At 41.7% G+C, this 144,179-nt stretch overlaps 1 protein-coding gene and 1 long non-coding RNA gene across 6 annotated transcripts; one reads left to right on the forward strand and one right to left on the reverse strand.

Annotated features, from left to right (window-relative positions):
- Positions 1 to 3,905: 3,905 nt before the first annotated feature.
- Positions 3,906 to 11,012, reverse strand: SLITRK4 (SLIT and NTRK like family member 4). Of its 3 annotated transcripts, none has more exons than XM_072123028.1 (3): positions 10,870 to 10,961; positions 10,077 to 10,458; positions 3,906 to 7,494 (listed from the first exon to the last, which is right to left on the reverse strand). In XM_072123028.1, exons 2-3 carry the CDS (start codon positions 10,176 to 10,178, stop codon positions 4,939 to 4,941), a joined length of 2,658 nt encoding a protein of 885 aa, XP_071979129.1. In that variant the 5' UTR covers positions 10,179 to 10,458; positions 10,870 to 10,961; the 3' UTR covers positions 3,906 to 4,938. The 3 variants fall into 3 exon arrangements, with proteins under 3 accessions (XP_071979129.1, XP_071979131.1, XP_071979132.1); XM_072123030.1 differs by having other exon boundaries at positions 9,779 to 10,458; XM_072123031.1 differs by lacking the exon at positions 10,077 to 10,458 and having other exon boundaries at positions 10,870 to 11,012.
- A 44-nt stretch (positions 11,013 to 11,056) lies between these two features.
- Positions 11,057 to 92,517, forward strand: LOC140076500 (uncharacterized). 3 transcript variants are annotated; one of them, XR_011849599.1, is made up of 4 exons: positions 12,084 to 12,494; positions 75,906 to 75,966; positions 89,687 to 89,803; positions 92,306 to 92,517. It is a non-coding gene; the product is annotated as an uncharacterized lncRNA (long non-coding RNA). The 3 variants fall into 3 exon arrangements; XR_011849600.1 differs by lacking the exons at positions 12,084 to 12,494; positions 75,906 to 75,966 and adding an exon at positions 11,057 to 11,161; XR_011849598.1 differs by lacking the exon at positions 75,906 to 75,966 and having other exon boundaries at positions 12,105 to 12,494.
- The last annotated feature ends 51,662 nt before the right edge of the window (positions 92,518 to 144,179 follow it).

The following is a 144,179-nucleotide window of genomic DNA, read 5'->3' on the forward strand; positions in this document are numbered from 1 at the left end:
AATAAAGTATTAGTGATATTCTCCTAAATTATTGGTTATATATATTCTGTAAGCATGTTGTGAATATTTTTTTGCCAAGAAAACTTTTTCCCCTACATTGCCAATATAATTTTGTGACTTGTGGTAAACTTTGAAAACATTTTGAAAAAATAGCTTATGCAAATAAGATTGTTGCTAGGGATGATTGGACATGTTTGAACTCTGTTGGACCTGAACATGAAAGTTTGGTCTAAGTACGGGTTTGGTATCCAAATACTCACACCCACCAGTACATTCATGATTAGTGTTAGACTTTAAATGTTTTTTTTACCAAAGTTACAAGTGGAATTTAAATCCTGGTGGAACAACACTTCTCATGACATAATTGGGAAGAGACTATTAAAGTGTAAGTTTTTAGATAAGCATTTAGGGGTGGCTTTTCCAGCAGAAATCAAAGAATTAAAGGGGTATTCTCGTCTCGGCATTCCCATTCACTTTAATTAATCTGACTTATATAAACATTTCTTCAATTAGATGTTATTACAAAAAATTTACCTGTGTGAAGATAATGTGATTAAAAAAAATGTTCCTTTATGAATATAATTTCTCATAAATGAAGCCATGTTGTCCCTTAGAAACAACCACTTCTGCTGGAGGGATTGCACAAAAAAACTAAAGGTTTTTGTATATGAAATGTCCAGGAGTTACTGCATGACCAGGTGGTCAGACAGGACTCAATGGTGCATGTCTGGCCATTGCTGCCAAAATGTGAGGTGGTCGTATCTGAGGAACCATCTCGTTTCTAAGGGATAACATGGCTACATTTATGTGAAATTATCTTCACACAGGAACATTTTTTTTAGTAACATCTAATTGAAGTAATGCTTACATATGGCAAATGAATTAAATAAAATGTAAATGCCCAGATGGGAGGAATACCCCTGTATGAATAGTCACATTCAGTAAGAGGCTCCCTTTAGCCCTTCCCAATAATAACACTTTGTAGGTTAAAAGCAGTAGTATGGTAAGTAGGGCTGTAGGAGAATTTTATAATAGGCAAATGATAGATAGATGGCTGATAAATATGAAAGATGATAAAGATTTATACATAGATAATAGATACATTTATAGATGCAGAAATATAATGTAGATTATATATACTGTAGATAACTAGATAGATGGTAGAATATATATATATATACCGTATATATATATATATATATATATATATATATACCGTATATACTCGAGTATAAGCCGACCCGAGTATAAGCCGAGGCCCCTAATTGTACCACAAAATACTGGGAAAACCTGTTGACTCGAGTATAAGCCGAGGGTGGGAAATGCATTGGTCACAGCCCCCCCCAGTATATAGTCAGCCAGCCCCTGCCCCAGTGTATATAGCCAGCCAGCCCCTGCCCCAGTGTATATAGCCTGCCAGCCCCTGCCCCAGTGTATATAGCCTGCTGCCGCTGCCGGAAAGATAGCACAGAAGATATACAGGGGTCGCCGGAAAGGTGAGTTTAGATATATTTATTTTTTTGACTCGAGTATAAGCCGAGTTTGGATTTTTTTCAGCACATTTTTTGTGCTGAAAAACTAGGCTTATACTCGAGTATATAAGGTATATATATATATATATATATATATATGAGAGATTAATAGATACTGTGGAAGAGGGATAGAAGATCGATCGATTGATAGATGATAGCTAATAGATAGGAGATAGGTAGATTGACAGAAGATATGTAGATAAATAGATAGACAAAAAGCAAGATAAATTAATGTTAGATAACAGATATATAAATAGGAAATAGACAAATTATAGGAGATAGATAACTAGACAGATAGACAATAGATATATAGGCAGACAGGAGATAGATGATAAGCATCTTTACCCAGGTATTCAATCAGGGGGTAATAAAAGAACAATACATCCTATGCCCTCAAAAGTCCACATGCAGGGGACCTTTAGGATGGGGGGCCTCAGCAAATGCCAAGTTTACTGTCCCCTAAAATGGCCCTGGTCAAGCTGAATGCCAATCTAAATTTCTTGCTGAAGTCCAGGTTTGGGGGACTTCCATCCAGCAAGGTTTGGAATGGATCCAAATATTAGGGTTCAGGTCCACTCATCACTAGCTGTAACCAGTTGGCAATGGCCCAGCTAAAAAAATCATGAATCAAGTGGGTAGGGTGTATTATGTGTATGTGACGGCTGCCCACAATGCATTTGTAGCCTAATGTATATACAAATTGAAAGAACATTTTTCTACATTGTATTGTACCTGTTGCCATAAAGTCATTTTTTCACATATCTTCCATCTAAGACACGTGGGACCACTTACAGTTTGGGCAGCTGATTAATAGGGTTGTCAGTTGCTAGACCCCAACCATTCTGAGAAGCCATCTATATTTTAATCCCTTTAAACAACTTTGAATGGTTCATCAGGATCTCTGTTTTTATATAAGAGTTGCCCTAAGTGCTATAAAAACAAGAAAGAATTTTCTCCAGTGCTTCCTACCACTTCCAGTCTCTAAAACTCAGTGGTGATGCCATGACCATAGAATGCACCCTCTACAGTTGCTGTTTGTGGTCTAGCGAAGGCTGTAGAAGGCGCATGCTATCATCGTGACTTCACTGTTGAGTCTCTGTATACTAACATAGACCGATACCAACAGATACCGATGCCAATAGCCTCTGAACCTCAGTGGTGATGCCATGACCATAGCATGCACCCACTACAGTCACTGTTTGTGGCCTAAGGAAGGTTGTAGAAGGTGTGTGCTATCGTCTTGACATCAAGGTTGAGCCTCTGTATACTAACAAAGACCAATACTGACATATACCGATACTGATAGCCTTTGAACCTCTGTGGTTATGCCCGACCATAGCATGCACCCACTACAGTCCCTTTTGTGGCCTAAGGAAGGTTGTAGAAGGTGTGTGCTATCGTCTTGACATCACGGTTGAGCCTCTGTATACTAACAAAGACCGATACCGACAGAAGGCACTACACTGAACTGGAGTGTCGGAGAAAGGTAACAATAATTTCTCTCTTTCTTTCATGGCACCCAGACCAACTTAAAACAGAGAAATCCTAGAAAACCCCTTCAAGCTTCTTACCCATTGTTGTCATAGCTTAAGTGTTCATAAAGCAGCGACAAACTCCAATTTGCTCCATATTTAGCCGGAGGATCTCTTGAACAAATACCTAAAACAAGCTTTCTAAACATATGAAATAAAATGATTAAATGTGTCCCTTTCTGATATAGAGGTCTCATCACATTGAGAGTAAAGACATGACAGATGGAGACCCAGAGGTGGACGTGTAGCATATGCTGATACTCTCATCTATACATTTCAGCAATGTGCATATAGGAAATGTGCGCAGCTAACGCTCCAGCTTAAGCAATCAAATTTCTCATCATTCCAACCAACCAGCTGAAACCCAAAGCACATATAGCTCAGCAAACATTGTCATGCAGTGGATGCCTCTATTTCTTTTAGCTTGACTGTCTTTAAATGGATGACAATTTAGTACGAGAGATTATCTCTATTGTCTGTGCAGATGCAGTCTTATTTTTCATGCCAGTCGGGAAACATTTCATATGGACATCACACACCTATTGCACAACTATCACCATTCTGCAGTACTATAATGCACACAAAAGGCAATGTGGTCACAATATTAACCCACATACAAGCATATTACTCATAGGAGCGATACATCAGGTAGCTATTACGTCAATATACAATTATTGAGTATCTCATTTTGCAACATTTACTATTCGGGGGTTAATAAATCAAAAACAAATTATAGATTTGGAATTGATTTCTACAAAAAGGGTGAAACATCCATGTAGTTCGATGGGGGAAGTGACACTAACTAGCATTACTATGATCAATAAGGAAAATGAATCTAGAATTCACAAGAATGTAGGTGGACAACCTTTATTTTGTACCTGATCACATTATATCAAGTCATGTTTACACATCAATCATTTCCTGTATCGGTTTGGTATATGTCAATTTTTTAACTTTTTAAAGATTAATGCAATGTGATCACAGAAACAAGTCAGGCATTTAAATACATATTAAGGAGTACATAGATTTTCTATTTAGTATACAAAGTATTTCATGTATATGAATTTTTTTTTTTCTATTTAAAAAAATATTTTATACCCCGCTCACATAGCAAGCATATCCAGAAATTCAATGCAACCGACCTGATTGCAAATAATTATAATTTTTTGTTTTTCTTTTTAATAGAAGCTTTCACTCAATTCACATTTTGCAGAAGAAAAAAAAAATCTTGTTAAATAATTGTGAAATATATTCATTTTTTAAGGTGTAGACAGGTATGGTTCAAGTGACTGAATTTATTTTTGTAGAATTGTAAAGCATGGTTTATGCACTTGCACATTTTCACATGACTTTTCCTTTTACCTAGTTTAAGATTATCAGGAATTTGACTTTCTTTTCTTAAAGACACTGGTGTCCCTTTGCATGCTTTGACTTATCTGAGATTAGTGTTTAAATTTTAGACAAAACCTCAAACATTTCCACCAGCCTTATCCATCTGGTAGTTGACGTAAAGAGAGATACCTTCACTGGAGACAGTTTTTGTTTGTTGCAATAACCAATCACAGGGAGATAGAAGTTTTGGGTACAAAATATACAGGAGATGCCTCTCTGGTTGAGGGTATTTATGTCATAAGAACAACAAAGTATCCCTTTGGCAATAGTGTCTGGTGCAATCCTAGAGATCCAGAAAGAAGATGTTCTGAAAAATTAGAACCTACAAAGAAATTTCTTCAACATATGCAACCATAAGCAACTGGACACTCCTGAAATCACCTGCATCTATGCCTATATAGATAATATTTGGAAGTTTAGAGTCTACAAAGGCACTTTTCATCATTGAATTATAGTCTCTATTAAGAATTACTCTGCATGACCTACATTTTGCTCAACGCTGTTTGTTCTTCAAGCACTTGTAAGTAATCAGGTGTGCCTTGAAGTTTGGCTTTGAGTTCAAAATATTCACTCTTTCTCTGCTCTACTACAATTTTACTGTGGTTTCCACCTATTAAAGATTTCTTGCATTTTTTATCTTGTAGCTTTTCAGGGTAGTGTATTTCAAAGCCACTGACTCCTATGCTATTATATTCTTTTTTACTGTCTAAAAAATTCTGGATAAATAAATTGGAGTCTCTTCCTGGAAAGAATTCATCCAGTTCATCAATTGTGCTAAGTCTTTTTTTAGGATCCCCATGCAATGAATCTTTGTCTTTGTCAGTCATGTTTCTGAGGACCATCTTTTGACCTTGGTGATCGGAGAATGGAAATCCCATTTCAGCATCCTTTATACCACAAGTGTGACTCTTACTCATCTGTTCAATGGTCTGTGGAAAAAAGGTTTCTGCAGATATACCATCCATCTTAAGGGCTTTCTGGTCATGCTTCCTCAGCTGGAGCTGCATAGAACTGCACTCCTGATTTCCAATGCCTTCATGCTTTACCGTGGGTTTTTTGTTACGTCTCAAGACAAAAACAAGGAGGCAAAATGCAACAAAAACAGTTAATATAAGCACTACTAAAATACTAAGTATTAAAATAGATAAAGGGACAGGTCCACCTGGGGGGCTTTTCATGGGACCCAAAGGAGTCGTAAAAGTGATTGCAGGAATGGGGCTGGTGTACTGTGTTGGTGGCTTATTTATTAGCTTGGGGCATAATATTTCATTTTTCAGTGATCTCAGCTCAATGTTTGCAAACTGCACAGGTGTCTCACATTTGACCTCTTTCATAACAATACCTTCACTGAGTTTCTCCAGCCAGAGTTTCAAAGGAACTAAATCACAAGTGCAGTCCCATGGGTTCCCTTCTAGATCAATCTGTGTGAGAGATTTGAGCTGGTCAAGAACGCCACTTACAGGCAAGTACATGAAATGATTATTTCTTATATTCAGCCGTGCCAGGGGCACTCCAGAAAAAATATAGGCTGGCAGGCTTCTTAGAAGGTTATTGTTTAAGTAGAGAAGCTGAAGATTTGGCATGGACTCAAAAGTTCCCCCCAATATTTCTCTTATCACATTGTATTCCAAGTAAAGGTACTGAAGATTGTGCAAACCAGTAAATATCTCAGGGCTGAGGCGTTCAATTTGGTTTCCATTCAGATAAAGCCTCCTTAGGTTGGTGAGATTGCAGAAGACGTTTCCTTGAATAGTCGTTAGTTGATTGCTTCCTAAATGAAGCAGATCCAGACCATCAAATTCGGCAAAGTCTGTTTGTTCTACTTGTTTGATATAATTCCCATTGACGTGAAGTTTCTTGGCATTTATGGGTTTGGGAGCCAGCTCAGCTAATGAATATACATTCCTTTCCTGACAGTTAACACTTAATCCCAAATCAGACGGATGGGTTTTACAAACACATGGAGATGGACAAGGTGATAGTGGAGGCACCCTGGTCTGAAATGATACAATCTGGCTTAGGGTGTGGTTAGATACAGATTTTCCAGATACAATGCCAGAGTTTTTGGATGGGTTGGTTGTTTTGGGTGCCTTGGTGACCAGACGATTTAGTGATGTTTGAGCGGTATTTCCCCCAGGGGTGGTAAATGTTGTCTCCATAGATGGAGGCAATATCCGCACATCGAAGTCACTCCCAGTGCCCATAGAACATAACTCTTGTTTATTAGTCTCTTTCAATAATCTTCCATACAGATCACTAGGCGTCTCACAAATAGCCTCTCCAATGTAGATATTGTATGGCATATTTTCCAGCCAGGCTTTTAGAGGCAGCAAATCACATGTACAATTCCAAGGGTTATCTTCCAGCTGCAACTCCACAATCCTCCCAATGTGCTCCAAGACACCTATGTAGGGCATCTTCTGGATTCTATTTCCTCTAATGTCCAAATGAGTTAAGGAGGCAAACCTAAAAATATTGTCAGGGAGGGCAGAGATGAGGTTGTCATTTAAAATAAGGACTTTCAGCTTGTGTAGCTTATTGAAGGCTCCCCGCTCAATATACTTGATTAAATTGTAGTCAGCCTGGAGATACTCCAAGTTCTCAATGCCCAGGAAAGTGTCAGCCCTCAGCACCTTCAATTCATTGTTGTTCAAGTGCAACTGTTTTAATGCACTAAGTCCCTGGAAAGCTCCTCCCTCAATATTCTGCAGTTTGTTATTGCCCAGTTGCAGGGACACAGCATGAGTAAAATTAAGGAAAGTATTTGGGTAGAGAATGATCAAGAGATTATTCTGAAAGTTCAAATGATAGAAATTGGACTGTGGGGACTTCAGCTGGTTGGGTCTGTACACTGCCACTTTTTCACAGTTGACGTATAGTACATTTTCTACGGATAGACAAGAGCACACATTGCAGATCTCCTGGGTGAGTTCTGAGTCCGGGTTTGTGGAGGAGATTGGGCTCGAGAGGAAGAGGAAAAGCCACAGAAACATCTTCAGGCAGTGACAGTAAGATCTCAGACTGCTGGGGTAAATCATCTGATGAATAGAAAGACAGGCTTAATACAAGGAACCTTTTATATTATATACAGATTAGTCTGTGCATGTATATATGTGTATGGGTCTATATGTGTCTATGAGTCACACTGCACTACTTCTATCACATTCCTCCATTCACTTAAAAACATTAGACATGTGATTTATACCATTTGCAATTATTTACCTCCTGTCTTTGCAGAGTAAATTAGCTATCAATAAATTTCTATATATTCTCTCCTATCCATCCTGGACCTATAACTCATGTCACAGTGTAATAGCCTGTGTATGCTGCATTTATAGTAGGATACCACGGTCATGCCATGCTTCTAAAAACATATCAGTTAATGAATAGTACCTGCTGTGTAGCCAGCCAACAATATTCTGTGAAACTGTATGCATGTATGTGAATGTAATGATAAAAACATTCATTGTAACCCACTATCAAGCCCACATTGCTTTATGGATGTACAGAATAGAAACCATAGGCATTAACTATTTGCAGACACACATCTCAAATCACATCTCGTGATAACGATTATGGCTAACGACCATTGATAAATTTCACACTTATATACTGTCAAAGTAATAAATTGAGTGAGATTTAGGTATACTAGATGATCAAATTTGGAAGTTGAATGTAATAATACATAATTCTAAACTAAATAAAACATAAATCCACCCTAGTTGTGACCAGATTCTGCATAGGTGGCTTATAAGGACATGTATGTCACTTTTGATATACTCCATATACCTTGGCTCTACATCTACAGTACATATATGTCATTAATGATTCTACATGCATGGATCTGGTCTATGACTCTACAAATGGAGTCTATTTATTAGACCTGTTTCTCATTCTTAGCTATCACTATATTCTACATAATCATGGATCACAGTCTACATACATCCCACCATATCTATACTGATCTATCACTATTTTACAAGTGCACAAAGTCAATTGCCACTTTTTGTCTAAGCTGTTACTACTAATTGTATATGCATGAATCACATTATTACTATCATCTAAATTCATGCATCCCTATATTGTATATACATATAATCAATTATCACAATATTCTATATGTAACTCAGCTATCACTATATACTATATGTATGTACTCAATTAACACTATATTCTACATACATGCACCTCAGCTATCACTATATACTGTACTATGTGCATGTAGTCAATTATCACTATATAATTCATGCAAGCACCTCGGCTATCACTATATACTGTACTATATGAATGTACTCCATTATCACTATATTCTACATGCAAGCACCTCGGCTATCACTATATACTGTACTATTTGCATGTACTCAATTATCACTATATTCTACATACAAACACCTCAGCTATCACTAAACCCCATTACTCATTTAAGCTAAGCTACACTTTATACCTAATATACATGTACTCAATCGCCAAAGTGGTCTACATGCATACACCTCAGCTATCCCTATATTGTATATACATATACTCAATCATCACTATATTCTACATAGATGTAGCTAAGCTATACTATATACCTAATATACATGTACTCAATCCCCAACGTGGTCTACATACATACACCTCAGCTATCACTATAATGTATATACATATACTCAATCATCACTAAACATACATGTAGCTAAGCTATACTATATACCTAATATACATGTACTCAATGTGGTCCACATGCATACACCTCAGCTACCAATATTTGCTCATTTACTCAATTAGCACTATGGTTAACATACATACATTTCAACTATCACTTCATTTTCCATGTATGTATTCAATGATCACAATGATATATACCATATATATGACCATATCCATACATAAAGGGATCTCACTCATGATGTTCTTTTCTATTCATATATTCAATAATCACTGAGAACCAAATACATAGATCACAATATCCATCATACATGAACTCAGCCATAACTATTCTTCATACCTGTGTATACATGCCTTGTGCTTTCACTTGCAAACATCTCACATAAACCTCCTTTCCCAGAATCTTTTACATTCCCAATCCTCAGCTCCCACTCTTATGTATTCTGCATACATGACATGGTCACCTCAGCCATGCATCTCAGCAGTGGATCAGCTATCGACCATTTACAGCACAGCAACCTGCCAAATAGTTCTCTTTCCCAGCACAAAACCAGTTTTCTCAGGCAGCACATGCTGGCTTCCCATTTTAGTAAAGAAGAGACAGAGGGAGAAGTAGAATGCACAGAGAGAAGGAGAAGAGATAGAGAAGGATAGGTCAGTGTTAGACAGCAGTACCTATGATATCAGTGGCAAATGCCTGAGGATTGTGATAGTACTGATCAGTACTGCAATGCTTTGCCGCAGCATGGTCTCTGCTCCTGCTGGGTGCTCTTGTCCTCAATCAGATATCTCCTCCAGAAGATGTGCCAGGGCTGTAGAAGAGGGATGCCCAGGAGAAAACCATGCAGGTTATAGATGCTGCTGCTGCAGGGATCCCTTTCTGCCAGTGTTACATGAGACAATAGAAAGCAATCTATCCTTCTCTGCAGCCTCCTAATTGGGAACAGGTAGCCTTGAATAAATTAAGTGGTACCCATGATGCTGGAGGATGCCAGGGTCTGGGGCAGGTCCAACTTGCTGTGTCTCTTCTGTGTCTGGGCTGCAAAGGGGAGTCCACAGAGTGATCAGAGGGCATGGGATTGCAAGAGAGGGTCAGAAGATCTGCATCAAAGAGACTCCCACTAGGAAAAAAATCTCCTGCTTCCTAGTCAGCTGTGTTTCCATGGGATAATGTTTGCTGGTGGCGAGTGTCAGGCTTAGAGAAAGGGTCTCTCAAGTCAGATAGCTGCTGGATGTGTCTGCTGGTTAAAAGAGGAGGGGGGAGGGAGTGGGAGATCATTTGCTGCCGATGGAGGACAGATCCCTTTTTCCAACGATCAGTCACAAAGAAAATCCATGCAGTAACCCTTCCACTTCTAGATCCAGACAAGAAATGCCATTAGTAAGCCAGAGTCCTAGGAATAACCACAGGAAAACACTACACTGAACTACATTTAGGATGGGGAGGAGGGGGGGGGGGGGATTTTCCTAAATGCTTGCTGTCAGTTCTTGCAGGGGCGATCTAGAAAGTCCTTGCTTCGATTTCCCTTAGATATATGATCATTCTTATAACTCCCTAATCTGCATTGATCCAGCCCAGAAGATAATGCAAACATTAATTAGCAGAGAAATTTGATGAAGAATCCACTTGATGGAGATGAGGAAGCTGCCAGGGCTGGGAGAGAAGAACATCACCTTGTGTAATGATGCTGTAGTCTAAGCCTTTCTATACTTGTGTCTAGGAAGCCAATACAGAAGAATATCCTCATTCAAGTCGATTTTCTTACCTTTATAATCCGGATCCATGGAAGGAAATGAAAATGTTCTGCATTTTGTGATTGTCTCCAAGAGATGTGGACTTCTCCCTGCTCCTCAAGCTCTCTCCCTCTCTCTCTCTCTATCACCCCCTCCTCCTCTTCTTCTTCCTCTCTCCCCCTCTCTTCTCCTATTCTGTCACACACACAGTATATGCACTCACACAGGACCACAATCTCAACACATATCAATCGATCCCTTTCAATAAATAAATACAGGCACACATAGAGCAACTACAGGGGATGAGGGGATCCTGCAAAGAGGGTGAGTTTCATAGAGCACAATGCATAATGCAGCCCTTGCTGGGTCAGAACACCTTTATGGATCTACTGGATCAAGATTGAGTGTTCACATCAATCATCAGTGATGCCATTTTGCTGTAGAGTTTATTGGGATCAAGAAGCAGAGCTGGACTGCGACTCCCCCTGCTGTGCTTGGTCAGGCAGGTGCTTGGGGACCTTATTGCATCTAGTGGAGCTATGTGCAGAACACTGATAGGTAAAGGGATTCTTTTTGGGCATTTTCTCCCCTTTATGACTATAGTGAGAGATGTGATCATCTTTCTATAGGAAAATATGTTGAATATCAGCTTTTTACTGGTATCTTCTGTAATAAGATCCTGTGAATATTGCCAAAACATGGCACCCTAGTACTCATGCTCCTGGCAATGCTGTAAATGCAAAGGAATTGATGCAATATTAAAATGCTGGAGTCTGCCAGCTCTGCAACAAGCTCTTATCCAGGATGAATACTAAGCAATGATATGAGAATGCAGGCAACAATATGGGTTAAAAAGCTTATATATATATATATATATATATATATATATATATATATATATATATATAATCTGATGTTTTGTCTTCTATTATTATCTACTTCCACTCAATATTTATCACTGTCATTACTAACACAAGCCAATTAAAGGGAAACTAATAATTACTTCCATTATCCATGGCAGTAAACATCACCTTTACCTCCTGTATATTACAAGTGAATATATTCACTCCCCACCAGAGGTTTTACAGCCAAGCCTAAAGGGAACCCTGTGAGCTTTGTGATGGAAGACGAAGCAATCATATACTCCTTCAGAAGGAAACGGTGAAGGCTAGCACCAGAGGGGTTAAATGTGGGGAAAGGTGAATTATGGGAAAGGAAAGTTTGCATCGCAGGCGATGCATTGGCAAGAGAATATGTGTGGCGAAAAGGAAACATGGAGGTTAAATTTAGAAGGTTATTGGAGAGAGGGAGAGTTTTAACCTCTAGAGGCGAAGCACTTAGTTTAAAATTGGCTTAGGAAAGTGACGGCTTAAGTGGCTTACGGGGGTGAAAGGGTTAAGGCCACCGTGAGAATAAATGAGAGAGGGATACGGAAATGAAAAGGATATGAATGGGAGTGATGATCCGATGCTGCGGAGCCTTCCTGTGACGTGAGGGGTTAACTGGAAGGGGTTTTACTGCAGTTGTGATCTTGTCTGTGTGAAATACTGAGCAGTCCCTGTGTATATCTGTGGATGACAGTAGCTTTATATACAGGGCACGGTGACTGCTGGATTTCTACTAAACACTCTGATAGCATCTGACTGCAAAGCCCCAGGTAAGATTCTAGTGCTGCTCATTCTTCCAATATTGTGCTATACATGGGGGACATGGAGTCAGGATTACATCAAACTGATTCCTGCTACTCATCACTCTTCTTCATACCTGCTAGAAGAGTGTTTTCTACTAGCGCCCCCTGCAGGCAGCAGCGTGGACAACAACACTTGTTGTATTCTTCAATTGGGCAGTATGGTCCATATCAATATAGAGATATAGTATATACGTACTGTATGTATAGAAGATATAATCCTTTACATTTATATATTCTTGCGGAATGTGAGATATTTTAGAAAATCAATAGTGAACTGCCTTGCACTTATTCTGTACCACTTTACGATCTCTTGTGTGGAGGGACAAGCAGTGCAGTCGATGGACCAGTTTCTACCATGTCTTCCCTGGGTTACACTGCATTATGGGAATAAAGAATATGTATAACTTAAACTGGCCTTTTCCATGGATCCTAGCGCAAATAAATTTTCCATCGCATTTACAAAATATGATGTATCTCATAAAATGCAAATACTTTCTTAATATCATATGTGCCAAATGTTCTTGAATTATTACCATAGTTTTCTCTATTGGTACACAAACAATGGTGAAAGTTATCAGCCCCAATTTATGTGCAACTTTAGTATGGATGAAGATGGGCTGCACCAGCCCCTCAGAGGCGAGTTGAACCTCTTGCCTCAGGCAGCACCACTAACAGCAAGATGGGGGTATGTATAATCAGGGGCGATGATACCTGTCCAAAATAAAACAATTTTATTAACAGTCACATTTGTTAAGAGGCTCCTTTAGCCCTGCACAATAATAATGCTTTGTAGTTACAAACAGTAGCATAATAATAATAATTCTTTATTTATATAGTGCACACAGAGTACGCAGCGCTGCACAAAGCATGACAAATCGGTCCCTGTCCCCATAGGGCTCACAATCTAAACAACCTAACAGTATGTTTTGGAGTGTGGGAAGAAACCAGAGGACCCAGAGGAAACCCATGCAAACACGGAGAAAACATACAAACTCTTTGCAGATGTTGACCTGGGTGGGATTTGAACCCAGGACCCCAGCGCTGCAAGGCAGAAGTGCTACTCACTCAGCCACCGTGCCGCCCTTAAGTATGGTAATTATCTGTAATATGGGACTGTAGGAGAATTTTATAGGAGATAGGCAGATGATAGGTTGATGTATGATAGATGATAAGTATGAAAGATTATATAGATTTATAGATATATAGGATATAGATAAGTCGATAGAAGATAGTAGATAAGTAGATAGTTCAAGTAGATAAGTAGTAGTTAAAAACAGACAAATTATAAGGGATATATAGCAGCACAAAAAAAATGATAGATATAGGAACAGGAGATAGATGATAAGCATCTTCACCAGAGTATTCATCCATGAGGTACTTAAGAAACAATACATCCTCTACCCACAAAAGTCCACATGCTAAGGGCCTCTTTAGGACAGGGGGCCTTGGGCAAATACCCACTTTGCGGCCCCCTCATACCAGCCCTGTTAGTGGGACAGTGGTGGAGCCATTCTGTAGCTTACCTCAGGCAGGTTCATCCCTGGATGAAGAAGTGATACTCAATGTATCGCCATTCTAAAATGTTGTGATCTTGTTTGTCTCATGTGCCCACCCTCATTTTTCTGTCAATGTATTTGTCACTAGCACATTCTGTGACATGAGAATACAGTGTAAGTCATTACAGTCCTAAACGTGTGACATAATTTAGGGACACAGCAGCCATTGTCACTGCTCTACATGATCACGTCTTCTGCAGTATATTCACATTGCAGGTATGAACGGAGACAATCAGCATTGTTTATTGCAATCCGGACACCTTCCCTCTATTGATTATCTCAATCACCCTCACTTGTTTCTGATTTATTGGGCTCCATATACTATGGGCTGTCAGCAAAATCTTGTGCACAAAGGTATCAGTCCAGAGATTTTAGCTGTGAATAATTACCAGTAATAGTCACTGTAGCTCAATTTGCTACTAAATATTTTACATCAGTTACTCTCCATTAGCTGCAGACTAGGAATATGATCAAAGCTGGGCTGCAGAGGGAAAATTCAGCAGAGGGAAAATATATATTTTTTTAGAAGAAAAATAGCACAAAATATTATCTTTTTTCTATTAATTAATTACATATTTTGCATATTCAATGTACTTGAAGGGATTGAAAAAATGTCAAGAACACAGTGTTTTTTTAAATAAAATGTAAGACTTTGCACATGTATTTATAAAGTGTCTGCGAAACAATACCCGATGCTACATAAACAGAATTGTTTTGCACGCTCTTTGTTAGAGGGGCACCAAAAAAAGTTGGTGCACTCTGTCGGAGCAGTGCACGGGCACCATTCAGGCGCATAAGACATCAGGATACATAAGACATCCAGCACCCTTGATCACTAGGTACCTATACATAGAGGAAATGTATTATTTGGCCACCACATGTGACAGTTTTGAGACTCCCTTTGGAGCTCTGCTGCCTGTTAGATTTATCAAAGTGGCTTTGTGGCTGGATGCAGGTTTCCAAGCATGGCAGGCTTGGTCGAATACAAGGGTCCAGCAGGCTTGGGTGAATGCAGTGCCCAGGCATGGGAGGCTTGGCTGAATACAGGGGTCCAGGCATGGCAAGCTTGGCTGAATACAGGGGTCCAGGAATGGCAAGCTTGGCTGGATACAGGGGTCCAGGCATGACAGGCTTGGCTGGGTACGGGGGTCCAGGCATGGCAGGCATGGCTGGGTACGGGGGTCCAGGCATGACAGGCTTGGAAGGATACAGGGGTCCAGGCATGGCAAACTTGGCAGGATACAGGGGTCCAGGCATGGCAGGCATGGCTGGGTACAGGGGTCCAGGCATGGTAGGCTTGGCTGGATACAGGGGTCCAGGCATGGCAGGCATGGCTGGGTACAGGGGTCCAGGCATGGCATGCTTGCCTGGATATAAGGGTCCAGGCATGGTAGGCTCAGCTGGGTACAGGGGTCCAGGCATGACAGGCTTGGCTGGATACAGGGTCCAGGCATGGCAGGCATGGCTGGGTACAGGGTGCCAGGCATGACAGGTTCAGCTGGATACAGGAGTCCAGCTATGGCAGGCTCAGCTGGAAACAAGGGTCCAGGCATGGCAGGCTTGGCTGGATACAGGGGTCCAGGCAAGGCAGGCATGGCTGGGTACAGGGATCCAGGCATGGCAGGCTTGCCTGGATACAGGGTCCAGGCATGGCAGGCATGGCATGGTACAGGGCGCCAGGCATGACAGGCTTGGCTGGATACAGGGGTCCTGCTATGGCAGGCTTGGTTGGATACAAGGGTGCAGGCATGGCAGGCTTGGCTGGATACAGAGGTCCAGGCATGGCTGAGTACAGGGGTCCAGGCATGGCAGCCTTGCCTGGATACAGGGGTCTAGGCATGGCAGGCATGACTGGGTACAGGGGTCCAGGCATGACAGGCTTAGCTGGATACAGTGTCCAGGCATGGCATGCATGGCTGGGTACAGGGGTCCAGGCTTGACAGGTTCGTCTGGAAACAGGGGTCTAGGCATGGCAAGCTTGGCTGGATGCAGGGGTCCAGGCATGGCAGGCTTGGCTGGATACAGGGGTCCAGGCATGGCAGGATTGACTGGATACAGGGGTCCAGGAATTACATCCTCGGCTTAATACAGGGGTCCAGCTATGGCAGGCTTGGCTGGATACAAGCAGGGGCGTAACTTTAGGGGGTGCAGAGGTTACAATCGCACCCGGGCCCAAGAGGTTTAGGGGGCCCTTATGGTCACTTTCCCATATGTGAAGACTTTTACTATAAACTATACATTATAGTCGGGGTGCCTGGCACAGACTTTGCACTGGGGCCCATCAGCTTCCAGTTACACCACTAGATACAAGGGTCTAGGCATGGCAGGCTAGGCTGGATACCGGGGTTCAGGCATGGCAGGCTTGGCTGGATAAAGGGGTCCAGGAATGGTAGGCGTGACTAGATACAGGGGTCCAGGTATATGGCTGGATACAGGAGTCCAAGTAAGGTAGGCTTGGCAGGCAAATCTCCCCAGAGCTGATACACAGCAAAACCTCTGGTACCAGTCAGTATAATCCACCGTGAGATACCTGTGTAGGGAAGATTATATGCAATTCTAGGGTAATGCTCACCACAGCAAAACAGCCCTGAGACCTTATCACCAGCAACTCAGCTTTCCAGAGAGAAAGGAAAGCTGGGCATGGTTTACAAGCCTACCAGCAGAGGGTCTTGACAGTTTCCTTTCATCTATTGATTATTTAATATCATTATTAACATTTTTGTGTTACATTTTTCTTTCGCTGGTTTGGTGTACAGTAAAACTTTCAAGTACCAGACAGTTTCCATCTACATGACTGATCTGCCACTTAGATACAGTAATGTAGTTATAAGACATGGCTGTAGCCTCCATGCCCATAGATGATTTCTGCTATTTCTTGTCATGCCCTTAATCTTTAGTGATTTTTCAGGACAGTCAAACTAGCATGTTTTTTTAATTATTTGCCATGTAATAACATAAAATTTAAAGGCAAATTTGATTCTTTTGATTAAATTTGTATGAACTGGTCACAATTATAAAAGTGAATAGGGATATCTGGGGTAAAAATATTGCTGATCTATCCTCACAGAAGGTTCTGTATATCAGAAGATTAGAGGTCCAGCGGTTCTTAGCGACTGATATTTGGCTTTCTGAAAAAGTAATTCTTTATTTAAAGGGGGCTATAATAAAAGAGAGCCAAGAGGCAATGTTTTCCTTATCCCATCCTAGAAACTATATTTTTATATATTTCCCAAAATCCTGTAAAGTCTCTTTAAAGGGAGCCACTCAGCAGAAATTGACCTAATAAACCACTAAACTAAATACCTTCCAGATCATGTTTCTTTTATGGCCCAGTGTGGCGGCATCATCCAGGAAATCAACTTTGAAATGAGATATAAACTGGTTGTAAAAGGTCAAGGGGGCGGAGAGTTCGTCACTAAAGTCCTCCGAGCCCCTATTCTGTAACTGATGATCCTGTGTACTGGGATATCATAACTAGCTCTCCTAAATTCTTATTCATGATGTCATTCACACCGGCAAAGGGGTGTACTGAGGTGGAGAGCGCTTGTCTTCAGTGCTTAACTCTCCACCTTCATGACTTTAATCAAATAGTTTACATCTCACTTCCTTGTTGTTTGTTTCTGGATGATGGCACCACACTGGACAATGCCTGAAAAAATTAACTGGAAGGTGATTTGACAACATACTGGAAGTCATTTATTCAGTCCATTTCTACTGACAGGTTCCCTTTAAGGAGTTTTTTTTACTTCTCTGACACAGGAAATGGAGCAGAAAACAATAGCTGCCGTATAGTTTCCATTAAAATGAATTCAAGTTGCGTTAACCTGGTCTAACCACTACACAGTATATGGAGCTGAGCTTGTTCCATTTTGTGATCATCAGCCGTTCTGTTGGGGTGTTGGTCCGTGTAACACATGTACTTTCTATGAAGAGCCAGTATTTGCTTTTTGTTCTTTTAAAACAATAGTTTGATCATTTAAAAAAGAGAGTGTGTGTGGCAGCTTTTTTGCATTAGAATTTCATGCTGTTCCACATAAAATACAGGTACAAGAATGTAAATGGTAGAACTAGAGTAATTTGGTAATTATTGCCTTTGCGTAGTTGTCAGTAGTTGAGCTACTAGTAGAATAAGGCAGATAAATTTAAGGCATTAAAAAGAACAAATGTCAATGATGAGGGCATAATTCAACTCTTACATAAGTCATCAGTCAACCTTTCAATGGGGCAGTGAAAAGATTTTTTGTGACGTATTATATAAATATACAGCAACATAGAACTTCATAAAGTATCGAGGTAAAAACGTCCAGGAGATACAATGCCTGAGATAAGAAATCATAGGTATGTTCATTTCGAAGGTTATTATCATTTCAGTAAACCTCTGACATGTATTGTCTAGATGGGGAAAGGTGGGATTACTCTTGAAGCTGTGTTTTTGGTGCGGAGTGCTTTGTACTTTCTATAGGCTGTTGATGCTCAAGATAATAGCTTGAACTTGATGGACTTGTATCTTTTCTTTCCTTACCGTTTTAAGATGTATATCCCTGTAAAGCAGGCGCACTTTAGTTAGCTTTCTTTCTCAAGAGAACAATACAGGCACAAAAGAAGAATCCGATTTTGTAGCACAGTTTTTATTATTTTCCAACAGAAAAACCACAAAGGGTGGCACCATAAGAGTGCTCTTTTACCACTGCTTATTTTAAGCCAAGGAAATCCTCTGATGTAATTTTGCTGTTCTCAGAAAAGTATTATTAGTTGCTTAAATAATTCTGGGTTTACACATTTGAATGTTTACCCCCGGTGCCTGCCAACATTATAGTATTCATCGAATATCAACTCCCAACCTTACACAGTACCTCTGCTTAATTTGGCAGATTTACTACAATTAAGGAGCTAAAATGTATGTATCTCTGGAAAGCAATAAAATGAATTAATAAGAAAGCCAATTGTCTGAAAAAAAACTATTATATACTTGTCTAAAGGCTAAAACAGATGTTTGTGGTCGGTCTGTAAATCCCGAACCATACATGGATGGATTTCATCCACCAACCACAGAGCGGACGATAGGACTCCATGTATTATAGTGAAGTATGATGCATAGAGTCTATTCTTGCAGCTTAGATATGCCTGAATTCTACATCAGTGTCACGGTTACACCTGCGATCCTTTGTATGGATTGAGGGTGCACACGTGCCTGCTGCCACGGTCCCCGCTCCCCCAGCCCTCACTTACCTCTCCTGGCTCCGGCCTGCACTCTGGCTCCCAGCGTGTAGGCCGCATGCTTCTTCCCTGCAGTCGTGCGCTCCCACCACTAGGGGGGCGTATGCGGACTTCTCCCAGCCTTAAAGGGCCAGCATCCTCCTTATTGGCTCTGGCATTCCTGGCTCTGGCGACTCCCAGCATCCCCTGCCAGATCTTCAGGTCATTCTACAGGAGAGAAAGCCTTCCTCAGCGTTTCCAGATGCCTCTGTGTTTCCGTGTTCCTATGGGGATTTCCGTGTTCCTGTTGTCCTGTGGCGGTCCTGTTGTCCTGTGGCAGTCCTGTTGTCCTGTGGCGGTCCTGTTGTCCTGTGGCGGTCCTGGTGTCCTGTGGTGGTCCTAGTGACCTACCTTGGCTGCCACCGCGGGCCTAGACGCAACCGTGGAGCGACCTGGTGACTCCCCGCCGCAGCAAGACCATCCTGCTTTGCGGCGGGCCCTGGCGAAGACCAGGAGTTCACTTAGACTCCGCTCCCGGGTTGCGGCTAAGGTTGTTATTCCCGGCGATGGTCCAGGGAGTCCACTGTCTATTCCCCTGAGACTGTGACAATCAGTTAGATACTATTTAGATACAATGGGGGACATTTAACAGGGCTTGTATGTCAGTTTTCTGGCCTGCGGTGGAGTGCAGTGGAGAGGGCTTGTATGGGGTGTTCCTACTCCGCAGCTGTTAATAATAATAATAATAATAATAATTCTTTATTTATATAGCGCACACAGATTACACAGCGCTGCACAATGCATGTCAAAGTGGTCCCTGTCCCCATGGGGCTCACAATCTACACAACCTAACAGTATGTTTTGGAGTGTGTGAGGAAACTGGAGGAAACCTACGCAAACACGGAGAGAACATACAAACTCTTTGCAGATGTTGGCCTGGGTGGGATTTGAACTCAGGACCCCAGTGCTGCAAGGCAGGAGTGCTACTCACTCAGCCACCATGCCGCCCTACACATTATTGCCTCCAAGCGTATAGTGCTGTACACCCTCTGACAATAGCAAAATTCTATGCCAGGAAGGGCCTAGAGTCAATTGTGTGCCAGAGCAGCCAAGGAAAATTGTGTAGTGATGAGTGCACTCTAAAAAGTTCTGTTCGGGACCAGGTTCAGGTGTGGACCACACCCCAAGTTACACCCGCAACCAGTTCTGGCACCAATTGTGGGTGTTAACTGTTTAAATACCACCTTTTTGGGAGGATAGGTGCTCCCCATGATGTACTTGAGGAGCTCCAATCCACCCCAAAACTTTGCTGATAGCATTAATACAGTTAATGGCTGTAAATGATGCCAGGACTGATGGAAGCCTTTACCGGAAAGAGAATTGTTCTCTTTTTTTTATTAAGTGATATCAAAGTATTGTAATAAAAGCTTGTGAACTGTTGTGCGCCTGATTGAAAACTGCTTCATTCAATTCCATAGGATTGTTTATTTTATAAAACCATTAAAAAAGTATTTAATTAACAGGGGATTTAAAGATCTGACTTGTGTTTAAAAATATGCTATATTTTAGAAAAATGTCAAATATGGAATTTGCTATTGAGGTTTAAAAGTTACTTCTAGAAAAGTCTGATGTTGATGACTGGGATTCTGTGAGAGGACATTTAAAATCTTCAAAGAAGTTCACCCCCAGCTAGGCATTTCCATTAGTATTACAGATCTGATGTATTGAGTCATTGCATTTACTGCACTTGTCAGAAAGATAGACTCATAGAAAGGTATGTGCGTCTGTACATTAATTGAAAAAAAGGTCACTAGTTGTTGCTAAAAAGTCAAATCCCATAACTCTGCATGCCCATATATAAATGTACTATTTTAACTGCAGGCTTTCAATTTTATAGTCTGGTGCTGAAACTGAACTGCATTTTAAAGTCAAGACAGCGCCAATGTTTACTATTTTTTAATATTATGGGGCAGATTTACTTACCCGGTCCATTCACGCGTGTTCTCTGCGCTGGATTCGGGTCCGGACGGAATTTATTAAGGCAGTTCCTCCGACGTCCACAAGGTTCCCTGGAACGCACTGGAATACACCGAGCCAGGCTGAGTGAAGGTAAGTGCAAGCTCCGCAACAGTTTTTTTTTTTAAATGCGACGGTTTTTCCGAATCCGTCGGGTTTTCATTCGGCCACGCCCCCCCAATTTCCGTCGCGTGCATACCAGCGCCGATGCGCCACAATCCGATCGCGTGTGCCAAAATCCCGGTGCAATTCAGGGAGAATCGGCGCAAATCGGAAATATTCGGGTAACAAGTCGGGAAAACGCGAATCGGCCCTGTAGTAAATGACCCCCTATGCCTCAACCCCACAATGCTATAGAATCCTATACATGATATCTCAACTGTCTTTACCCAGGAAAATCCCCTGGTGGAAGAAACAATGAGGAATGATGTAAATTCTTTTTGGAATGTCAACAGTTTAACCCAGGAACAGGTACGGCGCCGCCTCGCAAGCACTAAGATAGATAAATCACCGGGGCCAGATGGCATACACCCCCGGGTTCTGCATGAACTATGTACCGTGATAGACAGACCGTTATTTTTAATATTTGAAGATTCACTGAGGACTGGTTATGTTCTACAGGACTGGCGCATAGCAAATGTGGTACCAATATACAAAAAGGGATCAAATAGCGATCCTGGAAACTACAGACCCGTGAGTCTAACTGCTGTGGTGGGGAAAATATTTGAGTGGTTTGTTAGAGATGCTATCCTGGAGTATCTCACTGTGCACAACCTTATAACCCAGCCTCAGCATGGGTTTATGAGAGATCGGTCCTGTCAGACTAATCTGATTTCTACGAGGAGGTAAGTTCAAGACTGGATCTGGGGGATGCTGTGGATGTTGTATACCTGGACTTTTCAAAGGCATTTGACACCGTGCCATATAAAAGGTTGGTATATAAAATGAGACTGCTGGGAATAGGAGAAAATCTGTGTATTTGGGTAAGTAATTGGCTTAGTGATAGAAAACCGAGGGTCGTCATTAATGGCACATTCTCAGATTGGGTTGAAGTTACAAGTGGAGTGCCACAGGGGTCAGTATTGGGGCCACTTCTTTTTAATATTTTTATTAATGACCTGGTAGTGGGTTTACACAGTCAAGTTTCAATATTTGCAGATGATACTAAGCTGTGTAAAGTAATAAATACTGGGGTCGATAGTTTAGCATTACAGAGGGATTTGTGGAAGCTTGAGGAGTGGGCAGAGAAATGGTTGATGAGATTTAATGTAGATAAATGTAAAGTTATGCACTTGGGCCATGGAAACAAAAAAGTATAATTATGTTCTAAACGGTCAATTACTTGGTAAAACTGGAGATGAAAAGGACTTGGGGGTATTGGTGGATGGTAAACTTAATTTTAGTGACCAGAGCCAGGCGGCTGCTGCCAAAGCAAATAAAATTATGGGATGTATCAAGAGAGGAATAGATTCTCATGATAAAGACATAGTTTTGCCCTTATACAAATCGCTGGTCAGACCACACATGGAATATTGTGTACAGTTTTGGGCACCAGTGTATAAAAAGGATATAGTAGAGGGGTTAAAATGAAATAGTCTCGGGTCTTCCGAAGACCCGAGGCTACAATGGAGACGGATCGCCGCTCCCCGATGACATCACGGGGAGCGACGATCTTAGGCAAGATGACGACGCTGGCTTTGCTGGCAGCGATCGCTGTTATAACACCCGCGATCAGTGCTAGCACCGATCACAGGTTTTACCGGTAAGTCTTTGCTGCAATATGCAGCAAAGACTTACCGGCTAAGGAGAGGGCTCAGCCCATGAGCCCTTTCCATGCAGCGGGACCTGACCACCGCCTGAATACACGGCGGGTGGTCGTGAACCAGTTAAAGATGTAAAGTTGTACACTACCGACATTCTGCAGATCAAAATTGTAGATGCCTTAAATCTGCTTGTAATGCATCTGTCAGTGATTTTATGCAATTAAATATTCACCCATGTCCCAACCTCTCTAATTTACTTATTCTAATGTATGGCGTGGGCAGAGGTCTTATTTTTGGGGGGTGTCTTATTTCCAGGGAAACAGGGTAAGGTCACACGCACCAAGATATTCAAGTTGTATGCAAGAGCTCCACTCCTTGTCCTAGTCCTTATTTCTAATCCTTATTTTATATATGTGATCATTATGTGGATCAAACACATATGAGCTTTTGCTCACCTTTTAGGGATACAGGTTGGTTTGAACTTGGACCTTCAAATTATACTTTTTAGTTTTTAATCTTATGTTTTTATGATCTGCATGTATTGTCTTATTAGCACCCTTAATGAAGAGGTCTGAAAAGTTTTAATGACCTGGACATTTGTAACAAATTTTCATAGGTGGTGGTTTAACCCCTTAACGACTCGGCTTTACTTTCATTTTTACTATTTTTCAGAGTACTTTAACCCTAAGTTGTCTCATTCGTCCTATTATATCTTGCCATACTACAGTATGGCAGTATATGGGGATTTTGCACATCATCTGTTACAATGTGCTATTGGCACATTGTAACAGATCATCATAGATTTTATAGATTAAAGATAATTGCTTCCTGATGCCATCACAGGAAACAACAATTTAAGCCAATATGGAGGCACAATGTTTATTGATAAGTATTTATGTATATTTATTTATACCTTATTTTTGTGCATTTTTTTTTACTTTATATGTCTCCCTTATGGACATTTCTGCATTTTTTCTTCCATTTACAAGTTTATAAGGGCCCCAGTTACAGGCAATGACACCCTGGAGGGGCTAATGCCAAATAAGAGTTGTACTGTACTGTTCAGACCCAGCAGTTCTGATTAACCCCTGGAAACACGGCAGTCAGATAACTGCCTGGTCTAGAGAGCCACTGGTAGTGTCAGCTCTGCTACTCACTGCATAGACTACTTCAACACTATGAAACAAAGAAAGGAGAAGGCAGAAGTGGTAATAAACCAGTCTTGCCATCTCCCTAGAGTCTCTAAGAGGTGTTAAGTTATCTGTTATTTTTGGTGTTTTGATGTTTCATATATTTTCCTTTTTATGTCTGATGGATATTGAGCAGTAATAGGATAGTAACAGGATAGTTGACTGTAGTATCCATAGCAAGTAATAGCAATTCTTATAATGTGAAAATATTACATTGTCATTGCTTTTTGACTGTTCTTATCATTTTATTTTTTTCACGAGTCACTACAGGGCTATATAGTTTTTGTCTGTTGCTTGTGTGTATTAGTAGTATTTTAAGTTTCTGATGTTAATGTTGGTTGAACTTCAACAACAAAGTTTGATTTTTACTAAACCTTGTGGGTTCGGGTCCACTAGACACTTCATTAGAGTTGAGGGTCTGGGTTTGGCTTAACCCCTTACTGCATGAAGTCTTCATGAGTGTTAACCCTTGCCAAAGTGGTGATGTACAGTTAAGTGCTGCTGATGACTTTAATGGTACAATTTTCATTGAGCTCTTCTTGGTAGTGAGGAGAGACGTAAGAGTAAGAGTAAAATGTGCTGCTTCGACCTATAGTAAGTTTTCCACAAATGTAGCAAGTGGATGTTTGACAGAAAATTGTCTTTTTCATTTTAGAAATTAATTTGTGACACATCCATATTGTTCAGTGACTTGCTATAATATCTTTCATTATGCTGCAATGGAGGGAATTTATTAACGCACTTGCACCACATTTCTGGTGGTTTTAAACAAACCGAACTTACTAACTGATGTGGAGGTGCTAAACACATTGGCCTCATTTTAGATGAAGGTCTCTGTTGAGGGTCTGGCCCTCATTTTTTAATGGGTTCCTCTGGGTATTAAAAATAGAAGTTGGTGGTTGCAGTTTCTCTCAACCTGGTTTATAAAGGGTGTAAAGGGTAGTATGCCTAAAAGATGACATTTCCCCCTAAAACTGCTATCACCACCTACTCTGTGATAGTCACACAGGGACATTGAGTAGTCTCGAAAATATATTAAAGAAAAAAAAAAAGACTTCATGAGTTACAACGAGCTTCGTCAACATTAAGTTATTAATTAGAGATGAGCGAGCACTAAAATGCTCGGGTACTCGTTATTCGAGACAAACTTTTCCCGATGCTCGAGTGCTCGTCTCGAATAACGAACCCCATTGAAGTCAATGGGAGACTCGAGCATTTTTCAAGGGGACCAAGGCTCTGCACAGGGAAGCTTGGCCAAACACCTGGGAACCTCAGAAAAGGATGGAAACACCACGGAAATGGACAGGAAACAGCAGGGGCAGCATGCATGGATGCCTCTGAGGCTGCTTAATCGCACCATTATGCCAAAATTATGGGCAACAGCATGGCCATGACAGAGTGACCGAATGAGGCTAGATAGCATCTAAAACATGCAATAATTGACCCTGACACTAAAGGGGACGGCATGCAGAGGCAGCGGGAGCAGTGGCAGGCTAGAGAGTCTCATGGCGACATACCCTAAATGGACTCAGGTTTCACCAAAGGAGGTGAAATGATTTCCTATGTGAACAAAAGGTTGAAGGTATATTTAGTCGATAACACAGCATGGTGGCGACATAGTGACCAAGTTCCATAACGTATCTGGTGAAACACCCGAAAAATGAGCCTGACACAGCTCTTTTGATAAGGGGACGACATGTGGAGGCAGCCATGGAGACAACTTCCATGATTAAGAGCGACAGTATGGGGCATTCATATTGCGCTGCTATGATTGCAACTTCAGGTCTCCAGCATGGCGGCGACAGATGGGCCGAGTTCCACTATGTATCTGGTGAAACACCTGAAAATTCTGCCTGACACAGCTCGTTTGATAAGGGGATGATGTGCTGCATATGCTCTCGTGCTCCAGTGTCTGGGGTATAGAGAGTTGAAATGAGACATTGGTGGACGCTGTGGAGGATCGTGGAGGCAAAATGGACAGGAAACAGCAGGGGCAGCATGCATGGATGCCTCTGAGGCTGCCTAATCTTGGGATGGAGCTGGCGGTCCACCGCCAGGCGAGCTTTCGCCTGTCCAAGCCCCTGTCTCTCGGCTCCTCCCCACCCAAAATGGGCCTGGGGGCCAGAAGCGTTTACTTTGAAAAAATTATAATTTTCAAAGCAGGCCGGGTCGTTTGAATATTTCACCTAGGAATAATGGAATAGCATAGTGGTTCTATTTTTAATTGTTTTTACGGAAATGGTTCCATGATTAAGAGCGACAGTATGGGGCATCCATATTGCGCTGCTATGATTGCAACTTCAGGTCTCCAGCATGGCGGCGACAGATGGGCCGCGTTCCACTATGTATCTGGTGAAACACCTGAAAATTCTGCCTGACATAGCTCGTTTGATAAGGGGACCATGTATGGAGGCAGTGAACTAGTAGTAGATTAAAGGTGCTGCAGTTAAAACTATGTTAGTTGGATCTTGAGATGGAGCTGGCGCTCCGCTGCCAGGCGAGCTTTCGCCAATCCAAGCCCCTGTCTCTAGGCTACTCCCCAAACAGCACTTCTAAGAACCTTTTGTATAAGATCAAGTGTAGTAGCGTTCTTATAAGTTTAGGATATGGCGGGTGAGGGGAATGTTAACAGATGCGCAAGAAGCGCTGAAATAATATTGGTAAATGATAAAAGTTTGCCAGTATATTTTGTGGATTACACAGCAGGGTGGCGACAAAGTTAACAAGTTTGATGTGGAAGCCATGAAAACAACCCAAAATTCTGCCCGACACAGCTCGTTTGATAAGGGGACGATGTATGGAGGCAGTGAACTAGTAGTAGATTAAAGGTGCTGCAGTTAAAACTATGTTAGTTGGATCTTGAGATGAAGCTGGCGCTCCGCAGCCAGGCGAGCTTTCGCCAATCCAAGCCCCTGTCTCTAGGCTACTCCCCAAACAGCACTTCTAAGAACCTTTTGTATAAGATCAAGTGTAGTAGCGTAGTAGTAAGTTTGGGATATGGCGGGTGAGGGGAATGTAAACAGATGCGCAAGAAGCGCTGAAATAATATCCGTAAATGGTAAAAGTTTGGCAGTATATTTAGTGGATTACACAGCAGTGTAATCAACAGATGCGCAAGAAGCGCTGAAATAATATCGGTAAATGATAAAAGTTTGCCAGTATATTTTGTGGATAACACAGCAGGGTGGCGACAAAGTTAACAACTTTGATGTGGAATCCATGAAAACAACCCAAGGGGACGATGTATGGAGGCAGCTATATGGACGACTTTTGGAGGTAGCAATGGAGACAACGTGTGGAGGCTGCTATGGAGACAATTTAATTTGGATAGTGCCTGTATGTGGCAGTCCAAAAAAGTTTTTAAACCAGAGGAGCAGGTAGGTGGCCCTCCAGAAAAATGAAATAGATTGAGTGCCTGTATGTGGCAGTCCAAAAAAGTTTTCAAACCAGAGGAGCAGGTAGGTGGCCCTCCAGAAAAATGAAATAGATTGAGTGCCTGTATGTGGCAGTCCAAAAAAGTTTTCAAACCAGAGGAGCAGGTAGGTGGCCCTCCAGAAAAATGAAATAGATTGAGTGCCTGTATGTGGCAGTCCAAAAAAGGTTTCAAACCAGAGGAGCAGGTAGGTGGCCCTCCAGAAAAATTGAATAGATTGAGTGCCTGTATGTGGCAGTCCCAAAAATTGTTTAAAACAGAGGACAAGGTAGGTGGCCCTCCAGAAAAATTAAATGCATAAAGTACTATAGATAGAGCCAGTGGGCCCTGTCAAAAAATAGCCAGTTTCCTCTGCTTTACTGTACAAAGAGGAGGAGAAGGAGGAAAGTGAGGAGGAGGAGTGCATAAATTATTCAGGTTGAGCTTCCTTCACCTGGTGGAGAATGGAAATTATGAGAAATCCAGGCTTTATTCATCTTAATAAGCGTCAGCCTGTCAGCGCTGTCAGTCGACAGGCGTGTACGCTTATCGGTGATGATGCCACCAGCTGCACTGAAAACCCGCTCGGACAACACGCTAGCGGCAGGGCAGGCAAGAACCTCCAAGGCGTACAGCGCCAGTTCGTGCCACATGTCCAGCTTTGAAACCCAGTAGTTGTAGGGAGCTGTGTGATCATTTAGGACGATGGTATGGTCAGCTACGTACTCCCTCACCATCTTTCTGTAAAGATCAGCCCTACTCTGCCGAGACTGGGGACAGGTGACAGTGTCTTGCTGGGGTGACATAAAGCTGGCAAAAGCCTTGTAAAGCGTACCCTTGCCAGTGCTGGACAAGCTGCCAGCTCGCCTACTCTCCCTCGCTACTTGTCCCGCAGAACTACGCACTCTGCCGCTTGCGCTGTCAGAAGGGAAATACTGTTTCAGCTTGTGCACCAGGGCCTGCTGGTATTCATGCATTCTCACACTCCTTTCCTCTCCAGGGATGAGAGTGGAAAGATTTTGCTTGTACCGTGGGTCCAGGAGAGTGAATACCCAGTAATCGGTGCTGGAATAAATTCTTTGAACGCGAGGGTCACGGGATAGGCAGCCTAGCATGAAATCTGCCATATGCGCCAGAGTCCCAACTCTCAAGAATTCACTCTCCTCACTGGCCTGACTGTCCATCTCCTCCTCCTCCAACTCCTCCAACTCCTCTTCTTCTGCCCATACACGCTGAACAGTGAACGTCTGAGCAATGCTCCCCTCTTGTGTCTCGCCAACATTCTCCTCCTCTTCCTCCTCATCCTCCTCCACCTCCTCCGATATGCGCTGAGAAACAGACCTGAGGGTGCTTTGGCTATCAACAAGGGAATCTTCTTCCCCCGTCTCTTGTGACGAGCGCAAATCTTCCGACTTCATGCTGATAAGAGAGTTTTTCAACAGGCCAAGCAGCGGGATGGTGAGGCTGATGATGGCGGCATCGCCACTGACCATCTGTGTTGACTCCTCAAAGTTACTCAGCACCTGACAGATATCAGACATCCACGTCCACTCCTCATTGTAGACTTGAGGAAGCTGACTGACCTGACTACCAGTTCTGGTGGAAGTTGACATCTGGCAGTCTACAATCGCTCTGCGCTGCTGGTAAACTCTGGATAACATGGTTAATGTTGAATTCCACCTCGTGGGCACGTCGCACAACAGTCGGTGAGCGGGCAGTTGGAGGCGGCGCTGCACTGCCCTGAGAGTGGCAGCATCTGTACTGGACTTCCTGAAATGCGCACAGATGCGGCGCACCTTCGTGAGCAAATCAGACAGATTGGGGTATGTCTTGAGGAAACGCTGAACTATCAGATTTAACACATGGGCCAGGCATGGCACATGTGTCAGTCTGCTGAGTTGCAGAGCCGCCACCAGGTTACGGCCGTTGTCACACACAACCATGCCTGGCTTCAGGTTCAGCGGTGCCAGCCACAGATCAGTCTGCGCCGTGATGCCCTGTAATAGTTCTTGGGCGGTGTGACTTTTATCGCCTAGGCCAGTGATGGCGAACCTTTTAGAGCCTGAGTGCCCAAACTTTAACCAAAGGCCACTTATTTATTGAAAAGTGCCAGCACAGCAATTTAAGCAGTACTGTAAATTCATCTGCCATTGTAAGAAGATTCTGCAGGAAGATTCTTTGAGTTCTTTCTGGTGAACTTAATTCTGGTGTGATGGCCTGGGTGCCCACAGAAAGGGCTCCGAGTGCCGCCTCTGGCACCCGTGCCATAGGTTCGCCACCACTGGCCTAGGCTAAGCAGTTTGAGCACCGCCTGCTGTCGCTTAGCGACGGCACTGCTGTTGTGCCTAGAGCTAGCGACTGATGGCGCCATGCCCACGGATGGTAGTTCGGAGGAGGAGGTGGAGGAGGGGTGGGAGGAGGAGGAGGCATAGTAGGCCTGAAACACCTGGACCGAGGTAGGCCCCGCAATCCTCGGCGTCGGCAGTATATGACCAGCCGCAGGGTCAGACTCGGTCCCAGCCTCCACCAAGTTAACCCAATGTGCCGTCAGCGATATATAGTGGCCCTGCCTGGCAGCACTCGTCCACGTGTCCGTGGTCAGGTGGACCTTGTCAGAAACGGCGTTGGTCAGGGCACGGATGATGTTGTCTGACACGTGCTGGTGCAGGGCTGGAACGGCACATCGGGAAAAGTAGTGGCGGCTGGGGACCGAATACCGAGGGGCGGCCGCCGCCATGAGGTTGCGAAAGGCCTCGGTCTCTACTAGCCTATAGGGCAGCATCTCCAGGCTAAGCAATCTGGAGATGTGGACATTAAGGGCTTGGGCGTGCGGGTGGGTTGCACTATATTTCCGTTTCCGCTCCAGCGTCTGGGGTATGGAGAGCTGAACGCTGGTGGATGCTGTGGAGGATCGTGGAGGCGACGATGGGGTTTTTGTGCCAGGGTACTGGGCAGGGGGCTGACTATCAGCTGACACAGGGGAAGGAGCAGGAGCAGGTGAACGGGCTTGGTGCCACTGAGTGGGGTGTTTAGCATTCATATGCCTGCGCATACTGGTGGTAGTTAAGCTAGTAGTGGTGGAACCCCTGCTGATCCTGGTTTGGCAAAGGTTGCACACCACAGTCCGTCGGTCATCCGGTGTTTCCTTAAAGAACCTCCAGACTTCTGAAAATCTAGCCATCGCCGCGGGAGCCCTCGCCACGGGAGCTTCACTAGGTGACACATTTGGCGCTGATGCACCTGCTCTGGCCTTGCCTCTCCGTCTGGCCCCACCACTGCCTCTTCCAACCTGTTCTGGTGGAGGACTCTCCTCCGTCTCAGAAGCACTGTGTTCACCCGGCCTCTCAACCCAGCTTGGGTCTGTCACCTCATCATCCTCCGATCCCTCAGTCTGCTCCCCCCTCGGACTTCCTGCCCTGACAACAACTTCCCCACTGTCTGACAACCGTGTCTCCTCATCGTCGGACACCTCTTTACACACTTCTTCCACTACGTCAAGAAGGTCATCATCACCCACAGACTGCGACTGGTGGAAAACCTGGGCATCGGAAAATTGCTAAGCAGCAACCGGAGAATTGGTTTGTGACTGTGGGAAGGGTCCAGAAAACAGTTCCTCAGAGTATGCCGGTTCAAATGCCAAATTTTCCTGGGAGGGGGCAGGCTGGGGGGGAGGAGGCTGAGGTGCAGGAGCTGGAGGAGTGCCGATTTCGGTGACATGGGTGGACTGCGTGAAAGACTGACTGGTGGACAAATTGCTCGAAGCATTGTCGGCAATCCACAACATCACCTGTTCGCACTGTTCTGGCCTCAACGGTGCTCTACCACGAGTCCCAGTAACTTCAGACATGAACCTAGGGAGTGTAGCTCTGCGGCGTTCCCCTGCTCCCTCATCAGCAGGTGGTGTCTCACCCCGCCCAGGACCACGGCCTCTGACCCCTGCAGTAGTTGGACGCCCACGTCCCCGACCTCGTCCTCTACCCCTAGCCCTCGGGTTAAACATTTTGAAAATGAAAGTTATAACTTTAATTTTTTTTAAACTTTTTTTTGTGTTTTTTTGTGTTTTTTAGTTTTTAAAACCAAACGATGCTATCCTATTGCTATGGCTATTTTCTAGCCAAGTATGAAAGCACACTGCTATGCCAGATGAGATGACGCTGAGTTATTAAAAAAATAAACGTAAAATAAAAAGAAACTGGCAGACTGTGCCTAATTGAAATCAAACCCCTAATAAATTTTCCCACTTCGGTCTTTGCGATGGATATGTGCGTCACTAAGCGCTAAACACAACGGTCGCAAGTCTCACTACAAATTTCTCACAATATGGTAGTAGATGCACTACAGCAAGGACAGCCACCAGCAGATCAACCAGAAATAAAATATATAACGCTATTGTAGGCCTAAGTAAGCCGTTTGGATTCTCCTATGGCTATTTTCTAGCCAAGTATGAAAACACTGCTATGCCAGATGAGATGACGCTGAGTTATTACAAAAATAAACGTAAAATAAAAAGAAACTGGCAGACTGTGCCTAATTGAAATCAAACCCCTAATAAATTGTCCCACTTCGGTCTTTGCGATGGATATGTGCGTCACTAAGCGCTAAACACAACGGTCGCAAGTCTCACTACAAATTCCTCACAATATGGTAGTAGATGCACTGCAGCAAGGACAGCCACCAGCAGATCAACCAGAAATAAAATATATAACGCTATTGTAGGCCTAAGTAAGCCTTTTGGATTCTCCTATGGCTATTTTCTAGCCAAGTATGAAAGCACACTGCTATGCCAGATGAGATGACGCTGAGTTATGAAAAAATAAACGTAAAATAAAAAGTAAATGGCAGACTGTGCCTAATTGAAATCAAACCCCTAATAAATTTTCCCACTTCGGTCTTTGCGATGGATATGTGCGTCACTAAGCGCTAAACACAACGGTCGCAAGTCTCACTACAAATTCCTCACAATATGATAGTGGATGCACTGCAGCAAGGACAGCCACCAGCAGATCAACCAGAAATAAAATATATAACGCTATTGTAGGCCTAAGTAAGCCGTTTGGATTCTCCTATGGCTATTTTCTAGCCAAGTATGAAAGCACACTGCTATGCCAGATGAGATGACGCTGAGTTATGAAAAAATAAACGTAAAATAAAAAGTAAATGGCAGACTGTGCCTAATTGAAATCAAACCCCTAATAAATTTTCCCACTTTGGTGTTTGAGGTGGATATGTGTGTCACTAAGAGCTAAACACAACGGTAGCAAGTCCCCCTGCAAATTCCTCACAATATGGTACTAGCTGCAAATAAAAAAAAAAAAAGTATAACGTTATTGTAGCCCTAAGAAGGGCTGTTGGGTTCTTGTAGAATCACTCCTGCCTAACACTATTCTAATTGAACAGCCTAACGCTTTCCCTGACCAGCAGCAGCTCTCTCCCTAGCGGCATCCAGACACAGAATGATCCGAGCAGCGCAGGCAGGGGCTAGTCTATTCCAGGGTCACCTGATCTGGCCAGCCAACCACTGCTATCGACGTGTAAGGGTACCACGTCATGCTGGGTGGAGTGCAGAGTCTCCTGGCTTGTGATTGGCTCTGTTTCTGGCCGCCAAAAAGCAAAACGGCGGGAGCTGCCATTTTCTCGAGCGGGCGAAGTATTCGTCCAAGCAACGAGCAGTTTCGAGTACGCTAATGCTCGAACGAGCATCAAGCTCGGACGAGTATGTTCGCTCATCTCTATTATTAATGTTTTTCGGCTGACAGGGGATGATTAATCTCTTTTTAATGTATATATGGAGAAACCAAAACCCATGTTTTCTATCTTCTGTTAATAATACATTAGCTGCATCTTCAAAGCTTTCTATAGCCATGCTCTTAAAAACAGGGCTGGGGCCTGAAAAGCGTTCAGCGCCAGGCAGAAAATCACAGTAAATCTGGGAAGCATTGTGTCAGTCAAGGCTTTGCTGGGAGCTCTGTCTGCCTCATTTGATACACACATTGTCCCTTTACCCACTAAGGTTCATAACAAACCTTATTTAATCGTGACCACGCTGTTGTGATATTCTGCTTGCTTTTTATAGCTGCTATTGTACATGTAACAAAAGCCGATGCCTTATCCCAGAACTATGTAACAGTTGCAATTATTGTGGCTAGGCATGTATTCATAGCAGGTCACCAAACCGTGCATTAAATATAATGTTTTTATTGCTGTGCATTATATGTGTCCGTGGTCCAACTAATGGTAAATTTTACAAGAAGATTACTATTCTCTCTACTGTACAGTTATTTAATGCCTAGAAGCAAATACATTAAAATTAACAAGCAAACAATTCATATTAAATCTATGTATGGGAATTTATGACTCTATAAATAGATTAATGTAAAATAAACCAAGCATGGCCGTGGATTTGATGGATCTTTATGTTTCCGGAACATAATGTACAACGTTGCTTGGAAAAATGCATAATACATTCACTATACAGGTATATTTTCAGGAATCCAAGCTAATATCTTTACTATTGAGTTAATTTGTTATATGTAATGGGAATGCCATGTCAATTTTATTATCTTAGTTAGTGAATATGATCACATACAGTACATTATGCATTACTAGCTATAATACTTGCATTTTTTGGGGTTCTACTTAAAGAGGTTGTCCATGACTCAGGACTTCCAGCAGTAGGGTGTGTATAAGGGTATGAAGGGTGTGTACATAGTAATGAGTGCACGGCGCCCTTCATCTGCCTGGATACAGCAGGACACGGGCAGGCAGTAGGACTCAGGACTTCCTGTGCCTGCCCGTGTCCTGCTGCATTCAGGCAGATGAAGGGCGCCATGCACTCATTACTATATACACACCTTTCAATGATAACCATTTTCATATCAGTGGTTGGTGGGGCATGCCTCTCCAACCAATGATATCTGTGGGATTATAAAGGAGGGGGGGGGGTGTATTCAGTAATTTCTGCACAGCCCCATTCCCTTACAAAAAGCCATGAGGACTGTTACTGGGGGGGGGGGGTCCCTACTGGGGGAGGGGAAAATCTGAAAATCCAGGTGAAAAGTGGGAAACTTTATCAGTGTAAGTATAATATGGTTGAACCTATAGGTTATTGCACTTACTCTGATAAAGTTTTGTAAGTGGCCATAGTGTTTAGTACTAACTGATGCACTTTAAAAAAAAATTTCCTTATATCTATATTTATTAAAAAGTACTCTAGCCGGCAATTCTCACTTTCAATACCAGAGCTCAGGCATGATGGCAGCCCTCATGAGCCTGAAAAGAAAATAGAAAATAAATAACTATAAACTCCACACAAACAATCTAAAACTAAAAACAAATTAGAAAAAAGTGATACATTAAATTTAAAATGATTGTTCAAAAAAAAAAAAAAAGGTGACTCATTCCCTGTAAGCAGCTGCATACCCATTGTTTAGGTAACCTGCATATAAAGATTTAAACTTCTTCATCCTGTTTCCAATTTATTGATATCTAAACAGTTTACAATTACAGATCAAAAATTACTGTTGTTCATAGATCATAGCTGCTCAGAAATATCCCCTAATTGAATTTTTAATTCAACTGTTATATACTGTATGTCAATGCTTCTCATTTAGTGCTAAGAGACAGGATGAATATCTGGTGATGCATAAAATATTTATTTTTTCCCTAAAGTATTTATTGGAGACCAGTGGCTATTTTTAAGGCTAGTTTTTTAATTTATTTTTTAATGAAAAATGTAGGTTTTGCAATAGAATGGGGCTTATTTACTAAGGGTCCGCGGCCGCATTTTCGTCGGGTTCCTCGACTTTTTGGGCATCGCGTCAGGGATTGTGTCGTACGTGATAGGATTGTGACGCAATCGCGCCAGCTTTCGCGCAACACAAATCGGGGGGCGGGCCATCGGACGATCCGACGGATTTGGACAACGCATGGGATTTAACATTTAAAATTGTGTCACAATCCAAGCACTTACATGCAGCGGGAAGAAGAAGGTGAACTCCGGCAGACCTGATCGAGGAAGTGACAGATGCAGGATATCAGGCGCACACTGGTAGTGAATCGCGGCAGCTGTTCATTCTCGTGGGGGAACGCACCTCGGGGGTTGTGCCGGGACAGGTAAGTAAATCTGCCCCAATGTTTGGTAAAACAAAATCTTTTCCTTTCGTGTCTATACGATTAAGCGATTGTTTCACCACCCTTCGGGAATTTGTAAGTATGTGCAGCAGTGACGGAAGCACACGTATGCTCAGTATACTCACCATTCCGCTAAGACTAATCTTACTGACAATGTCTTGGCATCCTTTTTGTGAATTTTCCTAGGCGGGGGACAGTGTAAAGCTGTGGAAATGGACCTGTAGTTCTGTAGGATGCAAAGACTCCGGTTATGTGAAATGTCTTCAGTCCGTGGGATCGGTTCTGGTTCCACGGGCCGAACACATTCATCCGGAAGAAAGTGAGAATAAAACTAAGTTTGACCAATCTACTCGGGGAGAATAAAGAAAGTTACATAGTGGTATAAGTCATCTGGTGACTAGAACAATGCCCTGGGTACATGAAGCTTTTCTATTGGCAAGTGGACTTTTGACGACTCTACAAAGGTACAATATATGCTGCCAATGAGCTCTACAACAGTCCAGTGAGGGTTTATTATATATACCTGAGGTGACAGACTCCCTTTATTTTCTTCTTTTTATGACGTGCTATTTTGAATTCTTGCTCAATTGGCATGAAGGTTTGATTTTTTCTTTTCTTTGGCAGAACAGTCATCTTTTAATCACCTACTGTATATTGGTCATTCACAAAAACATTCCCCACTATTATTCATTCCGGAAACATCGTAATTAAAAACTGCCCGGGAATATACGGCTGCTGTAGTAGCTGAACTATTGGACGTATTGATAGGCATGGCTTCGACAAAGTAACAGCCACGATACATCCATTTCTGTGGCATTTTCTTTCTCTTAGATGTAAGATTGAATGTTCAAAAAACACATTTTTTCCTCTATTTCAGGTTACAGTAGTATTATGGTTCTTTTTTGAATAATTTTTACTGCTTGAATATCTGTTACCTAGAAACCAATGTTAAATAAAGATCAAGTGCAGCCTTATACCATTGGCTATAAACATTTCTACTGATAAAACATTTAGAGACTAACTGGTTGAATCATATTTTTTACATGCATATTATTATTATATTTTTAATTCATTTTCATCCACGTTTGTAGATAATGACCAATGACTTTTGATGTGAGAGTTTGGCAGCATCAGGCCTAAGCAATCGGGTTGAGCGGACCCAAACCAGAACGGGTCTGTGCTGAACATTGTGTTTCTGGGTCCTTGAGCCAAGACTTTATGTATAAATTCAAGTTCAGCGTTTGGGCTCAACCCCACTTGCAACACCCGCAATCAGTGCTGTCAAGTATGAAGGGGTCATCTAAACATTAGTTGACACCATAAATTGATGCTGGCAACATTCACAGGTGTATACCCTTTTTTTGTAGAACAGATTTTTTAATGAAAGTTTTTGAAAATGTTTCCAAAATAAACAAGAGCATTCAAACTTTGCACGGTAACATGAAGTATTCCTCATAAAATAGAGGGTATACAAGAGGTATTATAAGAGCACAAACCATGTCCCTGATTGTTTGAGTTTAAGCCCCAAACATCAGGGAAAGTAGTAACCGAGTACAAAGGGGTACCAGTGCAAGAGTAAATACATAGGGGTAATTTTACTAAAAGTGGTGCAAACTGCACTAAATGCGGCACCAGAAATGATGAATCTGTCACTTCCCTGCACTGGCCCGACAGAGTTCACCAACTTTTTTGTGGTCCACCTTTATCCCCTTAAGGACGCAGGGTATTTTCGCTCATTACGCTCTCCATCTTCAAAAATCCATAACTTTTTCATTTTTCCGTGTACAAAGCTGTGTGAGGGCTTATTTTGTGCGTAACAAATTTTACTTTCCCATGATGTTATTTATTATTCCCTTCCATGTAGTGGGAAGCCCAAAAAAAATCCAAATGTGGAAAAAATTTAAAAAACGCTCTTGTGTCAAGTGTTTGTGGGGTCAGTTTTTACGACTTTCACTCTGCGCTCCAAATAAAACATCTACCGTATATACTCGTGTATAAGCCGAGTTTTTCAGCACAAAAAATGTGCTGAAAAACGTCCCCTCGGCTTATACACAAGTCTATTATAAAAAAAATTGCCCAGTTAAAAAAAATAAACTTAAATACTCACCCTCCGACGTCAGCACGGCTCCCCGATGTCGGCGCGGCTTATCGATGTCCCCGATGTCAGCGCGTCATGTCTTCTTTCTTCTCCGCGGCTCCTCTTCTCTCTTCTCTCTTCCGGCATTGACGCGGCCATGTTTTCTTCATGGCCGTGCATACTATGACGTCAGCAGCGGCCTCGTCATAGTATCATAGTATATAAGGCTGGAAGGAGACGCAAGTCCATCAAGTCCAACCTTTAAGAATTAAATAAATGTTTTATCCCCATAACCCGTGATATTTTTTCTCTCCAGAAAGTCATCCAGGCCTCTCTTGAACATGTACATAGAGTCCGCCATAACAATCTCCTGCGGCAGAGAGTTCCACAGTCTCACTGCTCTTACAGTAAAGAACCTTTGTCTATGGTGATGGTAAAATCGCCTCTCCTGTAGGCGTAGAGGATGCCCCCTTGTCCTGGTCACAGGCCTAGGTATAAAAAGATCTTTGGTGAGATCCTTGTACTGTCCGTTCAGGTATTTGTACATTGTAATGAGGTCTCCCCTCAGTCGTCTTTTTTCTAAACTGAATAATCCCAAATTTTTTAATCTGTCAGTGTATTCTAGTTCCCCCATTCCCCTAATAATCCTGGTTGCTCTCCTCTGCACCCATTCCAGCTCTACTATATCCTTTTTATACACTGGTGCCCAAAACTGTACACAATATTCCATGTGTGGTCTGACCAGGGATTTGTATAAGGGCAAAACTATGTCTTTATCATGAGAATCTATTCCTCTCTTGATACATCCCATTATTTTATTTGCTTTAGCAGCAGCCGCCTGGCTCTGGTCACTAAAATTAAGTTTACCATCCACCAATACCCACAAGTCCTTTTCAGCTTCAGTTTTACTAAGTAATTGACCATTTAGAACATAATTATACTTTTTGTTTCCATGGCCCAAGTGCATAACTTTACATTTATCTACATTAAACCTCATCAACCATTTCTCTGCCCATCCCTCAAGCTTCCACAAATCCCTCTGTAATGCTAAACTATCGACCTCAGTATTTATTACTTTACACAGCTTAGTATCATCTGCAAATATTGAAACTTGACACTACAAGGTCATTAATAAAAATATTAAAAAGAAGTGGCCCCAATACTGACCCCTGTGGCACTCCACTGGTTACACCAACCCAATCTGAGAATGTGCCATTAATGACCACCCTCTGTTTTCTATCACTAAGCCAATTACTTACCCAAATACACAGATTTTCTCCTATTCCCAGCAGGCTCATTTTATATACCAACCTTTTATGTGGCACGGTGTCAAATGCCTTTGAAAAGTCCAAATATACAACATTTACAGCGTCCCCCAGATCCAGTCTTGAACTTACCTCCTCGTAGAAACCAATCAGATTAGTCTGAAAGGACCGATCTCTCATAAACCCATGCTGAGGCTGGGTTATAAGGTTGTGCACAGTGAGATACTCCAGGATAGCATCTCTAATAAACCCCTCAAATATTTTCCCCACCACAGCAGTTAGACTCACGGGTCTGTAGTTTCCAGGATCACTATTTGATCCTTTTTTGTATCTTGGTACCACATTTGCTATGTGCCATTCCTGTGGAACAGGATGCCATCTGGCCCAGGTGATTTACTATCTTAGTGGTTGCGAGGCGGCCCCGTACCTCTTCCTGGGTTAAACTGTTGACATTATAAAAAGAATTTACATTACTCCTCATTGTGTCTTCCACCATGGGATTTTCCTGGGTAAAGACAGTTGAGAAGGCGACATTCAGTAGATTGGCCCTTTCCTCATCTCCTTCCACCATGACCCCCATGTTATTTCTAAGGGGACCCACACTCTCTGTTTTTAGTATGCGCCTGATAGAAGAAAACATGGCCGCGTCCATGCCGGAAGAAAGAAGAGGAGCCACGGAGAAGAAATAAGACAGGACGCGCTGACATTGGGGACATCGGTAAGCCGCGCCAACATCGGGGAGCCGCGCTGACATCGGAGGGTGAGAATTTAAGTTTATTTTTTTAAGGTCAGTGGGGGCAGGCTGCTGTATATTACTAGGGGCTGCTGTATACTACTAGGGGTTGCTGTATACTACTAGGGGCTGCTGTATACTAATAGGGGCTGCTGTATACTACTAGGGGCTTGCTGTATACTACTAGGGGCAAGCTGTATACTACTGGGGGCCAGCTGTATACTACTGGGGGCAGGCTGTATACTACTAGGGGCTGCTTTATACTACTAGGGGCTGCTGTATACTACTAGGGGCTTTCTGTATACTACTAGGGGCTGCTGTATACTACTAGGGGCTGCTGTATACTACTGGTGGCTGATGTATAGTACTAGGGGCTTGCTGTATACTACTAGGGGCTTGCTGTATACTACTAGGGGCTGCTGTATACTACTAGGGGCTGCTAAATACTACATGGGGGCTGGCAGGCTGTATACTACTGGGGGCTGACAGGCTGTATACTACTGGGGGCTAACAGGCTGTATACTACTGGGGGCTGGCAGGCTGTATACTACTGGGGGCTGGCAGGCTGTATACTATCGGGGGGGGGTTGACCAATGCATTTCCCACCCTCGGCTTATACTCGAGTCAGTAGTTTTTCCCAGTTTTTGTTGGTAAAATTAGGGGTCTCGGCTTATACTCGGGTCAGCTTATACTCGAGTACATACGGTACTTTATTCTTTGGTTCGGTATGATCACGGTGATACCAAATTTTTCATAGGTTTTATAGCATTTTCATACATTTTCAAAAATTAAACAAATGTGCACAAAAAAGAAAAAAAAATTGCCATCTTCTGACGCTACTTTTTCATACTTTGGTGCACGGAGCTGTGTGATGTGTCATTTTTTGCAAAATAAGCCGACATTTTCATTGCTATCATTTTGAGGACAGTACGACATTTCAATTTTTTATACATTTTTTATGTCATGTAAAAAGGTGTAAAAGTTGTGTTACTGTTTATTATATTTTATATCAGTTCTAGGGAAAGGGGGGGTGATTTGAACTTTTAATATTTTATACATTTTTTTAAATTTTTTAAACTTTTTTTTCACTATTTCTTAGACCATTTAGGGTACATTAACCCTAGATGGTCTGATTGTTCCTACCATATACTGCAATACTACTGTATTGCAATATATGGAATTTTTGCACATGATACATTACAATGAGCCGCTGGGACAATCTCTTACACATTGGGGCATATTTATCAAGCTGTCTAAAAGTCAGAATATTCTTAGTAGTCCATGGCAACCAATCACAGCTCTCCTTTAAAATATTCATGAGCACTGGTAAAATACAAGCTGAGGTGTAATTGGTCGCCATGGGCAACTAGAATATTATGACTTTCAGACAGCCTGATAAATCTGCCCCATTGTATCATGTGATCCTAGTTGGGTCTTCTCTAGGATCACATGATACAATGGGGGACATGTATTATCGTATCTGCGCCAAAAAATGCTGGGATTTTACGTTTTTATGGCACAGAATAGTTGCAGATCATTTATAATGAGTTTGCGTCAGAAAGAACAGATTTTTCCGACTATCCCGTTTTTGGCACAAGTGGGCATGGCCTAACTTTTCCACTGTATTCATCACATTTACCATATATTCCGGCGTATAAGACGACCTGGTGTATAAGACGACCCCCCTACTTTCCTGTTAAAATATAGAGTTTAAGATATATTTGCCGTATAAGGCTACCCCTTTTCCAACGCATACAAAACACCGGTAAAAAAAAAAAAAACTGATTTGAATTTAGCATGGTCCTTTTTTAATTTAAATTCTTATGACATGCAGGTATATAGCAGGAAAACTGTTGCTCATAAACATAAGGCATACAACAACAACATTACCATCGTCCATTTTACTGTAAATGTTACCATACTGTACTATAATACTGCCCCTTATGTACAGGAATATAACTAGTATGCCATATACCCCAGCCAGCCCCCCCAGTATATATCTAGCCCTCCCCTGTATATAGCCAAACAACCACCCCAGTATACAGTCAGCCCCCCCCTATATATTGCCAGCCATTCCCCCCAGTATACAGCCAACCCCCTGTATATAGCCAAACTGCCCCCCCCCCAGTATACTGCCAGCCTGTAAAAGTATTCTGCTGAATTACCGTATATTTGTATACTGGTGGGGATCTCTAGAGCTTCTCACCTTTCCTGCGATCCACCGTAGCTCCCCTGCTACACTCCGGCCGGCGGTGACAGCTCATTGAGCGCTGGCGGCTCACAGAATATGACGTCAGCCGCGTGCCGACGTCATATTCTCTGCGACGCCGGCACCCATGGCCGGAGTGTAGCAGCGGAGCTTCGGTGGATTGCGGGAAAGGTGAGAAACATTTCCGGCGTATAAGACGACCCCAGACCAGACTGAAAATTTTTCAGTCTTCAAAAGTCGTCTTATACGCCGATATATACGGTATGTGTATTTTGTCAGCATTTTTTGGCACAAATTTTGGCGCACAATAGACCAGGAAAAAAATGGTCAGAGAGCAAAATTAAGGTGCAGTCCATGGCGCAGTTTGGCACACATTTCATTGATGTCGCCATTTTTCTGGCGCACGACTAATTCGTTCTGTCTACCCATTAATTACTAGCAGCCATGCGCCACTTTAATACATCGGGCTGTGTGCCGACAGTCGTGCTTGCACCAGAACTAATTAATCCCTCCCCAATTTGTAGGAGGTTGTCCCATAAACAGCATATAAAACAAATGTCTGATTATTGGATGGTCCCTTTGCTAGAACCATCAGTCATGATAGCATATTTTTCATGAATAGACATCCACATCTATTTCACAAATATGAAGTTATTGCATCACAACCACAGCATACTAGTTTCTGCTTGGTGTATTTGTATTTTCCCAACGTTTGCCATGTTGGGAAAATAGTTTTTCTATTTCTACCTGAAAGAAGCTACAAGGACAGTGGTTAAAGCATTCATCAAGAAGTTCCCACAGGGAGCTGCTGACTGCTTTTCTTAACCCTCTGACAAATATATTCAAGTAGTATGAAAGAAATGTTCCTGGCCAGGCAGTCCATAGACCACTTACATATTTCACTCTCTTTCTTTCAGGGGCCTCAGGTTTTGAAGAGTGTAAAAGATCTTTATCTAGGGCTAATACAGCCCTTATCAGTTGTAAGGTGACTTTCGAATTAACCCTAATAACCCAAAATGGCTACCAGTACTGGGATGGGATCAGACACTAAGACAGACCAGTCTCTTAGAAAATGCAGACTCACAATGTTTATTAGTGCGCAGCCGTACATATAAAACACAGAAAATCATCTTCATAGGGGCGTGAAAAGGTGATAAAATAGTGTAATATTATAGGACAGCTGAATATACCAGAACATACCCTTTAAGACATTTTCTCAAAATGCTGATGAACTATGCACCGTTTCTTCCAGAGGCCTTGTTCTCATGTAAACAGTCACAACGTGGCCTTCAAACAGAGAAGGTACAGAAAGACAAGGTAAAGAATAGTGAGTACACAATAATTTCTAAACAGTTCACACAAAATGATGTTTGAATACTGACATGGCTGGACAATGGTCAGCATGACCCCCGGCTAAGACAAGATGGCGGCCGCTTGGCCAAAATGGCGTCTGTAGAGAAATATATCTCTCATAAGGAGGCACAAGATTTCTTGTAACCCTGGATGGAAAACAGTGATGTATTATGTATTCAATAAACGGGGCACATTCACTAATGATTCGGACAGAGCACAATATTTAACTTTGAAATTGTGTTGCACGTCCTATGTTAAAGATGCACCACAAAAAAGATGGTGAACTCTGTCGCACCAGAGTGGGGAAGCCACACATTCATGATTTCTGGCGTACGATCTTAGTGAATCGCTGCACGCAGCATTATAGATGGAAATAGCTCTTTCAGTGACCATGAGTGGCCTTGTAAGTAAATGTGCCCCAATGTGTAAAAACATGGTGACAGGAGAGGGGTGAAAACTGTTACAGATGGCTCCCAAGACCTCTCACAGCTGTCCATGCATGGTGATCACTGAGATTGATCATAGCTAAAAAGTTAAAATGAAGAAAGTATCCTTCCGCAGCAGCTCTGATCTCCTCCTTCCTGTCCGGAGATAAAACCTGTCTGAAGTGATCTCTGTCCCTCACAGCAAAAACTGATAAATCTTACACCTCCTTACATACTTGTTAATCCCTTCTGTTTCAGAATTAACTTTTTCTGGCAGCTGCTGCTCTCTTCCAATTTTATGAGAAGTATTCTTTTTTTTCTTTCATAAAAAATATATGTATATTTAAAATTATAAATAATTAGATTGTTATAATGATCATTAATTAATCCCTTCTTGTGCCTGTGTTTTCAGGCTTTTTGTTCATAAAAAAAATATATAAGAAACAAAATAAAAAAAATAATTAGAAATAAAGTATTTTGGTAGCCTTACAGGGGTATTCCCATCTGGCCATTCACATTTAATTGAATTCATTTGCCATATGAAAACATTTCTTCAATTGGATGTCATTAAAAAAAAATCCTGTCATGATAATTTCTTATAAATGTAGCCATGTTGTCCCTTAGAAACTAGATGGCTTCCTTGGATATGACCACCTCTCATTTTGGTAGCTGTGGCCAGACAATCACTATTGAGTCCTGCCTGACCACCTGGATTCAGCGATCATTACCACAGGACGGCTGTGGGACATGCAATCCCTCCAGCAGAGGTGGCCGTATCCAAGGACACAGTCTTGTTTCTAAGGGACCATATGACTACATTTATGAGAAATTATCTTTACACAGGTAAATAACATCTAATTGAAGAAATGTTTATATATGGCAGATTAATGAAACTGAATGTGAATGCCCAGACGAGAATACCCCTTTAACTGCAGAAATTTTAATGGACCGTCTAATTAGTAAAGATTCATACTCTTCCCATGATACTCTAGGCAGCCTCCTACTTGACCTAACCCCAATCTCATACCAGCCGGCCATATCTACATCCATATGCTCTAATAGTGGATATAGTAGGAGGCTGTATGAAGCACAATTACTATTTCAGGTATATTTTTCTTTAAGAGTCCGTCTTAATTTACTTGCAAGAATCCTCAAAATCCCCTGACTGCATAGGGACTTTATCCCAGTAAGACTAAGCATATGTTATGATAAATTTACAGAAACAGAGATTGTAGAAACTGCCTCTTGCCAGTTGTTGTTTTTTTCCCCAAGTTCGAAATTGTTTGGCTATAATGAGCCTGGTACGTCAAAACCGGGATTGTTTACATTGTTGTAGAGTTTTATACTATAAACTCTATTCCACATTACAGTTGCCAGGGGATATGTTTTTTTCTACTGAGGTTTAAAGCTGTTACTATATATGCAGAGTCGGAGGCTGCTGAATGCTTCAAGAATAAAAAACGTTCGGAAATGTCCTGCTGTTGATGCCATTCCTCACATCCAAGGATTACTTCACACATCAGACATTTAAGGAATGTATGCAAAAAGCAAATTTACATTGTGATAGGGACCATAAAAATTTCAACACCTGTGAATCCAAATTCAACACAAGAAATAGCATAACAACAACCATGTAAGAAGTCAGCATTGCAATTTTCTACTTCTTTTTAACCCCTGCTACGCCTTTTGCCATGCACAAAGTATTGTAGCACTACCAGTTCTTTCCACCTGTTCATGACCACACTATAGGTTTTTTTGTTATAGGAAGAAAACAAAGAATTTTTATAAGCACAAAGTGACTCCTAAAAAATTTAAGGCTTTTCATCTACTGATTAACTCCTTGACAACTTATATTACCTGACACAATGGGGGGGGGGATGTATTAAAGCACTTGCGCCACAATTCTGGTGGTTTTGAACCAAAAAACCAGTTTGGAAAGCTTTATACCGCATTTATCAAGGCTTTTGAGACCTGTCTTTATCCATTTTCCGACTAGTCCGACTGAAGGGGCGTGACCTTCGGAAAAGGGGCGTGGTTTGGTCTAAAAGGTCTATTTTAATGTTCTGTGCACCAAAAATTGTGTTGCAGAGTTTAGGCCACTTTAGGTCTGAATTGGAAACCGACAGTCTTATCCTGCACCAGATTTATTAACACAGTGAAAAATCTGGCGCAGAAAAGACTATGATTTTCCTCCACTAAACTGACGGAACTTGGGACACATTGATAAATTTGACAAATCAGTAGTATACAGGCAGCCCCCAAATGTAGTATACAGGCAGCCCACTGCCAAAAAAAATTAAAAAACGTAATACTCACCCTCCGGTGTCCGGATCGTTGGCACTGGTCCCAATCTTCAGCGCGAGGCTCCCGATCTTCGGCGCGGGTCCCAGCGGCTCGTCTTCTCTCTTCTTTCCTCTCTTTTCTCTCCGCCGGCAGAGGCGACTCTGCTGGCGAGAGAACAGAGAAGAAAGAAGAGGAGAACAGGACCCGCCGGGACCCGCGCCGAAGTCCGGGAGTCTCGCGCTGAAGATCGGGACCCCAGCCAACGATCAGCAGTGGGCTGCCTGTATACTACATTTGGGGGCTGCCTGTATACTACATTGGGGGGCTGCCTGTATACTACATTGGGGGCTGCCTGTATACTACATTGGGGGCTGCCTGTATACTACATTGGGGGGCTGCCTGTATACTACATTGGGGGGCTGCCTATATACTACATTGGGGGATGCCTGTATACTACATTGGGGGATGCCTGTATACTACATTGGGGGCTGCTTGTATACTAGATTGGGGGCTGGCTGTATGCTACATTGGGGGCTGACTGTATACTACATGGGGGCTGGATGTATACTACATTGGGGGCTAGCTGTATACTACATTGGGGGCTGACTGTATACTACATTGGGGGCTCACTGTATACTACAGGGCGCTCACTGTATACTACAGGGCGCTCACTGTATACTACATTGGGGGCTGACTGTATACTACATGGGGGCTGGCTGTATACTACTTGGGGCTAGCTGTATACTACTTGGGGCTGGATGGCTGGCTGTATACTATACCCTTGGCTTATACTCGAGTCAATAGGTTTTCCCAGTTTTTGGTGGTAAAATTAGGGGTCTCGGCTTATACTCGAGTCAATAGGTTTTCCCAGTTTTTGGTGGTAAAATTAGGGGTCTCAAGTTATACTTGGGTCAGCTTATACTCGAGTATATACGGTAATTACACATCAGCTTATATTTTAAGGACCCATTATGCATTATGCTTATTCTGGAATATCTATTTAAAAGTATATACCAATATATAGACTTTGCTGCTTGTTTTGTTACAAAGTTAGATTCCCATTATCAACATCATAGCAACCGATGCATTTTCTCAAGAAAAGTATGTGCGGGAGAAGGTCTTTGAGCTCTGGATTGAATGTTTAAATGCGCAGAAAGCAAATTGAATTTCAAGGCCCCTGTTGCAATGTACATTTTTTCTACCTCTTTCTTGTCAGAGAACAATCTCTCATCTACTTGTCATGTTACAATGTCCAAAATTAATAAACAAGACTTTCTACTGGAACAATTCTTTAAATGACAGATTTAAAAGAGGAAATTCAATTCTGATTTTCTAATTGTCACCTGCATATATTTCAAGTGATTAAGAAAATAAATTTTGTTAATAAGAGAAATGAACGGAACAAACAATGCTAGAATGGAAAGTAATCTATTTCAGTGTTATACAGTACAAATAATGCAATTATATTTTATTCAATGGAAACCATTATTTAATGAGAGTGTAGGCACCAAGCTGTCATCCAGGATACTGACAGTTTCAAAGTTTGTTGCAATCTCAAACTTCTGAATTGCTCAACACTACTTATAAGGTGTAAAAGGGGTGGCGAGGGGTGTAATGCTGGTTAAAACATCACAAGAAATGCACTGGGTAGTTTCTTCCTGAAACATTTAGCATTATACTGAAAAAGATCTTTGGAACATTGCATTCAGTGCATTGCATTGCATTGCAATGACCAGTGATGAGTGGACCCTTTGAAATTCAGATCCAGCTAAATCGGCAGCACCATAATTTAATAAAGCTGTCCATGTCTGTATTTGGGCACTGGACAAGAACCCAACAATCGACACCCATGTTTACATCATTGGGGAGCAACAATCCTCCCAAAATGCAACTAAAAGGCAAGTTAATTCCCGTGATCATTGACGGAATAGATCGTGGGCATTAATAACATTACTTGGGACTGTCAGGATAGAGAAGGTGTTGCAGGCCCGAGACTCCCCAATAATCACTGTCAGCTACAAGCCTTGAAAACCCTTTAAGTTTTGGATTTCTGGTCGACAATCTCTACATTGACTGAGTGCACAGTAAAGGAGACCAAACAAAGAGAGACAGCCGCTGGATAGAGACAAACAAGCGAAGTAGGACAGAACCAGGTCAATAGCAAGATGAAGCAAAGAATCCTATAACTTGAGAGTGGTGGAATAAATATAGCCAATGTCAGATACAACATATAGAATAAGCAGTAGCAAGCTAAAAGATTCAACAAATGTCAGGAGACTAGTAAAACCGACAAGAAATACTGGAACTAGGCAGATATATAAAGGAGTTCCAGGACACATCTCCAGAAGTAGGCTGGATAGACCATCCATCACTCTTGTAACCCTTGCCTTGGACAGGGCTGAGCTGCGAAAAGTTGGGTATTGCTCAATCAATCTTATCACAATAGCAAACTTAAGTAATGCTCACCAAGTTGTACAATTGGTACAACACGTTCGGATGCTTTTTCTGTTGGTTGAGTCGTTTCGGCAGCCGTCCTGGGTTCAGTGGCGAAAAGTTTTCGTCACAGGGAATCTAGCTCTTGTTTGTGGTGGTTCCCAGGGTAGCTATCGGGCCCAATAACTCGGCGGGCTGAGTTATTGCCGCCGATAGCGACCCTGGGAACCACCACAAACAAGAGCTACCTGGATTTGTAGTGTGGTCACTCAGTTTCCAATTGAGATAGAAGGGGTAAACACTACCCTCCTCATATCTTCCTGGCAGAAACAGACCACTAACTTTTTGTGTTTGTGCATACGATAGGTATGCATTTAGCCTTAAGATGCGATTCTTCAAGGAAAAAATCTGCATCATAGTTTATCCCTTCAGGTGCAGAATTGTTTTAATAAAATGGTTATAGATTGTTGCATCTAATATATAAAGCTGAGTCTGTGTATATGTTGTGTATGTATGTCCGCTAAAGGTATGTGCACCATTGCGTTTAGATACAGAGACAGACAGAGAAAGAGAGACAGTGAGACAGAGAGAGAAAGACAGACAGAGAGACAGAGAGAGAAAGACAGACAGACAGAGAGAAAGAGAAATACAGAGAGACAGAAATAGAGAGACACAAACAGACAGAGACATATATATATATATATATATATATATATATATATATATATATATATAAATATATATATATATATATAGAGAGAGAGAGAGAGAGAGAGAGAGACAGACAGATAGAGAGAGACAGAGAGAGAGAGAGACAGAGAGAGACAGAGATACAGTAACTATAGAGAGAGATAATTTTGATTTATTATCCCAGGCAACAATGGGAGCTACAGCTAGTTTCAAATATATTTTAGAAATTTCTTAAATAAACTATTTAATCTACTAAAAAGTCTTGAAGAACAATGATAAGTGAGAATGATACACAATTTACAATAGCCTTATTGAAAACTTTTCCTCATTACAATGTGTTCTCGCAATTCTTAAACATAGGGACATTTTTCTGTGATTTTATTCCCGGAAACTATTTTGTAACATTGAGTACAATAGAAAATACAACAATACAGCAAAGGTATAAAATATAGTTTTTTTCATTGTTCAAACAATTTGTTATGGATCCAATATATATGTCTAGATATTAATAATAAACCTGCATTGTGCAGGTAATTTATCATTAGTCATTTGTGCATGTCTTTTTTAGGTTATTTCGAGTTTTGGACTTGTTTGATGTATTTTAAAAGTTTTTAATGTAACTTTTCATTAAAAACTTTGTGTAACTTTGTCTAAATATATTTAATAAAGGAGTTAAAGGGGTATTCCTCCCATGAAGACAAGTTTCTTACATGTACTCAGCATAAGAAAATAACATTTTTCTAATTCACTGTTATTAACAAAAATTCAGCATTTCACAGATAGAAGCCCAACCTGTCTCGGTATCAGTCCTGGTGTAAACAATTTCAGCTTCCCCTAGACATGACCCAGGAACTTGTGACTTAGAGTCAGCTGCTTTGTAGCTTTAGCCATATCCCCTGCCCCAAGCTCAGAGACTACATTCTGTCAGCACATGGTGAACAGAGAGAGAGAGGCTGCAAACTACAGGGAGATAAGTGATCCTGGGGAAGGGAGAGTGAGATGTAGCACAGCTGTGTGTGCAATAGGCATCTCATCATCTCTGATCGTTCTCATCTCTGTCTATGTGTCAGTGTGTTAGTACAATGTCAGAACCCAGATGAAAGTTCATATACACTGTACCCTGATAATCTAACCAGATTGTCACCCCACAGAACTAGATGGATAATACAGTAATGTGTCTGCTTAGAGAGGCCCCGCCCACACCCTGGAATGTTACACTGAGCAGCCGAGGGAGAGATAGGAGCTAAAACAGCAATAAAACTAAGTAAATTGTAAAGTAAAATGATCTTTATTGTGTTAACATCACTAGGGGATTGAGATGTGAGAATTTTCTTTCGTAGGAAAACCCCTTTAATTAAGATGGTCTCTCCTGTGATGCTAGCAGTGAATTGTTTGGTCACAAGAATAAAAGGGCTGGCCATACAGTAACTGCATCTGAAGGCACCCAATGTCTTCCTGATCTTTAGTCACATTTCATTTTTTGTAGGGATGAAATGACTGTGTACCAGTCTGTCCCTTAATGAGTGTTCCTTTCTAAAAGCGATTGAAGCAATCGCATCTTTGGCATATTTACAATTCCTATATAGCCTCAAATATTGGCCACATGGTCAAACTCTTTTTAATGCTACTGGGTGATTACTTTCCCTCTATAAAAAAGAATTTGTGGCCACGGCTTTCCTAAATACTTCAGTATGTAGAGTACCTTTCTCATTCTGGTTTAGTAACTGCTCAAATCTGTGAACAATGCATTAGTGTCCCTCCAGATGACCAGAATATCATCTGGTGTACTCCCACTAGCCTATGTGCAAATTAGCATAGGTTGGTGCACAGGGCCAACCCATTGCTGTGCCCCTGAGCTGGTAATATCACTTGTTCCTAAACAGAAAATATTTCTGCTTAAAACAGAATTCAAATGCCTTTAAAATGAATGCATTATGCTGTATACCTGGGGGCTTATTTACTAAGGGTCCCGCGGACGCGTTTCTGTAGTGTTTCCCGACTTTTCGAGGATCGTGACGGGGATTGTGACGCAATCGCACCGGCATTCACACAAAGCGCGCCGGGGGGGGGGGGCGATTACATCGGACGCCATGCACTTACATGCACCATTAGGAAGAAGGAGAACTCTGGCAGACTGATCGGGGAAGCGACACATGCAGGAAGTCGGCCGTACAAACTTCATGATTCGCGGCCGATGGGAATTCCCGCAGACAACAGATTGCGCAGGGACCGGGTAATTAAATGTGCCCCATTGTGTTCCTTGTGACCTCAAGAAATGGGCCACTGCCTCTAGTGCTGTTTTGACGAGTACAGGACCTCGACATCAATACAGGCTAGTAAATAGTCTTAGTCTTAGGTTATCCCATTCAATCACCTCAAAAGGTCTAAAGTGTATTTTATATATAGGAGGAGAGATGTAACATAATACCTTAACACCTTTTCTAGATATATTCCTAAATTCTGAGTTATATAGTTCACCCCCGAAACAATAGGCCTACCCTTTATAGGGTCCAGACCTTAATGGACTTTAGGGATGCTATAGAAAGTAGCTGTCAGGGTTTAATTCCAACACAAACCTGGCACTAAAATGGTCTAGGATCGGCCTTATCTAAATAAAGAATCATATGGGATGTGGATCAAAATGTCTTTGTTTCAATAGTCCCTGATTGATGGCTCATAGTCCAATAAGCAGTGTTTTGACCCAATATTTTTATTTCTCTGCTGTAGTAACAAGGGTCCATCCTCAGAGTTTGGCAATGAATTAAGCAGCATAGAGATTAGTATGGAAAGCCATAAGACTAATTCATTGTCCAAATTTTTTATAAAAATGCACTGACCATGTCGAAATGTATCCCAGGATTTCCAGAAAACTATAGGACCTGAGGTGCATAACTAATGGGGGTTGCCCATGTGGGGTCAGAGATCCAAGGCAATTCAGCAGAAGTCCCAGGACTTCTTCCACAGATGTTTATTGGTGCCTTCTCTCATCACCAGAAGGCGAGGGTGATGACAGGAAAATGTGCCCACATCCCAGCTAACTAATTGACTGAATATTATATGCTTCCAATACCGTATATGTTTTATGGGCTACGCTGAAGTAACTATTAGTTACTATTACAAGCAACACATGCAGGTCAGGATATAATATGACTCTAAGTACAAAGACATCATAAATTATCACATGCACTACATACTGGTGAGGATATAATATGACTCTAGTCACATTATCTGTGCACAATGTACAGGTCAGGATTATACACTATGTACACAGAGGTCTTAAAAGTGTGTTATCTGTGAAGTACAGGTTAGGATCTGTTTCCGCACTCATACACATAAGTGTGCTTGGGGGCAGTGGATGATGGGAGTGATCAGAGGGCTGATCACAAAAATTGAGAAACAGGATGATGCATGTGATCACTCAGGATGATGAGAGTGTTAAGAATACAGATTGATCAGCCAGGATGAGTCTTGTAGTTCTGATACACGATTGGTGTAGAAGTACAATGACACTATGCTTCTCTCTCTAGAAATTCCAGATGCAGAATGGAGCCTTGAGAGAGTGGGGATATAGTTAAAACAGCCCATGTTGGCTGTAAAACACATTGATTGGTCAGTCATATTTGACTGATCAATCACAGCAATTGCCAGGGCAGGATCACTCTGATTAATTTGGGTGACTTAGGCAGGAAGTTCTTCTGCGTCCATCACCAAAATTCCATCTACCTCACACCAAGTTAGCCGACATGGTGATGATTTCTGTAAGTACAGCCCCAATGATGCACCATTATTGCATGGAGTACCAAGGGACAGTGCTCCATACAGTAATAGTACATCAAGGAGTGCTAAGAGGTTAAACTTACATAACATAAATCAGTGATGCAAGTTGCTGCAATGTGCTGGTGACAATGTTGTATTCATTTTTATGCACAAGTAAAAAGATGTTGTGAGTATGGTTGACCTCATAAATGCATGATTAGACTTTGGTGAATGGACAATCCAAGGTCAAACAAAGAGAGCAAAAGGGAAAGGCTAGATAAATGGTAGCATAATACACACAGGCACAATCCAAGCTTATTCAAATTTGTTTTCCAGGCTTGTAACTCTAACATGAATTATTAAATATGAGGACTGTCTAGAGGTTTTCAGGGGGGCTATACCAAAGAAATACTCTACCTATTGGGGCCTAAGGCTCATTCTTGATTTTTTTCCAAGACATAGAATTTATGAATATATTTATAGACTCATTCTAGGTTTCTATGTGTTCAGCATTTCTGTGGGCTTAAAACATTTAAAAAAATCCAATACTTTAGTGTAATATCATGTGGCAGACAAATATGGATGCCTTAGTGGTTTTTGCTTTATCTACTATATAATTTAATTTAAGATCAGTTTTGTAGCTTCTATTTGATGTGCAGTTATTTTTAACTTTCTATAGATCAGGCAAATGTTAATGTTCTATGTATTTTTTCACAATAGTGAATGTTAGAATGCGTCTTCTAAATAATAGGGATCATACTCATTAGCGGTGCCTGCATAATTTGGGGAGGGATTAGGGCTGGGACAATGGGCAAGCAAATACCTGCTACCCGACTTAAGGTGGTCCATCTTGGCTCTGAAAAGTAATCAATGGTATATGTGTCTTTAAGACGCACATACCATTGATTGAAAAATTCATGCTGTATGATAGAAATACTGCCTGGACCCTCTGTACATTAACAGGTAGAAGTGGAATACTAAATAGATATACAGGACTACATGGCTTCCAGTACTATGTTAGTGTTGAAGGACCTGATGCTCTGTCATGAAGTTGTGTATCTCTCCAGCTCTGGCCCCGCCCCTCTGTATGTGCATGAGTGTATGTATTATGTATGTAAATGACTGTGTCTGTATACTACATGTGCATAGTGTGGCCACTCAGTTTCCAATGGAGATGGGAGAGTTGAGCTCCGCTTTCCTCCCCATTTCCACCTGGCCAAAACTGACCACAAACTTTTTTGTGTTTGTGCATACTATGGGTGTGCATGTACCCTAAAGATATGGTTCTATGAGATGAAAATCCCTGCATCATGTGTCGTCGCTTCAGTTGCATAAAACTCTTTTTATAAAATCACTATAGATTTCTGCAGATTTAATATAATTTAGAAGTTTCTTAAATAAATGTCTTGAACAACAATGATAAGTAAAAATGACAACGCAGTTTACACCAGCCTTATTGACAAACTGGTCCTCATCACAATGTGTTATCATCACAATTCTTAGAAAGAGGTCAACTTTTCAGTGCTCTTATTTCTGAGAACTAGACTGTAACATTGGGTACAATAGAAAATAAAATAGCACAGCAAGGGTGGAAAATCTTGTTTTTTTTTCATAGTACAAGCACTTTGTTGTATATAATATAGAATAGACACAATGCTCTTTAGGAGCGACTAGAGGACAAAAACAATCCAACACTTACAGAAAGATATATTATCAAACAAGCCACCGGGCTACCTCAGTAACCCACAATATAACAGCAAAATTTTGGAAGAAAAATGAAAAGCACATGGGGAGGGAGAGACAAAAAGGGGGGTAAAAGAAGGAAAATATGGTAAAAAGAGATAGGGAAAAAAGGGTTAAGGAAGAAACCAGAGGGGGAAGGACTAGACCCACCCCCCAGTCCAGCAACACATTTAAGATCAGATCTCCTCTAGTTCCTCCGGGGCATCACGTATCAGGGCATTATACGCCGGTGATGATTTAAAGATAATCCAATGTTGCCAAGTCTTCTAGTAACGAGCCGCGCTTCTAGGGTTTGAACTCAGGAGACTCTCCATCCGACTAATCTCCTCCACTCTCCTCAACCACTGAAAGACTGTGGGTGGATCAGTAGAGAGCCAACAGGCTGGTATGCATGATTTAGCCGCATTCAGTAAATGTCGAACCAGGAAACATCTTTGAAGGTAGACCTTGTTATGGTGTAACAGGACCCAGGGCGGGTAGTTTTGTAATGGTTTACCTGTCACCTCGTGAACCACCTTAAGAATGGGATCCCAAAAAGGAGCAAGATTGTCCCTTCCTCCACCCCACACCACCAGCAACATGAGGGGGCCTCTGGGAACATCTTGTGTAAGACATGAGGAACTCTATACCACCATGTGAGAATCTTATAATTAGTTTCTTGGTGGAGAGAACTTATGGTTGTTTTGTGGGCCATGAGGAATATCTTTTTGTGCTGCTCTTCAGTGAGGCTAATGTCCAAGTCCCTCTCCCACTTTAGAATGTAGGGCAGGATGAAATCCTGTGGAGGGGCCATTAACAATTCATAACAAGATGAAAGTTAACCCCTAACCTGGCTTTTCTGCATAGAGTCCCTCAAACCCTGTCCGCTGTCTTGCAAATGAAGAGGGGGATGGTAGGGAGGTCAGGTGATGAGTGAGTTGGATACCCTGCCATGGGGATGCCCGAGGCGGTTCTGCTGGGGACGTTAGAGTCTCCCATCTGCGCCATTCACCCTCTACAATGAAGTGGAAGGCCCTGAAACAATCGGCTGTCAGCCATTGTTTAAAAAACGGTGACGAAAGCCCCTGGGGAAATTCAGGGTTACCCAGTATTGGCGTGAGGGAAAAGACTCCCGGTGAGATATCCCAAGTCTGCCTGCATCTATCAAACACTAATAGGGTAGCATGGATTGTGGTGATATCGGGTAAGGTCCCTCCACCACTTCCTTCATATCCACGGGAGGCAGGTCAGGGGGATCTGAGTAAAATGTTGCTCCAAGTGAACCCATGCTTTAGAGCTCTGATGGTGTAGTCAGTCAATTATTCTGCACAGGTGAGTAGCCTGGTAGTACCGAGTAACATCTGGCATGGCCAGACCGCCGTCTTTCTTTGCTGTGTGTAATATAGACCTTTTTATTGTAGCAGGCTTATTGGCCCAAGCAAAGGATGAAAACAGACGTTGAGTCTCTATGAGGTAACTAACCGGTATCTGGATGGGCAGTGCTTGGAAGAGGTAAAGTAGGTGAGGTAGAGCATTCATTTTGATTGCTGCAATCCTGCCAAACCATGACAGGTAGCCCGTGGACCACCTTTTCAAATCTAGTTAAGGGTTTGTAGTAATGGGAGAAAGTTAAGGCAAAATGTATCTTCAATGTCTGCGGGAAGGTGAATACCCAGGTACTTTAGTGATGAAGATGCCCATCTGAAGTTAAATTGTTCCCTGAAATGATCTCCCATATCTCGGGGTTTATTTAACATCATGGCCTCAGACTTCAGCATGTTTGTCTTAAAATTGGAAAGTCTAGTGAATTTCTTCCATTCTTTCCGTAAATTTGGAACAGTGGTAAGGGAGGTTGTGAGAAAAAATAATAGGTCATCGGCATATGCTGCCACTTTGACCTCCTGCAAGCCCACTTTCAGACCAGAGATGTCAGGGTTGCTTCTGATTTTACGGAGAAGAGGTTCCATTGTCAGGGCGAAGATAAGAAAGGATAATGGGCATCCCTGTCTTGTGCCGTTCTTTATGTCTAGTGGCTTTGGACTTGTTTGTTTTATCTTTGAGGTTTAAATATCTGGACTGGAGTTTATTTGTGACTTTTTAACTATGATTTCCACCAAAATTGCGTCTTTTCACATCCCAAGTCTGGATTTTAAAGATATATCATGCACAATACTAAATAAAATGTTGTGCGGTTAACTTTGCTAGACAAGTGTCACAAATTAAGAGTCTAATATACAAATGTGCCAAAAAGATGCAAATATAAGAAAAAAAAGAGAAAATTGAGAAAAAAAAGAAACAGAGAAGATAAACGACCCCCATAAAGTTTTCGTACAACTTTAGTTTTATTCCTTTGCTTCCATTTGATTTGATTTGCAAGCATGCACTTGCAGGCTAGTAACTGTAACATGAATTATTAAATATGAGGACTGTCTAGAGGTTTTCAGAAAACAGGGGGTGGGTTATACCAAAAACATTCTGTGCCCAATGGGGCCTGAGGCTTGTTCTTGAAAATTTTCAAGACATAAAATTTATAAATATATTTATAAATTCAGTCTAAGTCTGTGTTCAGCATATTTGTGGCCCTAAACCTACAATAAAAATCCAATAATGGATTACTTTACTTTAGTGGTTATTGCTTTATCTACTCTATGATTTATTTGAAAACTAGTTGTGATGTGCATTTACTTTTAATTTTGTATACATCAGTCAATGCTACTGTACTTTTTTCACAATATTAATGAATATTACAATGAGTCTATATAATAGTTATCCTACTTACCAGTGTTGCCTGGTCATAATTAGGGGCTGGATCAGGGCAGGGATAACAGGTAGGTGAAAACCTGCCTACCTGTCTTAGGGGGTGTCATCCGGGATCTGAATAGTAATCGATGGTGTGTGTGTCTTTAAGATGCATGTACCACTGATTGCAAAATGAAAGCAGAAAGATAGCAATGCCGCCTGTGCCCTCTGTACATTAAATGGCAGCAAGTGGTGTCCTTTATAGATGGAAAGGGTTCCATTCCTACTACAGTTTCTGGTCAGTTGGCACCATGTCAGTGTTCAAAGACCTGACACCAAGCCAGGAAATTGTGCCTCGGATCTTTTGGTCAGTGCCCCAGGTCAGCAGAACATCATCCCCGCTGCCTGGACATCCTCCTCTCTCTCATCACGATCTGTGTCTTCAGGACACAGATCGTGATGGGAACGGGTGCATTATTTACCCCAGCAGTAGCTGCAGCCTCTGGGAGAATAATACTCCCAGAGGCTGAAGGACCTTTGATGATGTCATGGTTACATGACCTGCCGGGGAAAACAGTGCACACACAGAGCTACATCAGTGAGGTGGGAGACATGATAGGGACTAGGAAAGGGGAGAACATGAGGGGCTGTGTGGGCACATTACTTACTGGAGGGCTGTGTGGGCATATTACATACTGAGGGGCTGTGTGGGCACATTACTTACTGGGGGGCTGTGTGGCCAAATTGCTTACTGGGGGGCTGCGTAGGCACATTACTTACTGGGGGCTGTGTGGGGACATTACTAACTGGGGGCTGTGTAGGCACATTAATTACTGGGGGCTGTGCGGACACATTACTTACTGGGGGGCTGTGTGTGGGCACATTACTTACCTGGGGGCTGTGTGTGGGCACATTACTTACCTGGGGGCTGTGTGTGGGCACATTACTTACCTGGGAGCTGTGTGGGGCACATTACTTACTGGGGGCCTGTGTGTGGAACATTACTTGCTGGGGGATGTGTGGGGCACATTACTTACTGGGGCTGTGTGGGGCACATTACTTACTGGGGGCTGTGTGGGCACATTACTTACTGGGGGGCTGTGTGGGCATTTTACTTACTGAGGGGCTGTGTGGGCATATTTCTTACTGGGGGGCTGTGTGGGACATTACTGGGGGGTGAAGGGGACATTACTGGGGGCTTTGTGGGACATTAATGGGGGGTTGTGTGGGGACATTACTGGGGGGCTATGTAGGGGACAATACTGGGGGCATTTGCGTGTGGCACATTACTGGGGGCATTTGTGGGGACATTACTGGGGAATGTATGGGGGACATTACTGGGAGCTGTGTGCGGACATTATTGGGAGGCTGTGTGTGGGACAATACTGGGGGTAACTGCGTGGGGGACATTACTGGGGGGCTGTATGGGGGAAATTACCAGGGATAGCTGTGTGGGGGACATTACTGGGGGGCTGTATGGGGGAAATTACTGGGGATAGCTGTGTGGGGGAAATTACTGGGGTAGCTGTGAGGGAGATTACTGGGAGGCTGTGGGGCACATTATAAGGGGTTTGTATAGGGGACATTTTGGGGGGTTGTATGGGGTAGCTGTGTGGGGGACATTACTGGGGGGGTTTTGTGGGGGATATTACTGGGGGTAACTGTGTGGGGCACATTTCTTGGGGTGTGTTCACACATGGAACTAGTGCAGGCCTTGGTTTGATCTCATTTGCGTTTCCGCTTGTACACATGTGATGGGTAATGAGCACCTGGTGTTTTTTAAATGCAAAAAGACAAACATGTGAACACAGACTTACAGTACTTGGGGATAACACTGACAGGGAACCAAGTTTTAGGGACAATGAGTAGGGATTTCTCCTGTGGTTTCTGTAGCTGTATACACCATCAGTTAAGTTGTTATTGGCACAACCACATGTGAGGAATAAAGGCTGCTCTACTTGGAAAGAAGTAAGTCTATATGTATGTCTGGATCCAGATCATGGAGCTAAGGGGGCCATACAGGCCATTTCTATCCTTTCTGCTACCTGAGGCAAAAATTGGAACGCCCCCCTCCTCATCCTCAATTAAGCAGCCTACCCCTGATCTCTTTCTCACTGCAATTGCAGGAAAACCTCTAAAAAGCATCTACAGATCAGAAAACATTATGATAGTGAAAACATTAATAACAATTGATAATATCCTTACACAGCGTCGCCGTCTGGAATACTGCTTCGCATACTAGTAGTTCAGTCAGTGACTGATTAGTTGCATCCAGTAGCTTACAGGATACTATCTACTCCGTCAGGAAGAGGACTTCATTATGATTTTTCTCAGCCATGGTTTCTCATACATGATGCATAACCCCTTTGCCGATAGATGGAGGCATGCTTTATGACTTAGTGCAGGTATTACTCTTAAACTAGTAATAATTAACAATGCAAAACACATATAACTACTCACATAACACATATTACTAATTCTGTGTTTTACCTGATGCATTTACAATGCATTTATGTACAGCACCCTGCTAATTTATATGCATTCCCATGTTATGTTTGTATACAGCGCCCCTAATGTTTATAACACCACAATATACATTCTCCAAAATGAAATTATATAATGTGCTATTTACGGACCCCCCATTAATTTAATTATATACAGCCCCCCATAAATAGTATATGCAAACAAACTGTTTATGGACAGATATAGATCACATGACCCTCCATCTGTAGCCATTTTATGGTCAGGAATGTCTAGCTGATGAGGTAAAAGACAGAAAGGCTTCACTTTACATATCAAGAAAGTGGAGTAAAACTTTTAATAGTTGTGTTTTGGTAAATTACCTAATATCCACTCCCCCCCCCCCCCACACACACACTTATACACTTATTAAATTAACATGAGGTAAATGGGACAACCTTTTTATCTTTTCCAATTGGATACAAGAAAACATTCTGACAGATTATCTAACTCATTTTAGGTCTTTCTGACTGAACCCCAATTGCAAAAGAAAAAAATAATTAATATGTTGAAATCCATAATTAATTTGGAGAACATGAAACATTTACAGGTAACTAGCAACAACTTTTGTCCTCTCGGTTGAAGTCAAGCTCTTTAGCCCCCTAGTTCTAGGAACTTCATCATTACCACAGTTAAGATCTAGTTTGGCCTATTTTTATAACCAAATAATATCTGATAAGAGTCAAAAGGTCAAAATAATCAACATAGTCCACAAGTTTTCATGCTATTGGATAGACTTAGTCCTCCCTTAGTTATATTTGAGCTTAGACCAAAAATCTTGTGAAATAAAAGGCAGCAGACACTACTTAAAACACATATTTTACTTATGTTTTATCTGAACAAGGTCTAACCCATTTGGGCTAGCTGCAGATCAATATGTTCAACCCGCAAAAGTGTGTGGAAAAGTCACTTAAGAGAGTCTGTGGACCCTCTGAACCACTGCAGGAGATGATGGAGCTAGCCGCAACCCGGGACTGGAGTCTAAGTGGCACTTTTGCCATAGCCCGCCGCAAAGCAGGATGGTCTTGCTGCAGCGGGGTGCCTCCAGGTCGTTCCAAGGGTGCGACTAGGCCCACGGTGACACCCAAGGTAGTATGGCAGGGAAGGCAGGAAACAGTCCAAACCTGAGATGACAGCAGGAAACATGGAGGAACACTGGTAACGCTGGCACGGACTGAAGATTCCGCTGGACAGGAACCCTGGAAGACTTAGCAGGCCAGGAACCCTGGAATGGACACAGGCACGGAGGATCTCTGGTAACGCAGGAACACAGAGGTCCACTGGAAACACAGGGAACTCAGGAGTCTTTCAATTAGCAGAAAATAATGCTGAAGATCCAGCAGGGAGTGAAGGGAGGTGCCGGATTATAAGGGAGAGCAGGATTAACTAGCTCCAATCAGGTGGACGCTGGCTCTTTAAATCTTAAAGAGCCAGCGCGCGTGCGCCCTAGCAGCGGGAGCACGTGGCCTAGAAGGAGTACAGCCAGGAGTGTGGAGAGGTGAGTCTAGGCCGGGGAGCAAGACAGCTGCAGCGCGGACCACAGCACATAGAGGGGCACAGGTATGCCCGCGATCCGAGACAAGGATCGCGGATGCATCCGTGACACACGCACTGAACACATTGGACAAAATGTGAGTCTACGCATCGCACAGAATTATGATGCAAGGACTCCTTGACTGTCCTCTGACCTGCAGCATCAGCACAGTAACAGTTGTTATTTTACCAACACACAGATCAATGTACAGGTCCATTTCCATGGGCTGAACAAGTACACTCACCGGCCACTTTATTAGGTACACCATGCTAGTAATGGGTTGGACCCCCTTTTGCCTTCAGAACTGCCTCAATTCTTCGTGGCATAGATTCAACCAGGTGCTGGAAGTTCCTCAGAGATTTTGGTCCATATTGACATGATGGCATCACACAGTTGCCGCAGATTTGTCGGCTGCACATCCATGATGCGAATCTCCCGTTCCACCATATCCCAAAGATGCTCTATTGGATTGAGATCTGGTGACTGTGGAGGCCATTTGAGTACAGTGAACTCATTGTCATGTTCAAGAAACCAGTCTGAGATGATTCCAGCTTTATGACATGGCCCATTATCCTGCTGAAAGTAGCCATCAGATGTTGGGTACATTGTGGTCATAAAGGGATGGACATGGTCAGCAACAATACTCAGGTAGGCTGTGGCGTTGCAACGATGCTCAATTGGTACCAAGGGGCCCAAAGAGTGCCAAGAAAATATTCCCCACACCATGACACCACCACCACCAGCCTAAACCGTTGATACAAGGCAGGATGGATCCATGCTTTCATGTTGTTGACGCCAAATTCTACCATCCGAATGTCGCAGCAGAAATCGGGACTCATCAGACCAGGCAACGTTTTTCCAATCTTCTACTGACCAATTTCGATGAGCTTGTGCAAATTGTTGCCTCAGTTTCCTGTTCTTAGCTGAAAGGAGTGGCACCCGGTGTGGTCTTCTGCTGCTGTAGCCCATCTGCCTCAAAGTTCGACGTACTGTGCGTTCAGAGATGCTCTTCTGCCTACCGTCGTTGTAACGGGTGGCGATTTGAGTCACTGTTGCCTTTCTATCAGCTCAAACCAGTCTGCCCATTCTCCTCTGACCTGTGGCATCTACAAGGCATTTCCGCCCACAGAACTGCCGCTCACTGGATGTTTTTTCTTTTTCGGACCATTCTCTGTAAACCCTAGAGATGTTTTGTGCGTGAAAATCCCAGTAGATCAGCAGTTTCTGAAATACTCAGACGAGCCCTTCTGGCACCAACAACCATGCCACGTTCAAAGGCACTCAAATCACCTTTCTTCCCCATACTGATGCTCGGTTTGAACTGCAGGAGGTTGTCTTGACCATGTCTACATGCCTAAATGCACTGAGTTGCCGCCATGTGATTGGCTGATTATAAATTAAGTGTTAACGAGCAGTTGGACAGGTGTACCTAATAAAGTGGCCGGTGAGTGTATATATATTGGCAGATGCCTTACTTTGTGCTTCCTCCCAATGATCAAATTATATATTTAAAATTATTTTGTAGAATTCTAATTTTGTTTTATTGTTACATAATAAAAATGCTTACATTATGTCCAGGTTTTCTATGAAAATTGACAAATCCTTTGACTTGGTGGAGTAATACATCGATTCATTCTTCCAGGAAAATTAAAATATATATCAAGTGAAAAATGTTTCCTACTGTCAGCTAATTTTTAATGGATATACAACTCGTCCCTTTCTTGGTAAAAAATGATGTGTGGGAGCAAAGCACTAAATCAGCCACCCAACTATCCGGCTTACTTAGCTTCCCCTGGTTCTATACTGACATAAGCAAATATATCACGGCAAAAGATTCCAAACAAAATGTTCTCTTGTTTCTAAATTTTAAATAAAGATCCCATTTTTTTTTCTTTATTTCTTTTTATCTATTTTTATTTTGTGGATTTTTTCCTCTACTAGTAAGTATGGGTGACAGTCTAAAAGAATAATTTCTTTCACAAATATTTGATAAACAATCTATCAAGTTTCACATGGATGATCTATGAAGGAAAGAAAATAGCATCCCTTCCATTCTTAAGATTAAATGGAATAATTTATCCTTAAATGTAAAATGTCTGAAATGTGTTGACAGTTTAACTTAACCTTTAGACCTGCATTGATTGCAGTGTCATGTTTTACATGAAAACAGTTAAATAGTTTCGACTTCTAAAATATGGCAGCTTCCTTTTATCCATATACAGTTTTTAACCATTCAGGAGCTCCTCTTATGGAGCTAGGAGTAAATAAGTTACTTTGTTTTCACCTTTATACATTATTTGTAGAGATGAGCGAACACTAAAATGCTCGGGTACTCGTTATTCGAGACGAACTTTTCCCGATGCTCGAGTGCTCGTCTCGAATAACGAACCCCATTGAAGTCAATGGGAGACTCGAGCATTTTTCAAGGGGACCAAGGCTCTGCACAGGGAAGCTTGGCCAAACACCTGGGAACCTCAGAAAAGGATGGAAACACCACGGAAATGGACAGGAAACAGCAGGGGCAGCATGCATGGATGCCTCTGAGGCTGCATAATCGCACCATTATGCCAAAATTATGGGCAACAGCATGGCCATGACAGAGTGACAGAATGAAGCTAGATAGCATCTAAAACATCCAATAATTGACCCTGACACTATAGGGGACGGCATGCAGAGGCAGCGGCAGCAGGCTAGAGAGTGTCATGGCGACATACCCTAAATGGACTCAGGCTTCAAACCAATGGGTGGCAGAGAGGAACCAAAGGAGGTGAGCAAGAAGCGCTCAAATAATATCGGTACATGATAAAAGTTTGCCAGTATATTTTGTGGATTACACAGCAGGGTGGCGACAAAGTTAACATGGAAGCCATGAAAACAACCCAAAATTCTGCCTGACACAGCTCGTTTGATAAGGGGACGATGTATGGAGGCAGTGAACTAGTAGTAGATTAAAGGTGCTGCAGTTAAAACTATGTTAGTTGGATCTTGGCATGGAGCTGGCGCTCCGCTGCCAGGCGAGCTTTCGCCAATCCAAGCCCCTGTCTCTAGGCTACTCCCCAAACAGCACTTCTAAGAACCTTTTGTATAAGATCAAGTGTAGTAGCGTTCTTATAAGTTTAGGATATGCCGGGTGAGGGGAATGTAAACAGATGCGCAAGAAGCGCTGAAATAATATCCCTAAATGGTAAAAGTTTGCAAGTATATTTTGGGGATTACACAGCAGGGTGGCGACAAAGTTAACAACTTTGATGTGGAATGCCCTGTAATAGCTCTTGGGCGGTGTGCCTTTTATCGCCTAGGCTCAGCAGTTTCAGCACCGCCTGCTGTCGCTTAGCGACGGCACTGCTGCTGTGCCTAGAGCTACCGACTGATGGCGCCATGCCCACGGATGGTAATTCGGAGGAGGAGGAGGTGGAGGAGGGGTGGGAGGAGGTATAGTAGGCCTTTGAGACCTGGACCGAGGTAGGCCCCGCAATTCTCTGCGTCGGCAGTATATGACCAGCCCCAGGGTCAGACTCGGTCCCAGCCTGCACCAAGTTAAGTGTAGTAGCGTTCTTATAAGTTTGGGATATGGCGGGTGAGGGGAATGTAAACAGATGCGCAAGAAGCGCATGATGCGCATGGAGCTGGCGTTCCGCTGCCAGGCGAGCTTTCGCCAATCCAAGCCCCTGTCTCTAGGCTACTCCCCAAACAGCACTTCTAAGAACCTTTTGTATAAGATCAAGTGTAGTAGCGTTCTTATAAGTTTAGGATATGCCGGGTGAGGGGAATGTAAACAGATGCGCAAGAAGCGCTGAAATAATATCCCTAAATGGTAAAAGTTTGCAAGTATATTTTGGGGATTACACAGCAGGGTGGCGACAAAGTTAACAACTTTGATGTGGAATGCCCTGTAATAGCTCTTGGGCGGTGTGCCTTTTATCGCCTAGGCTCAGCAGTTTCAGCACCGCCTGCTGTCGCTTAGCGACGGCACTGCTGCTGTGCCTAGAGCTACCGACTGATGGCGCCATGCCCACGGATGGTAATTCGGAGGAGGAGGAGGTGGAGGAGGGGTGGGAGGAGGTATAGTAGGCCTTTGAGACCTGGACCGAGGTAGGCCCCGCAATTCTCTGCGTCGGCAGTATATGACCAGCCCCAGGGTCAGACTCGGTCCCAGCCTGCACCAAGTTAAGTGTAGTAGCGTTCTCATAAGTTTGGGATATGGCGGGTGAGGGGAATGTAAACAGATGCGCAAGAAGCGCATGATGCGCATGGAGCTGGCGTTCCGCTGCCAGGCGAGCTTTCGCCAATCCAAGCCCCTGTCTCTAGGCTACTCCCCAAACAGCACTTCTAAGAACCTTTTGTATAAGATCAAGTGTAGTAGCGTTCTTATAAGTTTAGGATATGCCGGGTGAGGGGAATGTAAACAGATGCGCAAGAAGCGCTGAAATAATATCCCTAAATGGTAAAAGTTTGCCAGTATATTTTGTGGATAACACAGCAGGGTGGCGACAAAGTTAACAACTTTGATGTGGAATCCATGAAAACAACCCAAATTTCTGCCTGACACACCTCGTTTGATAAAGGGACGATGTATGGAGGCAGCTATATGGACGACTTTTGGAGGTAGCAATGGAGACAACGTGTGGAGGCTGCTATGGAGACAATTTAATTTGGATAGTGCCTGTATGTGGCAGTCCCAAACATTTTTCAAACCAGAGGAGCAGGTAGGTGGCCCTCCAGTAAAATGGGATAGATTGAGTGCCTGTATGTGGCAGTCCCAAAAATGTTTCAAACCAGAGGAGCAGGTGGGTGGCCCTCCAGTAAAATGGAATAGATTGAGTGCCTGTATGTGGCAGTCCCAAAAATTGTTCAAACCAGAGGAGCAGGTAGGTGGCCCTGCAGTAAAATGGAATAGATTGAGTGCCTGTATGTGGCAGTCCCAAAAATTGTTCAAACCAGAGGAGCAGGTAGGTGGCCCTGCAGTAAAATGGAATAGATTGAGTGCCTGTATGTGGCAGTCCCAAAAATGTTTCAAACCAGAGGAGCAGGTAGGTGGCCCTCCAGTAAAATGGAATAGATTGAGTGCCTGTATGTGGCAGTCCCAAAAATTGTTCAAACCAGAGGAGCAGGTAGGTGGCCCTCCAGTAAAATGGAATAGATTGAGTGCCTGTATGTGGCAGTCCCAAAAATTGTTCAAACCAGAGGAGCAGGTAGGTGGCCCTGCAGTAAAATGGAATAGATTGAGTGCCTGTATGTGGCAGTCCCAAAAATTGTTCAAACCAGAGGAGCAGGTAGGTGGCCCTGCAGTAAAATGGAATAGATTGAGTGCCTGTATGTGGCAGTCCCAAAAATGTTTCAAACCAGAGGAGCAGGTAGGTGGCCCTGCAGTAAAATGGAATAGATTGAGTGCCTGTATGTGGCAGTCCCAAAAATTGTTCAAACCAGAGGAGCAGGTAGGTGGCCCTGCAGTAAAATGGAATAGATTGAGTGCCTGTATGTGGCAGTCCCAAAAATGTTTCAAACCAGAGGAGCAGGTAGGTGGCCCTCCAGTAAAATGGAATAGATTGAGTGCCTGTATGTGGCAGTCCCAAAAATTGTTCAAACCAGAGGAGCAGGTAGGTGGCCCTGCAGTAAAATGGAATAGATTGAGTGCCTGTATGTGGCACTCACAAAAATTGTTTCAAACAGAGGACCGGGTAGGTGGCCCTCCAGAAAAATTAAATGCATGAAGTACTATAGCAAGAGCCAGTGGGCCCTGTCAAAAAATAGCCAGTTTCCTCTGCTTTACTGTACAAAGAGGAGGAGAAGGAGGAAAATGAGGAGGAGGAGGAGGAGTGGATCAATTATTCAGGTTGAGCTTCCTTCACCTGGTGGAGATTGGAAATTCTGAGAAATCCAGCCTTTATTCATTTTAATAAGCGTCAGCCTGTCAGCGCTGTCAGTCGACAGGCGTGTACGCTTATCGGTGATGATGCCACCAGCTGCACTGAAAACCCGCTCGGACAAGACGCTAGCGGCAGGGCAGGCAAGAACCTCCAAGGCGTACAGCGCCAGTTCGTGCCACATGTCCAGCTTTGAAACCCAGTAGTTGTAGGGAGCTGTGTGATCATTTAGGACGATGGTATGGTCAGCTACGTACTCCCTCACCATCTTTCTGTAAAGATCAGCCCTACTCTGCCGAGACTGGGGACAGGTGACAGTGTCTTGCTGGGGTGACATAAAGCTGGCAAAAGCCTTGTAAAGCGTACCCTTGCCAGTGCTGGACAAGCTGCCTGCTCGCCTACTCTCCCTCGCTACTTGTCCCGCAGAACTACGCACTCTGCCGCTAGCGCTGTCAGAAGGGAAATACTGTTTCAGCTTGTGCACCAGGGCCTGCTGGTATTCATGCATTCTCACACTCCTTTCCTCTCCAGGGATGAGAGTGGGAAGATTTTGCTTGTACCGTGGGTCCAGGAGAGTGAACACCCAGTAATCGGTGCTGGAATAAATTCTTTGAACGCGAGGGTCACGGGATAGGCAGCCTAGCATGAAATCTGCCATATGCGCCAGAGTACCAACGCGTAAGAATTCACTCCCCTCACTGGCCTGACTGTCCATTTCCTCCTCCTCCAACTCCTCCAACTCCTCTTCTTCTGCCCATACACGCTGAACAGTGAAGGACTCAACAATGGTCCCCTCTTGTGTCTCGCCAACATTCTCCTCCTCTTCCTCCTCATCCTCCTCCACCTCCACCTCCTCCGATATGCGCTGAGAAACAGACCTCAGGGTGCTTTGGCTATCAACAAGGGAATATTCTTCCCCCGTCTCTTGTGACGAGCGCAAAGCTTCCGACTTCATGCTGACCAGAGAGTTTTTCAACAGGCCAAGCAGCGGGATGGTGAGGCTGATGATGGCGGCATCGCCACTGACCATCTGTGTTGACTCCTCAAAGTTACTCAGCACCTGACAGATATCAGACATCCACGTCCACTCCTCATTGTAGACTTGAGGAAGCTGACTGACCTGACTACCAGTTCTGGTGGAAGTTGACATCTGGCAGTCTACAATCGCTCTGCGCTGCTGGTAAACTCTGGATAACATGGTCAGTGTTGAATTCCACCTCGTGGGCACGTCGCACAACAGTCGGTGAGCGGGCAGTTGGAGGCGGCGCTGCGCTGCCCTGAGAGTGGCAGCATCTGGGCTGGACTTCCTGAAATGCGCACAGATGCGGCGCACCTTCGTGAGCAAATCAGACAGATTGGGGTATGTCTTGAGGAAACGCTGCACTATCAGATTTAACACATGGGCCAGGCATGGCACATGTGTCAGTCTGCCGAGTTGCAGAGCCGCCACCAGGTTACGGCCGTTGTCACACACAACCATTCCCGGCTTGAGGTTCAGCGGTGCCAGCCACAGATCAGTCTGCGCCGTGATGCCCTGTAATAGCTCTTGGGCGGTGTGCCTTTTGTCGCCTAGGCTCAGCAGTTTGAGCACCGCCTGCTGTCGCTTAGCGACGGCACTGCTGCTGTGCCTAGAGCTACCGACTGATGGCGCCGTGCCCACGAATGGTAGTTCGGAGGAGGAGGTGGAGGAGGGGTGGGAGGAGGAGGAGGCATAGTAGGCCTGAAACACCTGGACCGAGGTAGGCCCCGCAATCCTCGGCGTCGGCAGTATATGAGCAGCCCCAGGGTCAGACTCGGTCCCAGCCTCCACCAAGTTAACCCAATGTGCCGTCAGCGATATATAGTGGCCCTGCCCGGCAGCACTCGTCCACGTGTCCGTGGTCAGGTGGACCTTGTCAGAAACGGCGTTGGTCAGGGCACGGATGATGTTGTCTGACACGTGCTGGTGCAGGGCTGGGACGGCACATCGGGAAAAGTAGTGGCGGCTGGGGACCGAATACCGAGGGGCGGCCGCCGCCATGAGGTTGCGAAAGGCCTCGGTCTCTACTAGCCTATAGGGCAGCATCTCCAGGCTAAGCAATCTGGAGATGTGCACATTAAGGGCTTGGGCGTGCGGGTGGGTTGCACTATATTTGCGTTTCCGCTCCAGCGTCTGGGGTATGGAGAGCTGAACGCTGGTGGATGCTGTGGAGGATCGTGGAGGCGACGATGGGGTTTTTGTGGCAGGGTCCTGGGCAGGGGGCTGACTAGCAGCTGACACAGGGGAAGGAGCAGTGGTGTGCACGGCCGGAGGTGAACGGGCTTGTTGCCACTGAGTGGGGTGCTTAGCATTCATATGCCTGCGCATACTGGTGGTAGTTAAGCTAGTAGTGGTGGAACCCCTGCTGAGCCTGGTTTGGCAAATGTTGCACACCACAGTCCGTCGGTCATCCGGTGTTTCCTTAAAGAACCTCCACACTTCTGAAGATCTAGCCCTCGCCGCAAGAGCCCTCACCACGGGAGCTTCACTAGTTGACAGTGGCGCTGATGCACCAGCTCTGGCCCTGCCTCTCCGTCTGGCCCCACCACTGCCTCTTCCAACCTGTTCAGGTCGAGGACTCTCCTCCGTCTCAGAAGCACTGTGTTCACCCGGCCTCTCAACCCAGCTTGGGTCTGTCACCTCATCATCCTCCGATCCCTCAGTCTGCTCCCCCCTCGGACTTCCTGCCCTGACAACAACTTCCCCACTGTCTGACAACCGTGTCTCCTCATCGTCGGACACCTCTTTACACACTTCCACTACGTCAAGAAGGTCATCATCACCCACAGACTGTGACTGGTGGAAAACCTGGGCATCGGAAAATTGCTCAGCAGCAACCGGACAAGTGGTTTGTGACTGTGGGAAGGGTCCAGAAAACAGTTCCTCAGAGTATGCCGGTTCAAATGCCAAATTTTCCTGGGAGGGGGCAGACTGGGGGGGAGGAGGCTGAGGTGCAGGAGCTGGAGGAGTGGCGATTTCGGTGACATGGGTGGACTGCGTGGAAGACTGACTGGTGGTGGACAAATTGCTCGAAGCATTGTCAGCAATCCACGACATCACCTGTTCGCACTGTTCTGGCCTCAACAGTGCTCTACCACGAGTCCCAGTAACTTCAGACATGAACCTAGGGAGTGTAGCTCTGCGGCGTTCCCCTGCTCCCTCATCAGCAGGTGGTGTCTCACCCCGCCCAGGACCACGGCCTCTGACCCCTGCAGTAGTTGGACGCCCACGTCCCCGCCCTCGTCCTCTACCCCTAGCCCTCGGGTTAAACATTTTTAAAATGAGAGTTATAACTTTATTTTTTTTTTTACTTTTTTTTGTTTTTTTTTGTGTTTTTTTTTTTTTTTTGTGTTTTTTGTTTTTTTTTGAGTTTTTAAAACCAAACAATGCTATCCTATTGCTATGGCTATTTTCTAGCCAAGTATCAAAGGAAGCACAGTACTATGCCAGATGAGATGACACTGAGTTATTGCCTAATAGAAATCCAACCCCTACTGAATTTTGCCACTTCGGCCTTTGCTATGGATATGTGCGCCACTAAGCGCAGAACACAGCGGTCGCAAGTCCCACTACAAATTGCTCAGAATTGGCAAGTACATGCACTGCAGAAACTACAGCCACCAGCAGATCAACCAGAAATCAAATATATAGAACGCTACTGTAGGCTTCAAGATCAAGAAGCTGTTTGTATTCTCCTATGGCTATTTTCTAGCCAAGTATCAAAGGAAGCACAGTACTATGCCGGATGAGATGACACTGAGTTATTGCCTAATAGAAATCCAACCCCTACTGAATTTTGCCACTTCGGCCTTTGCTATGGATATGTGCGCCACTAAGCGCAGAACACAGCGGTCGCAAGTCTCACTACAAATTGCTCAGAATTGGCAAGTACATGCACTGCAGAAACTACAGCCACCAGCAGATCAACCAGAAATCAAATATATAGAACGCTACTGTAGGCTTCAAGATCAAGAAGCTGTTTGTATTCTCCTATGGCTATTTTCTAGCCAAGTATCAAAGGAAGCACAGTACTATGCCGGATGAGATGACACTGAGTTATTGCCTAATAGAAATCCAACCCCTACTGAATTTTGCCACTTCGGCCTTTGCTATGGATATGTGCGCCACTAAGCGCAGAACACAGCGGTCGCAAGTCTCACTACAAATTGCTCAGAATTGGCAAGTACATGCACTGCAGAAACTACAGCCACCAGCAGATCAACCAGAAATCAAATATATAGAACGCTACTGTAGGCTTCAAGATCAAGAAGCTGTTTGTATTCTCCTATGGCTATTTTCTAGCCAAGTATCAAAGGAAGCACAGTACTATGCCGGATGAGATGACACTGAGTTATTGCCTAATAGAAATCCAACCCCTACTGAATTTTGCCACTTCGGCCTTTGCTATGGATATGTGCGCCACTAAGCGCAGAACACAGCGGTCGCAAGTCTCACTACAAATTGCTCAGAATTGGCAAGTACATGCACTGCAGAAACTACAGCCACCAGCAGATCAACCAGAAATCAAATATATAGAACGCTACTGTAGGCTTCAAGAAGCTGTTTGTATTCTCCTATGGCTATTTTCTAGCCAAGTATCAAAGGAAGCACAGTACTATGCCAGATGAGATGACACTGAGTTATTGCCTAATAGAAATCCAACCCCTACTGAATTTTGCCACTTCAGCCTTTGCTATGGATATGTGCGCCACTAAGCGCAGAACACAGCGGTCGCAAGTCTCACTACAAATTGCTCAGAATTGGCAAGTACATGCACTGCAGAAACTACAGCCACCAGCAGATCAACCAGAAATCAAATATATAGAACGCTACTGTAGGCTTCAAGAAGCTGTTTGTATTCTCCTATGGCTATTTTCTAGCCAAGTATCAAAGGAAGCACACTACTATGCCAGATGAGATGACACTGAGTTATTGCCTAATAGAAATCCAACCCCTACTGAATTTTCCCACTTCGGTCTTTGCTATGGATATGTGTGCCACTAAGAGCTAAACACAACGGTAGCAAGTCCCCCTGCTAATTCCTCACAAAATGGTAAAAGATGCAAATTAAAATAAAAAAAGTAGAACGTTATTGTAGCCCTAAGAAGGGCTGTTGGGTTCTTTGAGAATCACTCCTGCCTAACAGTAAGCTAATAGAACACCCTAACGCTTTCCCTGAGCAGCAGCAGCTCTCTCCCTAGCGGCATCCAGAGACAGAATGATCCGAGCAGCGCGGCCAGCGGCTAGTCTATCCCAGGGTCACCTGATCTGGCCAGCCAACCACTGCTATCGACGTGTAAGGGTACCACGTCATGCTGGGTGGAGTGCAGAGTCTCCTGGCTTGTGATTGGCTCTGTTTCTGGCCGCCAAAAAGCAAAACGGCGGGAGCTGCCATTTTCTCGAGCGGGCGAAGTATTCGTCCGAGTAACGAGCAGTTTCGAGTACCCTAATGCTCGACCGAGCATCAAGCTCGGACGAGCATGTTCGCTCATCTCTAATTATTTGTCATTTTATTTCTGTTACTTTTTTAACAATTTTTAACACCTTTTTGTTACTTGCAGTTGTCGTAATTTGGTATCAGGGGTGACACTGCTATTGGCCCTGGGCTGTATGAATGTTATAGCCCCTACGATCACCTCCTACATATGGTGCTAGAATCAATCTTCTTGGAGAATGGAGGAATGCGTCCCTTTTTTCTTCCTTCAATCTGCGGTTTCAGGACCTTTGGAGGACTTTCCTAATTCCTAAAACATACGTACATATGTATTGAGAGAAGGAATCCTCATATGTATGAGGATTTCATGGGAGAAGGTTCTTCTCAGTATAACATTTGGTGGGCGGTTCGGGTGGCCATCGGTCTACTAGAAGGCTTAGGCTAATGCACAAACAATGCACAATTGTATTGCAGTATTATATTGAAGGGAATGCCAAGTAACAGCTATGGGCGCCTCTAACTGGCTCCCAGCTGGCATTTCAACCTATTGGCACCCTCTGACAAATCCATGGGGGCGGCCTTTGTGAATAAAAAATTGAATGTGTGCAGCACAGTTAGGAGCTACAGTCAGGTTATACCATGGCACTTAACAGATTTACTGAAGTGATCAGTGCCCTGTATAATGCAGCAACTCACCGACACCCACTGCATATTTCGAGAGCTCTGTCTGTGAGCCCTCTCTATATACCACCAGGGAGGAGCAGGGGCATGCATAGATAGCAGCCTGGCACACCAGACATTTTGTCCCTGCTTATCTATTCCCCTTTCCTGTACAATGACCTCTATATAGATAACACTGACCCATCATTACATCACTACACTCATTAGATGATGTCACAGCTTATCTCCTCCCCCTCCCTGTACAATGACCTCTATATAGATAACACTGACCCATTTATTACATCACTACTGACAATAGATGATGTCACATCTTATCTCCTCCCCTCCCTGTACAATGACCTCTATATAGATAACACTGACCCATCGTTACATCACTACTGACAATAGATGATGTCATAGCTTATCTCCTCACCCTCCCAATGACCTCTATGGGTATGGTGAGGGCATATATGGGGCAAGGTGGCGTGTGGCTGCCAGTGGAGTGGATTTCTGTCCCAGGAACATTTGAACATTTGTTCACAGGTTTTTATGCAAAACTACGCCAGGTTAGGCCTGGGGTAGTGTTTCCCAGTGGTGCCGCTGCCTGATGGCTATATCATGAGGTCTAAGCCTCTTGATGTATCCGCCAGGACGAGTGCTGGTGTATGATAAATTCCCCCCATAGTTTTCCTATTTCCATCACCATCTATTTGCATATTCCTTACCCAGAATCTCCACTGAAGCATACATGGTCCAAAGGATTCCCTTCCCTGAGCACCGTTTCTTTTTATGAGAGACATGACAATTATTTTTTGTGACTTACATCTTAAATAATTCTTTTACTATTCAGTAATATTGTTCTGTAATATTTGTACTCTAGGATTTATATTTAAGATTAGCTAAATGAATCATATTTTTCCCATTTGGACCAATAAGAAAATTTTTACTGTACCCTTGGCTGTCTGCTATCATCTGCTCCACCTCAGAGTTGAATCTTATTTTCTTTCATTTTCAACGATAGTAGGGAGGGTTTCGCTTTTCCAATTGGAAGCAATGGCATTTCTTGTTAACTTGCAAATTTATGGTAATTTCTTGATTTTTTTAAAAAAAATTCCAGGTTAAATGAGAGGAGTGCAACTTCTGTACTCTATGTAACTTAAGTGTTAGTATTATTCTTGAGGAGACTAAGTATTTGGAACCAAAAAAACATTATGTGCCATGTATACTCATTTTTAATTAGTAAGAATATAAAAACAAACATCATATCATGTTTTCAATTAAGTTTACTGGGATACAATAAATGGCATAATAATTTACCTCTTCATTGAAAGTTCTTTCTACATTATAAAAGGGGCACATTTAAATACTTAAAGGGAACCTGTCATCAGAAATTGTCCTAAGTATATTGTTAAGCAGTTGAGCAACTTCTAGTTGATATTTCCTTCATGTCGTGGTGTGGTGGCATCATCCAGAAAATCAACTTTAAAGTGAGATGTACATTGGTTTTATAAAGTCAAGGAGGTAAAGACACTGAAGTCAAACTTTTCCTACCTAAGAACATCCCCTTCAGTGTAATTAACAATACTGGGGCAGATTTACTTACCCTGTTCATTCGCAATCCAGCGGCGCGTTCTCTGCGGTGGATTCTACGGCGTTTTTTTCGAATCCGTTGGGTTTTTCGTTCGGCCACGCCCCCCAATTTCCGTTGCGTGCATGCCGACGCCAATGCGCCACAATCCGATCACGTGTGCAAAATCCCAGGGCAATACAGGGAAAATCAGAGCAAATCGGAAATATTCGGGTAACACGGCGGGAAAACGCGAATCGGGCCCTTAGTAAATGACCCCCACTGTGTCTAGGGAAATCATTGATCAGATCTCCTGAAGTCCGGTGCATGAGGAAGCGTTCAGAAGCAGGGAGAGCTTGACTTCACTGTTAAACTCTCCGCCTCCCTGACTTTATGCATCAAACTTCAAAGTTGATTTTCTGGGTAATGTTATTACACTGAGGCTTGACCGAAACATGATATTGAAGCTGTTCAACTGCTTGACAAAATACTGGTAGTGGTTAGTGATTGGGTCAATTTCCTTTTAAGAAACTCAGGTATACCAATTAAAATGGAGATGGACGTGACATCCTTGTGCTGCCCTCTATATAAAGGGAAAGTAAACCTTCTCTTACTGGAAGATGTATTTTGGCCGCAGCAAAGTGGCAAAGATTTCTCAGCCAATCTTCAGCTGTAAATCATCTTTTCCAAACTTCAGTAATAATTTACTTTTAACGCTCATTTCATACGATCTCTGCAATCTTTTATTTTATTATCATTCTCGAGGCTTTAGTAGATGCATTGAGATATAAAAACGAGTCCATCTACAGTCTCTCACTCTTCCATTTCGCAGGGTGTATAAAGATCACATTTATCTCTGTCTCAGAAGTGTTTTCTATCAAGGCTGATCCAGTGTAAGTATGATTTAGTAAGCATATTTTGCTCTTTTTATGGCTATAGCGCTGTATTTAGGGAGCTTGCAGCCTTACAAAAACAAAATGAATACATATATGAAATCCATGAACGTATTTTGTGAAAAGTGACACATATTTCTGCTTAAATGTCTATTATGGGCTTGTTTTTCATTCTGCTAACAAGAAATAGCATGCTTATTATATTGAATCTGTCTTGTATTATAACACTGTGATATTGATGTAAAGTGTAGCACCTCTTGATAGATAATGACAAAAGTCTTGGCATCGCTTGCAATTGTATGCTGTTCTCTTCTTCCCTGCTCAAATCTAGGAAGCCAGAATTAGCTCCATTATACTATTTCTATAGTATATGATGCACAAAGCTTATATAATATATAACAGAATTTTAACTCTAGCATCAACCATATACTGATGAAGGGTATCTAGTTAGTTGAGTTTTTCAATGATGCCTTTATGTGAATATTCATCTATATTCCATGATTAGAGCAGGATGTTGAATTCTGGTCCCTGTGTCCTTAAACTGCTATTCTGCCAAATCTGCGAACAAATTCATAGGTCTCCCTTCTACTCTAATGAAAAAGCAGCAGTCATTAAGAGGAGAGCGACTGTGGAACAGCTTAAAGGAAACCTATTATGAGGTATCTACTATCAAAAGTAGATCTGATGGTACATTCCTTTTGCCTGATTCTGCCCTAATCTGTAATTTTATAAGCCTGGAACCTAGACCTTGTTAAAAACTTTATTTTAGTAATATGTAAATTAACTCCAGAGACTGCTAGGGCGTGGAGTAGCCTTAGCTCCCAGTGCCTGTCCAGGCTAGTACACTAGTAGTTCGGTTCCAGGATTATTAAATTTCAGATTAGGGCAGAGGCAGGCAGGAGGAATCTACCATCACATCTACTTCTGATAGTAGATTCCTCATGGTAGGTTTTCTTTAATGAAGAGATTCCAGAACATTGATCCAAAGGAAACTCCCCCACTGCTCTATGTCCAGTTACAACACTGTAATATAAATTCATTTTCACAGTCCTGCAGCTACTCACTGTCCATGTCTGTGTTCTGACATTACAGGTGGATTTTCTGCAGTAACATAAGTCAACCACTGCACAGAGAACTGAACTCCTAGACATGTCTAGCCAGGAGGAAAAGTGAGAAAGGACACACCTGTATAATTTAATTTTAATGAAGGGGTTATGAAGGGATATCAGTTCTAAGACCTTGAATATAGATAAGCGGATCCTAAATTCCCACTCGGTTTCAGGTGCGCCCCACACGATCCAGACACATTGGGGTAGATTTACTTACCAGGTCTTGTCGCGATCCCCGAGGTGCGTTCTCTGACTAGGATGAAGTCCGGCGTGATTCTTCAAGATTGTGCGTCCATTTTCCTGCATGTGTCGCTTCCCCGCTGAGGTCTGCTGGAGTTCACCTTGAGTGCATTGTGCGCTAAGTCTGAATCCTTCTGGTTGTCTGTCGGCCACGCCCCCTGATTTGTGTCGCATGCAAGTCGGTGCGATTGCACCAAAATCCGATCGGGTGCGCCAAAAACCCCCTTTAAATGCGGCGCAAATTGGAAATAGTCGGGATACACAACGAAAATGTGCCGTGAGGACCTTTCGTAATTGTGCCCCATTGAGCAGTTGGCTGCAAACAGCCAATCTAGAAAATTTACCTAGCCATGTGATTGGCTAAGGGGACACACCTGGCCAATCATAGTCATGGCTAGTTGCTAGGGGGCAATAAATTCCCAGATTGGCTGTTTAGCAACATGACACACTCAAATGGAAAGTTCAGATACACTCATCTCCAACCTTGACCATTAGAAATTTGTGATCAATATTCAAGAATATGTTGTTTAAATAGTCCTTAAAGCAACTTCTAGCTGCATAAATACATAATTTATAAAACATATTTTCAGACAGCGAATAACTTTAGCGCTCAACATTTCCTTTATGTTCAGTTAATTTATTAGGCAGTTAAACAGAACAAATAAATGTAAAATATAATGTGCCTATTTGTTCTCGATACATTCAAGGTAAATTGCTCACTGCACCTTATGCTGCAAAAGAGGCACCGGTATTATTCATTCAATAAGTTTAATGCAGAAAAGACATTAAATACATTGTTGAGAATAATAGAAATTTCTTAGCAGATGTCTAATCTGCAGTAACCTTCTAAAGAAAGAATTACACTGATTTCTAAAAAAGTATTTTCCTTATGATAATGAATGTGGAATATGATGATTGTCAAGCAGATGTTTCACATGCGATATCATACAAAAGAAGAGCTGTTTTTTTCCCCAAAGAGAATGAATATGTTATGGTATTCAGGAAAACATGTAAGTAATCGTATATTTCGCTTGCAACTCAGTCGGTTATTGAAATGTAAAATTTGTAGATAAGGCTAGCTACATCTTCTGCATAATAGTAATTGATTTAACAATGCATGTTAAAAATAGTTTTCTTTTAAATTATAGTTAAAAACAAGTCATAAAAAACAAGTTCAGTCTCCTCCATAAAACTCAGGTGGGCATTAAAAAAATCACGTCGGACTAAACGGTGGTTTGTCTGCTGCATCCAGTGCTTGGTTTAATAGTATCATAGTAAATAAGGTTACAAAAAGACATCAGTCCATAAAGTCCAACTATTAATTCTGAATTATGCAGTGTTCATCCAGACAGTAGTGGATAATAATATAGGCAGTTTTGGCTGTAGCCAGAGCCCAAGCCTTCTAGGGAGCCCATGGGCAACCAATCCACATATTGGACCTGCATCCATGAAATTCTACTACATTTGTTCCTGCTCTCAATAAACACTACACAAGAGCCATTTCAGGACCTTTGTAAGTCCTCTAAAGGTCCTGAAACCATAGAAAGCAGGAAAAAGGGACACATCCTCCATTTCCCAAAAAGTTTGATTCTAGTACCATATGTAGGAAGTGATTTTCATACTTTTTTGGGCTATAATATTCCCAGAGCCCATCACCCTTGGATTCAGAGAAAGGAAAAAACCATGTAAGGTTCATGCTAATTGGTCTAAAGTAGGGAATATATCCTTCTGACCCACAATATAATGGGCAGAATAACTCCCTAGTGCTGAGTGTTTGGGGCCCAGGTTCAGGTGTGTCCCGCACAACCCGGATATATCGCCGGAATGGCGGTCATGCAGCAATCTGGCAAATTCATGTCGCTAAATGACCAGGGGTTCAAAATTTCAGCTGCTGAGGAAGGAGCGAGACTTCTGATTATCTGGCAGAGCTCAGTCTGCAGCAGAGCTCACTATCTGGCAGCAACTCTTTGCTCAGCATCCCACACAGTGTAGCACACTATATAGTGGCAAATCTCCACAAGGAGTCTACACAGTATAGCTTACTATTTGGCAGAAAACTTGCTGATTGGTGTTGGTCTATGTGTTGAGACCCTCGCAGATCATAAAAATGGGGGTCCGATTTACCTCTCTTCACTCCGTGAGATGAGCGGAGCAGCCACTCTATGGATCTGATGGAGATTGCAGAGCCCTGTACATAGCAATCTACGTTAGCTCCATAGAGATGACAGGCAGCCCAGACATGTGTGTCCTGCTGCTCCACTTATCTTAGGGAGCAATGAGAGGTCTGACTGGGGTACATCCTGTGGGTAGCGCCAGGGCCGGTTCTAGACAAAGTGGGGCCCTGGGCAAAACTAAAAGTGGGGCCCCAAAATAAAACTATTTTATGACCAGTCACAGTCAGCAAGAGGCTCCCTTTAGTATGGTAAAACAAACTGTAATTTTGGAGAATTTTATAGGAGATTGATAGGCAGCATGGTGGCTCAGTGGTTAGCACTACAGCCTTGCAGCGCTGGTCAACATCTGCAAAGATTTTGTATGTTCTCTCTGTGTCTGCGTGGGTTTCCTCCAGGTCCTCCGGTTTCCTCCCACACTCAAAAAAATGACTGGTAGGTTGATTAGACTATGAGGCCCATTGGGGAGAGGGACCGATATTTTCTGAAAGCAGACACTTGCCCGATTTTCAAAATTGCATCAAAGAGTTTATAGACATAGGCGCAATTTTGATTTAAACTGAAACATTTTATAAAAAAATATTTAAAATTTGACTTTGGCAAAAAATTTGATCCAAACATAAAATATTTACCTTCACATCTCCTAAATGTAATAGATGGACATGTGTAGAGTTCACAAATGTCCCATATTGATATGTTAACATAAATGAATCCACATAATATCACTAAAACTGTAATAACTAGATATCTGCTTTTCAGCTACAAATTTTAAGACAGTCTCAACCTGCAAAATATAATAATAAAACAGAATAAAAAGTAAAGGCGCCATAAAACCTATAGAATTTTGAAAGCAGACAACCAGGCGATGCATTTGGCAATTAACATTCAAAATTTCCTCTAAAATATGTGCAAATCCAGATACTTATATAAAGAAAATCTACTTTCCTAAAACAGTAAGATGTGAGGAGATCATACACACATGTCTATATTCACCAAAATATGCAGAAAAGGGAACTGCAGAAAATTCACACAGATGTATCATTGTCTGTTCCTTACACAATGGTGACCCAAATAAATAACTATATATCCATAAACCTCTCTAATGAGATAATAAAAGTCACATTTAGATGTCGCCATTGTAGTAGCCGCACAATAATAGAACCCTCCGCGCTTCATAGGAATGAGAGTGAGAACGTCATAACATAGGTGTAAGTAATGGAGGATGGTGGGAAATAAAAACTTTATTCCAGAACATGTGAGTGTTACAGTGTTACATATAACTTTATGGACATGTTCTGGTCGCGGTGTAGTCACATTAGGTGAAGAGGATCGAATGTTCATTGTATCAGTCAATTTTCCCAACAAAAATAACGATCACAAAATAGAAGGGAATAAGAGAGAAAGTGTGTTCTTAGATAGTTCTGCATAGAGAAGGGTTAAAAACATGAATATTAGTTGATATTATTCCTTCTCAAAATGTAGTAACATATAAAATGAATATTTCCATTATCTGTGAGGTGCAGCAGCTCCTGTGTCCAGCAAATGCTCCCTGCAGCCTGATGGCTAAGAATCTGGAGGGGCTACACTTCAGGGGGCTGTATCTCTGGGTCTGTGACACATAGAACATCACTTCTTTTTTCCTATGAAAGAAGAGAGTCTCCTCTTTTATATGAATCTAAATTTGTGTTTCTAAGTTTTAGGAAAATGGAGATAATAACTGTTGAACTGCCGTTGGGAGTGATTTTTATATATAAAAATGGCTCCTGATATTCTCACTTTAAACCTGAATATCTCTGGATCCAGAGCACCTAGAAACAAAATTCAAGATTCATTTGAAACAAGAGATTCTCCCCTTTCAGGGGGCCCTGGGCAATTGCCACCTTTGCCTACCCATAGCGCCGGCCCTGGGTAGCGCCTAACTTGTTTTGTAGGAAACCCCCTTAAATTGTTGCAGCTACTGCTGATAATGTACTGCTGGAGACATCAACCAATTAAAATCACAATATACACAAAATACCTACATTCTCAAAATAATAATATAAGGAACATTTACTAGCACTGAAAAAGAGGGAAAGTGATAAACTAATCCATCAATTCACCAGACCACAATACACAACAGTGCTGCTTTAGGGCCTTATTCATCACCATTTGATTTTAAGTACCCGGACCTGTGTACATGTATATGTCATTTTGATTTTTATGAGGTATATGACTATTTATGCATGCAATTTTAATTTCAATTCATTTTAAATCAGTACGCACAGCATATTCAACACTATAAATTTATGGACAAAATTTGAGTATACAAATATAATTTTAGAAGGATGTTGTAAAAATAAATACTCCACCCAGTAATTTTTTAAATTGTACATGATCAAATATTTTTTGTATCCGATATTGTGAAGTTATCTTTTATAATCCTTTATTATCCTTTTGGAACCGGGACTATTCTTGAACTGGGCCTCCACAATAAAATTATTAAATATTAAATATACACATTTATATCCCTCTCAAATTACCCGTTACTTCAATGTTTTCAGGTCTACAATATGCTATAATGGGCATTATACCCATTATTCTTGATTTACCTTTTAACTGATGTTCAAAGAAGGACTTGTTAGTCCTTTGTTTCATTATGGTATTTCATGAAACTAAGGCCCATTGCACACTTGCGAGTGTGATGCGATGAACTCGCATCACACTCGCAACGCAAGCTGCCGGGAACGCACGGCCGGAACGCTGCACACCGGGAGTGAACTGACATGCTGAGTTCACTCCCGCGGTGCAACGTTCGGGCCGTGCGTTCCCGGCAGCTTGCGTTGCGAGTGTGATGCGAGTTCATCGCATCCTACTCGCAAGTGTGGAACGGGCCTTAGGTTAAAGTTCTTATTCTTAACCCCCACCCAAAATTTTTTAATGGATTCTGGATCCATGACTTGAGAGGGTTAGATGATAGACTTTTAGTAAGGTTTGAGTTCTGAAAAAGAAAAAAGAAAGTTCAGGGCATGAGGCCACCCCAAAGTTCATTGCCAGGATTTATTTGGTTAATTCCAAGTCATCAAAAACATAGTACATGAAACTATGTAGGGTAGAATGCAAATTATGTTACTTACGGAAACTGATCATATAGACAAATGTCCATTGTTATATGCTATGTTAGGTTATTAGTGCTAGTAGTTTCAAAGGCTAACACATGTTCCCACAAGGCCGGTGCACACAAGCCAACTGTCCATGCCAAAAATCATAAAGCAGGTCCCACTCCTACTCGTCTTTGCACACACCAATGACAGACAGACCACAAACAAGGGATCCCGCAGCCCACTAAATGCACACGATCATGTGTAAGAGTCCTCAAAATTAGAGCTATATGAAAAAAAATATGATTACAAAGTACTTGTTCTTAAGTCACCTTTACAAAACCTTATAAAATCTTATAAAAAGGCTTATATTGCAGCAGAGCACTGCCATCAGGTGTCCTGTATGCTACGATATGCTTATTAAGTCAGAACAAAAGAATTAAATTAATTTTCAAAGATGTTAAAACAACAGTAGAGCGCTGCTAGTGGCAAAATCCAACAGTAGCCATAAACGCAACGCAAGAATGTAATTAAAGTTCAGTATTTCCTGCTGAGAGTGGATGATTTGCTAATGAAAGATTTTCCAAATCCCTAGTCCTTTAGTTCCAACCTAAGGTGAAGATTAGTCAATACATGGCAACCAGCTGAAATGCAAGAAGGCTAACAAGTACAAAATAACAGAATATTATGTTCCTGTTGTCGTTATTATTATTACTACATAAAGATCAGTCTCAAAGAAGAAATTAATTTCTATGGAACCCAAACTGTAGGAAAAATATTCCGAAATCTGGAAAAAAAACAAAAAGTTAAGAAAAACTTATGTGAACTTTGCTGTCACTCAAAGTGATTCAGCCACTAGATTTTACACAACTCATCTACCACGGCCTCAGGTACTGTAAGAAATATAATTTCTAGCATCCCTTCTTTTATGTAAAATTTTGTAAGCCTAGCCTAAAAGAATCACTTTGAAAGCCATTATCAAATGAGCATAGAGTTTGAAGGAGGAATTTAAAATCAGATGCCCATATATTGGACTCTATAGTACCTAATACTAATAGCCAGTCCAAGTGGCACCCGGTTTTCACCAGAGCAGGCAGCCAAGTGGGTTGGACTTGCTGCGGCATAGTACCACCAGGTCACTCCACAGGTGCAACTTGTTAAGATTGGTACACAAAAGACAGGGGATAGTGTGCCCTGAGCTTGCCCCAACCTCTGTCCCTTCCTATAGCCCCCCCACGCTAAACCGTAGGGCGATTACTTGAAGACTCGAGATACGCTGGATAAGTGAGGGAAGGGAAACACAAACAGACTGACAAACATAAAACACAAAAGAATCGTAAACAAGCCGGAGTCACAACGAGAGGGTACGTCAATAGCAAAATCAGTAGGCAAAGAGTCAAAGTCAAAAACTAGCCGAGGTAACAACAATACAGATACAGATACTGAGAAATACAACCTAGTAGCAGCGAGTGGAGAAAGGGATTTTCAAACACTGGCACAGGTGACTAGTGAAGCTGCAATTTATGCAGCCAGAACTCCACCTCCAGAACCTGATAGGAGCTGGACAGCATCTGGGAATTAACCCCTCATGGTGCAGAACAACCAGGCACCAAGCAGAGGTTCAAAGTCCCAGCCACTCCTAGACAGCGCGAGATCTTAGCAGCCGCTGCCCAGGACGAGAGGTGGAGTTTGCGCGGATACGCGCCGGGGTTCGGAGAACGCTGCTGGTACCACCAGAAGAACCAGAAGTCCCAGCAATCTCCCTAGCGAACCTGACACAACTTTTCCACAGCGATGGCCAAGGCAAGGTACAGAAACATAAGGCAGGCACAGAGTCGGGGTCAGGCAGGAGGTCAGGACAGATGGCACAGGCACATAACATAAGATCAGGGCTCACAGCAAAAGAGCAAAGTCAAGAACGCAACCAAGGTCAGGAGGTCAGGAACAAGCTTTCTCTAAGGCACAAGGTAGAAAGATCTGGCAGGGGACACAGGAAGGGGTCAGGAATTTTACAGGAAGGACGAGCCGCCAGCACCAATTATCATTGCGCTGGCCCTTTAAATCTCAGAACGCCGGCACACGTGTCCCAGGAGGGGAAGTGCGCTCCAGAGCGGGGAGACTGCCAGTGGAATGTGGACAGATGAATGAGTCTCCTGCATGGGAAAAGGGGGCATAGGGAGGCACACAGTTGCGCCTGTGAGCGCAGGAGCACCTTTGAAAGTAACATAGACATTATCTGCATTCTGAATAATTTTAGTACTTTATAAAAGCAGGGGAAAGACAGAGGGGTAAACTTGGGCCATTGGAGCTGACCAACCCAACCCCCTTTCTTCCATGACTCATTTTCGATGTCTTATATACTTTTTAAAATTATTTAAAGGGCATCTACCACCGGGATGAAAGATTGTAAACCAAGTACACATTACTGGTGTGTACCCCCTCTGTTAGGATCTGCTCTTCTTTAAGCTTATGTGCTACTTTTTCCCAAAACAACTTTTACAATTATGCAAATGAGCCAGAGAGAGTCAGGGCTACATAGGTGTTAATGGAGCTTGAAGCCCCTCTGGCTCATTTGCATACATTCTTAAAAACAAGGGTATATGAAGCTTAAAGAAGAGCGGATTCTCCCAGAGGGGGCACACACCAGCATGTAAGTGTGCTTGGTTTACAATCTTTGATCCTGGTGGTAGATTTAGTTTAAACATTTCAGGTTGCTGACAAAGGCATTGTTAAACTCATCATTGCAGCTAAAAATGGCATTACTGGTGACAGGTTTCCTTTTAATCATCAATGTTGAACCAAGGCATTCTAGGCCAACCAGAAAGGAAGATGCAAAACACCTTTGCTCCATCTTTGTTGGATGTTTGAATTTATATTTGCCATTGATTATTGTTTTTTTATATTTATTTTTTAATAAAATTTTATTTTACAGTTTTTTTTAATGTGCCACTAGATTATTTACATATGTGATACCTTGATTAGTCATACTACACACTGCAGTACTTTTTTAGTGTATAATAACTTTCAGGTTTTTTGCTGACAGTCAGTCTACTAGAACCAACAGCCACAAGGCACTGAACAGGCTTCCTGCTGCCATGGCAGGCACGTGATCATGATGTGAGAGAAAGCCTGCCATTTGCCTGCGTCCTGAGCTGCTTGCTTCAGGGCAGATGTGGCAGGTTAGAAACTAGGAGTTACAATCAGGAAAAGTATGTATATCATGATATGGAAAGGCCAGACTTACCAGTTCTGTCATATTAACTAGTTAAACAATAATAGATATGTTGGATTTTGACAAAGAAAGCAGATAATAGGGCACACATTTACTTACCCGGTCCTTGTGCGATCTCCGAGGTGCGTTGTCCGACGAGGATGAAGTCTGCTGCGATTTAACAAGAACGTGCGTCTGAGATCCTGCATGTGTCGCTTCCCCTCTCAGATCCACCGGAGTTCACCTTCTTCCCGCTCTATGTGAGTGCATGTCTTGCAACACAATTTCAATTGTTAAATCCCGCGCATAGTCCAAATCTGTCCGCCGCCCCCCGATTTGTGTCACGTGAAAGGCAGCGCAATTGCGACACAAAACTATTGCCTGCGACACAATACCCGGCGCAATCCCCGAAAAGTCGGGTAACCCAACGAAAATGCTGCCGCGGCGCCCCTAGTAAAAAAGCCCCAATGGGTGCACCAACAGACACAGACCCACACCACGTGTAAACATAAGTATGTTCGTTTTATATCTATGGAAAAAAGGAAACGAGTGCACAAAAAAGGAACGGACAAATTGCTCATAAAGGACCTATGAAATCATAATTTTCCTTGTGGGGTGATTTGGGAGTAGGTAGACCCCCGTTTACCAAATTGAATAGCAAAGTACATCAGTACATTTCTCTAAATGTGCCTTTCTGATATTCTGACATTTTTTCTCTGCCCCATTTTAATCTCTTAGCAAAACGCTAAAAAAAACAAGCATAAAGCAGGAAGCCATCCATGGCCACAAAGGTATTATAACACTACTGTATTTGCCGTTTGAAGGTGAAGTTACACATGCACAGCACACAGATATCATTGAAACATACATTAATCCCCAGTATCCTCAGTACATAGCTACAGAATGAAGCAAAGTCAAGTGAAGTATATCTAACAACCTTTATACTTGAATGAGCATCTTCTAGTGTATTCCTTGTAGTAAAAGTAAAAAGTAAAAAAAAAGTAAAAGCAGATTTGCAAATAGACACTTTCTGCAGTGGTTTCATCATTTAAGCTGAACTGATGGAGGTTATATCACAGAAAGCACACTGGGATTTTTTCGACTGCAGACCAAAAAAATCATGTTTTCCAATATTTTGTAGAAAAGAAATGAAAGAACAAATACTATTTCACCAATATATATTCCCCAGCCAATTCTCCGAATGTAATGGACATAAATTAGTGTTTCAAAAATTACTATATCAATGGCAAATAGATTCTTGCAATTATGCCAAAAACTCAAGATCAGAAGAATTTGTTCTATAATAAATTAATGAATATATTATCTCTGCCAAAACTCCAGAATATATATGAACATTTTCAAATAATAAAGTTGTTAAACTAATTCAACAGCCCTTAGATACATATATAAGTAATAATTTTTATTAAAATTATAAGCCAATAAAGTTGTACAGGCAGTCCCCTGGGTTACGTACAAGATAGGTTCCATAGGTTTGTTCTTAAGTTGAATTTGTATGTAAGTTGAAACTGTATATTTTATAATTGCAGCTGCATTCAAAGAAATTTTTTTGCCCCAGTGACAATTGTAGTTTCAAATTTTTTTTCTGTGATTGGGCCAAGGATGATCAATAAAACTTCATTACAGACACCTTACAGCTGATCATTGCAGTCTGGGACTATAGTAAAGCAACCAGAGAGCTTCACCAGAGGTCACAGTGGGCAGAGGGGTCAGTCTTTAAGTCGGGTGTCCTTAAGTAGGGGAACGCCTGTACTATTATTTTCAACACAAAAATGTAGATTTCAGGTGCAGTCTTTTGTGTAACTTTGTTGGAAGTTTTTCATTTTCAAGAATCTAGGTCTTTTGTTTTGGGGGATTTTAGCGAAAATGAAAAAATGGGTGAAAGATATTTACCTCTTTTATGCTCAGTTGCTTGTGCCCCCTACTGGTCCTGTTTGACTACGTAATCACTGGCCATAATCAGTGACCCATCCACTTATGTGCTGCCCAGAAGTATTACTGGCAAGACTTTAAAAAAAAAACAAAAAACTAAAATAGTATTTTTCAATGCGTTGCAGGTTTTCAATATTCATATGAGTACATTCTAGAAACATTCTAGAAATATTGATAGATAATCTTAATTGGGTCTGTACTGCAGGGACTATGTTATAGAGCACGAGTAGCCGAGCAGTTTGTACATAGTGTTTAATGGGTCAGAAGCATGTTATAGAATAGGAGGCTCTGAGTAGATTGGACATGGTTTCCTGTCTCAGACAGCATACTATAGATGAGCAGGTGTTGGGAAGATTGTACATAGTGTCCCATCTGCAGCCATCATGTAAGAGAGCAGGGGGAGTGAGCAAATTTTACACAGTGTCCGATCTGCAGGCAGCATGTTATAGAGCAGGAGGAACTGAGCAGATTGTACATAGTGTCCTCCCTGCATTCAACATGTTATAGAAAAGCTGGAGCTGAACAGATTGTACATAGTGTCCTATCTGCAGGCAGCTTTATATAGAGCTGGAGGAGCTAAGCAGGTTTTATATAGTGTCATATCTGCAGGCAGCATGTTATAGAACAGGTAAAGATACGTAGATATTACATAGAGTAGTATGCAGCATCTTATAAAGCAGGTAGAGATAAGTAGATTGTACATAGTGTCCTATCTGCAGGCAGCATCTTATAGAGTAGGTATCTGCAAACAGCATGTTAAAAAGCAGCAGGACTTGAGCAGATTTTGAGGAGTCAAGCACAGTAGTCAGATCAATCTGTGATTGACATCTATCTCTGTAGGTAGCGTCATTGAGATTTAGCTGTCAAAATAACAAGTTACAATGAAAATAAATAAAAATCTGCACAAGAAAATTATTTCTTTTTTGGTTACATAAATTAATCCTTTTTTTTCACATGAAGACATACATTGGCATAAATCCATAGACATGTAATTTGATGACTTACTGGGGCACTTGTATCAAACTTTTGGCTTGACTATTTCTTTAATTTTTGGGACTTTTCGTGATGCTTGTGCTCAATTGAGACTTTTTTGCTCCTAAAACTGACTCCTTTCAAAGTTTGCCAATGTCTAGTTTTCTGCAATGTTTTCCGAGTCTTGACTCCAGATGTGAAAATTGCGAAATTTTTAAAAAGTTGCAAAATTTGGAGCACATATACGGATGCTCCTGATCAGGCTTAGATATCAGCTTGGAAATTATTGTGACTTTTGTTTTTAATAGTCACAAATTCACTAAAGACCAAACACCACATGTATCAATAAGGAAAAAACAGTAAGATACATCTGACCAATAGAAAAGCCAAGAAAAGTCCCAAAAAAACAGCGAGACAAAGTTGTACTTATGATACATGTGCGCCATTGTGTTTTTTCATTGATTTTGCTTCTACATGATCAGTGAATTGTAAATGAGCATTTACGATGTACTATAACTGCGTCTATGGAACGTCAACTTGACATGTAACCCTGTGTCTTTGGTATATTCCTTTCCCAGGTACTACAACACAATGTCATTGTAGGTTTACACCAAGTCTAATATTGATACTCAGATATTAAACATAGGAATTTCTCATCTCAGAAGATTTAGTTTATGAGAACACTTATAAAGTCACAACTTGAACTAAATTCTGAGCTTTTTCGAAAAGTATTTTATAAAAGAGAACATGCCCTTGAATAAAAGCATTATTGAGACACTGTCAGAAACTGAATACAAACCGTCAAAGTGTTTACAGCAATTGGAAGGCACTCACATGCTGGGAGAAAAAGTGTCCTTGAGTCTCAAGGTATGCCAAGCATGTCAATAGATACACAGATAACAGGACACACGGTACTAAGGTTAGCTAGTACTTTTTTTGCTCTAACATTAAGCCAACCCTAGAGACACCTGAACATGTACTATCATTCAGTTTTAGAAAGAAAATGAGAAAATTCTGACCTTTGCAGAAAGCTGGCAAAGGAATCATTCTGCTATGGAATATAATGAAAGTACTCAAGATGAGGTCTCGGAGAACAGTAAGGTAAATGTAAGTATTTCATTCTTCTTTTGTTAGAAGCTGAAATAATAGAAAAAGTAGAGGACACAATGTTCATACTGAAATGCAGGTGTATTATTATATATTTGTCTCCTATACAAGTGTTGCCCATGCCATAACTTCAGATGTGGACACATAATTAACTTACATTTCATAACAGTAAACGGATGCTTTACCCTAATACCTTCTAAAGAGGATCTGACAGCTCCCCCTGACGTGATAATTTCAGTAAATATTTATTTTTCCATTTAAATAATGATTCTGTAAAGTTGCATAGTACTGTTACTCCTTAAAATCTTTTATAAATTAACAGATAGGAACTATCATTTACCTTGTGGAAGGGGTGTGGTTACAGAAGCACTTAGACTCCCATAATTTGTGAAATCCAGTTGTTACTTAAAGGAAATCTACCATTTGTTTTTACACATTGTGAACCAAACATACCTTAAGAATGCTATAGCTGCACTGATGCAGAAACATATCTTGTTTAATCCCTGAACAGAGTGAGTTTGCTCAAAAAACTTTTATTAAATTCAGGAGCTCAGGAAAGCTGGCTGCAGCCTGCCTGCCATACATAAACACTTTACCCGGAGTTTCCTAAACTGTCCAGACAGGACTTATCAGCCTGAGCTGGATGACTCATGCACAGGAGCTGGGGGATGATGCAGCGATTGATAACTTCTGCCTATCAGGAGCAACACAGTGATGACATATTCTCGGCTTATGCTCTGCAGGACAAGGCTGGAGCAGTGCATAATTTGGGTGAGGAGCCACAGGAGTAGCAGAGCCTCAATATTTTATTATAGTTTTATTATATATTTTTATATTTTTATATTATTATATTTTATTTTATATTATATTATAATATTATTATATTTTTTTATATTTTATTATATTATTATATTTTATTATAGTTTTTTTTTTAGAAAAAACACTCAGCTCAGGGATTAAACAAGATATGTTTCTGCATCAGTGTCACTACAGCATTCTCAAGGTATGTTTAGTTCATAATCAATAAAAACAAATGGTATATTTCCTTTAAAGGCTAATTTGAGGCAAGGAAGATCAATAAGCACGTCTGGCCCCAGGTTCCCTTTTTTCCTGTTTTTATTGCATTAATTTTAAACTATTATATCCTAATAGCAACTTCTTCAACATTCAGAGTTTGGCTCCGTGGGTACACTGGAGAGAGAGATTTCACAAGATCTTGTCTTTTATCTACTGATACTACTAGATGTGTGAGAGAAGAATGAACAGGGAGTGCTACACATAAGGGGTGGAGCAAGGCTGATTTAGGGAGATTATACAAATGAACTATTTCAGACTGAGCTGTCTGCTGTGAGATGGAAGAGGGCACAGCTATTGAAGTGAGGTAGCAGGACTGTTCTGTATCAGAGCAGTCTACTGTAAGATAAGAGATGTCTGAAAGCCTTGACCTGTTAGAATTTGTAGTTGAGGTTCACACATGAGCATAGAGAGGGAGTTTCCTTCTCATCTTAGACCCCCTGCGCATGGACATGCTCCTCCCTTGAAATTTGTAAAGTGTGGGCCGGAAGTGCAGTCACCAGACAGGGACTCCAGACAGGGACTTTCATCATAATTCACTATGATGCAAGGTCTCCCATTCACTGCCCTATTCACAGCCTATGGGGTCCTACTAAAGCACCAGTCCATTTCCACATACTGAGCACTTTTTATGGGCAGCTAGACCCTCCTACCTGGCATAAAGGAAATACATTTATAATACATCCCTGTTTTAAAATTCACTTTAAATATACAATTGGGAGTAAAGACAAGACTATGAGTGGCACTACTCAATGAGGCTCACTACCCACCCTGACCAAATCACTGGGAGGGACATACACAATGCACAATGATTGTGCTCTGCCATTTGAAAACAAAGGGGATATTTATCATACGCTTTATTTATCATGCGTGATAGCCCCACCGCTGCAAATTCGCAGCCCGATACATGAAGAGGCTTCCGCCTCCGGCGGGAGGCTGCAAAGTGTTTATCCTATGCCAGGCAGGGCCTGGTGTAGAAAAAAAACCCAGCCGGCGACTTTTTACGTATGAAAAGTCACCGGCAGCAGAAAGTGCGCAGGCGCGGGGACAGTAACTCCCCGCACCGGCCCACTCCCGTCCGGCCACGCCACCCCCTTCACGCCCCACTGGCGTGAAGGTGGCGGATCGGGGAAAATAATCACAAAAGCTAGCAATAAGTTAGCATTTGCGATTATTTCAGGGCCTCTGCACCACTGGCGGTTGTTTTTGAAGATTAGTTTTTTTTAAGAGAAATGTTTTGAAGCTTTTACTTCACTAGATTCTGCTAGCTAATAAAGGAAAAGCAACTCTGTCTTTGTGTGGTATTTTTTATTTTTTTTGTTTTTGTGCTATTTTTTTTATTTAATGTATAACCTATGTGTGTAAATACCATATTTTTCAAACTATAAGACACTTTTTTAGAATGAAAAAAATGCCTTTGTCTTATAGTGCAAAGACCAGAAGCATCCAGCATTACCAGACCTCTCTGACCGCTGCCCTGAAGTTACCTATATACCCTGAAGTGATGTCAGAAGCATGTGACTGATCATACACTTCCTGAATCACTGCAAAGTTCTGTAACCCTTTCATTGCTGCCAGCTGTAATTAAGGATGGATCCAGGGGATGGGGCCAGAGAACAAATTGCAGATGGAACTGGGTGGCTGTTTTTGTGGCAGAGCGGAGAGTGATGATGTGAATAGCAGAGATGAGTGTGATGATGTGAATGTGTGTAACACAGATGGATGTGATCATGTGAATGTGTGTAACAGAAATGAGTGTGGTCATGTGAATGTGTGTAACAGATATGAGTGTGATCATGTGAATGTGTGTAGTAGAGATGAGTGTGATCATGTGAATGTGTGTAGTAGAGATGAGTGTGATCATGTGAATGTGTGTAACAGAGAAGATTATGGAGTGCTTGTGTAGGATCAACACAAAATTTTATTGCTTGGATGTCTGCTTATTGAGTTAGGTAGTCAACAATGCTACCTTATCCAGCAAACCCATATCTTGAAGCTTAAAAAAATTGTCATGATCATGTTATAGTTTGTGTCAATAAAAGTAATATTAACTTAAACCTAAAAAGCATTGGGACCTGGTTTTGCCAGTTGGGAAGGGAATCTTTTTCTTTCTGGAGGTTCCCCTAAAACATTTGCATACTTGTTCATCTCGCTTAGGCAAGGTGAAAGAGTTGTCTTTGAGCTGCCCGTCTGTCTGCACAGTACAGTATTTTGGTCCACACTTACCCATTTTGAAGAATGGGTCAGTTTTACTTTTTGCCTCAGGCAGAAAAATGGTCCTGGAATCAATACACATTGAAATACATTGTTTTAATAGAAAAACTATGTGCTCCTTTCTTAATGTATGCCCAGTATAATAACCAATAATCATTTCAGATAAATAATTCAATGATGGATGCACTGAATGATGCCCTTGGATAATTGCTGGCCATCTGGGGGTTACAGAACCTTATATCAAAAGATTCCCTTTACAAAAACAATCAATTTGTTCGTGGAAGTGGAACGGAAGAAGAACTTACAGTGCAAGAAGAACCATCTTTCACAGCAGTAAAGAAGTTCACATTGATTTCTCCGTAGTAAAAGGGATTTGCAAAACTATTTATACAACACTAGTAAGAATGTTAAATATTCATAGAGTGCTACATATTTTATAAACCCTCCTAAAACACTGAACAATAAAATAATAAACAAAATCCATATTGAAAGCTGCATTTTTCATTTTGGACACATTTAGAGCCCTGCTTCCATAAAAGAATAAGCAAGTCTGAGTAATGGGATTTACTTTACAAAATAAAGAGATGCAACGAATGCACAAAATGTATTGTCTATTCTCTATGTGTACTTCTTTCTTGTCTCAGTGGTAAATATTATAATAGTTATCTTTTGTACACAGTGACCTTCCATAACTAGAGTGTTGTACATATGTAACCAATGCGGCCCTTTCTAAAACTAATGTTAAAGTAACATATATCTAAAGCAAACAGACCATTTGCACCATAGAGTACACACCAGGGAGGATCCGCATAGTAGCTCTTTATTTATGGATGAAGTTCTATAACAAGATGATATTCCTGAGATTCCTGGGATTTCCTGATCATTGCAATTGGAACACAAATAATAAGACATAACACTGATCATTGTTATTTATTTTGTAAAATTGTAAAACCTTTTTATTAAAAAAAAATCAGATTGATCTTTATTGGATATTTTTATTTTAAAGACAAAGCATAACATCCCCAAAAAGGCTGCCCCCCCAACTTCCCCGAAAGCACCCCTCCCCCCGATTCTGAAAAAAAACATCACTTTGAATATACCCAGACCTAAGATGAGTCTTGTCTGCATATCAGATGCAGTCCTAAAATACCTCACCCATACCACAGTACTCATACATCAAAATGGTAAAACCTTTAATATAGTTTCTTTATTTTAGAATTACTCATCTTGGGGCGCAAGAATGATTTGAACTTATTGATTCTGAGGTGATTCTCTTTTTTGTCTCTTAAGGCTACTGTCATCCATCTAAGTTCATGGTGGTGCTGGTGAATCCTAAATATACACAAAAAGCGGGTGCACCCTTTAAATATGAATGTGCATATAAACACAAATTGCCTTGTATATTATGTGTAGTATACAAAGAAAAATAAGAGACATATAGACGTAGGCAATTGTAGTAAAAATATCAATCCTATATTAGTCATTATATCTTATCTACACACCGTTTTTCCCAGGCCATACCCAGGCCATTTTTTTTTTATCAAATCCATTGATAAGGTATAACTTTTGTCTTTTAGTCACTATGCCTGTATTAAGTCTCGTTTTTTTGTGGGGCGAAATGTAGTTTTTATAAGCAAAATTTGGGGTTTCATATGCCCTACAGGTGAACTTATATTAACCCTTTCTGTGCAGTATATTTTAAAATAACCCAGACTGCCATGCAACACCATCTGCACTTTCTCTACATCAGTTGAGACACCGCATTCCAAGTTTGAGTGTCTTAGGGATTAAACACCCAGGAAAGCAACCCAGACCAGGCTCTAGCAGGACCCAATGTCCTGCAATCTTCTTTTTGAAGCTGTGCCATAGAAAACATAGCATTAGAACAAGTACCCTTAATTAACACCTTAAGGACAAGGCCTAAAAGGGCCTCCAGGACACAGACTTTTTTTCTGCTCAAATTCTAAAAGATATCACTTTTTTATTTCTTATCTGACATGGGCATATAAGGGCTTTTTTTGTGGAAACATTTGTATTTTCCAATGGGTTTCTTTTTATGGTAATAATGAGGATTTAGATTTATTAACTCTTTTCTGCAACCTTACAGAATATAACAGCTGTATAACTTGTTTTTTAATTTAAACATTTACTCAGTTCACCATACAGTATAATAAACATGATATAATTATTCTAAAGAGTTAGTATGGTTAAGAAGATTTCAAATATGTACAGGTTTTCTTATATTTTACTACTTTAGCAAATAAAAACTAATTTTTATGGAAACCACATTTTCCTAAGTGTCACCATATTCTAAGAGTGATAACTTTTTTTAATTTCTCAATAAAAAGAAGGCTATTAGGGCTTGTTTTTGCAAGAAAAGGTAACGGTTAGATCGGTTCCATTATAGGGCACATCTGACCTTTTGATTGGTTTCTATTACATGCTTTTGGGAGGTAGGAAGCACTAAAATTGCAATTTTAGTTAGTTTTTTTAGTTTTATTTTTTATACACCTGACAATACGTGTATAATAATGTAATGGATTCTTGGCCAAGGTCACTACAGACATGACAATACCAATTTTTATTTTATTTTATATATAAGTGTATAGTGACAGAAACTCTTTTGCAAAAAGGGTCAGCGGTTACCTATAAACTTATGGGCAAGAGGGGTACAGATTGCAGACAGCAGAATGAGCGCATTGAGCCAGCTATCTGGAGCAGACAGAGTAATAGCACCGACAACGTGCACATAACCATTTCCAAACTCCTGAAGTGCCAGCTCTCTGATCTGCCTCCCGTGAAGCTAAAACAAAGCCTGCAGCACAAGCATCAATAAGACCAGCCAGAGACTGCTCATATCGTCAAGATCCCTCGTAAGTGGTCGGGCACCCTGCCCCTAAAGGACCCAAAATAGCCGCTGGAAAACCTGCAAAGCAGTTAGCATGACTGAAAATCTCTCCAACATCGGAGCCATCCCAGCAAAATACAAGGTGCCACAGCAAGTCACCACAAGGCACCATCAGGGAGCCTGGTAAAGCAGTGCAAAAAACTGCATACCAACAGTTTCCCCTCCAACGCTTAAGCCCGTGAAATATCCCATCAGGGTCTAATACATTTATGGCCCACAACACATTTGCCGCCTTCCAAACTACAGATAAGGCGGCTTTGGAGAATACACTAAAAGAAATTATGGAGGCACTAAGGAGCTCACTTACCACCAAATGGTGTTTCACTTCCAGTTGGCTATCACTGAGATTCAGACCTTAGTCACACTAAGATGGCAGAATTCGTCTCGGCCTATAATGACTTAGCACATGTCCATTTAGCTCTGGAAGAAAAAATGCTACAGCTCTAAGCGAAAATGATAAATTTAAAGACCACAATTGATAAAATAGTTTCAAATTTAGAGGCATCCAGGAAAATGTATCAGCACACAAGCTTCTAGATTATGTGCGACAACTGACAAAACACCTGTTACCAGCACTAGCAGACCATGAGCCGGAAATCAACATGGCTCACCGAGTCCCTAAAACGACTTTCATGGGGAAGGCGTGGTTAATGGTACACATTTACCATCAGGTAATCTGATGGTAGATGTCTTTTAAGTATTATTCATTAAATGAACCGTATGGATGTATATTTTATTGATTTATTGAGTTTTACTAATTATTGAATTTAATACCTATAACTATGAAATTACAAAAGGATGTTAATATCATTTGAATAATTTGAGAAAACAATATACTACACATACCAATTGCTTATTGACCAGATGTTAACTAGAAAGATTGTCAACTGGAAAGCCAATCTGGGAACAATACTTCCTTTGTCATGATTATTTTGATGTCAAGCACATGCAGTTTTAATTATAAGCTGTTTAAAATATTTATAGTTGTTGTTTCTTTTTCAGAAAACAAGATAAAAGTTCTTTTGAAATTGGATGACACAAAACATTTGATATAAAACACCAAAGAATCCTGTTATGGCTAATTAAGCAGATTCCGTTTCTAGTTCAGCTATTGGGCCATTTTCCATGGTTTGCTTCCACATTGTTGTCTTTCACAGGCGCTAAAAAATACATTTCTGCAGCTTTTCATGGACAAGTATCTATAAAAAATGTTACATTAGCATTTCTCACTTTTAAATCTTTTATGTCTATTTGTTATTCATCCCAATAAAAGTCGATAGATCATACATATTTTTACATTGTGTATGAAGAATACACTCTTTACATTGAAGGGATTCGGCGGCTTCTTATATTATAAATTTTGATGTATTGTTTGAAATATATTCCTAAAATGTGATAAATAAACAAGCTGCTTTTACATTTAATTGAAATCCTGCTTTACAAATGGTATGATTTTCTGGAATTGTATTGTAAATTCCCAACAAGTACAAAATAAAACATCTCCCCATGTGATTAAACTTCCTTCTTTATTGTATTACTAACATCCATATGGAAAAATAAAAATACATGATAATCTTATGTACAAAAGAAGAATGGTTAAAATAGCAATGGATGTAAGCTTGATGACTTCATATATGTGGCTGTTAAATTCCAATACAATAACATTAATTTGCTGAAAAGGGAACACCCCTTTAACTATCTGGATTAAAATGAAGATTAAAGGAAGACCTCCTTCACTAGTTTCAGACTTTTGGACATTGGGGATTGTGAGGCATAGGCTTTTCATGAAAATAATCCAAAGGAGTTTATTTTGAAAAGTCCATATATAACATAACAGGTTCAATAAACACCAGGCCCTTGTAGTTCCACAGACCAGCAGAAGGCAAAACACAAATCGAATCCCATCATAATCCCCCAGATTGCTGGTCAGTGACACCTTTTATACAAATGAAATACCCACAATTCTCTGCAGGTTACCCTATAAACCACCAGAGCTGCTGCTGGCCTTCCTCTTATAAGGTCAGAGCAGACCCACCATGCTGCAGGTAAGCAGAACATATATTACATTGTGTTACATTGTAACAGCACATTCCCTGGTTTTGGTACACAGCTCCCAGGTGGTAATACTAGACAGAAGAGAATAGAGCATTAGGTGGCTGGCCTAATGAGAGAAGTAGAATAAGAAGTCATTCACACTTATTCACACAAAAGTTACCAAACCAGGAAACTAATGTACCACAACCAGAGTTACAGAAAACCAGTTTTCAATACTATAAAAAAAAACATATGTCTTCTTCACAGGGATATTGTAATTAAGAGACATTATAACTATGCACCTATTGCTTGGGGAAAGTGTCCCTTTGTTCGTGTACCAGAGAGTCCCAGCACCTGGGTGGACCACTGTATTGGTACCCCTTGTTGCTTTCACTTGAGTATCGTGCAAGGGTAACACACTGCCATTGTGCTACTGTTGGTGCTGTAAACGGTTCCTTGCCAAGGATGAATGGGCAGCTCTATATTGATTGTATAGTATTTCTGTTCAATCCCTACAGTGTAAACAGAACGAAAAAACAACAAGAGAGGACGGCACCTCGTGTAATACTGTTGGTATCAATGGTTGGTGAGAGAAGAGAGTACTGCTCACCTGAAAGCACCTTGTTACAGTGCAATTTGTAGCCCACCCTGGGGAAGGGTTCCGGATAGTATGGCTAATTGAAGCCAATAGCAGGAGTAGATGGATGGTTTGTTCTAAGCAGCTCCCACAGCTCCAAAAAACCTGGACCTCGAATAAAGGCCGGTGTAGACAGTGGAGTAAAAAACGGAAAAAACAGGAGAAAGAAGCTATCGTGGGGCGCTAATAGGCCAAATCGTATCTACAATAGTGATAAATAGCTGGAAATAATCTGTATTGAAAATCTTTTATTATATAAAACTACAAACAGTGATAAAAATAAAATACTGATAAAAATAAAAGTACAGGTACCTAGACTTTTATTTTTATCACTGTTTGTTGTTTATATAATAAAAGATTTTCAATACAGATTATTTCCAGCTATTTATCACTATTGTAGATACGATTTGGCCTATTAGCGCCCCACGATAGCTTCTTTCTCCTGTTTTTTCCGTTTTTTTACTCCACAATCCCTACAGTGTGCTGATGAGATGCAAACACATCTAAACAGTGCTGTCTACAGTATCACACATCATGTCATTACACTTTCTAAAAAAGCAATGTGCTGGATGATAAAGGGAACCTGTCACCAGGGACCTTATTGTCACTAAAGACAGGTTGCAAAAGCCCATTACAGCTGCAGTGCAAATATGCCTTTCTCTTTTCTTTATGTATTTGCATTTCAATATGATTGTATTTTATAACTTACCTTGCAACTTGACATAATCCTCTGTGTAGTCCTAGGGGCTTTGGTTTGGATGCATTTAAAAACAAAACATGTGACTTTCTGGGCTGCAAATTGCTCAACTCTTGGCCCCCACCTTTGTGCTCTTGTACAGCTCCTCCATCTCCCAGTCTGTGAGCACTGTGCATGAGCAAGAGGGAGGAGCCCTAAACTGAAATTTAACAATCCTGGAACCTAACCTCATTTGTTAAAATGTAATAATTTGTAAATTAACTGCAGAGGCTACTGGGGCGCATACTAGTTTGGTCAGGCACTGGGAGCTGGCCTATGCAGTTAATTTACATATTACTAAAATAAAGTTTTTTACAAGTTAGGTTAGGTATCAGGATTATATATTACAGATTAGGGCAGAAGCAGGCAGGAGGAATCTAACATCAGATCTACTTCTCATAGTAGATTCATTATGGTAGGTTTCCTTTAAACAAGAACAAATGCAATTTTAAATACAAAACTTTAGTGATCAGGAGACAAGACGTTTTCTTACTTCCTTTACTCATGGACACATCTTTTAAGAGGCTGACAGCTGTCCATGGTCCTGACAGAAAGCAGGGTCAGGTCTACTTTGACTAGATACAATCTCTCTGAAAAGCTACACTACTTCTTTCCATTACAGAAGTATCCACTATTTAATGGTTACTGTGCAGAACCATAATTTAAAAGGGTGTTCCCATTTCATATTCCCACTTTCTGTATCAAATCCTCATGGATTTCTAAATTTCTCCTTGCTGTCATTCTATGGAAAGCTTCTCTGTTTACTATTAGTGAACAGAAACCTGACCATGGTCACACAGGTGCACGTCTCATTATGTCACAGAGAGTAAGCATAACTGTGTGTTATAACAAGCTGTGCACCTGTGTGATCATGGTCAGATTTCTGTCCACTAGTAGTAAATATTTATTAATGGGGCCCAATAATATCCAAGCAAATCTCACTTATAAGCTCATATACACAGTGGAATACAATTGCTACTAAATAAAATATCATGTTGCATGAATTCTTTTGTTTGTATTAAATTATTAATTATAAAAATGGTATCACCATTTCTATGTTTCTCTATTCTTGCAACACAGCAATTGGATCTTTTGTTGACATCTTTGACAGGGGAAGGCTGAGGAGGGAGAATGCGGACCAGTTATAACAATCACATGATTGCAGAGAGATGTGCGGAAATGAACTTCCCATTTGGGGATTGGAGCACCCCAACACCCAGACATATTACTGGATTGGCTTCAGAAATTGCCAAACCGTCAATTTAACTCCCCTAGCTAGTAGCCATGTCTGTGATCGGCCAAGGGGACACCTCTAGCCATAGCTAGTTGTGATTGCTACAACTGGTCAGCATTTTCCCTCCTCAGACTTCCCCATACGATGGGAAGTTTGGGTCTGCTCAACTCTATATCTGCTTAAGCCAGAGGCATCAACAAAGCACTTGATGGAAATTTCCTTTCAATAATTCAATATACTATATCGACATGGTGTAGTACAATATAAAGTGATGAAAATGGCTTATTAATAGACAACAAATTCATAAAAATGCATAAAGTGTACTATAGCCCATAATGATGCTGTTTTTATGATACTATTGAGTCCCATTTTCATAACTTTGGCTTATCCCTGCACACATCAATGAAGACCCCACAGATGTTATACTTTGTGTTAATAAAAAAAGAACATGAAAGGAGCGGGAGATTACATGTGTTTTATAGAAATTCTTCTTTCTACTGTAAAAGAATAAGAAGGCAGCTGAAAAGTTCCTGCTAACCAGGAAGTCACACGCCATTGTGATGCTCACTCACTGTAAGAGCCATCTGTAATGTACAAGAGAACAAATTACTTCTGTCTTATATGACGTGATTGATTAAGCTGACAAATTTCTTATTTATACAATTGTAGACTTTCAGAAGGTCGACCAGTGCAAACTTCTAAATAAATTATGTGACCCTTTAAAACTTATACAGAAGCAGACATTGACATAATACATGAGAACATGATAAGGACAAAAAGTAATTTTCTCAAGACATCAAGGCTTCCTAAATCAGCTGTTCTCTTGTCTCAATGAGCATGCTTAACAATCTGTGAATTATTTTGTTGCCCAAAGCATATGCTGATATTAATTGTAAATAACATTTGTACAGTTCGGAAGAAATTACATACTAATCACTATGGGTTTTTAGAAGGCAAAGAAGAAAAAAATCTGACAAAAAATAAATACAAGATACAATAAGATACAATGTGGATTCTAAGATGTGGAGAGATTCATGGGACATGAAAGTTATTAGCATTGTCTTCTTTTACTTATCGAATGTAAACATTTAAAGGGGTAGTCCAATGAAGACTAGCTTATTTCCAATAAAAGTGGATCGGGGGACCACTCTTAATATGTCATGGAGCCATTAATGGTGTTTGAAAAGAGCTTACAAGGTGAGTCTTCTTCAAACATACCGATTGTTTGCTGCAATATGTAGGTCATCGGGGAAGGGGATGGGTTGTGGAGATCCGTTGACAAAAAAGCCTGGAGTTTCTATGAGACTACAGGGCCTCGCTCTCTACACAATCTGTAAAGGTCTGCCTGTGACAGACTGTTGCCGTTCAATAGCTAATTCACCAAATGCTGTAATACTGTAATATTTCAGTACATGTTGGGAGTGATTCGACAACCTAAAAATAAAAAATAGTTATGGATTTTTTGAAATTGGGTAAGGAAAAACGGAACCGGGACAATAAAAAATTATTTTCCATATAGATAGATATATAGATTTGAATCTCCACCATAATTTTTTTGCACACATTATTATACATTTTTTTTGCTGACGAATAAAGCATAAAAATGACTCATAAAAGGGATGTGGCTTTGTTTAAAGGGGTATGACCAAATGATGAAAATGAGACAACATTTTGGCATTTATTTTATTTGTCTTAACTAAGCAAAAAAATATAAGCTGAAAAGTTAAATTGAACTGAATTGATTTTAACTTTTATCCATTGATACTGTTATGCATCTTGTTGTAGTTTAAGACTGTCCATTTATCTATTTTCCTTTGTGTTCTATATAGTGATGAGAGGACCCATGAAAAATGTGTTCTGAACCCGGACCTTAACCCCCCATTATTAACACCTGCAATTGATCCTGCCACTGATTGCAGGTGTTAACTGTTTAAAGGCCACCAGCAAAATCACTGCAGCATGTAATTATGTCATTATATTATCATGAAGAAACGATCATCTCCAGAATGGCACCCTACTTTCCCAGCAGCATCTAAAGAGTTAACTGGCTGGGGGTTTAAGCCAATCCTGAAGCAAGACCCAAACTTTTAATTCGGGGTGGAGTCAGGGAGGGGGTGGTGATCAGAAACGGCAAAGTTTGGTACTAACCAGAACTTTACAATTTGGGTCCGCTTAGGGAAGATAGAGGGAAGTTTTGCTGGAGAAAATATTGCTATAATTTAGATAAATTTGGCTCATCTGTTGCTCAAACTCTTGTTTTCTGTCACTTCTTGCTTGACTTTCTAGATGCTCAATATAGAAGTTAAATAGTCAGAAGCTATGTGTATTTTTAAAAAGTAATATTTTTTTATAGCTTAAGTATTTGTCAGCTTGACAGAAAACACATGAAATTTCCCACACACAAGCAGAATAAAAACATGAAAGGTCACAAAATATAATGAAAATAAGTCCAGAAAAATATAAAAACCTTTTGGAGACTTTTTAACAACAGACTTTCACATTGAAAGCACTCTGATTTTACTCCTTGTTTTTACAAACAACATGTTGTAAATTGCATAAAGTATGTAACAGTTTTATTTTGAGCAATTGGTATTCATTGTAAAGTAGCATTTTGAAATGTCAGTTGCCATGTATGTACATAATTTGAATTTTGAATAAGAACAGAAAAGCACTACTTTCAGATTGTTGGGTAGGATATATTTTGAGTATGCAGACAGATACTAAAAGCATAGCTAAAATTTTAAGCTGCATTATGTAAATAAATAGTGCAGATTATAAAAGTAAACTTTGAAATACACTTTATAAGTAAAAATGCTCAGAGGGACAGATACTACATACGTAGATAGTTCTGATAAAATTTTGTCTGGGGAAGAAAATTTTAAGCTTTAGTCTTGCCCTTTTTTATCTGCTGTGTATGGGCGCAAGAAGACTTGTGCTAACACTGCTCACTACAGGATATGAAAGGAGCAAAAAACTGAATGGATAGGTTTTGCTCATAAACAGGGTTTATGGTGCTTTTCTTTACATAAGATAATCTGCATATCACAATATTATAGGTGCTGTACTGTAACTTGTATCCTAGACTCTTCCTGGTCCTTTTTTGTCACATGAGTTCCTTTATTTAAATCTCAAAAATACCCCGTAACCAAAAGTAGAACTTTTCAAATACACAAATATACATTACAGTACCTTTTGAATCTTTAAAGAAAAGTTTCCAAGCTGAACCAAAAGGGATTAATGTAAAAGTTGACATTTTTATGTTTGATTCAAATAGTCATGTTTGGCAGTAATTGTTCTGTGAGGAATGCATTTTTAATGGTCAATCTGGAAACTGAATATATGTAAAACAAGTATGTGAAACTGTTTTTAGGACATTTTCATAAGTGAAAAAAGTAAACCATTTTTATCATAAGACAGGCTCTTGAGTCAGCTTTATGACTTCTTTTGGCATAAAACTGTCAGTGGTGTCTGTGGCTTTCTATAAAAAAAAATTCACAAAATAGTCACAAAATTGTTAAAACATCACAACCCATATGCTAGAGAGGACGTACAAAAAGTAAAACAATAAAAATGTAAAAATGCTTCATGTGATGCAATATACTCATAGGATAGTCAAGTCTAGTCATCAATAAAGTATATAGACTATGCACAGGCCCCAGTAAAGAAAAAACACAGCAATAGTCATAAATAGTCATAAATAGAGATGAGCGAGCACTTAAATGCAAGAGTGCTCGTTATTCGAGTCAAACTTTTTCCGATGCTCGAGTGCTCGTTTCGAATAACGAACCGAATTGAAGTCAATGGGAGACTCAAGCAATTTTCAAGGGGAACAAGGCTCTGGAAACCTCAGAAAATTATGGAAACACAACAGAAATGGACAGGAAACAGCAGAAGCAGCATGCATGGATGCCTCTGAGGCTGCCTAATCACACCATTATGCCAAAATTATGGGCAACAGCATGGCGATGACAGAGTGACCAAGTGAGGCTGCTATGTAGACAATTAAATTTGGATAGTGCCTGTATGTTGCAGTCCAAGAAAGTTTTCAAAACACAGGACCGGGTAGGTGGCCGACCAGAAAAATTAAATAGATACAGTACCTGTATGTGGCACTCCCAAAAAATTTTTAAAACAGAGGAGCGGGTAGATGGCCCTCCAAAAAAATTAAATACATAGAGTACCAGTTAGCCCTGCTAGTGCCAGTTGGCCCTGGCAAAAAATAGCCAGTTGCTTCTGCTTTAGTGTACAAAGAGGAGGAGAATGAGAAGAATGCGGAGGAGGAGTGCATACATGAGAATTATTCAGGTTGAGCTGCTTTCACCTGGTGGAGAATGGAAATCATGAGAAATCCATGCTTGATTCATCTTGTTAAGCTTCAGCCTGTCAACGCTGTCAGTCGACAGGCGTGTACGCTTATCGTTGATGATGCCAACATCTGCACTGAAAATCTGCTCTGACAAAACGCTAGCGTCAGGGCAGGCAAGAAGCTCCAAGTAGTTGTAGGGAGCTGTGTGATCATTTAGGACTATGGTGTGGTCATCTACGTACTCCCTCACCATCTTTCTGTAAAGATCAGCCCTAGTCTGCTGAGACTGGGGACAGGTGACAGTGTCTTGCTGGGGAAACTGGCAAAGGCCTTGTAAAGCGTACCTCTGCCAGTGCTAGACAAGCTGCCTGCTGGCCTACTCTCCCTCGCTACTTGTCCCACAGAAGTATGCCCTCTTCCGCTAGTGCTCTCAGATGGGAAAGTTTGTTTCAGTTGTGCACCAGGGCCTGCTGGTATTTATGCACTCTCACACTCCTTTCCTCTACAGGGATGAGAGTGGAAAGATTTTGCTTGTACCGTGGTCCAGGAGAGTGAATACCCAGTAATCGGTGCTGGAAAAAATTCTTTGAATGCGAGGGTCACGGGATAGGCAGCCTAGCATGAAATCTGCCATATGCACCAGAGTCCCAACGCGCAAGAATTCACTCCCCTCACTGGCCTGACTGCCCATTTCCTCCTCCTCCTCCTCCTCCTCCTCCTCCTCCAACTCCTCTTCTTCTGCCCATACACGCTGAACAGTTAATAAAGACTGAGCAATGGTCCCCTCTTCTGTCTCGCCGACATTCTCCTCTTCTTCCTCCTCATCCTCCTCCACCTCCTCCGATACATGCTGAGAAACAGACAGGAGGGTACTTTGGCTATCAACAAGGGAATCTTCTTCCCCCGTCTCTTGTGACGAGCGCAAAGCTTCCGACTTCATGCTGACTAGAGAGTTTTTCAACAGGCCAAGCAGCGGGATGGTGAGGCTGATGATGGTGGCATCGCCACTGACCATCTGTGTTGACTCCTCAAAGTTACTCAGCACCTGACAGATATCAGACATCCACGTCCACTCCTCACTGTAGACTCGAGGAAGCTGACTGACCTGACTACCAGTTCTGGTGAAAGTTGACATCTGGCAGTCTACAATCGCTCTGCGCTGCTGGTAAACTCTGGATAACATGGTTAATGTTGAATTCCACCTCATGGACACGTCGCAAAACAGGCGGTGAGTCGGCACTGCGCTGCCCTGAGAGTGGCAGCATCTGTGCTGGACTTTCTGAAATGCGCACAGACGCGGCGCACCTCCATGAGAAAATCAGACAGAATGGGGTATGTCTTGAGGAACCGCTGAACTATGAGGTTTAACACATGGGCCAGGTATGGCACATGTGTCAGTCTGCCGAGTTGCAGAGCCGCCACCAGGTTACGGCCGTTGTCACACACAAACATGCCTGGCTTCAGGTTCAGCGGTGCCAGGCACAGATCAGTCTGCGCCGTGATGCCCAGTAATAGCTCTTGGGCGGTGTGCATTTTATCGCCTAGGCTCAGCAGCTTGAGCATCACCTGCTGTCGCTTAGCGACGGCTCTGCTGCTGTGCCTAGAGCTACTGACTGATGGCTCCATGCCCACGAATGGTAATTTGGAGGAGGAGGTGGAGGAGGGGTGGTAGGAGGAGGAGGCATGGTAGGCCTGAGAGACCTGGACCGAGGTAGGCCCTGCAATCCTCGGCGTCGGCAGTATATGTCAGACTCGGTCCCAGCCTCCACCAAGTTAACCCAATGTGCCGACAGCGATATATAGTGGCCCTGCCCCGCAGCACTCGTCCACGTGTCCGTGGTCAGAAACGGTGTTGGTCAGGGCACGGATGATGTTTTCTGACACGTGCTGGTGCAGGGCTGGGACGGCAAATCGGGAAAAGTAGTGGCGGCTGGTGACCGAATACCGAGGGGCGGGCGCCGCCATGAGGTTGCGAAAGGCCTGGGTCTCTACCAGCCTATAGGGCAGCATCTCCAGGCTAAGTAATTTAGAGATGTGGACGTTGAGGGCGTGTGGGTGGGTTGCAATGTATTTCCTCTTGCGCTCCAGCGTCTGGGGTATGGAGAGCTGAACACTGCGGATGGAGACATTGATGGATGCTGTGGAGGATCGTGGAGGCGAAGGTGTGGTTTTCGCATGGGAGGTGTTTGGGTCCTGGGCAGGGTGCTGACTAGCAGAGGCAGCAGATGACACAGGGGAAGGAGCAGTGGTGTGCCCGGCCAGAGTTGAATGGCCTTGGTTCCATTGAGTGGGGTGTTTAGCATTCATATGCCTGCGCATACTGGTGGTGATTAAGCTGGTAGTGGTGGAACCCCTGCTGATCCTGGTGTGGCATAGGTTGCACACCACATTCCGTCGGTCAACCGGTGTTTCTTTAAAGAACCTCCAGACTTCCGAAAATCTAGCCCTCGCCAGGGGAGCTTCACTACGTGAAACATTTGGCGCTGATTAACCAGCTCTGGCCCTGCTTCTCTGTCTGGCCCCACCACTGCCTCTTCCAACCTGTTCTCGTCGAGGACTCACCTCTGTCTCAGAAGCACTGTGTTCACCTGGCCTACAACCCAGCTTGGGTCTGTCACCTCTTCATCCTCCGATCCCTCAGTCTGCTCCCCCCTCGGACTTCCTGCCCTGACAACAACTTCACCACTGTGTGACAACCGTGTCTCCTCATCGTCCAACACCTCTTTACACACTTCTTCCACTACGTCAACAATGTCATCATCACCCACAGACTGCGACCGGTGGAAAACCTGGGCATCGGAAAAGAGCTCAGCAGCAACCGGACAAGTGGTTTGTGACTCTGGGAAGGGTCCACAAAACAGTTCCTCAGAGTATGCCAGTTCAAATGCCAAATTTTCCTGGGAGGGGGCAGACTGCGGGGAAGGAGGCTGAGGTGGAGGAGCTTGAGGAGTGCTGATTTCGGTGACATGGGTGGACTGCGTGGAAGACTGACTGGTGGACAAATGGCTAGAAGCATTGTCCGCAATCCACGACATCACCAGTTCGCACTGTTCTGGCCTCAACAGTGCTCTACAACGAGTCCCAGTAATTTGAGACATGAACCTAGGGAGTGTAGCTCTGCGGTGTTCCCCTGCTCCCTCATCAGCAGGTGGTGTCTCAACCAGCCCGGCACCACGGCCTCTGACCCCTGAAATAGTTGAACGCCCACGCCCAAGCCTTCGTCCTCTACCCCTAGCCCTCGGGTTCAACATTTTTGTGTTTTCTTGTGGTTTTTTTTGTTTTTTTGTGTTTTCGTTTTTTTAATAAAACAATGCTATCCTATTGCTATGGCTAGTTTCTAACCTACAGTGACAGCACACAACTGGATTTTGTGGTGTGCCTGTCACTTTAAATTTTGAAAAAAAAAAAAATAATCTGCAGAATGTGCCTAATTCAATCAAACCCCGAATAAATTGTACCACTTAGGTGTTTGAGATGGATATGTGTGTCACTAAGAGCTAAACAGAACGTTCGCAAGACTCCCTGCAAATTCATAACAATATGGTACTAGCTGCACTACTAATGCCAGTAAGGCCAGCCACAAGCAAATGAACAAAATATATAACGCTATTGTTGCCCTTAGAAAGCCGGTTTGGTTCTTGTATGCCTAGTTTCTAACCTACACTGACAGCACACAACTGGATTTTGTGGTGTGCCTGATGACTTTTACTTTAAAAAAAAATAAATAGGCAGACTGTGCCTAATTCAATCAAACCCCTAATAAATTGTCCCACTTAGGTGTTTGAGATGGATATGGTTGTCACTAAGAGCTAAATAGAACGTTCGCAAGTCTCCCTGAAAATTCGTCACAGTATGGTACTAGCTGCACTACTAGTGCCAGCAAGCCCAGCCACAAGCAAATAAAAAAAAAATAAAATATAACGCTATTGTAGCCCTAACAAGGGCTGTTGGGTTCTTGTAGAATCACTCCTGCCTAACACTAATCTAATAGAACACCCTAACGCTATCCCTGCAGCAGCAGCAGCTCTCTCCCTAATGGCATCCAGACAGAGAATGATGCGGCGCACAGCTCCTGGTAGCTGCGCGCCCTCGTCCGATTCCCTCGGCATCCGCGGCCTTCTGCGCATGCGCAGTAGCTCCAGCCCCGGAGCCGCGGCCGAGCAGCCTAAGGCCTGCGTTCTGCGCATGCGCAGAACGCAGGGGACCCGGACGAGGGCGCACAGCTACCAGGAGCTGCGCGCTGAAGATTACCTGGTAGGCGGAGTAACAAGGCTACTGGGGCGTGGAGTAGCCGCGACTAGTAGCCTCATGTCCAGCTACTCCACGCCCCAGTAACCGCATAAAAAAATTTACATATACATGCAATAAAGTTTTCTAAAAGACACCTGGGATGTGAGGATTAGCCCAAAAAAGGGCTATCCTCACGTCCCATCCACCTACCACCCCTTCTACCTTTATAGGTAGAATCGGGGTGGTAGGTTCCCTTTAATATTCCATGCCGTGTACTGGGACGTGGGAAAAAAATTCCATATGCAGTGAAAATGGTGAAAAAACGCATTTGCACCGTTTTCCTGTGGGCATGGATTTTACGGCTTTCACTTTGCACTCCAATTGACATGTCTACTTCACTTTGGGTGGGTGTGATCACGGGGATAGCAAATTTGTATAGGTTTTATAATGTTTTCATACATAACAGAAATTAAAAACTCTTGTACAAAAATATGTTTTTCTGATTTTGCCATTTCTGGTAGTAATAACTTTTTCATACTTCGGTGTATGGAGCTGTGGGTGGTGTCTTTATTTGCGACTTTTGATGTTGTTTTCAATGCTACCATTTTTAGGACTGTTCAACCTTCTGATCAATTTTTATTTAATTTTGTTATATTTTAATTTTTTTACAATCGCAAAAAAAGTTTTATTTTCAACTTGGGAGTTTTTTTCTGTTATAGGGTTGAACACAGTGAAAAACTGTTATTATATTTTGATAGATAATTTTAACATTTTAGGACATTGAGATATCTAATGTGTTTATGATTTTTACTGCTTATTTATATGACTTCTAGGGAATTTTTTTGCTGGCATGTGTTGCCGTTGTTTTTTCAATATAATTTTTTAACTTTTTTATTTTTTACTATTTTTCAGACCCCCAATGGGTACTTTAATTCTAGGTTATCTTCTTGATCCTACCATATACTGCCATACTGTAGTATGACTGAAGATCACGGCTGTCATGGAAACCAATTGCCGGCCCCCGATACTGAGTGGGCACATGTTGGGGCTGTTTATATGCTGAGTGGGCATGTACAGGGGCTATCTATATACTGAGTGGGCATGTGCAGGGCATATCTACATATTAAGTGGGCATGTGCAGGGGCTATCTATACACTGAGTGGGCACATGCAGTGGCTATCTATATACTGAGTGGGCACGTGCAGGGGCTATGCATATACTGGGTGGGCACATGCAGGGGCTATCTATATACTGAGTGGGCACATGCACTGGCTATCTATATACTAAGCGGGCATGTTAAGGGGCTATCTATATACTGAATGGGCACGTGCAAGGGCCATCTATATACTGAGTGGGCACATGCAGGGGATATCTATGTACTGAGTGGGCACATGCAGGGGCTATCTATATACTGAGTGGGCACATGCAGTGGCTATCTATATACTGAGTGGGCACGTGCAGGGGCTATGTATATACTGAGTGGGCACATGCAGGGGCTATCTACATATTGAGTGGGCACGTGCAGGGGCTATCTATATACTGAATGGGCACGTGCAAGGGCCATCTATATACTGAGTGGGCACATGCAGGGGATATCTATGTACTGAGTGGGCACATGTAAGGGATATCTATATACTGAGTGGTCACATGCAGGGGCTATCTATATACTGAGTGGGCATATGCAGTAGAGTAGGGTCCTGTCAAAAGAGTCCAGCTTGTCATATCTTAAAAATGTTATGGTCAAAAACAAATTGTGTATACAAAGTTATGTATCAATGTGGAAGGGAGACCCACAAAAATCTTTAGTCATGGGCCCCAAAATTCCTAGTGGCAGCCCTGCTCGTAAAAGCAGAATCGGACATCAAAAATGGCACAGGGGCTTAAGTAAATGTGGCCCAGTGTGTATTTTGACATAGTTAAAATATTAGTTTTCTTATTTTATTAAACATATAGGCAATTTAAAGCAATTTATGTAAATGTAAATAAACTGCTGCAATAGTGAATGAACTAATAGATGGCAAATATACACGTGCATTAGTTAATGTATGAAAATGACTGAGCTGGTTGATTGATACTCTTGAGCTAATACTGAACTCTTAACAGCTGCATTGTAGCGTATCCTGAGGACTGGAGGTTGGCAAACAGTCATTCCTATTTAGCATCAAATTTCACTAATGACATGTAAAAGTGTTTTTTATTATATCAAATTAAGGAGCATTAATAACCTTTTCGAGTGATTTATTTAAATCATAAAGAAAAAAGAAAGGATACTGTGTATAGATGTTCAATAATAATTTTTGAAGTATACCAGGAATTTTATAAGCAAGTTTACAGAGTTATGAATAATGATGCCAAATTTGTATGCATTTAAATGACAATCCTGATCCTTTTTTAAATTGAAATTATTATTATCACACTATTATCACACACCGTTTTCAATGCATCCTCAACACAGATTGAAAGTTTAACCATTTTTCAATGTTTTGCAAATATTACTTCACTGGCACCACATTGAGGCAGGCATGTTTGAGCCTAAATGTTAAAATGCAACCGATATATATTTTTTTTAAAGTGACTCAGCTTCTGGCCAGGTGCAGGAAGAGTTTAGTCTATACCCACTTTACTGCTGCTAAGGAAGATTTTTGACAAGCGCCAGAAAATTCTGTAACTATGTAAAGAAAGAGTCAAGCAGCACAATATGGACATTGTGCACATTCTAGTTGACAATGGCAGGATAAATCCCCTAGATATTACAAGCTACCCACAATCCATCAGCATGGTTAAGAGTCTTTGACTACACTTTGGTGTTCACTGATTGCAATTAATGTTGATCTTGAATGCAAAGACACCTGGGTTGCCACTTTGGTTTATGAAGCTGAATCTACAGTAAAGTGGTAAATCCAGTAAACAAGCCCCAGGGCTCAGTCAGAGCTAAGTGATTCAAGGTTCAGTAAAGGCACAAACAGCCAAGCACTTATACAATAAACGAAAACAAACAAGGTCATGGTCACATTTAAAAAATGTGGGTACTGTGTCAGGATTCTGGTCTAGAGCTCCATGTTACTGACAGCTAAAAGTATATTGCTAGGGTGGGAAATGCATTGGTGCCAGCCCATACTCCCAGTATATAGCTAGCCTCCTGCAGGGCGGCGCCGGAGAGGTAAGTTTTTTCTTGACTCGAGTAAAAGCCAAGTTTGAGTTTTTCAGCACATTTTTTGTGCTGAAAAACTTGGCTTATACTAAAGTATATAAGGTATTTATTGATGATACAGTCATCCTTTGTCAAACATTTGGTGCCTCTTCAGTAGTTTTTAGATATTTGCTATATCTCCAGGAACATTACCATTTTACCATTCTGTTAGGAATTTTATTTTGCAAGTTTCATTTATTACATGCGAGGGATAGGCTTTAAGACAGGATCACATCTTATACTGTCTGTTCATAAAAATCACTGTCAAATCATATGTTGCTATTTGACCTTTAACGCGGCATTCTGTTCCATTCAAAATTTTAAGTTGTCTCATAAAACATAACTTCTCAGCTATTTCTCCAGAGTTGAAGTCTGTCAAAGTTTGAATATAAATCCACAACTGACAACTGCTTTAGACTTGAAACTTTTTTCACATTAAATATCCTGTAAGGAATGTATCTAGTAAAGAATGTTCTATCTGTTATATTTCATATAATTCAATTATTTTATTGTGAGTTTTACTTTGTCATTAACAGACCTACGGAATTTCTGAAAGACATTATTTTAACACTTCTGTAATTTAATAATAATGACTGGTTGGATAGACAGGCACCAAAATAAGATAATATTTTTGAACATTATATAGAAAGCTGTTATTATTAATTAATAATAGTCAACAAATATTATATTATTACTGTCAATTTTATTATTCGTTGTTACCATGAATGCATATTCTTCACTTTCCAAGAAAAGAGGTGATTTCTCGAAATTCCTTTATGTCACAGGTGTTCCAGTGACCCATATCGCGGGTGACAGGCTCACCTGTGCCCCACGTCCCTGTCCACTAGGGTGCTTGCGCGTCAGCTTCAGGAAATTTAAAGGGCTAGCTCACCATAAATTGGTGCTGGACATTTTTCCAGAAGTTATTTAAACCTGCCTCTCCCATCACACCCTGTCGGATCTTTGTGACTACACCTTAGAGAAAGCTGCCCAGCAATATTACTGCGTTCCTATGTGTACCCATGTTCCTGTGTTCCTGAGTGTTCCTACTCCTAAGTTCGCATCTCCTGTGTTCTTGTGTACCTGCGTTCCTGTTTTCCTGCGTTCCTGTGCCCTGTGTGCCTGTGTTCCCTCTCCAATCTGCCTGGACCTCCCATTGCTGACCTCGGATTGGACTTGACCTTGCATCTCTGCCACCTGCCCTGACCTTGTGCCTGAACCTGACCACAAGACTGTCTCATGTTAAGGTAGCTCGACCTCGGCTGCCAACGCAGGCTAGTCGCACCTGTGGAGCGACCTGGTGGTTCCCTGCCGCAGCAAGACCATCCCGCTTTGCGGTGGGCTCTGGTGAAGACCAGGTGCCACTTAGATTCCGGTCCCAGGTGTTGGCTAGTACTACCTCCAGTGGTCCAGTGGATCCCCTCAGCCCAAATCCTGACACTCTACAATTCTTTTAGAATGGTTTTACCACTACAGGTGCTATGAAGACTACTATTGGCCTAATTTGGTATAGCCTTCAAGCCATTTTATAAAATTCAAAGCAAATTCCTCTTGCTGCCACCTTTAGGCTCCTCCTGCTGCTTCTGCTTCCGCCGCAACCTGCACACTCTGTCATTGGACCACTCTGTGGCTTTCCATGTTGCTGCCACCATGTTGCTGCCACCTGTGGCCTCCAGTTGTTGATGGTGCTGCCGCACTCTTATCATTGTGCCACTTTCTGGCCTACCATGTTTCCGCCCCCTCCATAATTTGTCATTGTGCCACTCTGCAGTCTACTCATGCTGCTGACAACTGACCGTTGTCTCCCTGTCTCCATATTGCTGTTTTCAACCTCCACCACCGTATGAAGTTGCCACTGTTTGGTTTTCCCCTTCATTTAATCTGCCAGAAGGATGAAAAGCTTCAGGATTGATAACCAAAAGCAGGAGTGGATACAGAACACATAGGACATGCAAGTATCCCATTTGCTGCTCCTCTCTGGATCATATTTTGGATCAACTCCTGTTTGTTTTTGGCTTTAGAAATAATGATGGATTATTGACCGATTGAAAGAGGAAACTGACACATGAAAAGAAGGGCAAAATGATTAGTGACATCAATGCAAAATTTCTGCCAACACCCTCTCCACTCTTTAGGGGGGTTTCTACATGTATCTGCATTTAGCAGAACAGGTTCTGTAGTAATCTATGGAATCATCTGATGTCAGTGTAAAAAGAGTGCAATCTTTGATGTTATAGTGGGATCTTGGGTCTCAACTTGGTCCTTTCGAGCTTGCACAGTCGTTACCTTGTCAGGCTGCGTTCTCGCTTCGCTTATTTGGTGAAGTTGGCCTATGTAAGTGCACATGGGAGTGAAGAGTGGAGCGATTCTAAAAGTGGGGGCTGTCATGTGCATGTCATACCAAAACACAGCATTGTTCAAAGACCAAACCATGCTCCCTATGCATATTTAAGCATGGCACAACGTTCTACAACACCCTACAGGCTCTCTGCAGCCGGGAAATACCTGTTTTTTAACGAGATTAGTCATGATTCGATTTGGACCGAATCAAATTATTTCAAAAAATTTGGCGAATCGGGACGAACTGAATTTCAACAAATTCGCCCATCTCTACTCATTGGCCATCTTGACTGTGCTGGATTGGACCAGCCGTTAAGCCATGTCCTTCATGGTTGCTGTGTCCCTCCGTGTTCCTGTATTACCTGAGCTCCTCCGTGTTCCTGTGTACCAGTGATCCTCCATGCTGCTGTCCTGTGTGCTGTGTTTCCGGACCCCTCTGCTTGGACTTCCTGTTGCTGACCCCGGATTGAACTCTGACGTTGCATCTCTGGCGCCTGCTCTGACCCTGTGCCTGGACTTTGACCACGAGATTGATTGCCGTTCTTGTACCTCAACCTTGGCCGCCACTGCAGACAAGTCACGCCTGAGGAACGACCTGGTGGTACCACGTCGCAGCTTGTCTAACCCGCTTTGCGTCGGGCTCTGGTGAAAACCGGGTACCACTTAGACTCTGGTCCCAGGTAGTGGCTTGAGTCATCGTTAGCAGTGGTCCAGTGGATCCACAACCCGCAAGCCTGACATTTGATAAGAATTATGATAAAAGTTATAAAAAATGGATAAAATTTCTTATCCAAAATACAGGTAAAGAAATCTATTTTAAAAAACCTGTCATGTTTCCTATGTAGAAGAAAGTGTAGTTTCCATTAACATTTCTCTGAAATCAATTATTCATCTTCTTAAAGTTGTCCTCCTCTATAGTAAAAACAATATTACCGCACCCTAACAATTTATAATTAGCTTGAAAAACGTCATATATTAAGTCATTGTATTTCTGGGTAACGAATAAAGCATTGAGCAATAATTGAGCAATAACTAATTCAATATAATTAACTTCCAAAGGAGATAACTTTGCACGTACATCCTTGAGTGGGCTTAACAAAATGAGTCAACATTACCTGCTTAGTAGATTCAAATGAATGAGTCAAACTCTGTAATGATGTAGAACAGCTTGTTATATTTATAGGTGATTTAGCTGTGATTTATTATATTTAATGTGATTTGTAATATTAAAAAATGTTGATCAAAAGGTGGAACTGATGCTTTCAATACTAAACCACAGCCAAGCCAAAATTATGGAGCCTGTATTGGGACTGTATGGAGATTCCACGTAATATTGCGAGCCATTGCTGTGCATACTGTGCAATACAAATTTTCATTAAAAACATAAATAACACTTTAATGAAATCTATCATCAAAATCAAGCATGGATAAACCAGGGCACTTAGCAGGCACCATGATTTTTGTAATCTTCTTAAATGTGTTATCCACAACCTAATTCCTTAGAAAATAAACGTTTAAAATTATGATAATGAATCTGAAGCGTTTCTGGGTGGTTACCAGGGCCCCTCAACATGCTAACTTCACAGGCTGTTACACTGTATCTCCCTCACCCTCTTCTCCCTCAACAGTTACCCATCTCTCTGTCTGATGTAATCCTAGTGCAGCAGAGGAAGTTTCAGCACTTAGTGGGAAGGGTGCTCCTGCACAGTTTCAAGAACCTGTGAATCTGCAACACAGAGGGGCTCTGGTGACACAGTCCTTCGGGTAAATTAGCATAATTTTAAAAGTTGGTTTTAGAAGAAAGCAGACCATGGATAAGAAATGTATGAATAATGTCACAGTCTCTGTGCCTGGAGAAAGTATCCCTAATTTATGATGTTTGCTTTTGATTACCTTTAAGGGAACAGTCTTTTTAGGCATGCTAAAATTACAGAAGATGTAATTTTATTTTTATTTTTCAACTAGGCTTGTTTTTTTACAGCAATAGTATTTATCAGTTGCTTTCATTTTGTTCTATTTTACTCTTTTAATAAAAAAATATTCTTTGGTTTAATGTGATTAAGGAGATACAACACATGAGATATCACCAGCTTATCCATAAAGGGCAGACAAATTGCAGGGGCTGATAGAGGAAACCTTCTTTCCTCTGTCTATCTCCTTAGCTGCCACAATCAATATTGTTCATGACAGTAAAAGAGTTATTTAAAGGGCATCTACCACTAGAATGAAGGGCTGTATGCAAATGAGCCTGAGGGGAGCCTATGTAGCCTGGAGCCTCTCAGGCTCATTTGTATACTGTGGGGCACATTCACTTACCTGGCGGGAGGAGTCTATGAGGTATGGAGTGTCAAACGATCAGGTACTCTGGCGCAATTTACTAAGATCGTGTGCCCGATATCCTGCATGTGTCCCTTCCCCACTCCGGTCTGACAGCAGCGCAAATCCTGAAAACTTTGAAAATTCAACAAAAATGCGATCCGCTGACACTTAGTAAATAATCCCTAGTGTTTCATCTAGGTGGTTGATGTCGTTTAACCCCTAGGCACACCGGGACGTTATACTTAGTATAACGTCCAGCTTCTGGGACCGGATCACGAACGGATCAGAAGCTGCGGCTGTCAGCTGTCTAGAACAGCTGACACCGCGCTCTAACACCCCTTTAACCCCTCTAACGCCCTGTTAACCCCTTACACGCGGGGATCAGAGCATCGCTGGTTCAAGTTCAAGTATGTATAAGTAAAAAAAGTTAAAAACACTAAAGTTAACACATTAGAATAAATAAAAAATAAATACATAAAAATATAAGCCCCTAAAATGACACTTTCCCATAAAAAACATTTAATAAAGTATAAAAAACACAAACACACAAAAAAACGCCACATATTTGGTATTTCCGTGTCCGTAACACTCTGTATAACAAAAGAAAATCATTACTGGACCTGCACAGTAAACACGGGGGAGAAAAATGCAAAAAATGTTCCAAAAAAAGATAATTTTTAATTCATACCTTTAAAAAAATGCTCTAAAAAGTGATTTAAAAAGTCACGCACTCTACAATAAGACCACTAAAAAGAACAATCCTTCTCGCAAAAAATAAGCCCCTAACCAGATTTGTCAGACGACAAATAAAAAAGTTATGCATATGAAAAGATGGTGATGCTAAAATGAATTAAATTGTTTCAAATTAGTTTTTATTCAGTAAAATTGAATAAAATCCAAAAAACAACACATATTTGGTATTGCTACATCCCTAAAAATCTGCATAATAAAACGGAATCGTTATTGGACCCGCAAAGTGAACCCTGTAAAAAACAACTTAAAAAACTCTACGAAAAAAAATGATGATGACAGGAAAAGCAATGATAGGGTGTACAATAAAGCAATGTACCACTTAAGAAGGCTCAAGTCCTTTAACACATACACAAAAATACTGAATCTGTTTTACATAACAGCATTAGTGAGTGTCCTTTTTTAACGCTGTCATCTGTTAAGGATGAAAATAAATGGAAAGAACAAACTTACTAAATTCATGAGGATCACTCAAGGAACGATAGGGCAAACACTGTGTTCTTTTAAGGAAATCTGGCAAAAAGGATGCCTCAAGAAATTTAAGTCTACAGCTGCAAACACTATAGCATTATCCTACATCAACAGAGCAACAGATGCAATCGATATTGACAGATGTGCTGTCGGACTACGAGTTATCACAATTCTTTCTTCCCTGAAACAATTGAATGATACAAGATGGCCAAAACAAAGTTCAGAATTGGTAGAACCCACCCTACCCTACTCCTCCGGTACATACCCACCATACCTCCCGTGTACACAATTTAAAGAGTTTGTATTTTCTCTCTGTGTTTGTGTGGGTTTCCTCTGGGTCCTTCGTTTTCCACCCACACTCCAAAACATACTGGTAGGTTGATTGGATTGTGAGCCGCATTGGGGAACAGGGACTGATTTGGCATTGCATTGCTGCATAATCTTATTGCGTAATTATTGTTGTACCAATGTGCATTGTTTTGTGTTTGCTTTCTGTGTCATAAATTTCCTGGATCCATGATATACAAATAATTTCCCGCTGGGATAGTAAAGTTTTATTCTATTTTACTCTATTGAACCTCGCTTGCAAGTAGATTTTCTGGATTAGTCCATCACAATTACTGATTAAAGAAAATGATCTGGAAGATGTTAATCAGCTTGTCTATATACTGGTAGTGGTTTATTGGGTCAATTTCAATATACACATTCCCTTTAAGCAGTTGTTTATGTTAAATCTACCATATGAATTTAAGGACAGATAATATTATGCAAGTGGAGCCACCTAAATACAAAAGATAATGCAGAAATAGTTAACATTTCCCAACATGAACACATTACAGGCCACATGTTGAGCCATTCATAAAAGCAAGACTGTTAATTTAATGTACAACTGAATCATATTATGCCAACTGCGTCAATTATTTGACAAACCTAAGAAGAAGAAATGTTTTTTATTTAATTATCCTAAGACATTTCAAAAGAGATTATGTTTGTAACATACTGTGAAAATATCTCTTCTTCCTTACATTATATGTTTATTATAAGAAAGAAGAAATTGAAACAATGGTCTTTATATTTCTTAGAACTGCAATAAATATATCACCTATAATGCAAATATTATTACAATCATTACTATCATTATTGAAACCTTTAGAACCTAATTAAAAAGATTTAGTGAGGGATTCTATTAAATCATTCCATTGTGGCTCATGTTATCGTATTCGTAAAAGAACACAATGTTAATTCCCGTTTTCAGATTATAGAAAAGTTATGAGGCACAAAATAAAGATATTTACATACATTATAATTGGTGTTGATTAGGTGAAAGTGTTACAGGAGGTAAGGATCTTTTAAAAAAATTTTATAAAAATTTTTAGGGCTAAAAATTGGTTAAAAGATGCAATGTTACCAACCTCTACTACTCCCTTTGAGTTTATTGCCCAGATCTTCCACCTTCTTCTTTTTCCTCTCTGATGGCAGCCTTTGCTCTTTTTCCATTTTGCTTTTAAATTTGTCATTCCGCAACTTCAAAAATCCAAACTTTAAAAAAAAAAAAAAATCTGATGGGGACTGTTTTTACAGCTTTCACAGTGTGCTCCCAATGACAACTCCCCTATTTTGTATAATCACGGAGATGCCAAATGTATATAGGTTTATTAGCTTTTAAAAGATTTTAAAAAAATGTAAAACCTTTTGTAGAAAATCAAATTCTCTGTTTTGCCATATTTTCAGTCTAATAACTTTTTCATTCTATGGTTTGATTCCTTTGTAAGATGAGCTGACATTTTCATTGTTTCCATTTTGGGGACTGTAAGATCTTTTGATAACACTTTATTAAACTTTTTCTTGTCGTGAAATGTCAAGAATGTGACAAAGATGTGTTCACGGGTGGGAATAATAATTTTTATATTTGTTATATTTTATTTGATTATTATTTTTTGCTGTATTTTTAGACCCCCCTAGGTTACTTGAACCCTAGGGGGTGTGATCCCTCCTACCATACACTGCAATAATACTTACAGATTGGGTTGAATGACAGGTCCTAGCTGCATTGGTAATGGACCTCAAGGAAGGGGGAGGGTGACAATCTTAGCCAAACTTTGGCTTTTCCAGGAAAACTATGGGTTTCCACCGATGATCTGTGCCAGAACCAATTGTGGGTGTTACCAATTGGTGTTTGCTGCATAATTCAGCAGAAACCGTTATGTTTAAAGAGGGCTCAGCCAGTAAGCCTTCTTCAAACAACCTTAATTACGCTTTGACACACTATTAGTCACATGTTGTTAAGCGGTTGGCCCTTGCGCTGAATCTGACTGACTGTAGCATGGTTTTGATATTTCAATAAGTAAACAACACCGACCACAGACATTTATGCTCTTAGACCAACTCCTTTCAAACTGTTTGTTATACCGAATTAAGAAAAATATACTTTATTCAGCTGTATATGATTTTAAATATCTATGCTTATAAGAAAAAGGCAGTAAAATAAGTTAACATACATTTTCAGTAATGTACTGTACATTTTAAGATGCAATTTCAGCACTAGATTATTCATATTATTTTTGACATTTTTGAGTACCCTTTAAAATATACATTCCCATTAGTGTAAAAAAAATCTCAATATTTGACACTGACAAAAATAAATATAACAGTGTCTCACTATTAAAAGGAGCTTGATATGCAGGAAGTTTGGAATTTTAAATTAAGATAATACATTTTCAAGGAAAGAAGACGAGATTAACAAAGCCTTCGAATTGGCAGCATCAATGTTACTTGCCATGTGGGAAAAGCTAAATCCGTACAGTTGGGACGTTAACTTCTCCTGAATAGGGCTGGATCCTGAGCATACCACAGATTGTATATAATGAGGCTCATGGGATCCAAGCTGATGAGCTGAAAAAGTCTTTAAGAGTCTTTAATGGTTATTGACAAAGTATCATTACTGTCAGTCTGCTTATGGTCCTACGAGGTTGACATATTCTGCGCCTTTGTAGAGTAATAAATGTGAAAAAAATATCAAGTAATAATCTGTTAATGGTTGTCAATACAGACAAGCTAAGTAAACAACACATGGTATGCACACAACATAGAAAGAAACTACAAGTATATTGATGTATTACTTCCCAGAATAGAATGTGTATTGTATCATGTAGAAAGCTAAGACATAATGGCACACTAGCCGGACTCTGCACCTGTAGACATTGGATACTTCAGCCTATGATAGGAAATTGTGCTAGATTGTGTTCCTTGCTCACAGCAAAAATTATGCTTCCATTTATGTTATCCATCGGTGCTGACGTAATAATGTTAAGACACATTATAGACATCTTAAGAAACACCAGAAGGTATCGTAGCATAAAAATAACTAAATGTGGCCAATATACGTGCCATGCAGTCTAATGATATCTTTTTTTGCACAGCAAGAACATTTGCATAATTTGCTCTTATTTTATCACAATTTGTCAGTCAAATGTCATTTTTGTGAGTCATACTGTAAGTGGAATATGAGAAATACAAGCAGTCACATTTCACCCATTCACATTTTAATGAATTTATTTCTAGATTTTATTGCATATATCTATATATTTTTTACACACAAATATATATATATATATATATATATATATATATATATATATATATATATATATATATATATAATCAGATAAATAGGTAATCATGATGTCACATCCTGCGGGGGATTTAAACCCGCCCTGTATCACTGTTTCACTATGCTTGAGAATGGCTGCATAGAGTCAGCCGAAACGTAGCACTTACCACTGGTGGAATAAATATTCACTATTTATATTGGAGTGCTGCTTCCTTCCTTGGAGTTTGTATATATATTATATGATGTGCTCCCTATCAGTGCCAAGTGGAGAAGCACTTATATTTACATTGGGAGCACACTATTGTTATATTAATTCATATATATAACAATTAAACTAACAATTGTGCTCTCGATGCAAATACAACCCAAGGGCTTCTGGACATTATAATTCCTTGCTTTGGTCCCCTCAAGCCACTGCTAGGGAGCACAGGTGAAATGTCGCTCTTCCCCATTTAAATGTTTAAATATATACCTTATCCCTTATAGTGACTTAAAATATATAAGAAGAAATATTTACCAAAAAAGCAAACATTCTTTCAAACAAACTCTCAATGCTATAGTTTATGAGTGAAGTGATACAAAAAAGTGATGCTTACTAATAAATATCATAAGAGGATGCAAGAAACTTTGGATAATGTACAACTGACCTTTGACCCTTCCTATCCTGGCTGCCTGCAGTTCTGGATTTAACATCATATTACGATTAGAGATGAGCGAGCACTAAAATGCTCGGGTACTCGTTATTCGAGACGAACTTTTCCCGATGCTCGAGTGCTCGTTTCGAGTAACGAGCCCCATTGAAGTCAATGGGAGACTCGAGCATTTTTCAAGGGGACCAAGGCTCTGCACAGGGAAGCTTGGCCAAACACCTGGGAACCTCAGAAAAGGATGGAAACACCACGGAAATGGACAGGAAACAGCAGGGGCAGCATGCATGGATGCCCCTGAGGCTGCTTAATCGCACCATTATGCCAAAATTATGGGCAACAGCATGGCCATGACAGAGTGACCGAATGAGGCTAGATAGCATCTAAAACATCCAATAATTGACCCTGACACTATAGGGGACGGCATGCAGAGTCAGCGGCAGCGGCAGCAGCGGCAGGCTAGAGAGTGTCATGGCAACATACCCTAAATGGACTCAGGCTTCAAACCAATGGGTGCCAGAGAGGAACCAAAGGAGGTGAGCAAGAAGCGCTCAAATAATATCGGTACATGATAAAAGTTTGCCAGTATATTTTGTGGATTACACAGCAGGGTGGCGACAAAGTTAACATGGAAGCCATGAAAACAATCCAAAATTCTGCCTTACACAGCTCGTTTGATAAGGGGACCATGTATGGAGGCAGTGAACTAGTAGTAGATTAAAGGTGCTGCAGTTAAAACTATGTTAGTTGGATCTTGGCATGGAGCTGGCGCTCCGCTGCCAGGCGAGCTTTCGCCAATCCAAGCCCCTGTCTCTAGGCTACTCCCCAAACAGCACTTCTAAGAACCTTTTGTATAAGATCAAGTGTAGTAGCGTTCTTATAAGTTTGGGATATGGCGGGTGAGGGGAATGTTAACATCTGCGCAAGAAGCGCTGAAATAATATCCGTAAATGAGAAAAGTTTTCCAGTATATTTTGTGGCTTACACAGCACGGTGGCGACAAAGTTAACAAGTTTGATGTGGAATGCCCTGTAATAGCTCTTGGGCGGTGTGCCTTTTATCACCTAGGCTCAGCAGTTTGAGCACCGCCTGCTGTCGCTTAGCGACGGCACTGCTGCTGTGCCTAGAGCTACCGACTGATGGCGCCATGCCCACGGATGGTAATTCGGAGGAGGAGGAGGTGGAGGAGGGGTGGGAGGAGGAGGAGGCATAGTAGGCCTGAAACACCTGGACCGAGGTAGGCCCCGCAATCCTCTGCGTCGGCAGTATATGACCAGCCCCAGGGTCAGACTCGGTCCCAGCCTGCACCAAGTTAAGTGTAGTAGCGTTCTTAAAAGTTTGGAATATGGCAGGTGAGCTGAATGTAAACAGATGCGCAAGAAGCGCTGAAATAATATCCGTAAATGGTAAAAGTTTGCCAGTATATTTTGAGGATTACACAGCAGGGTGGCGACAAAGTTAACAAGTTTGTTGTGGAAGCCATGAAAACAACCCAAAATTCTGCCTGACACAGCACATTTGATAAGGCGGCCATGTATGGAGGCAGTGAACTAGTAGTAGATTAAAGGTGCTGCAGTTAAAACTATGTTAGTTGGTTCTTGGCATTGAGCTGGCGCTCCGCTGCCAGGCGAGCTTTCGCCAATCCAAGCCCCTGTCTCTAGGCTACTCCCCAAACAGCACTTCTAAGAACCTTTTGTATAAGATCAAGTGTAGTAGCGATCTTATAAGTTTAGGATATGGCGGGTGAGGGGAATGTAAACAGATGTGCAAGAAGCGCTGAAATAATATCCGTAAATGGTAAAAGTTTGCCAGTGTATTTTGTGGATAACACAGCAGGGTGGCGACAAAGTTAACAACTTTGATGTGGAATCCATGAAAACAACCCAAATTTCGGCCTGACACACCTCGTTTGATAAAGGGACGATGTATGGAGGCAGCTATATGGACGACTTTTGGAGGTAGCAATGGAGACAACGTGTGGAGGCTGCTATGGAGACAATTCAATTTGGATAGTGTCTGTATGTGGCAGTCAAAAAAAGTTTTCAAACCAGAGGAGCAGGTAGGTGGCGCTCCAGAAAAATGGAATAGATTGAGTGCCTGTATGTGGCAGTCCAAAAAAGTTTTCAAACCAGAGGAGCAGGTAGGTGGCCCTCCAGAAAAATGGAATAGATTGAGTGCCTGTATGTGGCAGTCCAAAAAAGTTTTCAAACCAGAGGAGCAGGTAGGTGGCCCTCCAGAAAAATTGAATAGATTGAGTGCCTGTATGTGGCAGTCCAAAAAAGTTTTCAAACCAGAGGAGCAGGTAGGTGGCCCTCCAGAAAAATTGAATAGATTGAGTGCCTGTATGTGGCACTCCCAAAAATTTTTTAAAACAGAGGACCGGGTCGGTGGCCCTCCATAAAAATTAAATGCATAAAGTACTATAGCTAGAGCCAGTGGGCCCTGTCAAAAAATAGCCAGTTTCCTCTGCTTTACTGTACAAAGAGGAGGAGAAGGAGGAAAATGAGGAGGAGGAGGAGTGGATAAATTATTCAGGTTGAGCTTCCTTCACCTGGTGGAGATTGGAAATTAGGAGAAATCCAGGCTTTATTCATCTTGATAAGCGTCAGCCTGTCAGCGCTGTCAGTCGACAGGCGTGTACGCTTATCGGTGATGATGCCACCAGCTGCACTGAAAACCCGCTCGGACAAGACGCTAGTGGCAGGGCAGGCAAGAACCTCCAAGGCGTAGAGCGCCAGTTCGTGCCACATGTCCAGCTTTGAAACCCAGTAGTTGTAGGGAGCTGTGTGATCATTTAGGACGATGGTATGGTCAGCTACGTACTCCCTCACCATCTTTCTGTAAAGATCAGCCCTACTCTGCCGAGACTGGGGACAGGTGACAGTGTCTTGCTGGGGTGACATAAAGCTGGCAAAAGCCTTGTAAAGCGTACCCTTGCCAGTGCTGGACAAGCTGCCTGCTCGCCTACTCTCCCTCGCTACTTGTCCCGCAGAACTACGCACTCTGCCGCTAGCGCTGTCAGAAGGGAAATACTGTTTCAGCTTGTGCACCAGGGCCTGCTGGTATTCATGCATTCTCACACTCCTTTCCTCTCCAGGGATGAGAGTGGAAAGATTTTGCTTGTACCGTGGGTCCAGGAGAGTGAACACCCAGTAATCGGTGCTGGAATAAATTCTTTGAACGCGAGGGTCACGGCAGCCTAGCATGAAATCTGCCATATGTGCCAGAGTACCAACGCGTAAGAATTCACTCCCCTCACTGGCCTGACTGTCCATTTCCTCCTCCTCCAACTCCTCCAACTCCTCTTCTTCTGCCCATACACGCTCAACAGTGAAGGACTCAACAATGGTCCCCTCTTGTGTCTCGCCAACATTCTCCTCCTCTTCCTCCTCCACCTCCACCTCCTCCGATATGCGCTGAGAAACAGACCTAAGGGTGCTTTGGCTATCAACAAGGGAATCTTCTTCCCCCGTCTCTTGTGAGGAGCGCAAAGCTTCCGACTTCATGCTGACCAGAGAGTTTTTCAACAGGCCAAGCAGCGGGATGGTGAGGCTGATGATGGCGGCATCGCCACTGACCATCTGTGTTGACTCCTCAAAGTTACTCAGCACCTGACAGATATCAGACATCCACGTCCACTCCTCATTGTAGACTTGAGGAAGCTGACTGACCTGACTACCAGTTCTGGTGGAAGTTGACATCTGGCAGTCTACAATCGCTCGGCGCTGCTGGTAAACTCTGGATAACATGGTCAGTGTTGAATTCCACCTCGTGGGCACGTCGCACAACAGTCGGTGAGCGGGCAGTTGGAGGCGGCGCTGCGCTGCCCTGAGAGTGGCAGCATCTGTGCTGGACTTCCTGAAATGCGCACAGATGCGGCGCACCTTCGTGAGCAAATCAGACAGATTGGGGTATGTCTTGAGGAAACGCTGAACAATCAGATTTAACACATGGGCCAGGCATGGCACATGTGTCAGTCTGCCGAGTTGCAGAGCCGCCACCAGGTTACGGCCGTTGTCACACACAACCATGCCTGGCTTCAGGTTCAGCGGTGCCAGCCACAGATCAGTCTGCGCCGTGATGCCCTGTAATAGTTCTTGGGCGGTGTGCCTTTTATCGCCTAGGCTCAGCAGTTTGAGCACCGCCTGCTGTCGCTTAGCGACGGCACTGCTGCTGTGCCTAGAGCTACCGACTGATGGCGCCATGCCCACGGATGGTCGTTCGGAGGAGGAGGTGGAGGAGGGGTGGGAGGAGGAGGAGGCATAGTAGGCCTGAAACACCTGGACCGAGGTAGGCCCCGCAATCCTCGGCGTCGGCAGTATATGACCAGCCGCAGGGTCAGACTCGGTCCCAGCCTCCACCAAGTTAACCCAATGTGCCGTCAGCGATATATAGTGGCCCTGCCCGGCAGCACTCGTCCACGTGTCCGTGGTCAGGTGGACCTTGTCAGAAACGGCGTTGGTCAGGGCACGGATTATGTTGTCTGACACGTGCTGGTGCAGGGCTGGGACGGCACATCGGGAAAAGTAGTGGCGGCTGGGGACCGAATACCGAGGGGCGGCCGCCACCATGAGGCTGCGAAAGGCCTCGGTCTCTACTAGCCTATAGGGCAGCATCTCCAGGCTTAGCAATCTGGAGATGTGCACATTAAGGGCTTGGGCGTGCGGGTGGGTTGCACTATATTTGCGTTTCCGCTCCAGCGTCTGGGGTATGGAGAGCTGAACGCTGGTGGATGCTGTGGAGGATCGTGGAGGCGACGATGGGGTTTTTGTGGCAGGGTCCTGGGCAGGGGGCTGACTATGAGCTGACACAGGGGAAGGAGCAGTGGTGTGCACGGCCGGAGGTGAACGCGCTTGTTGCCACTGAGTGGGGTGTTTAGCATTCATATGCCTGCGCATACTGGTGGTAGTTAAGCTATTAGTGGTGGAACCCCTGCTGATCCTGGTTTGGCAAATGTGGCACACCACAGTCCGTCGGTCATCCGGTGTTTCCTTAAAGAACCTCCAGACTTCTGAAAATCTAGCCCTCGCCGCAGGAGCCCTCGCCACGGGAGCTTCACTAGTTGACACATTTGGCGCTGATGCACCACCTCTGGCCCTGCCTCTCCGTCTGGCCCCACCACTGCCTCTTCCAACCTGTTCTGGTCGTGGACTCTCCTCCGTCTCAGAAGCATTGTGTTCACCCCGCCTCTCAATCCAGCTTGGGTCTGTCACCTCATCATCCTCCGATCCCTCAGTCTGCTCCCCCCTCGGACTTCCTGCCCTGACAACAACTTCCCCACTGTCTGACAACCGTGTCTCCTCATCGTCGGACACCTCTTTACACACTTCTTCCAGTACGTCAACAAGGTCATCATCACCCACAGACTGCGACTGGTGGAAAACCTGGGCATCGGAAAATTGCTCATCAGCAACCGGACAAGTGGTTTGTGACTGTGGGAAGAGTCCAGAAAACAGTTCCTCAGAGTATGCCGGTTCAAATGGCAAATTTTGCTGGGAGGGGGCAGACTGGGGGGGAGGAGGCTGAGGTGCAGGAGCTGGAGGAGTGCCGATTTCGGTGACATGGGTGGACTGCGTGGAAGACTGACTGGTGGACAAATTGCTCGAAGCATTGTCGGCAATCCACGACATCACCTGTTCGCACTGTTCTGGCCTCAACAGTGCTCTACCACGAGTCCCAGTAACTTCAGACATGAACCTAGGGAGTGTAGCTCTGCGGCGTTCCCCTGCTCCCTCACCCCGCCCAGGACCACGGCCTCTGACCCCTGCAGTAGTTGGACACCCACGTCCCCGCCCTCGTCCTCTACCCCTAGCCCTCGGGTTAAACATTTTGAAAATGAGAGTTATAACTTTAATTTTTTTTTTAACTTTTTTTTGTGTTTTTTTTTTTGTGTGTTTTTTAGTTTTTAAAACCAAACGATGCTATCCTATTGCTATGGCTATTTTCTAGCCAAGTATGAAAGCACACTGCTATGCCAGATGAGATGACACTGAGTTATTACAAAAATAAACGTAAAATAAAAAAGGAAATGGCAGACTGTGCCTAATTGAAATCCAACCCCGGGCCCTAATAAATTTTCCCACTTCGGTCTTTGCGATGGATATGTGCGTCACTAAGCGCAAAACACAGTGGTCGCAAGTCTCACTCCAAATTGCTCACAATTTGCTAGTAGATGCACTGCAGCAACTACAGCCACCAGCAGATCAACCAGAAATCAAATATATATAACGCTACTGTAGGCGTAAGTAAGCCGTTTGGATTCTCCTATGGCTATTTTCTAGCCAAGTATTAAAGCACACTACTATGCCAGATGAGATGACGCTGAGTTATGAAAAAAATAAACGTAAAATAAAAAAGGAAATGGCAGACTGTGCCTAATTGAAATCCAACCCCGGGCCCTAATAAATTTTCCCACTTCGGTCTTTGCGATGGATATGTGCGTCACTAAGCGCAAAACACAGTGGTCGCAAGTCTCACTCCAAATTGCTCACAATTTGCTAGTAGATGCACTTTAGCAACTACAGCCACCAGCAGATCAACCAGAAATCAAATATATATATAACGCTACTGTAGGCGTAAGTAAGCCGTTTGGATTCTCCTATGGCTATTTTCTAGCCAAGTATTAAAGCACACTACTATGCCAGATGAGATGACGCTGAGTTATGAAAAAAATAAACGTAAAATAAAAAGAAACTGGCAGACTGTGCCTAATTGAAATCAAACCCCTAATAAATTTTCCCACTTTGGTGTTTGAGGTGGATATGTGTGTCACTAAGAGCTAAACACAACGGTAGCAAGTCCCCCTGCTAATTCCTCACAATATGGTACTAGCTGCACTACTAGTGCCAGCAAGCCCAGCCACAAGCAAATAAAAAAAAAAAGTATAACGTTATTGTAGCCCTAAGAAGGGCTGTTGGGTTGTTGTAGAATCACTCCTGCCTAACAGTAAGCTAATAGAACACCCTAACGCTTTCCCTGACCAGCAGCAGCCTCTCCCTAGCGGCATCCAGACAGAGAATGATCCGAGCAGCGCGGGCAGCGGCTAGTCTATTCCAGGGTCACCTGATCTGGCCAGCCAACCACTGCTATCGACGTGTAAGGGTACCACGTCATGCTGGGTGGAGTGCAGAGTCTCCTGGCTTGTGATTGGCTCTGTTTCTGGCCGCCAAAAAGCAAAACGGCGGGAGCTGCCATTTTCTCGAGCGGGCGAAATACTCGTCCGAGCAACGAGCAGTTACGAGTACGCTAATGCTCGATCGAGCATCAAGCTCGGACGAGTATGTTCGCTCATCTCTAATTACGATACATATATTTCAAGAGCAACAGGTGAGCCTCCCCTACCCTTGTTTTAGTCTCTCCAGTGTATGTATGTCTACACCTGAATCTCCGCTTCTTTTTCCTCCTCGCTCCTAGCGCATTGAGCTACGATTCAATAACTGGAAAGAATGTACTAGATTCCTCCTATACCTTTACCTTAACCAAAGAATATGTATTACTTTCACTCTTTTTGGACCCGTGACATAAAATGGAGAGGGAAATATAGGGCTGATTTTTGATGTTTTGCATTCTAGAAAAGTAAGCTACAAAACACGCAAAATGTTGCACGTGGCTCATAAAATTAACATATATGAAAAACAAGGTTCGGGATAATGAATTTGAATGAAATGGATAGTAATTCGTCTTCCGAGTCTTCTTTACAATAAGTAGAAAATTATAGACACCTTTCTGGGCCTCTTCTCAGCTCCTTCCTCAGTAGCAGTAGCTACTGAGGAAGGAGCCGAGGAGAGGCTCAGAAACTCGTGTAGCATTTTATATTTATTTTAGAGAAGACTCGGAAGACAAATTATTATCCATTTCATTCAAATTCATAATCTTGAACCTTGGAAAGTAAAATCGAGCCAATGCACACGATCCACTGAATAATAGCTTCACTCCAAGTGAGTACAAACCAGCTGGGAAAAGTATGCATGTGCATGTGAAAGTGAAGGATGCCGAACAGAAATTAAATGGCGCATTGACCGAGACAGCTTGATTGAAGGACCGTGCCCTTATAAGTTACATCTGGTGGGATAATATCTAAACTGTAAGTCAAACACTCACTATTAACTGTACCATTCACTGTACAGTGTATCATCCAGCTATGAAGGATTGATTGTGCCAGATATTGCACATCCAGTCATTGACTACTGTACACCAGCATTGTACAGTTAAATAGATTTTTTTTTTTTATTTTATTAACTGAGGGTCCCGCGGCTGAGGTTTCCTGACTTTTCGGGGTTGCGCCAGGGATTGTGTCGCAAGTGATCGGATTATGTCGCAAAAGCGCAGGCTTTCACGCAACACTGATTGGGGGCCATGGATTCGGACTAAGCGCGGGATTTAACATTCAAATTTGTGTCCCAAGCCAAACTCTTACATGCACTGGGAAAAGGAAGGTGAACCCTGGTGGACCTGAGCGGGGAGGCGACACATGCAGGATATCGGGCGCAGGATCTACGTGGAACGCGGAAGATGTGCATTTTGGCGGACATTCCGGATTGGGGATCGCGACTCGGACAGGTAAGTAAATGTGCCTCATTATCTTCTCCAATGTCTCCAATGTCTTATACAATTTTTATGACAACTCTATGATAATATTTACTCTGTTATCTAAGGTATGTTTGGTACTCAGGCCCTTTTATAGTACCTACCTACTGTTTTGCCCTGTCTGTGATCCTATTCATTTTGTGTGTTTTTTTTATAAACCATGATATGTATTTTATTATGTATTAATACTAAAAAATTCATATACTCATTGCACGTGTGTAACATTTTCCATTGTTATTAAAACATTTCCATGTTTAGTGAGAGATAGTACTCGGTTTTGTATATTTTTATTTCTTGTTATCTTTTTCAGTATAGGACAGACACCCATAAGCCATCGTTAGCACCTCCACTATTGTGCACTTTATGTTATAGATAGGAGAGTGTGGATAAGTGCTGAGACATTTTTAAAAAACAAAACATTGTCCATGAAATTTAAAATGCTACCTTATCTTTCGCATAATCTAAGAATAAATATTATACAAAGGTGTCAGCCTCAATCCTTCACCATCACTGTAAGTCATGATATAGTTAAGTCTATAAGGAGATTGATCATGGGGTGAGTCTTCTCCATATATAGCAGGTGTCTGCTTCGTTATACAACACAATCAGTGCATTTACCAATCACGGCTATTAACCTTTCACATGCAGCAATCAAACCTGAACCAAAAGGTGACAGAACAAGGGCACCAAACACAAAAATGAAAATGGGCCAAGTCCTCTAATGTTTCATTGAAACATGGCTTAATTTTTTTTAGAAATAAAATATCTCAACATGCTAGCAAAGCCCTTTGTAGGATGCAAATTATTAAACACAAATTGTTTAACTGCACATGCAGAATATCATTTGTGATGCAATATCATGATGTCATGGAACACATAATAACTTTTTCTCTTAAATTGTTTTCATCATCAGCGTGTTCAGTCACTTACTGTAGTGATAAATATATCAATACACACCTTGTTCTTTTCTTGCTGGGTTTCTCTTACAGATTCACACAATTCTAGATAATAAGATGGTTCAGCTAAGTATCACATTTGCACTTAATTTTCAGTTTCAAACCATGTTACGGAAGCTGAGATTCACAATGTAACATCTCTTAACTCTCTAGCGATTTATCCATGGGTTCTTTATGTGTGTAACAAAAGATACAAAATTGGGAAATCTCTTATCTTAGAATCTCAACAATTTCTTCTTACTTTTAAAGACTATATAAAAACAATTGATAATGGGACAAGGATTTTCTACTTATAGGATAATTTTTTACATTTTAAAGATAGTGTAATGCAGTGAGGGATTGGATGGACTGGAAGTCAGCCATGACGGAAATAAAAGAGTGGACACATTTACTAAGAAAGTCGGAAACTTCACTAAAAGTTCCCTGCCGTGTATAATGCTGGGTGCAACCGATTCATTAAGAACAAGCACCAGAAATAATGAATCTGTCACTTCCCTACACTGGCCCGACAGAGTTCACCAACTTTTTTGTGGTGCACCTTCAATACAGGGTGTACAAAAGACTGCATGTTAAATATGCCGGAAAGCCCCCTAATTTGTGTTGCATGGAGGCTAGTGCAGCTGCACCACAAAAGGGTCATGTGTGACACAATAGTGGCAAAAAAAACTTCTTAAAGTACCTATGCAAGCCGTTTTACCTAAAAGAACCAAAAGCACACTCATTAGTGCATAATCAACCATTTCTCCTACAGACCAAGGATGGTTCTGAAGCCCTAACGCGCATAGATATTGCACATCTTTTATGTTGTACTTCTCAAAATTAATTTTTAAAAAAATGTTTTTTTGTTTGTAAACTACCAAAATCATATTCTATAATTTATTATAATCATTCATTGCTTGTATCTATTTCCGTTTAAACCCAACTTTCTGACAAGGTACAAAATTTTCACATAGAAGTTGGACAGAGGAACAATCAAATTTAATGGGTATTTCTACAAGTACAGTTGAGTTAACCATTACAAACAATTTAAACTATAAAAAGCAAAACTTTAATGATGTCTTAAAAATAAAATGTATAAATAAAATTCTTAAAAATAATTGGGTAAGTAGATAAAAATAGAAAATTGCGCTCCCATAAATAAGTATTCCATAAAACTGCCCAGAGGTATCTCAGATCCCAAAAAGTTTGGGGGAACGTCACCTGTACAGACTAGATATAGTGGAGTGCACAACGGGAAGGGATACATTGAGCGTAGAAAAGAAAAAATAGAATACGGCAAGACTTTTATTTTCAAGTAGATAGGGATAACACGTTTCAATGGAGAACCTCCCTCTTCACCAGATTCTACATAGTTAAAAACACATGTAAGGAGGGAAACAGTGTGTGGTTGAGAAGGCTTTTGGGGGGAAATAGAATGATACATTAGTAAGTACATAAAGGTAATAAGTATAGTTTCTACATACAAAAAATCTTATTACAGACGGTCCCCTACTTAAGAACACTCGACTTACATACGACCCCTAGTTACAAACGGATATCTGGATATTGGTCCCAGGCTACAATGATCAGCTGTAACAGTTATCACAGGTGTCTGTAATGAAGCTTTAGTGTTAATATTGATTCTTATGACAACCCAACATTTTTAAAATCCAATTGTTACAGAGACCAAAAAAGTTCTGGCTGGGATTACAATGATAAAGGAAAATTACAAGAAAATTGAAGGCAAAATTCAATGGTGAATTGAAAAGGGATAAATGGGGAGGATATAGTAGGCGAACAGGGGGGGGCATCAATTATCATGTATGATTGAAGGGGAAGGTAGATAGGAGAAGATAGAGGGGAAAAGGGAGAGTTGAAAACCAGAGGAAGGAAAACCTTTCATGATCATATTGGGGGTCAATTATCTTTATTTCCATGAGATCTTGTGCTTTTGGTGAATCATTTCTTTTTATCCTCATTTGTCTTTGTAGTCTCAGCTCTTTGTCAAATGAAGGTCTTTTTTGGGGGCTTTTTGCTCAGCATCTACGTTGGATTTACACTCCTATACTTTGCGCCTCCTTCCTCATTCCATCCTCTTTCCCTCTTCCTGCCCCTCCCCTTCTCTATACAAAAAAAGCTGTGAAGTCCTCCCACCAGAATGCCAGCTTCTTATATCCATTGGCTGGATCTGGTATCTGGTATCCCTATTCCATATTTTATCACCATGCTAACTGTTTTCAAAAAAATTCTAACTGCCTCATCTTCCCTTCTCTATTCCATCTCTATTTTTACTCTATGATATGTTATGATCTGTCGTTAAATATATAAATGTATAGCCTGTATCCTCCTTTTTAATTTATTACAAACTGCTATTAATTATTTGAATATCTATATGTAGAAGGTATAGATTTTCGCTTTAAGCTAGTGTCCCCCCCCCCATAAGTCATCTCAACCAAACATTCTTTTCCTAATATGTGTTATAACTATGTAGGATTTGATGAAGGGAGGGAGTCTCTTAAAATGTGCAATTCCTACTACTTTTCTTTAGAAACTTTTCTGTATTGTATGTGGTTGGCAACTATCTGTTCCATTTTTCCTCTCCTACACTCAAAGTTAAAAAAAAAAATGACTGCACAAAGAGGGTATTGATGATCTAGGCCAAAATCTCCTGTTGCCATGGACACTTTTATGAAAAAAATTCTCAAGGTGCTAGGAGAAAAAAATGCACTGTTTAATTGTCATACATTTCTAAAACATAATTTTCAAATTATAGCTTCTTCAGCATTTATTGTTTGGTTGTGGGGAGCTCCCAAGCAGTAGTCACTTTGTTTTCTGCTTTTGGTTTGTAGCTGACATGCATGAGCTCTACTCTCCCCTTTCTCCTTTAGTCATACCACAAAGCTGCTATGTGTCTAGAGATTTTTTCCTCTCTATTGTGTAATACTGATATACAGAGACAGAGAGAAAGCATTATCACAAGATCTTATCTTTTATCTACTGACACTAACATTTATCTTTGTCAAATTGTTTTTCCAGGCACAATGGCCCACATTTATCAAAATGTTTGCACCCGTTTTCTGTGTGACTTTGCACTACAACGAAAGTGCAAACTGCTTGTACAAGTATATAAGAAGTGTTTGCACCAGTTTTTGTGTGCAACAAGACTTGAATACCTCAATGACACATTTACTTACCCATCCCGTTACATCCGCCGATCTGGAATGTCTGACGGGATTCGGAGCTGGCGCGTTTCACTTACAGCATGCGTCTGATATCCTGCATGTGTTGCTTCCCCGCTCAGGTTCACAATCTGCTTCCCTGTGAATGTGATCTTGCGACACAATTTGAATTTTAAATTCTGCGGTTTGTCCAAATCAGTCGGGAAACCTGACAGAATTGCGGTCTGCGGACCCTAAGTAAATTTGCCCCCTGATATTATAATATGTCATGGTAATTAAGAGTATATAGAGAGGACTGAGGCCTTTCTATACAGGGGAGGAGTCTACTGTAATTATTCAGCAGACACCCATCACATACCCAGTGGAGGCAATGGCCAAGTTTTTAGGAAAATCCAGTTGCTATGACAACTGTTTTGCTCATATTTTATGAGTGATTAAATTCCCTAGGGCTTAAGTAACTTATGGGGCCTAAATTAAAAAAAATAATAAAGGAAATCTACCAAGACACTGGGGCAGATTTACTTACCTGGTCCATTCGCGATCCAGCGTGCGTTCTCTGTGGTGGATCCGGGTCTTCCGGCGATTCACTAAGACAGTTCCTCCGACGTCCACCAGGTGTCGCTGCGTTTTTTCTGAATCCGTCGGGTTTTTGTTCGGCCACGCCCCCCCATTTCCTTCGCGTGCAAAAATTCGGGTAACCTGCCGTAAAAACGCGATTCGGGCCCTTAGTAAATGACCCCCACTGTGCCTAGGATTATCTTCTTATATTTCTTGTTCATGGCTTCCTTCCTTCTAAAATCAACTTGTAACATTATTCTAATGAATCTGAAGGGTTCCTAAGGGATTTATCTTAGCCTCTCCATGTTCCAGCTTCACTGGCTGTTAGAGAGTGTTGGCGCGCTTCCTCCCTCCCATTGTGTGCTGAAATGTCCTCCCCTGCATTAAGATTACATCAGGCAGAGGGAAGGCAAAATGCTGAGGAAATTGGGGAAGGTTGGGATAGTGTCACAGCTTGTGAAGCTACTGCATGGAGGGGCCCTGGTGTATTATGCTTGATTTTGATGGTAGATTTCCTTTCAAATTAGAAATAAAAAAACTAAAAAAAATAAGTCTCCCTGCGACTCAAAATTCCTGATGTATGATAATATAAAATCCCCATCTTGACCATTCCCACACAAAACTTTTAATAAAAAGTGATCGGAATGTCACACAGTCCACTAAATGGTAGCAATAAGTTGGTATTTTGATCAGCAAAAACAAAGGAACCCTACACATATATATATTCTTTTATAATGTATTTAAACATAACAAAATCAATATAAATTTAGTATCTAGGCAGTCATACTAACCCAAAGAAAATGATGCATATATGTTATGTGTTAATTTCACTAAATTGGAAATTTATTTTCCATCTTCCCAGTACATTGAATGGAATATTAAATGGTAGCACTAGTAAGTCTCATCTCTGTAAAAAAAAAAAAACATTCTGGCCCTTGGAAAGATAGAAGCAAAAAGTGCCAATGCAAAAATGGAAAAGCATTGGTGCCAAGGGGTTAAGAGAACCATGAGGAAAAGATGGACTTTTTAAAAACCAACTTAAGACTAAAGGTACACAAGAATGGTTTCAATGAGAAGGTTTTCAAGTCCTACAGAACATGTATCTTGTACATGTAAGCTTGTACATGTGTGTGATAATATGTGAACACCTTACTGTATGTGAATGTAAGACTAAGGCCTCATGCAGACCAATGGATGCTATAACTGGGCCATACTATACTACCGGAGGGAGAAAGGGAGGGGTGAGCATTCCTCACCCGTCCCCTCTTCATAGGGGCGAAACACATTGGACAATACAGCCATTCAAACAGATGTTGTTGTTTCTACCCATACTGAAATGGTACGGTACTGGTAGCATTCGTGTACATGAGGCCTTTGAGCAACTAAATGTTTTTGGGTGTGTGCTTTATGGATAGCTGCAACAAATGACCAGACAATAATAGTATTTTGTGATGTCTACGGAATTTAGAGAACAAATGACGGCTTTGATTCACTTCAACAACAGCCACAAATATTTTGAGGCCGGCTGCCGTCTAGGATTACGCTAGTTCTACAGTTTATATTGATTTTGCCCCATAATTTTGCTGACTCTCTGCTCTGTTTTAGGTCTATTATTAACTTGAGAATTAAGCATTTATTACTGATATTGACTTACTTTGGTAGATGCTAATAGCAATTGCATGGATAAAAATCAATGGTAAATTAATAAAACAATACAAGAGAGACCTTCTTTCCACCAATTGATGACACATCAGGAAAAAAATCTAAATGAGAAGTAATAAACTTTTGAAAATCCAATATTTCATTAAGACATCTGTTTTCTTTAAATAACAAGGAGGAATATGTAAATTTAGATTAATGATGTGGAGCTGCATACATTTATCTGAAGAGCTCTTCGCACCTAATAAAGTCATTGTTCTATCAGCTCAAGCACCGAGACCTGGCAAGTAAGTAATAAGATGAAACACTTATTATAATTTCTCTGATGTTATACCAATCCATTCAATTGTGGCTGTTTTAGCTTTACAAGCAATCAAAGTTGAATAGATAACAAAACCAATAAGGGATAAAGTACAGCATTTTGAGTATTATGTGCTTCAGACTCCTGAATCTGGTACAATGCAGACATGTTAATCCACATTACAAAAAAAAAGTTAAATAAATATTCTTGCATTTCTCTTAAAATCTGCCTTATTGACACACTGAAAATAAAACATTATAGGCCTCAGTTGTTCCTCAGCTACATTCCTTGACTTGTAGATTTTGATTGAATAGGGGTGGCAATAAAATCTTCATATTCAGGAGACCTACTGCTACCAACAGTTTACTATGTTTGGATAGACACCACCCAGTAATCCCTAAAGTTTTTGAGAGTCTGTAGAATCCATAGAAAATGTAACAATTTAAATGCAAATGACAAATCCTGCTGCCCAAATTGTTGACCCAGTGGCATCATTGAGGGGATGATCCCTTCCATGACAGATGGGTGTCTTTCTGAGACTCTCAGACTTTAATGTGCTTGGTTCATAGGCTGCAGGGTGACTCGGACAAACTGAATGTTTGGTCATCCACTTGGCAAATGAGGTTTAATGTGGATAAATGTAAGGTTATGCACCTGGGGGCCGTTTGGAGAAATCAAGGTTTAATCACCGGAGGCGACAGGGCTTTTTTACTATGAGAACTGTCAATCTGTGGAATAGCCTTCCTCAGGCTCTGGTCACAGCAGGGACAGCAAAGAGTTTCAAGAAGGGTCTAGATGCCTTTTTACACCTAAATAACATTGATGGTTATGTTATATACAATTGTGTCCCCTAAATCCCTTCCTCATCCAATCCCTACCCTTCCTTGGTTGAACTTGATGGACAAGTGTCTTTTTTCAACCGTATAAACTATGATACTATGATACTTATCATGCAGCTATATCTGTTACAGTTGTATTGCAATATATGGTATGAGCATTCAGACCACCTAGGGATCAAGTATGTTATGGGGCCTAAAAAAAACATTTTTTGTTTAAAGAAGTAAAAAATAAAACTAAATAAACATTAATAACTCAAATTCCCACCCTTTCCTAAAACAGAAATATCTTCAGTGAGTGGTAAAACCACCAACAAAAATATCATAATTGCTCACTGCCCCTAGAATTTCAATAGGAGATCACTGTATTGACAAATTGGGGGTTTGAAACTGCAGTTTAATTAAAGTAAAGTTTGAAACCCCTTTTTTCTTTATACAGCGAATTCCAGAGCAGAAATAAAATGAAATAAATAAACATATGCATGAACACGTTAAGTAATCCGTGTCTCATCATCCCTCAAAATATAAAAACTATTTTTCCCAACAGTTAAGCCCCATAGCGGAAAATAGTACCAAAATGTACAAATCGTCACCTTTGCCATGTTACAACATAAGCATTTGCATATTGATAAAAATGTTGTAAAGTTACCAAAAGCCACAAAATAAATTATATCTTACAGAAGTTGTACACCAAAAAACTTTTTAAAATCTTTTTTAAATGTATCAAAAGTTAATAAAACTTATAGTATATAAATTATCTCTGTTAATAATGTTTTTATAACAACCCAAAGAATAAAGTAGAAGTGTTTTTTAGAGGGCTCAATAAAAGCCGTGAAAACAATGCCCCAAGCCTGTCAATTTCAACATATTCAGAATTGTTTTTCCTCAAATGGCATGAATAAATAAATAGTACCAATAGGAGGTCCAATTTTTTTCACTGAAAACAAGCCATTATACTGTATGTCTTTGTAAACTGAAAAATTAAAAAGTTATGGTTTTAGAAACACAAAACAGAAAAAGGGCATTGATTGCAAAGGGTTATTGGATGTGGCTTGGAAAAACAGAGAGAAGCAGCTAGAATATATTAGAACTACAAAAAAGCCATTGAAATTATTAATGATATATAGATTTGGGATAACAGGAAAACATTTTGTTTTTCACCAGAATCACCCCTTTATTTAGTCTACATTAATTCCAATAAAGCATTACCTTGCCTCTAGCACACAATTTTTTTTATAACAAACAGACCTCGGTTAATAGTTTCCTGTTGATACATTGAAGGCAAAATTAATTAAATCTTTCAGTGTCCTTGAAAGGTTTATAAAATACAAAAAAGATCTACCCAGAAAGACTGATGGCCTCCCTCAACAAACAAATAGCATCTTGTACAAAATGAGCTAAAAACAAAATGCGCTATTAACTTATTCTTTATGTCCCACAGTTTACACATTGAAATTACACAGTATACACAGAAACTTTACTAAATCTCTCTTTCCTAAGTTTTTTTTTCACACCGTTGTTTTCAGTCCTATTTTTTACACTTAAAGGGCACCTACCACCCCGATTCTACCTATAAAGGTAGAAGGGATGGTAGGTGGATGGATGGGACGTGAGGATAGCCCTTTTTTGAAAGTTTTTAGAAAACTTTATTGCATGTATATGCATATTTTTTTATGCGGCTACTGGGGCGTGGAGTAGCCGGACATGAGGCTACTAGTCACGGCTACTCCACGCCCCAAAAGCCACGTTACTCCGCCTACCAGGTAATCTTCCTCGGCCTTCGGCTGCGCGGCTCCGGGCCGGAACTACTGCGCATGCGCAGTAGCCGGGGGACTCGGACGAGGGCGTGCAGCCACCAGGAGCTGCGCGCCGAAGGTTACCTGGTAGGCGGAGTAAAGTGGCTACTGGGGCGTGGAGTAGCCGTGACTAGTAGCCTCATGTCCGGCTACTCCACGCCCCAGTAGCCGCATAAAAAAATTAGCATGTACATGCAATAAAGTTTTCTAAAAGACACCCGGAACGTGAGGATTAGCCCAAAAAAGGGCTATCCTCACGTCCCATCCATCCACCTACCACCCGTTCTACCTTTATAGGAAGAATCAGGGTGGTAGGTTCCCTTTAAGGATCACGGGAGGCAATAGAAGTCTATTGGTCTGCAAAAAAGAAGTCATCACACCTTTTCATTGATGTTCACTCATGTTGCAAGGGATCCAGATGTTATGCCTTGTAACCAATGTTAAACCTTCGGGTTTTATGTTGCGGACGTGAAAAAAACAAAACACAATGGAAACAATACAGGTTATGTATAATGGACACAAAACTGACACTCCTGTGTGAATATGTCCTAAGAGCGGTTTCAGGCATATTTTTTTTTCCTCATTATTGCATCCATGATTTTCCATGATGCCTTACTGAACCATTCTTCTCTATGTGCTTTTTCACACGTCAACTCACCATTTCTTTCCTTTTACTTTTCAAAAAAAAAAACAACTAGTGACATTTGTATTCACATCAGTTTTCTTTTGTGGACATGAAAATAATAGAACAATGGAAGCCCAGCAACATGTTTTTTAACGTTAGAAGTTCAGATTCCAGCTCAATACCCTGCTTGCGGTTCACCAATCTCTTGAATGCCCCTGCCAGCAATTAAATAAAAATATAGCCTTTAGCATTAGAAGAGTAACAACCGCGATTGATGCCAGCACCGGGTGTTACCGATGGAGGTTAGTGTTCAAATTCGGTACCCAAACAAGACTTTCAGGTTTGGATTCAGCCGTAAACTTAAACCTGAATGTGTCTGCTCATCCCTAATCATCCTACAATGCTTTTATATTTAAAGGAAAACAACCCCAGTTTAAAGAAAAAAAAACAAACTAAAAATACTCACCTGCGCTCTTCTTCATCCTGATTCCACAGTGTTCTTCTTTAATCTTGACCTAGAAAAGAGATTTATAAATAGCAGCCAGGAGCACGGGGACAAGATTTCCGCTGCTCTGGGCTGCTAACTACGCACACTTCTCACAACTCCCCCTCCCATCCTCCCAGGTGAATATTTTTATTTAGTTTTTTTGTTAAACAAAGTGGTTGTTTTTCTTTAAACATATGACCATAAAAGTATTGTTATGCATTATGTATACAAAGTAGTATATAAATTAAATCATAGTAAATGTTTTAAATTGAAACAAATTTAAATTTAAAACTAATTTATGTTACAATTGATAAAATATATCAATATATTTTCTGTAAACAATATTTGACTGTCTACCTAAGAACACAACAGATGTCTGTTTTGTCTGTAGATTTGATCACACAGATTCTCTTTATTGTTTCCAGTTAACCGTATGTCTTTGTTTTGTCTGCACCGTCTTCCTAGCAGGCATGTATCTCTCTGTTGTCAAGGACACATTTAAAAGAAGAGATAACTTTAACTTTGGCAATGTGGAGCATGTGAACCTTTACTGTCAATCTATTTAATAAATGTCCTTTTCAATATGCGATGCAAATTTCTTCTCAATCTCAAACTTTTATACTGGGTGACTTTATCAGCCTCATTAATGAACTTTACTTCATTGCTTCCAAATTTGCTCTCCTAACTTCATCTGTTTGCTATTCCCAAATGACTTATTTCTTTTTCACATTAATATAATCAGTTTACCTAACTTTTATTAAATTTCTCTGGAGTAGAACGTTCTACGATCAGCAATTGTGAAGTTCTGTAGAATGTTCTTTCTTACTTCATCATCAAAAAATCGACCCATGTGCTGCATTATAATGAATTGACCTTAACTAAATATAATTTACCATTTGCCTCCACCATTAGAACATCATGTTACCCTTCTTATATGAATTCCAGAAGAAGAAAACAATAGCATAGAATCTTGGGGATGATAGGTGATGGGTCTCTTTGTCAACAGTAATAAAGGCACAGGAAAGAAAAAGAAGAAAAACCCTAAAACTTAGCTTTTAATAATTTCATATAAAATTAAGAGACGATGACTCAGAGCACCACACCTTGCCACTCGGTCTGGATATGCACCTCTCGTTTATACTATTTCAATAAAACAATCCCTATATATTCTGGGGTTGTACAAACCACCTAAATCCAGCCAGGTCTCTGTTGCAGTTAAAGGACCAGCTAACCTAACTTTTCAAAAGCAAGCAGAAAAGCGAGCGTGGGAGCATTTACGAGTGTGCATTGATCGTAAGTGTGCGCAGTATCTAAAGTTTGACTTAAGATAAAGTTTCTTAAAGAGAACCTGTCACCCTACATTCTTTTTGAGCCTCCTCCATGTCTCCACAGGCAATAAATAAATTATCTCAAATAATTTTTTATAACAGTTTTGGCTTTAGTAGTTAAACTTATATTAAAGTATGCTTGGCTCCCTGCCAGATTGTGTCTTGTGTCCCTGAGGAGTGTTCAGTACAGAGCAGAATGTTCCCCCCACCCTCCTCCTCCTCAAATGCTTATCTGTAAATTTGAAAAAAAAAAAAAAAGCCTTCCTCCTCCCAGTCACTCCTTGCCTCCCAGGGGAGATGAGCTGGCATGAGGTAACAGAGAGGAGGAGTTTTTTTTATTTATTTTTAACACACAGATAAGCATTCTCTAGAGGATGGAGGGGGGTGAACTCTCCTTGGTGCTGAACACTTCCCAGGGACATAAGCTGGCGGGGAGCCAGGTAAATTTTTATGTAAATGATTGGTTTTAACCCCTAATGAAGGAAGTTTTATAAAAACAGTTTGTGGCTAAGTTATTTATTGCCTTTGGTCATATGGAGGTGGCTCAAAAAGGGTGCCTGGTGATCGAGGGACTTTAGTTTCCTCTTCTCTTTCTCTTTTCTCTTGTAATCTTCATTTGTAGACATCATAAGTGGCAATGCTACACAGTGTGCATCCTGTGCCATGTATGCTTTCTTTGAGCAGTCGTTTGAGGGGACTTATTACTGTGTGGGATGTGTGAAAATTGCTCATCTGGAAGCCCAGATTCTGGATCTAAATGAGCAAGTTTCAAGGCTGTGGGCAATTGTCAATATGGAGCGAAGTTTGCTGCACCTGGAGCAAATACTCTCTGGGGGAGATGGATGTGGGGATTTAAGTATGGAGGTGCAGAGTGAGGTGGCAGATAGTTCGGTAACATGCAGAAAGTAGAGGTTAGTAAGTGGTTAGAAAGTAGAGGGTAGAGGGAAGAGTTGCAGGAAGTCTAGTCCTGATCTGGTGAACCAAAATAAGTTTGCCCGACTGGTGGATTAAGGGAATATCAGCTCAGGAGTAGCAATGCTGCAGCAAGACATGACCTCTAGCAACTAGGTGACTGTATGCTCCAGTAAGAAGGGTGATGGGAGCACAGGCGAGGTCAGACAGGTGCTGGTAGTGGGAGATTCTATCAGTAGGGGAAAAGACAGGGCAATCTGTCACAAAGACCATGCATACTGAAAAGTGGGGCACATATACTTACCCGTCCCGTCGCGCTCCCCAAGGTGAGTTGTACGGTGAGGATTCGGAGATGCGGCGATTCACTGAGATTGTGCGTCCAATTTCTTGCATGTGTTGCTTCCCCGTTCAGGTCCGCGGGGGTTCACCATCTTCTTCCCGGTACATGTAAGTGCATGGCTTGTGAAACAATTA

This window comes from Engystomops pustulosus, chromosome 9 (assembly GCF_040894005.1).
Source record: "Engystomops pustulosus chromosome 9, aEngPut4.maternal, whole genome shotgun sequence".
Lineage (NCBI taxonomy): Eukaryota > Metazoa > Chordata > Amphibia > Anura > Leptodactylidae > Engystomops > Engystomops pustulosus.

Coding starts and splice junctions, on each gene's coding strand:
- SLITRK4 (XM_072123028.1), bottom strand. CDS start 10,178: ATGCCCTCTGATCACTCTGTGGACTCCCCTTTGCAGCCCAGACACAGA. Junction 7,495..10,076: donor GGCATCCTCCAGCATCATGG/GTACCACTTAAT, acceptor TCTATTCATCAG/ATGATTTACCCCAGCAGTCT.